Source organism: Mixophyes fleayi, chromosome 7 (assembly GCF_038048845.1).
Source record: "Mixophyes fleayi isolate aMixFle1 chromosome 7, aMixFle1.hap1, whole genome shotgun sequence".
In the NCBI taxonomy this organism is placed as follows: Eukaryota; Metazoa; Chordata; class Amphibia; order Anura; family Limnodynastidae; genus Mixophyes; species Mixophyes fleayi.
In genome coordinates, this window is record NC_134408.1 from 38,221,855 (window position 1) to 38,366,033 (window position 144,179).

At 41.3% G+C, this 144,179-nt stretch overlaps 4 protein-coding genes across 4 annotated transcripts; 2 read left to right on the forward strand and 2 right to left on the reverse strand.

Annotated features, from left to right (window-relative positions):
* Positions 1-4,280: 4,280 nt before the first annotated feature.
* On the reverse strand, positions 4,281-17,334 carry UQCRC2 (ubiquinol-cytochrome c reductase core protein 2). Its single transcript, XM_075179710.1, has 14 exons — positions 17,220-17,334; positions 16,097-16,174; positions 14,765-14,914; positions 13,336-13,400; positions 12,170-12,226; positions 10,973-11,097; positions 10,644-10,741; positions 9,844-9,901; positions 8,625-8,720; positions 7,188-7,387; positions 6,858-6,938; positions 6,285-6,361; positions 5,299-5,452; positions 4,281-4,585 (listed from the first exon to the last, which is right to left on the reverse strand). The coding sequence occupies exons 1-14, from the start codon at positions 17,250-17,252 to the stop codon at positions 4,502-4,504; spliced, it is 1,356 nt and encodes a 451-aa protein (XP_075035811.1). The 5' UTR covers positions 17,253-17,334; the 3' UTR covers positions 4,281-4,501.
* Positions 17,335-25,145: 7,811 nt separating this feature from the next.
* Positions 25,146-67,211, forward strand: CRYM (crystallin mu). Its single transcript, XM_075179711.1, has 8 exons — positions 25,146-25,403; positions 38,692-38,842; positions 54,309-54,371; positions 56,642-56,743; positions 58,669-58,852; positions 60,056-60,177; positions 63,740-63,824; positions 66,814-67,211. The coding sequence occupies exons 1-8, from the start codon at positions 25,237-25,239 to the stop codon at positions 66,885-66,887; spliced, it is 948 nt and encodes a 315-aa protein (XP_075035812.1). The 5' UTR covers positions 25,146-25,236; the 3' UTR covers positions 66,888-67,211.
* Positions 67,212-81,797: 14,586 nt separating this feature from the next.
* ANKS4B (ankyrin repeat and sterile alpha motif domain containing 4B) lies at positions 81,798-102,833 on the reverse strand. The gene is made up of 2 exons (XM_075181495.1): positions 102,670-102,833; positions 81,798-82,860 (listed from the first exon to the last, which is right to left on the reverse strand). The coding sequence occupies exons 1-2, from the start codon at positions 102,831-102,833 to the stop codon at positions 81,798-81,800; spliced, it is 1,227 nt and encodes a 408-aa protein (XP_075037596.1).
* Positions 102,834-126,420: 23,587 nt separating this feature from the next.
* ZP2 (zona pellucida glycoprotein 2) lies at positions 126,421-135,755 on the forward strand. Its single transcript, XM_075181496.1, has 18 exons — positions 126,421-126,569; positions 126,668-126,729; positions 128,596-128,682; positions 129,915-130,000; positions 130,752-130,889; positions 131,110-131,148; positions 131,767-131,937; positions 132,028-132,124; positions 132,766-132,947; positions 133,032-133,155; positions 133,251-133,429; positions 133,497-133,588; positions 133,782-133,909; positions 134,001-134,190; positions 134,735-134,867; positions 135,231-135,324; positions 135,436-135,522; positions 135,596-135,755. The coding sequence occupies exons 1-18, from the start codon at positions 126,514-126,516 to the stop codon at positions 135,712-135,714; spliced, it is 2,064 nt and encodes a 687-aa protein (XP_075037597.1). The 5' UTR covers positions 126,421-126,513; the 3' UTR covers positions 135,715-135,755.
* The last annotated feature ends 8,424 nt before the right edge of the window (positions 135,756-144,179 follow it).

The window sequence follows — 144,179 nt, forward strand, 5'->3', positions numbered from 1 at the left end:
CCCGTCGAATAAATGTAGAGTGCGCTGTAGAAGGAATAATTCATTTGTTCGTTCTGAGACAGAATGTTTCATTTCAGAGGCACAGACGCTGAGGAAATTCATTAGGACAGGTGGATAGCTATAACAAGGCAGTTTTAATCAGTGTCACAATAATGAATGAATATTATGCTATCATTCTCTGAAGACTAGAGGACCAGATAAAGGAGCAGAAGAAGAACACAGATCTGAAGGTAAATCAGTGTCAGTGTGTGTGCATGAATCACCAGACTGATTGGACCTTCAGTTGTAGGTACAATCGTTTGGATTGGTCGGAAAAATCTTCAGTGTGAACCTAACCTAAGCTGGGTATACACTACTGTGTTTTTAGACAAATATCGGGCCAATCCAATGATAAACGACCAGTTGGCCCGATATCACTGTAAGGTGTACCCTGGAATGATAAGCAATTATCGTTCCAAAGCACATATCGTTGAATGATGTTTTTAAACTGAACTAAAAATCTCATTCAACAATGGAACAATGTCGTTCCAATTCTGCAGTGTGTATGCACTCTGCAGAATTGGACGAAAATTTAGCTAGGAAGCAGCATTGGGTCACTCACAGCACGCCTCTCTCATTTCCAATATACAGACACTGCATGGCTCCCTGACCATGTTACCTGAAGCATCATGTGACCTTTCATTCTGCACAATAGACAAAAAAAAGGTTTTCTTTGTGTGTCCTTACCCATATGCAGATGAAAGGTGTCGCTGATCAAACCACTAGTGCACTCTACACAACAGAGTGATATGTGCAATCTCACGCTACACAACAGAATGATATGTGCAAAGACATATATGCTGTAATCTTGCAAGACTAATTTAACAGCAGGAGCTCAGCCATAGTGTAAACAGGGAATACTTTTCTAACACCTTATGAATAAACATCTGACAGCAAGAAAAATATTTCTATCCACAGTAATCTGACAGCAGGGCTCGGGTTCCTCTGAGTTTCAGCAGATGGTTATGACAGGTGAAGAGCACAGATCTGAAGGTAATCAGATATAGTGTGTACCCATGAATAGACATGCTGATCTGCATTTTTTTTTTTCCCGTTGCTGTAAAATCTGTTGTTGGTAGAATTTTCCTGTAGTGTGTACCCATCATTATAGATCAATTAACATAAATATGCACAGGATACAATCTTAATACAATGGTGCCTTCCTCATTGAAAGGACATGCATTTAGACTATATATACTTGCGGACGTCTATTGCAATAACGTTGCAAGTGGGCTGCCAATTGTAGGGAATCCCCCACAGCCCGCTCCTATGATTTAATCTAATCTGATGTAGGTTTAGGCACTACAGGTATAGAAGGGGGATGAATTTACGACTGAAGAATTATTTAAAGTAGAATAATTAAGGAACAATGTAGGCACTGTATATATCCTATTTAAGTTAAACAGAAAAAAAAAATAAAAAAAAATTATATATATATATATATATATATATGGTGAGAGGTTCCTTGATGGTTCTCCTCCAGTTTCTCATATGTAGTAGGATTTATGAAAAACATAAAAAAATAATACTAAATAGTTTGATATTGTATGCACCTGTTACATTTATATTTATTATAAATCATAACACTAAGTTTTGTGCATAGTTCGTGTGGACATTCCAAAAGGTGACCCAAAAAAAAATTAATTTTGTTTTTGTTTATTAATCCTTTCATGTGTGCTGCCCCCTAGTGATACACTTCTTACTAGAAATTTCCTTTTTGTAGTCGCAATTAGCAAGAATCTTGTGTCTTTTTTTCTCTCTATTTTCCTCTGACACTCCTTAGATAAATTTTCTCATCACATGGAATGCATTTATAAAAAGAAAATACATCTAGTGTAATCCAGATACAAATTTATTACAAAAACTTTAAATTTATTCTCCAAAACACTCACATTTTCAAAAACGCATTCAAACAAAGCATTGGTTTGTACGGTCACTCCTACCAGAATGGATCTCTGAACAACAATCTTAATGTTCACAGTACCGAGATCTATCTCCAGGGACTGATCTTTTCAAGAGAGATGTAGTGTCATTTTGTTGTCCCAATTCATAAAACTTACAAAGCATCTAATGACACTGATCATTTATAAATTTATTTTCAATGACGAATATTTTACATATTTTTATAGTGCCATTACATTGCTTATGTGTATTACAATAGTGAATAAGCAAAGCCATTTGTTCAACATCAAAACTGCTGCCACCTATAGGCTTAACAAAAAACCCCACATACTATAAACATAAAGGAAAACAACATTTAGCAATATCAAATCAATTACTGACAACTTAATCACTTTATGATGGGACTACTTTATAGCTGCATGACCTGGCACACTTTTGCTATATGGTTTTTTGACAGAGAATGCTTACATTTTTGTTGCATTTTCAAATAGGAATTAGTAGTTTCACTTCAAAGGCTATCTCTGATGCAAATACTTCTAGCAGTTACCATTCAAAAAACAAAACAAAAAAAAAAAACAACAACTTACAAATTATATTTAAACAATTGATGCACCAACACATATAGCGCTTAAAGTGTTGCACTATTTCTCCTGTTTTATTTTAAATACCAATTTCTCTAGTTCAGCAGAAGTTAGATGGTTAGTACTACAAGCCCCAGCATGCCCAAATACTTATTGACAGCCAGTGCATGCTGGAATCTGTAGTACACCAGGAACAAAATGTTTTTTTTTGACCATCAAATTATTACCATTACCCCACACCCACCACCTAGTCCTATCAGCATGGGGCTTGGTAAATCGAAGGGGACCCGAAATCCCTATGGAATCCAGCTTTGAGGCTGGTTTGGAAGTGTAATGGGTTTTCCTGCTATAGTGCCCCATCCTAGTGCTGGTAATAAAATCCCCACAGTTTGTCACCCGATTTTCCTACTACCAACTATGGTTGGTTAAGTTGTGTGAGGCGGAAAGTGTGTTTTTTTTTGTTTTTAAAAACATGTATTGCAGTTTTAAGTATAGCACTGTCAACATTTTGACTGCCCACTTTATAACGCTGTACACATTTGACATGTAGCAATTGTGACTGTAGACATTTTCACTGCCGACATAGCAACTACATCCCAAATTATAGGAAAGTACTGTTCATTCTACTAAATAGTAGATACTGTGTGTGAATGAATAGGAAACTCTATAATTATTGCTCGTTTCTTGTCCCATTGTAAAGCTGCATTACCACATAGGACAATATTTCCTAGGTCATACATCGCCCTAGCCAGAGCCATGTGGCTTCTGTTTCTCTCCCTTGATTGTGGTTTGTGCAAGTTGCCATTTAAAGACATTGATCTTTAATGATTTGCTGGTTCGGTATTAGAGAACTATGAGAATATCACTGCACGTGACAGACTCAGGGGCTTTGACTAGTGTTTAGTGACTTACACTTTTCTGTGGATATAGAATTATCATGGTTAAAACAAGGTATAAGGTGACTTATCACTGTATAGTAGCGATTTCAGTAGTACTGGGCATTACCCATTGTCATTTTTCACACCCAAGGGTTATAATTTTCCTTTTAATTTCATCCTGCGTGGTACTTGGGTATAATGATACCTGGGTTCACAAGCTCCTTCCCTTGTGTGCCGATTGGTGGAGTCTTGTTTGGACTATAACTTAATGCCTTTCTGTCTGAAGTATTTATCATATTAATCCTAGTGACATTGTGTATTTGCACAAGCCACCTTTCTCTTGATATAGACTTGTTACTTTCTATTTCTTCATGCTCAGCTCTTTATGCAGTTTGGTCCCATTGTGCAGGTCTCCTGCCCTTTCCCATTCTTTAAATCAGAGACTGCATCTTGGCTTCTCAAACATGGACAGTTTACTCTAACATTTAGGCAGAAGATCCTGTGACAATTATCTGTGTCATTCAGAGCCAATGTATGGAACCCTGGTAGTTTGATGTCAGTTTTTCAGAAGCAGAGTGGGTATATTCCTGCCAGTACATGAGATGATAAAGTCACTGATATTCAAAAATACCTACACTAGAAGACTGCTTAATTTCCACGTTCAAGCAAATATGTAAAAAGATGGAGACTCAACTTTACAGCTATAACACAGTAAACAAACGTGTTGTTGTTGTAGATATATTTAAGGGGCAGTTTTGTGCAGTCAAGAGGTCGTCATCACACATGCTCATAAACACAGAAGAGAGTAAAGCAAAGTACCTAGTTGGTTTATATGATAAGAAGTCCAGATTGTACATAAGAATGCCACTTGAACACATGGTAGAAATAGTAATCTTTTATTGTATGTTATGCTGAAACACAGACACACTAGTTCATTTTCCCATAGAACTTTCTTTATTCCCCATCACAATTTACATGTATGGTCTGACATCATAAATAATTTGGTTTACACAGTGTTCGACCAAAATTGTGACGATCGACCGGAATTGTCCACTTTTCAATTCTAAGCCAGAAACATATGCTGTTGTGAGTCTTGCGCAACTACAGATCAGAAACAAATGGGGTGTTTTCTAAGTTCCCGGCAGCTGCCAAAGATTTCGCTCCAGAGGCAAACTTCTTTGCAGCCTACAGAAATAAAAATATATATGATAGCTCATTGAAAGGCAAACGTTATCCAGTACTGTTCCACAGCTTAAACATGGAATTTCCCTTGATGTCAGAACCACCGTTATCCAAAACGTTGTTTAGACGTTAATTAATTGTCCTGTTAGGAGGAATATAGTTTCATATAAAATGTGATCTCACTGTTATATGCAGTCCCTACATGGGAGCCAATGTAGGGACTGGTGGAGGGGAACAGCATAGGCAGCACAGTGACTTAATCGGTAGCACTTCTGCCTCACAGCACTAGGGTCAGGAGTTTAATTCCCGACCATGGCCTTATCTGTGTCGCGTTTGCATGTTCTCCCCATGTTTGAGTGTTTACTCCAGGTGCTCTGGTTTCCGCCCACACTCCAAAAACATACTAGCAGCACCCAATTAACCTATCAAACTGACGTGTGTGTGACAATTGGGTGCCCAATGGGGCAGGGACTGATACGAGAGAGTTCTCTGTACAGCGTTGTGGAATTACTGGCGCTATATAAAAAGCTGATGATTAACAGATGTCTTATATAAAGTGGTTTGTGCCTAGCTTCAAATCAGTTTAGGTTATTGTGTACTTGCAGGATTAGTTGATATATACTCTACACCAGAGGGTGGTGGTGGGGGGCATCACTGCTTTACAGCCTTTATAGAGATTTAGGAGGTATTTTGTGGAGAATTTTGTGAGAACTTACATTTACAACATCAGCGCTGGTGACAGAATCTATCTGCTGGACGGCAGCATCTGGAGATGTGTACGAACCAGATGCCAATGCCTGGGAGCCAATCTCATTCAACAGCCCAGAGGAACTTTCCACAGACAGCAGGTAATGGGATTTTAGTTGGTTCCTGAAATTGCATTAATTATTTCTCTTTACACACAGATTTTAGGATATATATATATATATATATATATATATATATATATATATATATATATATATATATAAATAAATAACATAGTTGGCACTAGATTTAGGTTTTATGTAAAAACACCAAGGTAAAGATTTTAGTAACAAAAATACTTTAACTTTGATAACCGTAAATACTAGGAGTCTATTTTTCATGCCACATAGAACACACTGATGATTACATGTGTTGAAGACAATTACCCATACATTCCTGTGACACCATGCAGCCTGGTATTTTCAGATAACTCTCAGTCCCAACATGGAGACTGATCATATCTTTCAAAACATGAGTGACACTGAAAACATTACAAAGGGCACGATACCCATTTTCTGTGCTAAAACATGCACTATTTTGGCTAATATTTGCTACATAACTGCTTTTGGTTTGACTTTGGCAATTGGATACCATAGTATTTTAATCTTGTAATACATTGTGGTTGGGTACCTGGTGATGGGCACAGAGTATGGGATCAGTGCAGCCGCATCTTAGGCAACCAGAGGTTCTCCAACTGTAATGGAACTAAAAAAACCTTTCAATGTGAGGATTGCAGTTCCACAAAAGCTGGAGGAGCCACAGGTTCCGTAACACAATGCAGAAAGGTTATAGCGCCTTCGGCTCTCCAGCAGTTTGGTACAATGAACACTCTTACTCAGAGTACCACACCTTTATTATATCAATCTAACTATAAAAGGTAAATTGGTCATTTTCAGTTTGTTCTAAAAAGTGCAAGACAGGTGGCGGAGATTGTCACAGCAAAAGATTTACTCACTTAGCTCTTGTCACATCAGCCTCTGAGATACTGCCCTGAGCAATAGCTTTCACCTGGTTAACTGCAGCCTTAATTACCTAAGAAAAAAAGATTTTCCTCATTAGTTTATTTAATACAGACACTGACCAGTTCTTGTCCCCCATCTGTACATATAGATAAGTGACTGGGGTACAGGCTGTTTCAATTTTCCCATGCTTGCACTAAAAGATCCTGGCGGCTGGCATGGCAGCGGTTATTACCAAGATGTTACCAATACCAACACTAGGGAAGAACTGGAAGGGGGGTATTCGAGTTTTTCGGCGGTCCGGACGAACAATTGAATACCCCCCCCAAGAGTCTTATCCTGGTAAAAATAAACAGTAACAAAAAACAAAACAAATAATTTTTAAAATAAATCAGTAAGTAGACAATATGCTAAGATGACGGTGCTCATAGTTTGAGGACTGGGTCCACGAGCCTAACCAGTTTTGTTTATCGTTGACGGGAGGGAGAGGGATAAGTGTATATGCTACTTTTAAAAAAATAGAAAAATTGTAGACGGACATTCAACATGGGCAAGTGATTTAACATTACCTCTCCTGCAGCAGCTGCCTGAGATATTGCGTAAACTCCAAAAAGACCGGAATCTGAGTAATTGGCATTGAATGCAGAAACCTTTATAAAAAAAAATTAAGTTCAGTTTAAATAAGATGCAAATATTGTAAATAACTTTCACTGTGTTGGTAAATTATGAAGTACAAACATGTGGCTAAATAGATCCCCATTTTGTAACTCCTGAGAACCAAATAGATTAGTCAGCTAATCAAAGCAGTGAGTTACATAACTTTAGATAGTCATTCTAGCAACATGTTGATCACATAACAAAGCACCCTCTCTTTTCATCCGTCTCAAGTTTATACTTACGTCAAAGGGCTGACTAGTTGCCTTAGTTACCGCTTGAGACAATTTGCTACTAATGTTGCTTCCCCTCTTGATGTAAGGTCCAGCGCCTAGAACATGCTGGAGAACATTAAACGCGTTAGCTTCAGGGCTCCCCACAGATGCTCCTTCTGCAACAATAGCAGCATGTACAAGACCATCTCCATTCTGCTCTCGGACCTCACCTGGAGGGAGAGATGAAAAAACTGGGTCAGTACCATTCTGTGACAGCTGCCTCATCGGGTTTATTTTCTACAACCCCGCTTCCCAAAATTATACATTTACAAATTTCCTTCTTGCACCTGTGGAAGTGGATACCAAAATGAAAAGCGGAGCCTTGTCCTGAAATGACACTTCTTGTTAGACATCACTTTCATATTGTTTTTTGCATTGTTTGCACTCGTTTCTAGTACTGCAAATTAGCTTGTGAAACCGTTACTACAAAAAAATAAAATATCATAGGTCTTCCCACAATTCAGTTCTACAGGTTTTTTTTTTAGGTTTTTGTATACAATTAAAAATTGGGTTTTATCCAATTAAGTGAATATGCCATTATGATGCCCTCATTCTGTAGTCCATCTTAATAGAGGGGAAAAAAATAAAAATATTCTTTTCTATGTAAGCAGTAAAACTGTTTTTGTCATCTGTGCAATTTTGGAGGTAAAAAGCTTGTCCAAGCAGTATTTCTATTGTGCCCAATCATCTTTTATAAGGCACCACAAGTGTTCCGAAGCAGCGTACACAGGGGGTTAGAACATAAGTGACAAAACAACAAAAAGTGCCAAAATTATATAGATACAAACAACTTTACACAATTACATTAAAACCTGCAAAATGACATTATGTAAGGAAATGAGAGGGGACCCTGCTAGCAAGAGCTGACATGCTAGGAGCCTAGACCAGTGATGGCTAACCTGTGACACTCCAGGTGTTGTAAAACTACAAGCCCCAGCATGCTTTTGCCAGCTATCAGCTAGTTATCTACTGGCAAAGTATGCTGGGGCTTGTAGTTTCACAACACCTGGAGTGTCACAGGTTAGCCATCAATGGCCTAGACATTAGGTCATCATTAACCCCCCCCCCCCTTCCCAGTAAAACCCCCCTCAAATTTGTACACTATAATTTAACCTCACCATTAAGGTGGTAAGCTGTCTGAACCCTCTCACATTCAACCAAATCCTTCCTATACACAGGTGCCCAAAAGGATACTCTGTATTAAAGAGGTGTTCTGATCAGTGATTTACCCAATGATAAAATGTTTCTGCCTCATGTATCAAGCTCTCTTTTACTGCCCAGGACTATGCATCCTGTCTAACCATTAGATAGTACAATGGGTAGTGGCACTCAATGTATAGGTAGCACAATTGTTACCTGGCTTCTTAAAATATAAAGACCAAGTAACACAAACATGAAAAAACATACCTCCACGATACTGAGCTTTCACAGTGGCAGAACCTGCACCACTTCTGATGTTCAGATAATGTTCTCCAACTTGTTTGAGGACAGAATGGCTGACACCTGAAAGTAGGACAATCTAGTTAGATGATCTTCAAAACGAAGCCAGGATTTTTCTTTTAGTAGAGTAATTTGTTATAGTGGACTTGTCATCAGTTAATTTTCAGTCAACAGTAAATAAAACATTCTATCCACTCATCACAGAAATGGCTAATTTTTTGCCATCAGTCAATCCCACGGAGGCTCAGTGACATTCCATGCAAATGAGAAGGGGAAAAAGGGAAAGAAGAAGGCAAAGAAAAATGGCTGCTGGTGAGAACAGGGTGCTAGGCTGATCGAAAATAGGTTAAGCCCATCTGGCATTTCCTCTTTCCAGAACAAGTTACATTAACTAAACATTCCGTTATAAGCCTGTATTCGCGTGCTATAATGTATATCTGGTCAGTGCTCTTATATGTTGCCAGGTGGATTTTCTTGGCATCACTGTACTATCTACCAAAACTTCTAAGAGCCATTATCACTTGGGCACATTTCAGGTCAACTGGTCTCATGCACCACAGACTTTGGTACCAACGGCTGGCACTACTCTTGGTTTGATAGTAACTGGCCATATTTCACAGGCAGCGCCAGTCAGCCGGAAGAAAAAAAACAAAACAAAAAAGGATTCACCCACAGATTGGAAAGAGTAAAAATCAGGAGGTGTATTTAGATGATCAGATACCAGATGAATCATGTTCCATTGTGTGGAAAGTGGGACCCCATTGTTTGACATCACTGCCAAGTAGACTTCTGCAGCCAAGCACTGCAGGAGACCTGCTAACTACGAGGTCTAAGGGGTAGATTATGGCAACTTCTACCAAGCAGGTCCCAATGCAAAGAGAATTTGCAGTCTATGCACCCTCTTTAGGGCAGCCCTACAACGTGGGAACCAGAAGGGTGATAACAGATGTAACAGTTTAAGTGCCTGGACTCCTGGTACCACCTACTATACCCCTATGTATCAGTGTCCCCCCAATAGGGTGTAAGAGAATAGTGGGTCTTCTACTTAAGACACTGCTAACTACGGGTTACAGCTCCTGTTAGACTGGACTAGGATCGCTGGAAGGAACTGTCAACTGCAGCCGACCATAGAATGCATCAATCTAGATGTACCTAAATGTTCCCCTCATTTCCCCAATATACATACCTAGTCCAACCAGGGCCATTCTCGCACTTGTGAAGTTATTCTGTACAAACTGCTGCAACTAAGAAGACAGCAAAAAGAACAAACTCTAAATTGTGGTGTTAAAAAAAGCAATAGATAGTTACATGTAGATATTTCTATATATTTCAGAGGACTTCAGAAATGAAAATCTATGCGCCAATGTTTCCGCATTAGCAAAACCAGGTGGTGGTGGGACCACTGTCGACCTGCTTTTCACACTGCTCCTTGTGAAGAGATGTAGTCATATGAAGTACAAATATACTGGATAGGAAGCTTTAAGCTCACAAATAATTCCAATATACACCTTGCTCATCTACATAAAACTAACCATACTTATAAACGTTATGAAAACAAGTGTAAAAGGTAAAATATAGCAGATACAGAATATGCATCCATAGAAACAAAAGCTTGCATCTAGAAATAAATACTATAATAGAGTACGCTGTGCACACCCTTATCTGGGACACATTTGAACCCCCCTCCTCCAGAGCACTAAATTATGCAAAAACTGCTGTGATTATTAGTCACCAGCCCAGAATTTATTGTGGCCCAGTAACCAAAAATATAACATCATGGATCCATATAAACCAAACACATTACAACATATGAAATATAAAACAGAGTATAAACCCATAAAGTCCATTTTCCAAAAACAGTCTTTTTTTCATTTAAAAAAAGACATAAAATAAAGAGACATCAATAGATTCCAGCTGCTATATATTAAAATTAACTTCTTTTTTTTATTATCTTTTTAGATTATTGAAGTTTTTTTAGACTATTACCTCTTCTGGTGAAACTTTTCCAATTCTGTAGTCAGGACAGAACAAGGAATTAGCAAGAGCATTGCGGTAAGATGCTGCATGAAGGTTTTCCAACACACCTGGATGTATACAAGTAAAAAAAAAAAAAAGAAAAGAAAATAAAAAGTAACAAGATGAAATCACCAGAATGCTCTTTATATTTACTTCATAATCCTTCACTTAAATTAATAAAATGGGATATATTTTACTGCTGTTATGCTTGCCATAATTTTGATCAAATCACAGAAAGAGGAAACTTTCAATATCCAGAGGCAAAAATCATACAAATAAATGGTATGGCCACTACTCACCGACTTGTGGATTTTGAAAGGCCAAAGCTTTATCAATCTTTATTCTGCCATGAAGGTCAGAAACTTCCCATCTTCTGAATTCTGGGGCAGTAGTGACATTTATGAGATATTCCATTACCGTATCACTGCAATAAAAAATATAACAATATTTGTTTAGCTTTTTTAGGGTGCAAGCCACGTACCCATAAAGTCTCACACCCTTAGTTATGAAATAATTCCCCCACACCCAAATGTAAGTTATATGGATATTAGAAGTTAACAAGGAGCTCTGTGACTAAATAAAAACAGCACAAGGCTGTACACTAAATACAGTTATACAATTCACAGAAATACATGGTGACTTTATATTTGTAGTTTAGTTTCCTTATAAAACATACAAGTTTTCATAAGAAAATGAAGTTTTTACATCAGACTGCACAGATTATAAGCGATGACTTCTGATCTCATATCAAGATACAAGTTTACAAGGGGTATATATTAACTTCACTTGTTTATTATGGAAGTGTGGATGTTTGTTACAAATTGACAGAAATATAAACAAATTCATGTAAAATCAATTCTCACCGCTTCTTCCCAAACACCTTACCTACAGTAGTTTGTCAACTTGCATAACATCTGTGCAGCCATTTAACTCATTGTAAAAAGGTAGTAAAATATGAATGACTACCTAGTGACACTTGGGTACAATGCTGCCTTATAAAGCATTTGAGACATTAAGCTTCTTTGAAGCATTTACATTGGACTACAGCCAGCACTTATCTAGTAAACATATTGCACATCTGATACTATAACTAGATGCTCTTCATTTCCAGTCATTCTGAAACCCAAATACTAGCATTGTACACTACATTATAATCAGATTGATACCCTCCAATGGACAACATATCAATCCATCCATTTACTATTTAATACATAAATGGATAGATATATCCCCCAAAAAATACCAAACCACACAGGACAGAAGCTCGTTGTTCAAGAGGTGACATGTCCAAATCCCTATTAACGTACAAGCACCAAATTTGAGGCACTGGAAAAACAGGTCAGTAATTTTCTATTCTTGTACATATAAAATATGGTATTTTAACATACGCAGCCCACAACAAGAAAAAGGAGGAAAGCAATGCATAGTATACATCTTGTCTACCTCATGTCACATAAACCACGTACCAGAGTAGAGCATGCATTGAGGTTACTTACACATAGTCTCTCAGACACTCAACAGAATACACAATATTCTCCCTTGTAGATGTCACACTGCAAGAGACAAAAAAACAAAACATTTGTATAGAATCAGTCTAAAAATAACTGTCACATTAACTCATATGGAAGGAAAGACCAGCTACAGATGTTTCTCAATAATCAGTGCCTCCTACCATAAAGATCAGTTTTACCAGTGCTATCTGACTGGATAACTGCAGCCTGCCTCCGCCATGACACATTATGGGCTTTTCTTAATGTCTATGGCCATCAAGTGTCTAAGACTATAAAACGGCAATTTTGTTTTTAAAAATTCTCCATTTTCTTTTGGATCAACATACAAAATCTCCCCCAAAAAACAAAAGCCAGTGCAGGTAACATGCATAATTGATAAAGAACGATATGCTGCAAGTTATAAACTTGGGACAAAGAAGGAAAAAATTAAAAGGGGGACTGCTAGAAAAGGGGGAATGAGTTGGGGGACGGACAGCAGAACTGTTAGAACGGGTCCCATTCAAGGATACTCACAGGGGGGTAGCTACCCTATGCTGATACAAAGACATAAGGGACTTGGATTCTGAAAAATACTGTTCCCCTTGGCAGAGTCGATAGAGTTCTTTACACATAATCTACAATTTACTAGATAGCAAGTGTCAAATATTTCCACACATACCGATGGACACTTCAGCAGCACTCAACAAGACAGTAGGAAGGTATATTTTAAAGGAACCAAAGATACATTCCATTGCAGACCTCTTAATACAGTATTACCTCCCCACTTCATTACAGACAGCCAAAGCCCCTCCTAAATATTTAGGGAAGTGCCCTGATGGGTCCGATACAGGTTAAAAATGGAGACTGTAGTCACTGCAGTTCCTGTGACATGTCGGGTATGAACCTACACAGTGCATTTCTGCCACGCAGAGCCAATCAATTATGCCTTGCCTGCTTAGTTAGAAAAGCATTTCCCTCTTAATTTGGCAGCTTGCTGTAGAAGGGTCAGATAATGTACTGGACATTTTTACTTAAGTATAATTACTATGCATATTACATCACTGGTGGCTTTATATGTTTTAATATGATTGGAAACACTGTCAATACAGATAATGATTTTTGCTCTCTAGTCGCATGGGTCCCAGAAGAGATTACCCACATAAAACACAAACCTTAATGAGGCACCAGCAGCTTCAAGACCACGGGTTATTTTAAAAGAGGAGGCTCCCTTGGTCGTCTAGAAGAAAAGAACAGCATAAATGGAGGATGCAAATAGCTTTAAAGGTTATTTAGACTTCAATTCAATGTTGTGTCTGTTTAATATACAGAATTGGTGCATCATGATGAACTATATATACGGAATTATTATTTTGGGACATATTGCACTAATTTCGTTTCAGAGATCTTGCGATGCAATCTGATTTGCAAAGTCTTTTAGAAAAGGGAGGGGGCCCACCTTCAGACAACTAACTCCTTTTGTATATGTCCTCCTGCAATTTTATACTAAATACATGGCCTTTTATGTAATTATCTACAGTGCTGTATTTTGGAAAGCTGAAGGGCACGTGCAAGCCAAATAAAGATGGAATATTCCTTTAAATGTAAATATTTAAGTCAATTATTATAGCCTGCCTTTAACGCCAACAACCATAGCAACGTGCCTGGGTAAGTGGTACAGCATCAGATCACTAAGAGTAATGATATTCTGGCAATTACAATATCTTCATATACAAAAGCTACAATGTCAGTGAACGAATAAAGCAATCAATAAGTCACCTACATAAAAAAACACGTGTACATAAAAAGATTGTGATTATATCTTTTTTTACCCCTCCTTTTTACAGAGAAGACTTCAATAGTACTATGAAAGGCAAGTGCAACTTCACAAATCAGCCCTGATCTGTATCAGCACTTAAGTGGGTTCTCCATGCAAAATGTATAAACTTACTATTTAGTGGGTTTGGAGCAGCTGTGGAAGAGAACATACTCAGTGTTCTCCCCAGGACCTATTTCCTGGGTGCTCCCCTCAGCTGTTTTTACTTGCCACCTGGCTCTTGAAGTCCAAAGAAGTCCTACTATAACAGGACAAACCATTGCTTATCCTACTATAATATGCACTGTGTGAGCAGTGTAACCAGCAGAGAGTGTTAGACCACTGACCACCAGTCTAGGCAGTGCAGAGGTTCTGCTGGCAGGCATGGGGAATGGAAAAATAAATAAAAAATAATCCCATCTGAAGCATGTCCCAGGATTATGTTCCTAGCAGATTTAGACAGCTTTATTCACAACTTATAAAATACTAGGACATGCAACAGGCGACATTGATTTTTTATGTGTTATTATGCACTCATCTGCTTGGTAACCACAGCATCTACCATAACTCATAGCAGTTAAAAGGGACAGTTTTAAAACGGCCACCCCATCACACACTAAATGGTAAATTATGCAGTTTGGGTGAAGAATCCTTTTAATAAACTGTCCTTCAAAAACTTGTTCAAGATCAGTCACTTTCAAGCTGTGCTCCATAATCTGTTGCAGGGCAGAATTTGTAAGCTTTCTGAGACAATCATATTTAGTAAGTTTATTGTGCAAATGACTTACCAAGTTGGACGCAAGACGTAATACATGGTTAACACCCAGGTTGTTGGCATTTTCATATCTGCTTCCTGCCTTTATAAACACTCCGATCTTAGAAGCAGGGGAATAATTTTCTAGAGAAGCGATTACCAGTCCATTTGGCAACTTTGTGATCTGTAAATGAATTGCACAATATACTAGTATAAATGCATTACTGCCCAGAGCCAGGAACTAGTACTGTACATCTAAATTATCAACTGCCTGGAGCCAAGAATTAGCACAGTGCCAGTAAAAAGCAGAAGCCCAGAGCCAGGAACTAGCTCAAACATTACAAAGCAACATGCATTTACAGCAAACAAACCAATAGGAAGGTTGAAGCCTGCATTACATGTTAGGTAGATGTCCAATATAACTCCAGACCTGGGCTGCAAATCAATATTTAGTAACTACAGCTAATGAAATGGACCGAGCACTTGTTTTGTACTTTAAGTTGCGGTCACCGCTTAAAGGAACGTGACTTGTTGCATTCATGTCCTGTTGAGCACTTGCTAAAAGTGTACGGACATAAATGAACTCCAACTTGCACCAACTTGATCTAAACGTACCACGTGTGGAAACCAAAACAGCTTTGCGCAAAATTAGGGTTAAGGCACACTACCACACTACCATTTTCAAACCACTCCCATCACTGAACAGTGCTCTGACCTAACCCAGACATTATATACCTTCAGCCTCATGCTCACTGTACAGTAATTGCATTTTAGTCTGAAGTGGTTTCCAAACAAGTGTGAAATTGCCAGGTGTTGAAGACAGCAGATTGAAAAATTACTGAAGCTCAGTCCTGCTCATTTTCATAATTATGCATTCACTATTACTTTGAAAATAAAAAGTGAATAGTGGTTACCAGGGCACATACGTTGGTAATCCCACCATTTTATAAGTTATGGGGGAAATCAGAAAAACGGTCATATTATGGCACACAATTATATTTTGGTACAAATTACCCCTATAACATAAACTGTTCTCATATACAACATGTAACACTCCAAGAGGGAGACTCAAAGCAGTGTGTCTCCGGAATGGTTGTGATGTTTCTCCGCTCATTGTTCCTTGCACCCATAGAGGCGCGCAGAAAAACAAGTGGAGATTCCATATCATAATAGGTGGCAACGTTCACAGCCAGACAACAGTGATGTTCAATTGCTTTGAATTGACTCTCCATCGGGAGAAGGCAAAAAACAAAAAAAACTTAGACATAATGCAAGTAAGGTTTCTACCAAAAGCTGTCACTCACTTTAGGATAGCCATAATATCTAATGCAGTGTGCAGTCACCATCAATTGAGACAATAACTTACCTCAAGCTCCTCTGGAAGAAGACGTACACCACCAGCAGCTTCTGGGCTTTTAGCTGCTTTTGCAGAGTACAACCTTCTCTGTAATTGAGTAAAGCAAGATTTAAAAAAAAACAAAACAAAAAAAAAACATACATCCACTGCAGTGAAAACTGAGCCATCATACTTTTAAGTTTATTATAAACAAGCAGTTGTATTGGGAACCAAAAGCAATTATACAACACATAACTGCACCACACAGACCAGACACTATGGTAATGCATTTTGACACACATAATAGGAGGCAAAATACACTCCAAAAATGGAACAAATGACCATATAGAGGGCAGCAGCAAAGTCCCCACAAGTGGACAAAGTAGAAGGACCATACTGAGGGCTCAGTGGACACAATGTGCCAACATAGTTACAAGTCGCAAACATCTAACACACAGGCCCTCCTAGGTAGGCTGACAAAACCAAGCGCCTCACTGACTAATAGCCCAAATTGTCAGCAGCACACAAATAAGGAGACCATACTGGACCCATGACCCCAGCACTGGGAGTCACAAGTTACTTTTCACCATTTGCAATCAGCCAGGTGGACTCTTAATCAGAGGTAAATAACTCCAGGTCCTTCAGATTTTAGGGAAGAGCAAGCTGTGTTCAAGGTTAGGCTAGAGCCCAATAGGTTGTCCGAGCCTAGAATACAACATTACAGTAATACCAGCATCATACATGGGTGGCAGTGTCTTGTGGGGACCCTGGAGCCCTAGGTCTTCTATAATGACACTGATTACTATATCTGTCACACACTCAGCAATAACCAGTAAGATATAAAGCAGAGAGGTGATCAGTGCAGCTATGGAGGCAGTGTCACCCAGGACAGTGAGGTGACCTTCACCATGTACTCCGCCATACACACTGCCAGCAGGCCGTGCAGACCGAGGAACACCCGGATAATGGGCCCCGGGCTCTGCCCCAGCCCCGGTCTGTCAGTGTGAGTCAGGGGGGTCACAGCTTATAGATACTGGGGTGGGGGGTGGAGGCCGGAGGGACATGGAGGGACCCCCTACCCCGGCCTTATACATGACTGCACCCCCCTAGCATTCACTCCGGGACACAGCACGGCACACAGGCGGCTCCTTACAGAGAGGTACCGGGCGCCGGTGAACAGCCTCATGACCGCTCTCTCTCCTTCAGCCGCTGACAGGAAGATAATATGGCGGCGTCCGCTTACCCGGCATGCCCTGCGCCGGCCCCTTCCACTTAACCCTGTCACTGCTGGGTGAGACCTGGTGACGTCAGGGTAATGTCCTAGTGGCGTCCTGGCACCTGATACCTCACTGACACCTCACTCACACTTTACTGACACCTCACTCACACTTTACTGACACCTCATACATCACTGACACCTCATACCTCACTGACACTTTACTGACACCTCATACCTTACTGACACTTTACTGACACCTCATACCTCACTGTCACTTTACTGACACCTCATACCTCACTGACACTTCATACCTCACTGACACTTTACTGACACCTCATACCTCACTGACACTTTACTGACACCTCATACCTCACTGACACTTTACTGACACCTCATACCTTACTAACACTTTACTGACACCTCATACCTCAGACACTTTACTGACACCTCATACCTCACTGACACCTCATACCTCACTGACACTTTACTGACACCTCATTGACACTTTACTGACACCTCATACCTCACTGACACCTCACTCACACTTTACTGACACCTCATACCTCACTCACACTTACTTACACATGTATTCTCAGGTAAATACATAGCTTGGTTATTTCCAGTGAGTTTACTCTGCACAAGATTGAATTTGTGAAAATAAATTACATGTCTGAAAGAACTCACACGAACAGAACGATGGCCAGTGTAAGTTTCTGCAAAGGTGTTTTGTTTTGAACACAATAGCATGTCCCGAATTTCCAGGGAGGTGCCTTGGTTTAGAGAATTCTCATTGGGAATGTGCCCATATTTCAATTTTTCATTTGACCAACTGCAAAATAAAAATGCTTTTTTACTACCTTTAAAATTTATTTATTAATTCTTGGCTTTATGAGTCGATATTTATTGGGCAGGAGTGTTTAAAATGCAATGAAAAGTATATTATCAAATTGAGAAAACAAGACATGATGGGGAATGTAGTGTTCCAGCATCCACTGAGATGGTTTTGTGTGTGTGGTGATTTAGAATGGTGTGTGGCGCTGCGGAATCAGTGGCGCTACATAAATAAATGGTGATGATGATGATGATAGAAGCACCAGCTCAGCACAAAAGTGTCCCTGGAAACTATTTTAAAATGTTGGCAGCTATGACATTTTCCATGTGAAAATAGTGGTATGTTTGGGGGGGGGATCCGGCATCTGATAAAAAGAGCACAGAGGATTGGGGTGTTCTAAGTTGAGTTCAGACTAGGCATGTGAATGCACCTAGTTATGCACCCACATGCAAAAGCAAGCTTGTTTGCAGGACGGGTTCTTTCTTTCTTCTTAATTGCATGATTCATTTGTGAATTCACATATGCCTTGTATGTCAGCGATGTTTGCCTACCTAATACTTCTGACTGACGAGCATATGTTTAGTAAGATCTACTGTCTGCTATCAGGAGGTTGTGTTTTTTTTGATAGTACGAAAAGGACTTTTTTTTATCCACAATCTTGTACTTAGGGAAAACTAGGCATCGGTCTATGCTTTCAGTGGGATATCTTTTGGAGGGGCACTTTTTTCAGGAATGAGCAGTTTAAGAGTCATTTCAACCAATGTAAAAATGGACTTTCAAACAAACAAAATTTTTATAAGTGTTTTAAAAATTGTGTGTATTCTACAAATAAATAAAATAGCAAGTGTGCCATTTATGACTGCTACAAGGCAGAGCTCTTTCAAAGTAAAAAAGGACTTGTAAGCAGCAGTGTTTGTGATAGGGAAATATGTGTGCCCCATTGTCCCTAGAGAATTTGAGTGGCAACAAAGTGAAAGTTCCCCAACTGCTTGTGAACTGTACATTGTCGCCCACTCTGAAGACGGGGAGCAACAGAGAGGCAGCCTCCCTGTGTAACAGACTGTAAGCTGGCCCTCCGCAAGATCAGGAGGAGCAGAGAGAGACAACCTTTTTTATGTGGTAACCCCCAGCATAAGGGTAAGAGATGGACTTTGAGACTTCTGAGGTATGAGGTTGCAGTTCAGTGGCAGGAGTACTACCCTAGTACAAAAGTGAGAAAATCCCATGATGACCAATACAGTTTCTGGTCAATGTGAGAAGATATTGCAATATTCTCTGGAATGCAATTAATCATTGATGAAAAGATTGTGTGCATATATTGGTTTATATGTACATCATCATAATCATCAGCAACAGTTGCTTTTTATATATAGGGGCATGTGTTAATTCATTGGAGGGGAGTTTTAAAATGTACTATTTATATTGCTACTTCAATTAAATTTGATTATAATTGCATTCACTGATCTGCAAATGTAATTATTGAAAATGTGGTAACAATTTTATACCACTTGGTGGTACCACTTATACCACTATACCAGGGGTGTCCAACCTTTTAGCTTCCCTGGGCCACATTGGAAGACGACGAGTTGGTTTGGGCCGCACATAAGATACACTAACAATAACGATAGCTGATCATCCAAAAAAACATAGAAAACATAGTTAACATATATATATGAGAAGAAAGTGATATATATATATATATATATATATATATATATATATATATATATACATATATATCACTTCTTTTTCAAATCCCTCTATACTTACCTTTCAATAGCCCTGTTCAAAAAATCCTGACTAGTTATTATACTATAATCACTTTTTGTATTGTTTCAATGCAATATCAATAAAGTGCATTTAAGCCAGGCATTGTATATCAGGGTGCCCTGACCAGGCCTGCGGTACCTGACATATACATCACTGTGATCCCAAATTTTGACCTGTTTTGCTAATTACACCACTATGTTAGCTAAGGGATAACAACTTATAATGGGCCAAAGAGAATAATATATAATGCCCCATTAGTATTACAAGTAGAAGTATGTAGCAGGGAGATAAGGTCCATGATGCTCCAGGACCAGGTGACTTTTATTCACTGGTCAGCGTCTCTTTAAATAATAAAAAAAATCCCCCTTAATTTACCTTTTAATCGGCTTGTTCTCCTGTCCTCTTCTCTTCTTTTCTTCAATTCTGTGCTGCTGATTGTTCTTCTCTCACGGGTGACTCCTCCGTGCGGTGCTCGCAATGGATGTTGGGCGTGATGATTGGTAGCACCCCTTTGACTGCTATTAAATGGACATGGGCCACGTTTATTAGCTTAATTAGGAGTACCACCACTGTCTCGTCCGATCTGTGTTGGGTTCAGAGGATTGAAATACATGCGCCGTTGCCTGTGTCAGAGCACATTCTGGACACTTGTACAATATAAAACCAATTATTGTGAATATTATAAAAAGCAGTCCATTCTGGTGATTATTATACAATAAATAGCCGAGTGTGGTAACTATTGTAAAAAACAAACAAAAAACATTCTGATGGAAAATGTATAATACATACTATCATACCACACCATGCACAGCAGTAGTTACATGGACATTAACATACCCACTAATATACCCAGTGCATAGGTCCCTGTGCATAGCTTTCCTATAATCAAAGCCCACCTCGCCAATGCCTAGAGTCATCTTCCCTATGCCCTACATAATGTACTCACCTATTTGCAGTTGACAGCTCCCCTATGCCCAGTTATTAACCTTCTCTGGCTGATTATAGCTATCCTTAGTGATTTCTACGATTACTGTCAGTAACCAATAGGAAGCGACTTGTGACTGCTTAACAGTTCAGGCTTCCACTTATTGGTTAATATGACACCAGCCATGGACTGATCAGTAGAAGGAGCTTCAGACACACAGGCTGAGTTGAGCAGTTGGTTTTGGAGCATGAACAGTGAAATTCCTTCCAGACCCCAGATTTTCACTTAAAAAGCGGACAAATGTAGGGTTTACCAGATGTATTTAGGTAATTAGGTAATACTAATACTGGTTAAATTGATTGCTTTCAACCAAATGGCCAGTAATTATACAGCGCACGGCCAGATAAATGTTCTAATTCTGTTTCAATTTGGGCAAAAAGAAAAAATGTGGTCAGTTGATGATCCCCAAATGTGGCTTCCTGCTCATGCGCTGTCCCCCTCAAATGCTCAGAAGACCAGAGCAGAGGATTCTGGAGGGTGAAGCAGCATGCCGGGCACAGGGGCAGAACAATGCATCGCAAAACTTGGATTGGCAGTGAACTCAATGTTGTAATTACCATTAAGTGCTATTTGGTATAGCACTTAGTACTAAATAATTACAAAATTGAGTACACTGCTTAACTAGCAGGTTCACCTGCATCACACACAGGAGAATTAAGTATACAATATTGAAATCATACAGTTTTTTTCCTGTATTTTCTATGACTGATACAGAGGATGGACACACCTAAATTTAAGCAGCTCCCAATAATTACATATACCTGTAATAGGAGCAGTGATCCCAGACTTTAATCCTGATAAAACTCAGACAGGAGCCCGAAGATGCCACTGTAGCCTATTGGATAATTAGACCCTGCACAGCAGGAATCTAGGCCCCATCATATTCAACACTTGATGATTCTCTGAAAAACCATATCAAAGACCTTGTTTATCTCATGGTTCATACTAAACAAATTCAATTCCAACCTCTGAATAGATATTTAAACAAAATGTCTCTATATTTCTATAATCTAATGCATGTGTTTTGATTTACCATCATGACCATTGTGTTTTGTTCTCTGTGAACAATATGAATACACTGTGTGCATGTCGAACAGGATAATAGAAACTCAGGACAGCGGTGGGAGAGCTGCTTTCCGCCACTTCTAGGTTGAAACCGATTAGAGGAGCAGCCCGCTGGAATGAGAATGATGTTCCATCTACAGATGAATAGATTGAATCTGAACTGCAGGGGTAGCCAGCTTCCCACGCTAACGTGCCAAAATAACTCAATGACACTTGTGGTGCACTCACTTTTTGCTGAATGGAAGTTCAGCCTCAATACTCATTTATTCCTCAAGAAAGTAGTGAAAGAATCATTATTCTCCAAATACACTTCTGTCGTCACATGGTTGTTAGTCACAGTTCCCTATTTACTAAAGATTATATCACTATTTAATATACTGATCGGCACAACCTGTGCTCTGTAGATATTCAGAGGTGTATATATATGATCTATAGCTGTATACATGTAAGTTTGGACTATAATTTTAAAGGTATGAGAGGATGCTACAGTGGGCAGTGGTGAAGTGGGCAGAATTAGATCCAAAATGCTGCTGTGGTTGATCCCGGCCAAAATGACGCGATTTTCTGAGCCCCGCACGCCCACCTCTTCCCGGTAGCTCTTGGACGCCAACTGCTAGAAGTTGGCAAGTATGAACTATGTAATAAAAAGCTTTACATACAGAAAATTGCCACCTGTAATAAAGACCGTTCCCATGTTCCCACATTCTCATAATTGGTAACAGCCTAAATCTAGCAGTATTTTAGGAGAAAAACGAATAAGTATTTGTTTGAAAAGGGTAGTACTAAACACATCTAAATTAGTATTTGGCCACCAGGTGTCACTGTTATATTGTACTAAACTTAAATAACTGACTTTTCACTGCAGTTAGACTAATGGATTATTAATCAACAAAAATGTGCTTTTTATTGCTGATTAGTTGCTATGACATACTGCACATTTACATTATGTTAGTAAGTAACCCTCAGAGAAAGCAATATGAAAGTTTACATGTATTGCAATAAACTCATATGTAGAGAGAGATAGGGCTTGTTCACACAAGTGTTTTGTTAGCATTTGGTCACGTCGTGTTAAGGATAGAACACAACACAAGCAAACTGCACTGAAAATATGTTCCAGGTCCCCAGTTCTGATGAGCAGCAGTGAAACATAAGGGTCAAAGGGAAATGCAAGAAAATATGACAAAAGTATGTGAAGAGGTGCCCCGCGGATGAGGTGCCCGTGAAGAGGACGAAGAAGGAAGCTACTCACCGTTCCAGCGGTGAGCATTCTTCTCACCTTACAGGTCCCGGTGGAAGTGGGCAAATGAGCCAATCAGGGCTCACTTCCCGCTGCTGGCCAATCAGTGGCCGGACAGGCTAGCCAATACTGGCTCACATCCGACCTTTTGAACTTTTGGTGTCATCACGAGCCAATCAGGGCTCATGGCGACGGCCAATGACGTTAGCGTGCCCGCGGCTTGATAAGCTGCTGGGCGCTGCCATAGGGGGGCGCAAGGCCCCATAGTGAGAGACGGGGGGCACAAGGCCCGATAGTTAGCATAGTGGGGTGCAAGGCCCCATAGTTTGAGATGGGGGGGCACAAAGCCCCATAGTTAGAGTAGTGGGGCGCAAGGCCCCAGTGATAGTATTTCAGTGCAAGGCCATTGAGAGCGTAACAGGGCACAAGGCCCTTGAGAGCGAAGCAGGGCGCAAGGCCCTTCGGTGTAGAGAGGCGCAGGCCTTTAAGTGAGTGGGACGCACAGTCTCTGGGTAGTGTAGGGGACATTTGGTCCCTTAATAGTTAAATTACTCAGAGTGGCTTACAAAGCCCCTCTATGCATCCGGAAGGGCACCTAAAGTACTGAGCCCCAGGACAAGGCAAGCTTAACAGCCGGGGCTCGGGCAGTGGGCAGAGGCCTGTGTAGCGACAGAGTTCAAGTGGACCCGGATGGCTGAGGGCGTGTGAGTGGGAGGCTTCCGGTCGCGGAGAAGAAAGGTACGGTGTGTCCCGTAGTGGTCCCTCAGGATTGGGTGAGTACCTGGAGTATTGGGGAAGGGATTGTTCTGTGTGGCTTGGTCTCCCTTGTTTTTCAGACATTGGCTGTCAGACAAGTGCTTCGGAAGACCCCTGCGAGAGAGAACCCCTGGAGCAACAGGGATAGAGGGAGTAGTTGCCGTCGTAGGCCCGCTTCCGTGAGTATAGCCCAGCGAGGGCTGTCCTGTGGTGCACTCACTTTGTGGAGCTGTCCCTCCCGTGTGTTCCCCTTTTCCTTACAGCATAACGAGTGCCCGGCACATGAGAACAGGGGCCCTTTTCCCTTGTTGGCGTTTTGGGCGTTCGGACATCCCCCTACCTCCTCACAAGTACATGTAAATTTATATTCTTCCCCTGGAATTCCTGTTATTTTGCAATGTTTGTCACACTTTCAGCACCGTGTGTCTTTGGAACAGTCCACGGAAACAGATTAGGGCGATGTTCATCAAGAAGTCATTTTACCTTACTCCCCATAGGGAGGTGCAGAAAAATGAGCAGAGGTTCTTTACTGTAATGGGTAATCTATGTAGCCAGACATCGCCGTGATGTCCAGAGGCCCCACGCTCTGAACTGAATCTTCCCCTTAGATACATTTATGAAAGTGTTGTCTTACATGTATTGGATTTATCCTTGCAATATTTTATTTTTTGTTCTATACAACACTGATGTCATGACATAGCTGTACAAGAATATAACTACAACATTTACATTACATACATAGAAATGTTGCAGTCTCAAGACCAATAAAAATATTCATTTATACCCTGCACAAAACACCTGTCATAACAGCGGTGATCCAGGTCTGATTGTCTCCAGATGAAATGAGTTTTCCACACTTGCCCATAATTTATGACTCGAGGCAAAAAGCAACAACATTATTTCTATCTGGTTCCACACCGCCAAGAGCATGTTTATAAATGTATCTTCTTTCTGGATAAGAGATCCCCATACCTGCAGCAGATCTATAGAAATGTCAGCAGATATGCAGGGAAAATTGTTTGCAATAGAAAATGAGATCGCATGTTTTACTGAATATTTGCAGAAAGGTGCAGCAGAATGTTAAGGCAGTGCACTTATTACAAAGTTTTGCTGGCAACTGAAGGATTAAAGTGAAAACTGAAAAGTGTTCACCCAACCAGGGCAGGGGGTGTGTTTGTGAGAGGAAGTGTCAGCAGATGGGGGCTGGAGTTTTTAGTATAACAGGGAGAGCCCAGCTGCCAGGTATCTTCTGTCACTCTGGTGACCTAGAGAGCTGACTCGGAAGTGCCAGGACCGTTGTTCCATTATGGGTGAGCAACCAGTGTTTCTAGGGGCTCATATAGTGGAGAAGTACTTAAACTACCCAACTCTGATCCCTTTGCTGGAGAGGGCACTAATTCATTTCTCCAGTGGCCATGAAGGAGGTGTTGTACAGCCAGTCCGGACCATTGTGCCAGTGAAAAAGTACAGTGGGTAAGCACACTCTTATTAAACTCACAGATGTTACTGCAAAACTTTTCTCTGTTACTGTAAACATATTGGTAATATAATGTATCCAGTTGAGCTTTGTAGAACATACAGTGCACTTTGTAATTCTATTTATACACCAGCAAACATTACTTGGTTGAATGGAGTGAAAAAGTTTGGTGTAGTTATAAAGCAAACTTATGGCATATGATAGTAAGCCTGTTGACCGTGTCATGGTATACCCAATTAAGTACTACTTCCGAGTACATTTATAGCATATCTGTTTAGCTCCAATAACATGTGTGACCATCATAAACCACATACAATCGATGAGGCTGAAGTTAGCTTCTTATTCGGTCAGCTTCTTATTCACTTCTTATTCATGCTCCAGCTTCTTATTCAGAAAAGCTTATTTTTAAAGGATTAAATCAAGTTGGATCACTGATTTCAAATCAGATTAACACTAGAGGGTGCCTCTTATACAAACTGCAATAGTATTTAGCACTGCAACAGTATTTAGCCTGACCCAACAAGGTTTTGGGCATGAAATCAGGGGGCAAAGTGGGCAAAGTCACCATAATTTATCATTTTGAATAAGTAGCTGTAGTTTTCCAAGGGTTAAATGCCGTTGGGTTACCAATTTGATAGTGGGAAACAACAAAGGGTGGTCAGTTATATATAAAACTCTTGTCTTTTGCCTGGCCCAACACTGTTTTGAGCATGAAATCAGGTGACGAAGTGGGCACAGGTAGCATTTCGATCATTTTGAATAAGTAGCTGTAGTTTTGCAGGGGTTGATTTTTTTAATTAAAAATTGCGACAAAATTAAATCCCATATCACTTTGTCCAAAATAAAATAGACTATATACAACAACAACAACAACAACGGGTAAAATGGACCAATAGGAACAAAACTTCACATTATCATAAAACCCAATTCTCCTACAACCCCTTCACAAAAACTACTGCGTCACTTCACAATTGAGAATAATTATATACATCAAAGAAACATGACATCCTCTAACACAATACTCTGCATTATAACAACCCCGTCACCAATCTATAATACCACCCACACAACCTTTACAGTCAGGAAATGAAAACAAACTTTAAATCTATGTAAACCTTACTTAAAAAAAAGGGATTTCCTCAAAATCTAATATTGAAAGAACAGGATAGATAGCGAATAATCGAGAGACTTCCAGATGTTAGCTACCATCTAGGGATATCTCAGGGATATCTCAACCTCTGCCAGAGTCTTCCCCAGCTCGCAGCATCCATACGACCCCTCTCCATTTCCCTTATTTTCCAAACCATGTGCAGAATGCTATCCACCACCTCACTACAGGGAATGGTTTTGCCCCTAATAAACACAGTGCATTCCATGTGTAAAAAATATAACAACTGCGCTAACTAAAAAACGAGTGCATAACTCAAAATCCCCACACCTTTTGAGCGCTCCATACACTCAGTCAGGATAACTAAGCCCTGAAAGAAAGGGAAGGCCTAAGATGTTGGACACTCCCTTGTAAACCTCTTTATTAAAAGGACACTGAAGCCAGAAGTCATCCATTTTCTCCACCTCCCCATTACATTTCTCCTGTGGACAACCACGGTCATCGACACCTCTATGCTTCAAGTTCTCCTTAACGTTGAGCCTCTAGTGAAACGCAAGCCAAGTCAGATCTCTAAACTCTGGAAGGAATCTGCTTGGAATCACCAAACACAGACCCTTCGAGCACATATCAAGTGGGCAATGCTTTAGTAACAAGGGCACATCAAAGTGAGTATGCAAAATCCTCCTCTCCAACACCCTCCTAGAGGAGTTTTTTGCCTCACCCACTTTGATCTGCCATTTCCTTGTCACCTTTAATCCCTAAACCACATAGGCCAGGAGGTATCCATGCTTTACTGGAAGATTTTTTTACGGGACCCTCATCCAACCATGTGTTGAGAAAGGAGTGCACCCAAGCTCGAAAGCCAGCTACCCAGGGGAGGGGGAGAGTCCAAAAAGAGACTCCCAAGATGAGGTCAGTTCCTTCATCTTTCAGTTGTTGTGGATGAACAAGTTGAACTTTATCAAGAGGAGTGTGGCATACAAACCGAAGGATGAACATGGTCTGGGAATGGGAAACCCAGTGCTGTCCCTTAGTACTGCCTTCTTGAAGCTTCATCTCGGGAGTCTCTTTTCGAAGTTTTTTTTTTGTTTTGTTTTTTAAGAACTTTATCTATAAAACACCAACACATATTTTCCAGAATCAAAGTAAGGACCAAAACAGGCCATAGTAAAATACAATGTATAAATCCAGCAAAGACTGTGCACTTGCCCGAGCCAATACACAGAAAAACATAAAAAGAACTAACAAGTTACACATGCATTTAGTTGGACTGGAATGTGCAGAAAATTGTAGTACAATACCTCTAACAGTTGTATAAGAGTGTGGGGTTTTGTTTTTTGTTCCAAAATATTAGGAGGAGGGGAGGTGGAGGTAGAAAGGGTAGTGGGAGGTGCTATTGTAAAGCACTCATTTTTTTAGTTAGCGCAGTTGTTAGATTTTACACAAGGAGTGCACAGTGTTTAATGCCCATTAGGAGAAATATCCTTCCCTGTAGTGTGGTGGTGGATAGTATTCTGCATGAGGTTTGGACGATAATAGAAATGGAGAGGGGCCGTGTGACGATTATGTATTATTGTTATTTTCCCTTAATATTCAGGTATAACAATGTTTATTGTATGTAATCTTGTAATGTAATCTTAACGTGTGCTTTGCTAAATGACATAAATCTAATCCTATGCAGGTGTCAATAGTCTTTTGAAATTAGCCAGGCCCAGGGACAGATAAGCATCTGTGAAGAGTTTTTTTTGTATGCAGAGGATGTGGACCTGACCGGCCAAGCAGAATGAGTTTAAGTGAGATTCATGCCCTCTGAGATGCCAGACATATTTCAGGAATAGATAGCTCACTTTGAAAGCCCTGTGAATTCTGGAATTCAATCTGTCCTGATTGACAGCTAACCTCCAAAGGTGGGGGGGAGGGAGCTATGTGAAAAAGGTTCAAAAATCTTCTGCCTTAGACAATAACATGTTCATTTTCTCTGGGGAGACCTGTCAAAGATGAAAGTGTGCCATCCTTCTCCTACTCCTCACATGTCATATCTTAACAAGTAAGTTAGTGGTTCTGGTTTTATTTCCTATTTTATTTCTGAAACTTATTTGTGTAACTTATTTTGTATGTCTTGTTATTAACTGTTTCGCAATTAAGCCTTGGAAACATTTTTCAGATTAAATCAATTTAATCTAGCATATTCTCCGTGATTCTTTGTGCACTTACGAAGCCAAGTAAGGCTCATGCTACACTTGTTTATGATTTAAGTGTGAAGTATTAACAAGTGGTTTTGGTGAATGCAAGGACGCCATAGTAAATCCTTTGCGGTGGCAGAAAAGCTGAATTAATTGGTAAGTGACTAAGGTGACGCCAGTCACGGCCAGCTGTTCAGATTGCTGTATCTGAGACAGGCTGGGCGTTCGTGACAGGCCGGATGGTTCCTGCGAGCTAGCAGATTCTGGAAGAGGTTGAGACATTCCTAGGTGGTAGCTAACATCAGGCAGTCTGTCAATTCTTTGCCACCTGATTTCATACCCAAAACAGTGTTGGGCCAGGCAAAAGACAAGTGTCTTATATGTAACTGACCATCCTTTGTTGTTTCCCACTATCAAATTGGTGGCCCAATGGCATTTAACCCTTGCAAAACTACAGCTACTTATTCAAAATAATGAAAATGCTATCTGTGCCCACTTTGCTACCTGATTTCATTCTCTAAACAGTTTTGGGCCAGGCAAAAGACAAGTGTTTTATATGTAACTGACCACCCTGTGTTGATTCCCACTGTCAAATTGGTGGGCCAACAGCATTAAAGTGTGCTTGTGAGCTCCTGACTTCCATACCGTTGTTTGCTGTCTTCCCAGATTTGATGGAGCCTCCTGGGGATCCTCCCTGGGAGAGTACCCTGGCTGTGGTGCCTAGTCCAGGCCTACTCACAGAAACACCAGTGAGTGCAGCAGCCAGGGAGTAAGGCCTGGAGATGAACTTAATCGTGGGTTACCCCACCCAGGGTTGCAAAAAGTAATATCATGCCTGGTGCAAGTGATGCTAATTTGTCCAAGTTCAGCATAAGAAGTAATTTAATTCATATGGTGACCAAGGACTGCCTTGCAGCCAGAGACAAGTTAAAAGCAGAATTGGATGTGCCAACGAGAGTAAAGAAAGTGACTGATAGCCTTTTGGAAATGGGTGTGTTTGTTAAGGAACATGAAATTACTTATTGGCTTTTTGCTCTAGAAAAGGAGTTGGAGAAAGAAAGAAAGGCTAGAGAGGGGAATAGGTGTATGAGTGGAGAAGTAAGGAGTGAAGGGGTTAATGATGGGGGAGGTCAGGAAAAGCAGCCATACATTTCATATGCCAGGATCCTGGGAAGCCAAAAATTAGCCACAGCACAGCCACATTTGGGAAGATCAGGAATGTAGTCCAACTGAAATGGAGAGGGGAGGGTTCCCCACCAGATAGGGGTACTTTTCTGGACCAGGTATTTGGAATGGGATTTGTGGCCAAGGACCTCTTTGCTTGTATTCATCCAGTGGGGACAGCTGAGTATGATCTAAGTTTTGGACCTGTTGGCCCCGCACCTGGTGGAGATTTTTAATGAGAATTTTGGTAGAGGTTTACTTGCTCCCTCCATGAGGCAGTCTGCCCTTATTTTGCTATCCAAGGGGAAAGACCCATCCAGGATTGAGAATTGGCACTCCATCGCTCTTCTCAATTCAGATAGAAAGATTCTGGCAAAGGTCATTTTTAACAGGTTTATAGACGTTTCAGGCCCGTTACTTTCCTCTTCTCAGCACTATACGGTGAAGGGTCGAAGCATCTTTGATGCTGTCCTTGGCGTCTGCGAGGCCATTGAGCAGTGCAGGGCTGAGAAGTGGGGTAAGTACCTTCTGGCGCTGGATCAATCTAAGGCGTTTGATTATGTCAATCATGATTACCTGTGAGCACTTCTTGAGAGATATGATCTGCCAGTGAGGGTGGTTGATTGGTTACGTACCATTTATAGGCAGGCCGAGAGCTTCCCTCTTCTGAATGGTTGGGTAGGCCCTACTTTTGGGGTGTCATTTGGAGTCAGACATGGTTGTCCCTTGAGCCTCCTTCTCTATGTGTTTTCCGTTTGATCCTTTTATCAAGAGGATTGAGAACGGTACAGCGAGGGGAGTGCAGCAGCTGTGAATGTTCCCTTGAAGGTAGCGGCCTACGCTGATGATCTTACAGTCGTCTTGTCAGACATGGCCGAGGCACGTGGCATTAAAAATCTGATCTACGAATATTCTAAGACTTCGGGCTTAGAGATAAACCAGGAAAAGATTGAAGTTCTTTGGTGAGGGGAGGAAGGACGGCAGTTTGTCCTTCCGGATGCGCTTCCTCAGGCCAGTCGAGATGTTAAAATCTTAGGTATTCGCTTTGGTTTGGGTGATTATGCCCAGCGAAATTGGGAATTGAAGCTGGCAGATGCCGCCTCTAAGGTGGATACCTGGAAGAAGTGGAAGCTGCCCTACAGAGAATGTATTGATTTGATCAGGACTTACTTGATCCCAGTTTTTTTTGTACGTCAGTTACATATGTCTGTTGCCAGAATCATTAAAGGTCAAGGTCAATTCCTTGTTCTTTCAGTTGTTATGGGGGAACAAGTTGAACTTCATAGTTTGACCTACAAACCGAAGGAAGAAGGTGGCCTGGGAATGGTAAACCCAGTGCTGTTCTTTAGTACTTCCTTCTTGAAGCTTCATCTCAGGAGCCTTTATTTGGAATCTTCCCCTTGGTGGGTAGCTGGCTTTCATGTTTGGGTGCACCCCTTTCTCAACGCATGGTTGGATGGAGGTCCTGTAAAAAATCTTCGAGTTAAGCATAGATACCTCCCAGCCTATTTGGTTCAGGGTTTGAAGGTGACAAGGAAATAGCAGATCGAGGTGGGTGAGGTAAAAAACTCCTCTAGGAGGTGGTTGGAGAGGAGAATTTTGCATACTCACTTTGATGTGCCTCGTTACTAAAGCATTGCCCATATTATATGTGCTCGAAGGGTCTGTCTTTGGTGAATTCCAAGCGGATTCCACCAAAATTTAGAGATCTCACTTGGCTTGCGTTTCATGGGAGGCTCTTCATTGAGGGAAACTTGTTGTCCACGGGAGGAATGTCATGGGGAGGTGGAGATAATGGACCACATCTTGCTTCAGTGTCCTTTTAATATAGAAGTTTACAAGGAAGTGTCCCACACCTTAGGCCTTCCATGTCTTTTGGGTCCTAGTTACCCTGAGTGGGTGTATTGAGCACTCAAAAGGTGTGGGGATTTTGATTGAAGCACTCGTTTATTAGTTAGCGCAGTTGTTAGGTCTTACATGTGGTGCGCACGGTGTTTAGTCCATTAGGGGCAAAATCCTTCCCTGTAGTGAGGTGGTGGATAGTATTCTGCACAAGGTTTGGAAAATAAGGGAAATGGAGAGGGGCCGGATGGATGCTGCAAGCTGGAGTAGACTAGGAGTAGGCGGGGTTAAGACCACCCTAAGTGGTAGCTAACATCTGGCAGTCTCTCGATTTTTGGCTATCTATCCTGTTGTTTCAACATTAGATTTTGTGAAAATTCCTTTTTTTTATATAGTAAGGTTTACATACATTTAAAGTTTGCTTTCATTTCCTGATAAAGGGTGTGTGGGTGGTATTATAGATTGGTGACAGGGTTGTGGTAATGCAGAGTATTGTGCTAGGGGTTGTCATGTTTCTTTAGTGTATATAGTTATTTTATTTGTGAAGTGATGTATTTTTTTTTGTGGTGGGATTGTAGTAGAATTTGTGTTCCTATTGGTCCTCTTTACCCTTTGATGTTGTATATAGTGTATTTAATTTTGGACAAAGAGATATTGGATTTATTTTTGTTGCCATTTTTAATAAAAACATCAACCCTTGAAAAACTACAGCTACTTATTCAAAATGCTCAAAATGCTATCTGTGCCAATTTTGCCACCTGATTTCATACCCCAAACAGTGTTGGGCAAGGCAAAAGACAGGTGTTTTATATGTAACTGACTACCCTGTGCTAATTCCCACTGTCAAATTGGTGATGTACCAAATGTCTATATTTGGGGAGTGGTCTCAAGTCATTCTATTTTATTATGTTTATTAATAATCTTGCCTCATCCCTATTGAGAAAAAAATTACATATATATATATATATATATATATATATATATATATATATATATATATATATATAGGCAAAAGGTGCTGTTTACCACAGATTGTTAAAAGAGAGACTGATAGTCGTTCTGGGAGTCTGCAGGCTCATGCTACAGACAGGGTTAATCATTCACACATCTCTGCACACAAAACACAGGCAGAGAACATGGGTCTGATTCATTTCTGGTTTAGTAGGTAGTTAGTGCTTGGGAAATGGTGGAACAAACATAAATCGCTGATTTTGTGTTGTGGGCAGGGCGACTGAAGCTAAACTAGTTGGCAGCTGGCTAGTGAGATGACTGAGTGTTTAGCCACAAGCAGGGTCGCAGGACACTGTAAATACTTTGATTGCGAGACCTGCACCTCTTACTGACTGTACCATCCTGACATCCCTGAATGAAGTGCAGCAGAGTGGTTCAGCACATCTGTGTAAGCATCATCTGTTTGGCATAGTTATCACAAGTAGTATCACTGTGGGAATTTCAGAGGACAGCCAGATCCTGCCGACCACCCAACCAACCTGTGGTAGAGAGTGATGGAAAATCTGGTTACTACAAAAAATAGTTGCTGCAAATGTGGAAAATGTATAAGTGATGCAAACTTTAATCACAAAGCAAATGTATAAAATTGTTTGGTTACAAGTTGATTTTCAGGTGATGACAAAATTTTGCTTTCCTGCATGCCAAGAAAGACACTGTTATGGAGGATTTTTTGAGAGCTTTGTTGAATGTGGCCACTATGCAGTAAGTCCAAGTGCTGAGAGTAGAAGGCCCAGTAGAAAATGCTAAGCTGGCTCAGGCGAGACTAGCTTATGATGTGTCTGTGTTGTAGAATATGTCCTCCATTGATGATGTGAAGGCGTATCTCTTAGCCTTTGAGAGATCCACCAAGAGGCTTGACTGGCCACCAGAAGTCAGGGCAGAAAAACTGCAGCCCTATTTGAGTGGCAAAGCTCAGCGGGCGTATGTTGATTTTTTGATGAACAAGCTTCCCAGTGTCAGCAAGCACAGGCTGAGATTTTGGCCCGCATAGGAGTGACAGATCCAGAAAGAGCTCAGTGCTTCCAAGATTGGCGTTTTCCCAAGGGTAAAGCAGTTTGTTCACAACTGGCAAAGCTCTCCAAAGTGTTAAAGAACTGGTTGCATCTGTGGTAACTGCTATGTTTGTTACATATTCTTTTACTAAAAACTTAATAAAAACCTTTTGAGAAAGAACTGGTTGCATCAAGGTATTAATTCATCTCGTATGGTGGAGATTCTAGCAATTGATTTTTGCGTCTGTGGGCTTGACCGGAGATGGCAGAGGTGGTTGCTACAAGCGGATCCACAGTCTTAGGAGGAGCTTGCTGTGGCTACCGTTATTCGGCACTGCAACACATGTCTAAGCTGTTGTGGAGCCGGTAGGAAAAGTCTCTACACCTAAATGGTTTGAATATGGCGAACCGAGGCATTTCCGTGCTGAATGTCCAAGCCATTAGGAAGCAATAGATTGTTCACTTGCTCGGCTGGGTCCTGCCTAGTTGCTGCACCATGTCCCCCTCCATTGGCAGCCCTTTGCTGTTTTGATAAACCAACATGCTGTTTTTTTGCCCTGGTAGACTTCAGAAGCGAGCTAACAATGGTCTCAAGTTCTGTCGTTCCAAAAGTGGTGACGGCAAGATTGCCTAAGGTGAAAGCGCTATGCATCCATGGAACCATCTATGAATATGAGCGGATTTGCCTTCCGCTTACTTTAAAAGGCCAAACGGATTCAGGAAAAGAGACAACATGACTGTTTATGAATTCTGAATACAGGTCCTCGACCGCAACTCATCCCAAGCCTCGCCCAAGGAAAAGACAGGAGCAGCTGATACAATATTGGTCATTGTAAAAGCCCTTCGCACCTCCGTCTATCACCCACAAACGGTTTGACTGGTGGAGAGCTTTAACCATACTGTAAAACAGATGATTAGAAGGGTGATGGCACAAGAAAGAAAAGACTGGGATACTCTCCTCCCGTTTCTAATGTTCGCGGTACAGGAAGTACCACAAGCCTCAACGGGGTTTAGTCCACTTGACCTGTTGTAGGGGCATTTTGGACATCCTCAAGGAGTTGAGAACAACAAAAACTCAAGGTGCCAAATACAGTTCAATTTGTTGCACAGTTATATATAAGGATGAGACAACACTTAGAGGATGCCCAGGAGCATCAAAAAAGACTTGATGACATTTGGGCAGTAGTCCGTTCTTTCACCCCGGTGATAAAGTATTCGTTCTTGTCCCCATCCAGGAAAGTAAACTCTTTGCACACTGGCAGGGACCTTATGAGGCGATTGGCCAGTGAAAAATAGAGTCCGCCAGTTGGGTAGAAGACGGTAAGAACAAATTTATCATGTCCATTTACTAAAATATTGGCGCAAGGCAAGTTCTAGGTCTTCGATGCTAGCCATGAAAACAGAGAAGTGGTGAATCTGTGTTATCATTGTGACTACATGATTGTGTATAAGAGAGAGAGAGGATGTAACAAAAGTGTAAAGAGAGAAGGAGAAAATTGTGTTGACACTACCTTGTGGCAGAAACTGCATAATTACCTGTATTTGCCAAACTTCCAAATGTATTTCCGTGCTATGTGTTTATAAAGTTAAAGTAACAGTGATAGAACAGTGTTAGAGGGCAAAGAGGTACCTCATGTTCACTGTAAACCAGAGGGGAGTATATATATATATATATATATATATATATATATACAAGTTAACCCGTGCATGATACTCATGCATTCTAGTCAAATCAAGCTACTTAAGGTGTGAAAAAGGTTCTTGTCATGCATTTGGGCCTAGCCCAGGCCTCCTCAGGGGAAGAGCGTTACTTCCCGACGCAAGCGCCCTTTTTTAACGTGGTTTTGTCCACATGTCACCACCTCATCATTTTTCTCCATCACCTCATCCTTCATCTTCATCGCCACATCCTTCATCAAGCTACTTAAGGTGTTAAAAACTCCCCACTGTCACCCCCGGCAACCACCAACCACTCCCAACTGTCACTTCTCCTTCAAGAAATATATAGGTCAGTGTATAACTCTGCCCAGCAGGTGGCGCTGCAGCTTGGGTTTTTTTTCCCCACACATGCCACTAGGCATTTATATAGTAGATATATATATATAATTAGATATGAAACAGTATTGTTCATAAGTTATATTTGACCGTTTTGTAGTCAATGAAATCTATTTTTCATATAAAACTTAAAATTCCTTTAGAAGCCAGTGTCCATTAATAAGTGTGCCGATGTAATGATATTTCCTTTTTGTGTGCTTGTGGTCCAGTGTAGATCGGCAGAGGGTTCTTTCTGGTGTTGCCAACTCCAGTGCACTGCCCCACGAAGAACCTACAGGACTTAGACCAAGGTGGAGGCACTGTGCGACTGAATACAAGAGTCCATTTGCAGACAAGACACACAAAGACCAGTGCACACACCCTAGCTGTGGAAAGGGGGTGTTACATAAATAAAGGATAATAATAATTTGTATACAATACTTTGAGAACAAGTTCTGGACACTGTAAACCTTGTATTTTATGTTCATTTTTTTTGTCTTTGTGATTAACAAGTGGTTTTATTACCCATGTGTATAGCACCTAACATACAATTGTAGCTCAATGCTATACACAATTTCATAATTAGCCTAATGAATACACAGTGAAAGTACGTAAGAGAAAGTACTAGGAAGAGGATGTAAAAAAAAAGGTTGAAAATGTTGGAATTTTAGTAAAAACATATAACATACATTGTTGTCACAGTAGAATAATGATCCAAGGCTCACGTCTACATCACGCTTGTTATATGTAGAAAAATTACAGTGTATGTGAAATAATGCACAACTCAGTAGGCAGTTCTCTCTCCTGGCCCCTTAACGTTTTAGGTACAGAAAAACAGAGAAAATTGCCTTGGGGGCTTCTAGCATATGTGAGCATGCCTTCAAGAAAGGTGGAAGAAATTCCCTAGGTAAATTATGATTAAAATATTCTCTTTTCTAAAGCAGATCTGTTATAGAAACAGATGCCTGTTTTCGGGAAAAATGATAATTTGTTGATTTTTATTAAATTGCATACAGACTTTAAAGTGCCTTAAGCTGTACAAATGGCTTTACACTATTTTCAGTTTCAGTTCCTTTAAAGAATACCAGTTTACCAGCAATTTGAAAAATCTAACACATACATGGCAACTTTTTGGTGCTCCCCACTGGGATCTGACATTAAGTGGCAAGTGTAGGGGCAGTGGTTGTTAGGGGTTGGGGTTGTGTGTGGAGCATCGAACCACATTACATTTTAAAAATGTAATTGCAATTTAAGGTAATTAATAAAATACTACTGTGATGACAATTCAGAAACAAATTGCTATGCACCCTGGTGTGGACAGAAAGTCATGTGACACTGAAAGCTTGCAGGTTAATAAGGCGTCGGAATATCTCTCCGTAGCATTCTGTACATACCAGTACATGGACTGTTCACACTGTCTTTTACACTCGTGAATATTGATAGCTACCCAAAGATTGCTTCTTTCATGCAGACATGTAACACACAGTTAATGTAAACATATGCTTAGTTATATGTAGTCTGTTTAATGAACAGTTGTAGGCAGGTGGTATGGTTTAAGTTATGTCAAACTAACAACATTTTTATATCTATGATTGTATGTATGATTCCACTTGCTACAATAATACAGTTAGAAGACTACAATGTATATAAATGTAATGTTTGGTAAATAAAAAAGAGTCATAAAGCAAGCTGTACTTTAAAAAAACTTTTAATATTAACCTTCTTTAAATTAATCAGTTTTGACCATCTTAGAAAAATAATGTAATACATTGTAAAAGTAATACAACATAATAACAAGTGTGGCAATAAGCCGGGGGATTTTAAAATGATGTGCTCTGAGACTCACTTATCAGCGAGAATTAGTGTTTTAATGTTTACAATGCAGGCCAATAGGATTTCCACTAGTTTGTCCATATAAGTTCTGCTCCCAGTAGATTCTGGTCCTTCCAGTTGCTGATTGTCATCGATACCACCCACCCGGCCTTCTTTAGTTTAAATTTTTGTCATCTAACAGAGATTTCTTTTACTTATACAGGGGAGGCACACTTGGAAGGAGAGCTGTGCAGTCAGCGACTAATCTAAGGCGATACCCTGATTGGCCGCTTGTCACTGCCCCTTTTCGAAGTACCATGACTCTTGACCCTTCTGCGCGGAGGGCCCCTTGTTGTGCTTTACGCTGCACGGCAATGTCAAGTCTAGAATCTAAGCAGTCACTTGACGCTAGATTTGCACCAGCCAAAAGTAAAGATATCATTCTTGGTTTAATGGTTGAGCGATTGTCCCCCACGGTTCTTTGTTGAAAGATTGGTTGTTTAGCTGACTGCTATGATATTTCCGCCACTAAGAGGTTTTATTCATTTTAATAAACTGCGACCTTTACTTTCCAAAAATGACCCGTGTCCGTGTCTTATTTTTGGTTGGCAAGGTTACACACACATTACTCGTTGGTATAGAGCAAAAAGGTAAAGACTTCACACTATTATTTTATGAATACTCATCTCCCACTCACATTCAAACTGGTGACAGAAGATTGTGGTATCATACGCATCTCAGTATAAAACAGATTTCATGCAACCAGATTGTTTCTGTTTAAGTTTTCCCGCTCTCCTTTGCTTGCAGCTAACGCCATTCTATACTGTGCAAAGTTTTAAAGAGTGCTTAAAGATGCAAATATAGCTTTGGGGACTGGAATTGAAACTGCAGTTTGAAAACTCAAATCTATTGAAAAAAAATTGTCAGCTAGGGACATTTAACTTGGATGTCACCATTGTGGTTTTATGTGAAGATTGTAGCTTGTTCACTTTAAAGGTAGCTATCAGGAATAGGAATTTTTCTGCGCTGTGGATGTTGCTGAACCACATCTACACAGCTCAGATTGCCCATCCCTACAGTTGACTACACTGATTGTATGTAATGTACAGTTGACTGCACACCTTTTATGTATTTTTAGTTTTTTAGGAGTGATGCCTGCTTACAGTACAGTGGATGATGCCTTAACAACCAAAGTCGTAACATTTTATGAGAATAAAACATCATCTGAAGTTCCCTCTCACCAAGCGACTGTCCTCTTATTTGAGCCGTCAAATGGAACGCTGAAAGCCGTAAGTATGACGCTTCATATCATTCGCTGGACTATCTGACTGCAACAGTTTTCTAGTTAATCCTGCAAGCTCCAGCAGATGGAGCCTAAACCGTACAATCAGTCTGCTCTAATCCTATTTAATATTGAAGGATAGGTAAGGCGTGGTAAGGAAATAGTTAATCTTTGTGTAATGTATTTTTGTACAATTATTCCAGTTGAATGCCAGCATTTTCAACAGTATTGTACAATAGGGGAATGTTTATTTGAAAATAATATATTTCTTCTGAGGTTCAAATTTGCACCTCATAAATAATATTTAGCAAAATACAAAATGGGCTAAAATAAAAGACTCCTATTTATCAGAATGAACTTTCTAGAAGTTATTTAACATAAACATAACATTCATTTATATACAGTTGAGGCAGCCATTTTGTGCACTGAACCAATGTGCGTGAGGATACAGTTTACCAGTTCACTAGGAACAAGTGACTCAACTGAGGCATGGGCACTTTGTAAATAACTTTTTATTCCTTAGTTTTGGCTTTATTGTGGTTACATATTGAGATAAATATAAACATATTTTATTTACGTGTATGAATGGAAAACCAAACTAAAACTGATTCTGGACTTGTTTTGGTTACCATACCTGCTAACATGAGCCATTTCACTATGCTATAATAAGCTGCTCCTGATCTTCATCGCTTATATACTATTTGCAATAAGCTAGGTTAATTGGAAAATATGTGGAAAAAAACAGTAATAGTCTTATCTTAAAGTGAATTGGTTCAGATCTGCCATGTTTGCTGTAACATAGTTATGTATTCAGGTAATTGACTTGGGATGCCAAATAATACAATATTTTCTCACTTATTTCTGAATTATGGGGTTGACCTGGACTCCTGGAATAGTTGTCCTGCAAGGTGGGTGGAGATTTATTGGGATGGGGCAAATTGCATCATGACGCCAAACCCACCTCAGTGAACTCAAATCCAGTCATCCTACACACTGCTCCTCCCACTTGATGCCGCAAATGACAAATCAAGTCATGTCCACCTCTTTTCACACCTCCTCTCCTGAAGGACGGGTATGGGTGTAGGGTCTTTATCTGAAAGTGTACTGTGAATGCAAGTCATTAATTTTCAACACAGATGAATACATGCTGAAGCATTGATGAAGAACAATGTGCTCTGTATGTGATCCACCGGACTTCTAATCAATGGATGATCAGTTTGTTATTGAGATCTTTATTACTTATTTTAGATTTAGTCTGTGTTTCACTGGCTATAAGACTTTATTCTTAAAGTATGTTTAATGAAAGAATTTTTTTTAAATATTAAAATTTTTAAAAATAAATTTTATCTGATTTCTAGCCTTTTTTTTTTCCATAATTTTTCAAGCCTTATGGCAGGGGCAAGGGGCCTATTTATAATAGTAGGATATTGGCAAATAGGCACCTTAATCTTTTCAGAGGACTAGTTTCTATGATGGTGCATTCAATAAAGGTACCATTCTCTATTTTCTCTTTTCCGCATGATCCCTTCTCTCAAAGCTCTGCTGCCGATCTTACTGAGGTGTCATGATCCTCCCAAAATGCAGCATCGTGGGGGGTGAGGCTTAGTAGCTAGAGATATGCATGACATCATTGGGGGCAGGATATGATATAATTGGTGTGTGGTAAGCTCCAGAAAGGACCAAAATATATAAGAAAGCAGACAGAGAGACAGCTCACACAATCCCATAAGTATGCTAAACAAATAAAAATTTTGAGGCGAGAGTCTCTTTAAGAATTTGACTGGTTCACATTTTGTTCTGTCAGTATGGGGCAACACACATGCGATAGCCAGCCAATTTGGATAAAAAGAATCAAATTGATCAAAAGAAGAACTACTTTATCTGTAGTGTGTGGTTAGCCACACCCAACACCATCATCATCATCATTTATTTATATAGCGCCACTGATTCCGCAGCGCTGTACAGAGAACTCATTCACTTCAGTCCCTGCCCCATTGGAGCTTACAGTCTAAATTCCCTAACATACACACACAGAAAGAGAGAGAGAGAGAGACTAGGGTCAATTTTGATAGCAGCCAATTAACCTACTAGTATGTTTTTAGAGTGTGGGAGGAAACTGGAGCACCCGGGGGAAACCCACGCAAACACAGGGAGAACATACAAACTCCACACAGATAAGGCCATGGTCGGGAATCGAACTCATGACTCCAGTGCTGTGAGGCAGAAGTGCTAACCACTTAGCCACGTGCTGCCCAAACCTAGATTACCACCAAACTATAGTTCTATGCCAACTACAATATGCCTTCTGGCATACTCAGAATTTCCTGTCACTGGGTTGGTAGTCGCTGACGATGTTGTGACATGCCTGACAACACACTAGCAATATGATAATTTTTTTATCCATTAATTGTTCTCCTTTGATCTAGTAAAAATGTAGAATGTTGCATTCAACAGTGATCAGCCAGGAGCTGCTTGAAAAGGGGGTCCGGGCTATGTGTTGTGGGGGGGGGGGGGGGGCATCTCATCAGTTTTCAGAAGCTCCACAAAGCAGAAATTAGCTTTAAAACAAAATGGTATATACATTTTTTTTAAAAAATGTGTTCGTCTTACCAAAACACTACCAGTTTTATTTATCAGCCCTCATTTTGTTTAACTTCATTACCAGATCAAAAAAATTGTCTGCACCTTAAAGAGCAACACAAGTTTTACAATTCTGTGCTATGTTGGTATTCTGCAGAACAGCTTTTTAATTACTTACTGTGCTCAAGCGCATTTTAGATCTTTTTTTCCTGGGGGTTATATATATAAAATGAGAAAGTGCTAAAGCACGTCCTCAATAGGCAAACAGTGTTCATGCATGAATGTGGTCTTCGGTGGCAAGGGCCTATAAACCAAACTGTTCCTGGCCATTTCCCTGGATCTCAAACTCCAACTTTCATCTCCAACTCTCTTAATCTTCTTGCCATCACTGAAACCTGGCTTACTTCTTCTGATACCGTTTCACCCGCCGCTCTCTCCTACGGGGGCCTCTCCTTCACCCACTCCACCAGACCAGACGAGCGTCCAGGAGGCGGAGTGGGCCTCCTCCTATCCCCTAACTGCACTTTTTGTGTCATTCCTACTCTACCTTCCCTTTCTTTCTCCTCCTTTGAAGTACACTCCATCCGTCTCTTCTCCCCCATCCACCTCCGTGTCTCCGTCATCTACCGTCCCCCAGGCCCCTCCTCCCTTTTCCTTGACAACTTCGCTGCCTGACTCCCCCACTACCTTTCCTCTGACCTTCCCTCCATCATACTTGGTGACTTTAATATCCCTATTGACAACTGTTCTGACCCCGCCACCATTAAACTTCTCGCCCTTTCCTCCTCCCTAGGCCTTACTCATTGGACCTCTTCCCCCACCCACTGTCTTGGTCACTCCCTTGACCTTGTCTTCTCTCATCTCTGTGATCTCTCTGACTTCTCCAACTCTCCCTTCCCACTATCTAACCACCACCTCCTCTCCTTCACTCTGTCCTCCTCCCCTGCTCCTGCCTCGCCCAAAACCACCCTCACTAGATGTAACCTGGATGCTATTGACCCCACCTCCTTCTCCTCCTCTCTCAAAACTCTCCTTTCACCCCTTCCCTCCCTGGCCTGTCCCGACCAGGCCTCCTCTCTCTACAATCACTCCCTCACCACTGCCCTGGACGCTGTTGCCCCGGCCTCTTCTATCCGCCGACGCCGCATTATTCCCCAACCCTGGCACTCAAAACTCACCCGCTTCCTCCAAAGATGCTCTCGCACTGCTGAACGCCTCTGGAGGAAATCTCGCTCCCTGGCTGACCTCCTCCACTTTAAATTCATACTCTCTTCTTTCTCCTCTGCCCTCTCCCTCGCTAAACAATCCTTCTTTAAGTCCCTCATTTCTTCTCAGTCCTCCAATCCCCGCCGCCTCTTTGCCAACTTCAGCTCCCTCCTCTCCGCCCCTCCCCCCTCTGTCCCGCCTTCCCTCTCCGCTTCTGACTTCGCCACTTTCTTCTCTTCCAAAATTGAGGCCATCAGACTGAACATCTCCTCCTCCCCTTCTCCCGCCACCCTCATTGCTTCACCTCCCCCCATCAACCAACTCTGGTGCTCCTTCAGCCCTACAAACGGTGAAGAAGTTCGCTCCCTTATTCTTTCCTCTCCACCCTCTACCTGCCCTCTCGATCCCATCCCCTCCCCTCCAACCTCCTTCGCTCTCTCTCTCCAACGGCCTGCTCTTACCTAGCTCACCTTTTCAACCTATCACTCTCCTCTGGTGTAGTACCCTCCTCTTTTAAACACGCTCTTATCTCTCCTATCCTCAAAAAACCCAATCTTGACCCCACCACTCTTGCTAATTATCGCCCTATCTCTCTTCTCCCCTATGCCTCCAAATTACTTGAGCGGATTGTCTGCAGCCGCCTAACCAGGCACCTCGCGGACAATTCCCTCCTTGACCCTCTCCAATCTGGCTACCGCCCCCACCATTCCACCGAAACTGCCCTGGCCAAGGTTACTAATGATCACCTATCAGCCAAATCCAAGGGTCACTTCTTCGTACTCATCCTCCTTGACCTCTCTGCAGCCTTTGACACCGTGGACCACCCCCTCCTGCTGCAAACTCTTCTCTCTCTCGGCCTCTCTGGTTCTGTCCATGCCTGGTTCGCCTCATACCTCGCTAATCGCTCCTTCTCTGTATCCACGTCTGGTTCTCCCTCCTCCCCCTACCCTCTCCCCGTAGGAGTCCCGCAGGGCTCTGTTCTTGGCCCTCTACTCTTTTCGCTCTACACTTCCTCCCTTGGTGCTCTCATCTCCTCCTTCGGTCTTCAGTATCACCTTTATGCTGACGACATTCAACTCTATATCTCCTCTCCGGATCTTTCCTCCACCCTCCTCGCTCGGGTATCCGACTGCCTCTCCGCCATCTCCTCCTGGATGTCCGAGCGCTTTCTCAAAATCAATATCTCTAAAACTGAACTCATTGTCTTTCCTCCGCCCAGACTCCCATCCCACCATGACCTCTTTATTGTCGTCAATAACACCACCATCTCCTCTGTCACCCAACTTCGCTGCCTGGGTGTCACCCTCGACTCCTCTCTCTATTTTGCCCCCCACGTTCATTCCCTTGCCCAAGCCCTCCTCACTGGCCTCCCCCACTCCCGTCTCTTCCCCCTCCGCTCTATACTCAATGCGGCCGCAAGACTCATCTTCCTCTCACGCCGCTCCTCCTCTGCCTCCCCTCTCTGCCTTGCCTTACACTGGCTCCCCTTCCCCTACAGAATCCTTTTCAAACTCCTCACCACCACTTACAACTCTACTGCCCCTTATATCTCTAACCTCCTCTCCATTCACACTCCTGCCCGCTCCCTGCCCCTCGCCGCCTCTCCTCCACTCTTATCACCTCTTCCCACTCCAGAATCCAAGACTTTTCCCGTGCAGCCCCCCTTCTGTGGAACGACCTCCCTCGTTACATCCGTCTCTCTCCTACTCTGTGCTCCTTCAAACGTGCACTCAAAACTCATCTCTTCCTCAAAGCCTACCAACCATTTACTTAACCCCTATCTCCTCCTTTTAGCTCGTCCTCCCTTCTCTCCTCTTGCCTCAACTGGCTCCTCTTGTGCCTGTTCTGTTTACCCTCCCTTAGGATGTAAGCTCGTATGAGCAGGGCCTCCTCCTCTCCTGTCTCCATACCTGTTCTTCCACTCCGTCTTTACTGCATATGACTGGCCGGAGTTTCTGAAGTATTGGTACTTTTTGTTCATTGTTCTGTATGGTTTCACCCTGTATAGTCTATTGTTAGTACTGTGTGCGGCGCTGCGGATACCCTGTGGCGCCTAACAAATAAATGATAATAATAATCTCCAGGCTGTCATTGATAGTGGGGATCCAAACATGTCTGCACCTATGGCACCAGTGTATAAATGGCGATCCCACACTACACACTACAGTCATGGACAAAAGTTTTTAGAATGACACAAGTATGGGTTTTCACAAAGTTTTCTGCTTCAGTGTTTTTAAACCTTTTTGTTAGATGTTGCTATGGTATATTGAAGTAAAATTACAAGCATTTCAGAAGTGTCAAAGACTTTTATTGACATTTACATTAAGTTTATGCAAAGAGTCAATATTTGCAGCATTGACCATTCTTTTTGACAACCTCTGCAATTCGCCCTGGCATGCTGTCAATTAACTTCTAGGCCACATACTGACTGATGGCCACCCATTCTTGCCTAATCAATGCTTGGAGTTTATCAGAATTTGTGGGTTTTTGTTTGTCCACCCACTTCTTCAGGATTGACAACAAGTTCTCAATGGGATTAAGGTCTGGGGAGTTTGCATTGCCATGGACCCAAAATTTCGATGTTTTGATCCCCGAGCTACTTCGTTATCACTTTTGCCTTCTGGCAAGGTGCTCCATCATGCTGGAAAAGGCATTGTTCGTCACCAAACTGTTCTTGAATGTCTGGGAGAAGTTGCTCTTAGAGGATGTTTTGGTACCATTCTTTATTCATGGCTGTGTTCTTAGGCAAAATTGTGAGTGAGCCCACTCCCTTAGCTGAGAAGCAACCCCATACATGAATGGTCTCAGGATGCTTTACTGTTGGCACGACACAGGACTCATGGTAGCGCTCACCTTTCCTTCTCCCGACAAGCGTTTTTCCAGATACCCCAAACAATCAGAAAGGGGCTTCTTTGCTGATCACCAAGCCATCCTCCAAAAGTCTTCTCCTCACTGTGTGTGCAGATATACTCACACCTGTCAGCTGCCATTCCTGAGCAAGCTCAGCACTGGTGGTGCCCAGATCCTGCAACTGAATCATCTATAGAAGATGGTCCTGATGCTTGCTGGACGTTCTTGGGCGCCCTGAAGCCTTCTTCACAACTGTTGAACCTCTCTCCTTGAAGTTTTTGATGATCCTATAAATGGTTGATTTAGCTGCAATCTTACGAGCAGCAATATCCTTACCTGTGAAGCCATTTTTGTGCAAAGCAATGATGACTGCACGTGTTTCCTTACAGGTAACCATGGTTAACAGAGAAAGAACAATGATTTCAAGCACCACCCTCCTTTTAAAGCTTCCATTCTGTTATTCTAACTCAGTCAGCATGACAGAGTGATCTCTAGTCTTGTCATTGTCAACGCTCTCACCTGTGTTAACAAGAGAATCACTGACCTGATGTCAGCTGGTCCTTTTGTGGCAGGGCTGAAATACAGTGGAAATGTTGTTTTTGGGATACAGTTCATTGTGAAAAATAATACAGGTGTCATTCTCCAAACTTTTGGCCATGACTGTACATGCTGCCATTCATATACTACAACACTATACATACACTGATTTATATATTTGAAAGGGATATACTGGTAAGTGGTAGAAGGCAGTGGCGCACGCAGGGGGGGTTTCTGGATCTCCAGAAACCCTCCCTCCTCCGCTAACTAAGTGCCAACCATAGCGGCACTGTACTATACAGCAGCCGCGGCGCTGTCAAAGAAGCGTCCGCGGCGGACGCTTCTTTGACAGCGCCGCGGCTGCTGTATAGTACAGTGCTCGCTGCCAAAACAGCTCCGCATGCGCAGCAGCTCTCTCGTGGTTATTTTTTTTTTTTTTTGGTCAGGGGGGAAAACCTTCCCCCCCCCTGACAATCCTGCGTGCGCCCTCCCAGATTTCCGGTCTGTGTTTTTACAGCATCAGAACATATGGCTTGTGATGCCACTGAAAGGGTGTTTTATGTTTTCTTGTTTCATCTAGGAAAATCTGCACATATTTCCCACTATCACTTATTAATAACACTAGGTGCAAACTATTTAAAGCTGCATAAAATGAAGTACTTGAAAAACATAAAGCGCTATACACTTGGTATATTTACTAAACTGTGGGTTTAAAAAAATGGAGATGTTGCCTATAGCAACCAATCAGATTCTAGCTGTCATTTTGTAGAATGTACTAAATAAATGATAATTAGAATCTAATTGGTTGCCATAGGCAATATCTCCACTTTTTCAAACCCGCAGTTTAGTAAATATACCCACTAGAGTACAAAAAGACTGTTTCCCGGTCTTTACAATGGTTGTGCTAATGTTTATAAAACACTGTGTACAAGCGAATGCTCACCTGCAGTAGATCTACGCCAGTCAGCAACAGAATAGTGCCAGTCTGCAGCAAGAGAATGCCAAACCACAGAAATCCAATCACATCTTGGCAGAGTCATGTAACACAGCACTAAAGAAGCAGCAGGAGATAAACACATGGCTCAGGAACAGATCAAAATATTGGCAGAAATGCCACATCTGTCCCAACAAGAGCCTTCTTTATGATGTAAAAGGATGCAAGCTTCATTACAAAGGTGGATACCCGAGAAAGATGTGAGAGGTGCTTCTTGCCTTCTTTGAAAGAGTCACTGAGCATAAGAAACTCTCAGTAGACCAGTAGGCTGATGTTAATATTTTGTTTTACTGACAGGAAGCTTACTTTGACTTAGGTGAGCAGAATCCTCAGCAATATCCAATACTTAAAGTGGAGTTCCTGGATATAACAATAGCTGTCCAGAAGCCATGGGTACACACTTGGGAGTTTGATATAGACAAGACGGTCAAGTCTTGGAAAATGGTTGGAAATGGTTACATCTGAAGGTCACGTGATTCTTGACTGATTTGCACAATCTGTTTGCAGCGTGCCATACGCCATACAGATCTAAAGGACACAGATCAGCTTCCAAGCATGCAATGAGGAGATCAACTCTTGGCAGAAGCATCCCTACTTTTAAAGGGGTCATGGAAGTCATACAGGAGATATTGGGATTGAACTGTAGGCCAGGTCCTAGCGCCAAATAGACTTTCAGTATAATGATCAAGGACATGATGTGGGTTGGTGCTGCCAAGGTCAAGGCCATATGGTAGCAAATTGTCACTGAATGTGATGAAGGGAGACAAATGTCTTTGCTGACTAGATATGCCTGTGTTGCGTTACTTGATCCAGAAAATGTGTAGGGAGTATCCCTGCAGAGAGACATCCTGCCCCAACTCTATTGGACTTTAAATGTCTTGGTCATGGTAGTGTGGTTGATACTAGCAGACAATAGAATTACCACATGAAGGTTATCTGTATACATGGAGATACCAAGGACTACTACTGTATATTGCATGGTGTTATATTAGAGTAAAACAAAAATCTGTAAATGTGTATGATGTACGGCAAATATCTTCTCCCTCTACATTAGCATTACTTGGCTCCACTTCTCTTACAAAAAATGTAGGAGAGACCACTGGAGAACCTGATACTTTTCCCCTAAAGGTATTCATAGGTAATGCTGATGTAAATGTGTCAGAAATAGGGCTTTCTGATTTAGTAGTCTCACGGTACATTTTTGGTATTATAGTTGACAGATCCCACGATAATTCAGGCCTGTTGCAATACCCTGCAAATCACAGGTATATTATTGCATGCACTCATTCCGAAAACTATAATTCCCCAGAGTGCCTCTGGGAAGTTAAATACGAATTGTGTCAGCTATTTTTGGGTGGACAGTCTGCAAACTATAGCCTGGATATAGGTCTTTTGTCTTAGTGAATCTGTTTGATCCAATTACCAGATAAGTGTGTTTAAAACACATAGGAGGGACTGAGAAGGGGCTGTAAATAATAGGCAGCTACTATCCTTCCCTTCTTGTTACGACCATAACAGATCACCTATTACACACTTCTAGTCTGGATCATTCTATTTATATATAGCAGGAGTTTAAGAAATTACAGTATTAACAACAAATAATTATTATATAATAGCGGCGTGCCAGGGTAGTTTTTACCTACCTTTTTTAGCAGATATTTTCAATTTTCCCAAGATTTGCTTACACCTTTTAAATATTTCGCTATTCCAATTGAATTAATAAAGAGATATGTTCCGTATATAGGGACATTTTTAATGTATACCAATAAAGATTTATAATTATTAATTTAGACTAAAGAGTGCCCTGTATCACAGCTCTTTTTCTCTCCTCTCTTCAAAGTTACGATTTACTGTGTGGGTGCACCTATCCTCTATGACTCTATAAATATAAGTTGATTAAATAAAGAACTGAATAAATTAAGGAGGAAAGAGGATTTGTCTACCTGGTGCGATATATGTCCTTATGTCAAAACTATAGCCAAGGCTGCTTTTTGGAGCCCAAGAATGTACTAGAAGGCTTCAGGGAGATTATTGGGGAAAAGGGGAGAAGCCAAAAACAGACTGGCTAGAGAGAGGTGATGTGTGTGACTGCTGGCTGAACTAATGCAGGATCTTCCCATAAAGAGTCAATGAATTTATGGCTGAATTGTTGTCCTGAGGGATGTTTGCAGCCAGCCCAGAAAGAATCACATTTGCAGTATAGGAAAAGACCTAACTTGCCACTGCCCATGAGAAGTCAGCAGGACTCATAGGAAGACAGATAAATTTATTTTGCTTTGCTGTGTTCAAATTATTTAAGTGAGACATCAAACTGTGTTATTAAAACCTCTGACTTGGACTGTAATATTGCTATTGAGAGGTGTTCTAGCACTGGCTAAAGGAAGAGTTTGTTCCAGCCAAATCTGCTGTATTTAAAGTTATCTACAAGCTGACTGAAACTGCCTAAAATGGATGCTGATGAGAGAATTGCAAGTTGTTTAACCCTACAGTTACTGGGAGAGAGTTGCTTATTCCATTAGACGGATTGCTAAGTGGACTACTGATTGCAACTTGTACAAGTAAATAAGCTTCATGTGTCAGCTGAAACTTCGCTTAAACCTGTGGATTATAATTTACCCCATTGGGGTCTGTATATCATAGAGTGAACTATAAAGCATCTAACCTGAGCAAGCTAGATTAATCCTTGTTGCATCTCTGCTGATTTTTGTCTGATAAGTATAATCTGTATAAATGCACTATGAGTATTGTGTTGATTTATGTTTGCATATTGTTGAACCAAGATTCCTAAAATGTGATTTATTTTGTGACATGTTGAATAACATTGCATGTTAATGGTATTGTGCTATTACTTCTCTACACTACTGATCTGTTGCTGCGGTAAAGCCATATACCACAAGCAAAGAGAATAAACCCACGAGTTTATGCAGTTTTAGCCCTGTGTTCCTTGTTTTATTCCAACCCTACTGGGGGACCTTTGCATCTCTACCATACCACCGGGCCTGTAGAATCCTTCCTTATACTACTTTTGGGGTGCCAACTATCTGCCCCGTCACACTGTGACAATGCATGTATTAAATTGTGTGCTCCAAGACAGCCAACAAAACCGAGCCAACAAAATTTTCCCCAGTTTGCAATTGGAATTAACCTGCTTTAAAGGGTGACTGATATGCGGTGAGAAGTAGTGGAGGACGAGTTTGTAGTTCCACAGTCCCATAAACGGTTGATTTTAAACATGGCCCATTCATATTTGTTTGGAGTATAAAAAACCAAAGATTTCATAGTGCAAACATATGTGTTGTGGTAAGTCAGAGAAAAATGTACTATTGTCTATCTCTGCAAAAAATATAATAGTCACAAGACAAAGCTTGTCATTGTGGAGAAGGTGTGCTTAGCTGTGAAATGGTGACCAGACAGTTTCTTGTCCTTTTTTTTACAGTGGAACATAGGCTTGTCCCCCAGTTGGGAAATGCTGATGTCTTTTCCCCAGGTGTACTGTTTTTTGGCTATGTCTTTTCCACACCCTAATTTGAATCTGAAGGAAGATATGTGAGAAGAATACTGGAAAAGACCTAGGTTTCTACCAGATTCCTCTCTTTTTTTTTTTTCTTTTAAGAGTTCTAGGATGATGCTCTGTGTCTGCACTGAAGGGTGATTATGTTTGTTTTGGAATCACAATTGCTTGAAAGTGAGTTCTGAAGTGAGTGGTTGTGTGTTGGGAGATGCAGTCACTCACTACCTAGACCAATTAATTGTCTGCAGCTGTCAGGTTCTATAAAGAAAGTGGCTATACTGACATAAGAGAGCAATCCTGTTAACAGATGGTGCATTTGTTTGAAAACTCACAGTTAGAGCAATGTTTGTTTAGTAAGATCCATAAAGGCAAAGGGATTTATATTCAGTTTTGTTCTACTTATCCCCCTGTATGGGAAAATTTGGATCTATTTTCTACTATGACCTATTATTAGAATTAGCTGTAAGCTAAACTTCTAAAGTTAAGGTCTCAGTGTACCTGCTGTCATGTGCCCCATCTACAGGAAATAGTTATCTTGTGTGTATGTCTGTGTGTGTACCTATATATTATATACACTTTGGATAATAAATACTTACATCCCTATAGGAAAATTTTTTGCATGTAATATTGTTATATTGTATATAAATTAGAAATGTTCACTGACCCCCATGTTTTGGTTTTGGCTTTGGATCTGGATTAACTTCGTGTGTTGGTTTTGGCAAAACTGCCCTTGTTTGTTTTGGATCACAATCTTTTTTTTCTAAATTCCCTATTTTTTTATTTATTTTTTTGCTAAAATCACACCCCGTGAGATCAGACAACACAATGATGACTGTTTTGCCTCAATTCCGAGGACACGCGAAAGTACAGAGCCAGCTCGCGAACATACTCGGATCCCCTAAGTTCGAGTGTTTTCGGCTTTCAGAAAACCAAGCCTGAGCATCTCTAATATAAATTAACATGAGTTTCTTAGTACACATTCTAATCAGATTGTGACTCTACCATGACAAGATAACCTTATTCAGATGGCTGCCTTTACTAACAATTTATTTCTATAACATGGTACATACTGTCTCTGTTGCATCTGCCTACAGGTTATAGATAATGATGGTAGGACTTAGCCGAAAACTACTCTCATTGAGAACAGCTATAAATAAATGGATGATGTTCTAAAGGGCTTTGCAATTATAGAAATGAATTATTGGTGTAGATGCCCACCTGAATGAGGTCCTCTTATTGTAGTAGATTAACGTTTATAATTTGATCAAAATATGCACTAATGTTTATTTCAGGTATTATATATCTATGTTAGTCTAAAGTGTGTGCTTGCAGTCTCCTGTATTTTGTCAAGTCAGTCACAGTGATGACATATGTTTGACAAATTGTGGTGTGTGGACTAATCCCCAATCTTCAGTATGGTGGCACGGTGGTTAGCTTTGCTGCCTCACAGCACTGGGGCTAATTCTGATTAGGCAACTTTCTATGTGGAGTTTGTGTGTTCTCTCCTAGTTTACATGGCTTTGCCCAGGAGCTCTGGTTTTCTCCCAAACACCAAAAAAATACTGGTAGGTTTATTGGCTTTTGACAAAATTAACCTTAGTGTGTGTCTGTTTGTGTGGAAAGGAATATAGTTTGTGAGCTCTACTGGGGCAGGGCCTGATGTGAATGATTAAACATCCTCTGCAAAGAGTTGTGTTATTTGATGTCACTATATAAATTAAGCTTAACTATTGTGGCACAGTTCTGGGAACACCCTGCACTGGGTGGTAATGACAACATTTAGCCATGTCACATTTTATTTGTAGTTGCCTACTCTTCCGAAATGTCCGGGAGACTCCCGAAATTCTGGGAGTACTCCTGGACTCCCGGGAGAGCAGGGAAATGTCTCTAATCCCGGCCAGTTCGGTTAGATAAGTGGAGGGGTCGGGGCTTAGCAATGCGATTCATGGGTCATCGCGAACACGCCCCCTGCTGTGATAGGCTTGAATGGTTGTTACTTTAGGGGGCGGGGCCATCTGACGCATTCCATTTGACCACGCCCCCAGAAAAATCGCCAGTGAGATCTCCCCTCCCGGAAGGAAGATCTCACAAGTCAACAAGTATGATTTTTATTTCATTCTATACTATACTATGAATACAGGGTTACTGTGAGATTTAATGTAATCCGCAGACCCTCAGGTCATTGAGCTTCCACTCAGGGCCATCTTTTCCATTGGGCACGAAGGGCACGTGCCCGGGGGCCCCATAGGCAAGGGGGCCCCATAGACAGGGCTCTTAAGTAAAATAAATAATCCAGCAAAAAAAAAATCCTGCAAATATATCTTTATATATATATATATATATATATATATATATATATATATATATATGATACACATATATAGAGGTAGGGGCCCTGCTGCACTGCTTTGCCCGGGGGCCCATAATGTTATTAAGGTGGCCCTGCTTCCACTGAGCCCCAAGACCTATATGACTGTTATCAGATTAGATCCATATGTTTAATATTATATAATAATGCAGTGCTGAGATGATGGATGTATGCTGCACTTCAGTGTTTACATTACATCATGCTTTGTTTCTTATAATGTACTAATCATTGCAGATATTACACCTGTATAGCAAGAAAATAATACTCTGAGTGAGTGAGCAGAGTTTCAACATTCGAGAACGTGCATCTAAAAATGCACATTTTTTTTTCTTGATGCATTGAGGAAAACTCCATTTAGTGTGAATCGGAAAATAAGCCTTAATGGATGAAAACTGCTGCATGTAATCTTTTTTTTTTTTTTAATAAGACTTCTGCACTTACTAGATGTAATCATGCGTTATGAAAATGGGCTCTGTCTACTAACATACATATAGCCCCAATCAGGGCCACTATCAGAAATCATGGGGCCCAGTACGGGCCCCCCCCCCTTCCCCCCGGTGAGCACCCCCACCCCCCAATGAGCACCCCCCCACCATGAGCAACAGCGCGACACAAACTTACCTGGGGGCCTGCTGTCTTGTAGTCCGCTGGTCTCTGCTACTCTGCGCTGATGTCTTCAGCCTGATCTGCCTGTGACTGCCAGATAACATGATCGCAGGGGAATCATTCCTCCACCCCTGCGATCGCATTCTGGTGCCTGGCTGTCATGGTGACAGCCAGGCTGAAGACATCAGCGCAGAGTAGCGGAGACCAGCGGACTGCAAGACAGCGGGCCCACAGGTAAGTTTGTGTTGCGCTGTTGTACCGGGCCCCCTGCTGAGCCCGGGCCCGGTACAACTGAACCCCCTGTACCCCCCTGATGGTGGCCCTGGCCCCAATGCACCATTTTTGGAGCAGAGCGGAGCCATATATAATATTTTTAGTTAATATATAGAGCTATGTAAAAAATGGAGCATAGCTGACCTCCTCCACCTCTGAGGTGACAGCAGAGATTGGCACTCGTAGATGGGAAGAGATTGGCATAACTGCCACTTGTTAATGATTAATCTCATCTTTTCACTTTCTGCCCTCACCGTGCCCTCCCGTTATGGAGGAACAAGTGGAAATATGCAGCTGTTTCCTTATTACCTTCCGTAATACATACATCTTAATGTATCAATGTAATGCGGCTTTCAAGTGTTGACTGGAGCATGCAATACAATTTACAAACACAATTATATGAAGGAGCCCTTCTGGGAAGACTGTTTACAAAGCTTTATATCAATCTTAAAAGCTTTCTCTCTACCAGAGTTACAGACTGCCCGCTTGTTCTGGAAACACTTCTAAACAAGTTCTTCTGTTTTTTTTATGTTATTTTGGGGATCTAGGTAATTGATGGAAAAGTAATAACGGATAAAAGAACAGCTGCAGTTTCAGCAATTGCAACAAAGGTGAGAGAAATGGATTAGTTTATATCTATTAGATCTGGGAAAAAAGCAACAGTTCCTAATTCTGTATTCAAACGTTTCACATTGCCAAGGAATGGCATTAAGGCTACTTAGAGATGGATAATTTATCACATAATATAGCAATATATGCCGTTGGCATAAAATGTTTATATTCCTTACAAAACTTTCCTTTTCCCGCTATTTCCCGGGTAGCACATAGACCTTATGTCATAGTTGTCTACTATACCTGGGAGTTCTCACGGCAGAGCAGGACAACGTCCTGTATCTTGCCCACTTACTTACTGACACGACTCGCAGTGAACTTTACAGAAAGTGGCGGCATAGTGGAGATACAGTGTTGGTATACTAAAAAGAAAGTTGCGATATAATGGAGAGAAATTGATAGCACACTGGAGAGAATGTGGCGACATACTAGATAGAAAGTGGCGGCATAATAAAGAGAAAGTGGTGGTATAGTGGAGAGATAGCAGCGGTTTAATAGAGAGAAAGTGGTGGTATACTAGAGAGAAAGTGGCGGTACAGTGGAGAGAAATTAACAGCATGCTGGATAGAAGGTGGCGGTGTAGTGAAGAGAAGGTGGCGGTGTACTGGAGAGAAGGCGGCGGTATACTGGAGAGAGGCGGCGGTGTACTAGAAAGAAAGTGGCAGTGTACTGGAGAGAAGGTGGCGGTATACTGGAGAGAGGCGGTGGTGTACTAGAAGGAAAGTGGTAGTGAAGAGAAGGTGGCGGTATACTGGAGAGAGGCGGCGTTGTACTAGAAAGAAAGTGGCAGTGAACTGGAGAGAAGGTGGTGGTGTACTGGAGAGAGGCGGTGGTGTACTAGAAAGAAAGTGGTAGTAAAGAGAAGGTGGCGGTATACTGGAGAGAGGCGGCGTTGTATTAGAAAGAAAGTGGCAGTGTACTAGCGAGAAGGTGGCGGTATACTGGAGAGAGGCGGCGTTGTACTAGTAAGAAAGTGGCAGTGTACTGGAGAGAAGGTGGCGGTATACTGGAGAGAGGCGGCGTTGTACTAGAAAGAAAGTGGCAGTGTACTGGAGGGAAGGTGGCGGTGTACTGGAGAGAGGCGGTGGTGTACTAGAAAGAAAGTGGTAGTAAAGAGAAGGTGGTGGTGTACTAGAAAGAAAGTGGCAGTGTAACGGAGAGAAGGTGGCGGTATACTGGAGAGAGGCGGCGTTGTATTAGAAAGAAAGTGGCAGTGTACTGGAGAGAAGGTGGCGGTGTGCTGGAGAGAGGCGGTGGTGTACTAGAAAGAAAGTGGCAGTGTACTGGAGAGAAGGTGGCGGTATACTGGAGAGAAGGTGGCGGTATACTGGAGAGAAGGTGGCGGTGTGCTGGAGAGAGGCGGTGGTGTACTAGAAAGAAAGTGGCAGTGTACTGGAGAGAAGGTGGCGGTATACTGGAGAGAGGCGGCGTTGAACTAGAAAGAAAGTGGCAGTGTACTGGAGAGAAGGTGGCGGTATACTGGAGAGAGGTGGCGGTGCACTAGAAAGAAAGTGGCAGTGTAGTGAAGAGAAGGTGGCGGTGTAGTGAAGAGAAGGTGGCGGTGTACTGGAGAGAGGCGGCGTTGTACTAGAAAGAAAGTGGCGGTGTAGTGAAGAGAAGGTGGCGGTGTACTGGAGAGAGGCGACGGTGCACTAGAAAGAAAGTGGCAGTGTAGTGAAGAGAAGGTGGCGGTGTAGTGAAGAGAAGGTGGCGGTGTACTGGAGAGAGGCGACGGTGTACTAGAAAGAAAGTGGCAGGACAATGTTTTTATAAAGTGTGAAGTATATTCACCATCATAATTTATCAGGATCTTACCAAGACTTTCTGCTTCTTCCAATTCTGAAAAATATCTCCTTATGGATCTTTATTTCTTTCCTTTTTTTTATAAAACAGTTTCACCCATGCATTTTACCTTCCTTTTTGTTTGGCCCGTGGTAACATCACAGGGGGCATTCCCATGAGTGCCTTTGTATCTTACACTACCAGGCTTTGTTCATCTGTGATTCTGCTGCTGTTATATAACTGCATTTTTTAGCATGATCTATTAACCACAAGCACTGTAAGGCAGAGGTAGCCGAACTTTGGCTTTTTCAACTGTTATTGTGTTCATTCAGTGTATGATGGGACTAGTAGTTCCAAAAAAGCTGGAAAGCAATGATTGGCTGCTCCAGTCTTACACTGCTGTTGTGGTCTGAATGAAAATAATTTAGCAAATAAAAAAATAATCAGAGGTATTGATGGGACTCGTTGCAATATGTTTCTATTTCAGCTGCTCAAACCCTCGTCTGCTGAAGTGCTCTGCATTCTGGGCTCGGGAGCTCAAGCGCACAGTCATTACCAAGCCTTTACACAGCAGTTTTTATTCAAAGAGGTAAATAAAAGCTCTCATTATGAACTAGAGGAACCAACGTACTTGTATTGGTTGGCATGAGAATTGCTCATATTAAGCTCTACACTGCCGGGGAGACCATTAAATGTTTATTTTCTTCAGCAGGCATGGATTCAATTAAACAAAATGTGGAGAATGCACTCTCAGGGCTCTAATGGATCGTTTCCATCACAAAAGATAGATATTGTCATGAACTTAGCCATCCAAAATGTTGCAAAATGTTTCATTATACCAGTAGCAATTGTAGAAGGCTGAAAGTGTAAAAACCTTTATTCATGTCTGTGTGATATAGTGGGAGTCTAATTCTGAAAATGTTTTTTTCTATTTGTTTTTAGAAATAAATAGAATACTTTAAACTGTCAATGGGCAGGAATATCAAATTGACATATAGGCCTTAAATGGGGTGGGGGTGGAAGGTTATTAGTTGTGTATTACTATAGAGCAGCCCATTTTTGTGATCTGCAGTTTCAACAATTTTATGTATATATTGTTTCAGACCCCAAAGACCAATTTTATAGCTCCAGGGGCGCACGCAGGATTGTTGGGGGGGGAACACCCCCCCCCCGACCAAAAAACCCCCAAAAAACAACTAAGAGAGAGAGCTGCTGTCCACGGCGGCGCTGTATACAATACTGGGCACTGAGTTAGCGCGGGGGGGGGGGGGGGGGTTTCTGGAGACTCAGAAACCCCCCTTGCATGCGCCACTGAGCTCATATGCATAAATTGGTTTAGACCCCAAAGATCTCATATGAGCAGTTTATTGTAGATCTCCTATCATGAATAAAATGCATAAGATTTGCAGAAACTGAAAGTAATCTAATATCACAGTTGGGGCTGAGATCCAGTCACACAGCAATGTTGGTCTGGGTGTCAGAGGGTGATTTGAGCATAGAAGACAACACATGTATATTTTGTGTGAACTGTGTAGAGGAGTGGTAATTGGGTAGAGTAGCCTAGGGAGGTTAGGGGGATAGTTTGGGAATTTGGTAAACTTCTTTGAAGAGGTGAGATTTCAGGGAATGCTTGGAGACTATGGAAAGTCATGTTATGGGAGAGAGGGAATTCCATAGAGTGGGAGCAGCACGACAAATGTCCTGTAACCGAGAGTGGGGTGAGAGACACAGATGTTGTGCAGAGCAGAGTTATCGAGTTGGGAGATATTTTGAGACAAGTGAAGAGATGTATGTTGGTGCAGTGTTGTTTATGGTCTTGTATGTTAGTAGTAGTATTTAATATTTGATTCGGTAACAGACAACTAATGTAGGGACTTGCAGAGCAGCAGTAGAAGAAAGTTTTATGAGGAAAATTAGTCTAGCCCCTGCATTCAAATATGTTGCATGGGTAATGGTCTGGTTAGAAAAAGACTAGTGAGGAGTGAATTGCAATATTCATAGCAGGAGATGATGGGTGCATGAACACGTTTTTTGCAGTGGCTTGTGTGAGATATGTGCGTGTTCTGGAAATGGATTTGGGGAACAAAGGACAGTTAAGGACAACACCTATGCAGCAAGCTTGAGTCGTAGGGTTTATTGTTGTGTTGTCCACAGAAATAGAGATGTCAGACAGGCAGCTTCTGTTGGCTGGTGGAAATATCATTAGCTCAGTTCTTTAAAGTTTGAGTTTGAGGTGGCCAGAAAACATCCAAGATTAAATGGCTGAAAGTCATTCAGTAACATGGGCCAAGACAGATGGTGAGAGATCCAGATAGGATAGATAAATCCGCATAAAGATAATGAAATCCAAGGGTTGAGAGTTATTTAAATGTATAAAAAGGCTTTATAAACAAACAAATGGAACTGTTCAGTGTGCCGTTCTAAAACTATTACCCCAGTGACCTAGCAAACCACGTTCATCCTGGCGTAAAGCATGTACAAAAGATACAATCTTCCTTTTCTCTCACCATGAAGGTCAGAATTTGGAGCCGCACGAGGGAAAATGCTGAAAGATTTGCAAAAATGACAGAAGGAAATCTGCGTGTTTGTTCCACCCCACAAGAAGCCGTCACTGGTGCTGATGTCATTGTTGCAGCAACCATGTCTACAGAGCCGGTCCTGCTTGGTGATTGGGTTAAGCCGGGTGCACACATCAATGGTACTGTGGTACATGCTTTTTATTTCCTAATAAAAATGAATAGCTCTTATTATACATAAGCCCTTGCCGTGACTCTCCTCCGATTCCATTTATGTCGACTGTTTAATTTTTCAAGGTAGCAGGTTCTAGTGATATTCCATGAATAGGTTAAGTCGCTGACTAAACACTCTTCAGACGGCACCGTTACAAGCAGGAGCACACCAAAGAAAAAAATAGAAATCCATGCGCACACTACGTATTCCCTGTCTACCCAGATATATATATATTGTGGTTCTACAAATCAGACTACACCCAGTGAGTTGCAGTTACAGTATTACATTCCTTCACTCAACAGCTGAGTAGAAAGTTGTTAAGGTTTCTGTTTTGGGGTAACCAAACTAAATGATCCAGCCATTCAGTTCTACCCTCTTATGTCCAGCTTTGAGCGATCACAAATATGGTGGTTCAGCGACTGGGGCAAATGACCTTACCAGATTGCAGATAAATAGAAAGTTGCGCTCTATTTCCATTGGTTGCAAGAGCCGCAGTAGAATTAGGGATCCCTCCCTATAAATACAAATAGACCAAACTTCTAAGCGCTCATTGACTTTCTGATTAGTTCTAATTGAGATGTAATAAAATTCTGATGTACATAAATGGTATTAAGTCAACTAGAAGAGAGCCTAAACCCCCAAGCCTCTACTAAGCTGTTATGTATATAAGGTGATAACCCTTTTGTAAAATCAAATCATCATTTTATTAAGAACATAATGCAAACATTTAGAACTTTAAAAATGATATGTAAAAAGAAACAACAATCTTGACATATGGAGCCTAAATACATAAATTGGTACAGCACATCAATGTACCATATAATGTATAAACAGTAATCAGCCAACCAGTCCCTGTTTGAGTGGGTAGATTATATGAGAAATGATAAATCCCGCAGGAGTCACAACCAAACTAAAAATATATGTCCATATAGGTGGTAAAATCCGTACATAATGATGTGATATGTGAAGGAGGAATCTGTATTCAGTGAAAATATGATTACCGGTTGTTAGATGGACATCAATATGATGTAGTCCAAGGACAAAAGGTCATAGATCCATAGAAACGTGGATGGATTTGAGATATAGATACAGTCTTACCGGATTGCAGCTCACATGGGAATTTTTAGAGTTTAGTGTTTTCCAAAACATTTCAGACATTGTTGTCTTTTAGCTCTTGGTGCTTGTCGGCCTGACTGGAGGGAGCTCGATGACACTCTCATGAAGAGTTGTGTGCTGTATGTGGACTCCCGGGAGGCAGGGCAGAAGGAATCTGGAGATATACTTCTATCTGGGGTAAGAATGCTTTGGAAATGTGATTATTCTTGTGCTATCAATATGTGGTACACTAAATTGACCTATACAAATATATGCTAATTTTTCATCCTGGGGATCTGTTTTTATGCATTTTTAACAGACACAAATACTTAATTACTTTCCATGCAAAATGTATATGGATTTTTTTTTAATGTATTTTTTTAAGAGGCATTTCCCTTTATCAAAACGCATCATGTACTAATTTTGGCAAGTTATGGGAACCTTCATTCATATTTAAGTATATAGGGATGTCAAAAAAGCAAGTTTAATGCAAATAGTTTGGCGATGCAGGGAAATATCTAAAAAAAATGGAGTCACAAAAATGACATAAAAAAATGATAAAAGTAGCTAAAAAAAATTAAAAACTGCAGCGAAAATGAAAAAAAAAAAAAGCATTCACCTCGTTGCGCAACTTTTAAACCGTCTATGAACAGGAATTCTATTGGAGGATTTAAACATTCATTAAAATGTATTAAATGGGAACCATCACAGAGGGATATGTTTTCTAAACGGTTTTCCCCTCTTTTCCATTTTATGACATCACACATTTTGCGAAGCATATAAACAGTCAAAAATAAATGCATAAAAATGAACAGCGCTTTGTTTTTAGAAAAATTAAATAAATGAAATAAAAGATATAAATAAAATACGAGTAAGTTATCAACTTCAAATATAACAGACAACAAATAGATCTATCAAAATATATTTATTATTCTAAAAACACATATCAATTACATTAAAGCATAATAATAATAAATGTGCTATATTCATTCAGGATCATACATCGTAAATGCTTATACATTAGTATGTTACACATGCAGGGTTTATTACATGGACTCAGATACTTATTATAAGAACTGCGGTAGCCATACATTTAAGTAGATAGAGCATCTGTAGATGACATAGGATAGAATGGAGACTCTAACCATCTGTACCATATATTCTCAAATTCCTTCAGAGCCTGTCTGCTAGTATAAACAAATCTCTCGTGCCTTATGGTGGTATTGACCAGTGCCTTCCAATTAATTAATTAATGTAATCTTGTAAATTCCGTCATTTAATTCCGATATGTATGCGATTGTTTTTCTTTTCTTTTTGTTGTTTAGTATGTTTATATCTTAAAAAATTTCAATAAAAATACTGGATTTAAAAAAAAAAAACACATATCAATTATACAGCATACAGTCAGGGCCATAAATATTGGCACCCTTGCATTTTTTTTTTTTTTAAAAACCTCACAATTTCCTCTAAACATAAGGTGAAATTAACAACAGTATTTGGTCTCCACAGTTCTTTTTCTGCTCTTTTAATATACAGAACCTTTATTTTTTTAATCTGATTGTAATTTTGCATTTCCTTTTAAATTGTAAAATGAAAAGGAATGGCATTGACAAAATTATTGATGCCGTTTGGTCAACCCTTCTTGTGCAAACTGCTGCAGTTTTCCCAGATTTGAAGGATGTCTTCTCCCAATTCCAAATTTTCCAGATCTCTCCAAAGGTGTTTTATGGGATTTAGATCTGGCCTTATTGCTGGCCAATCAGACCACTCCAGCGTCTGGTCTTTAACCATTCTAGGAATAGCTTTTTAAACTGTATTTTGGCGCAACACATATATCCATATATATAATACAAGTTAACCCGTGCATGATACTCATGCATTCTAGTCAAATCAAGCTACTTAAGGTGTTAAAAAGGTTCTTGTCATGAATTTGGGCCATAGGCCAGGCCTCAACCACCAACCACTCCCCACTGTCACCCCCGGCAACCACCAACCACTCCCAACTGTCACCCCCGGCAACCACCAACCACTCCCAACTGTCACTTCTCCTTCAAGAAATATATATATATTTTTTTTAAAATCTTTATAAACACTTTTAACAATTAACAAATTAAATTAACAAATTAAAAACATCTTAGTATACCAAATTTCAGCCCTTTCTGAATTTTTTTTCCCACACACACTAAGAATTTAGTAGGTCAGTGTATAACTCTGCCCAGCAGGTGGCGCTGCAGCTCGGTTTTATTTTTTCCACACACACACAGACAGACAAACACACGCCACTAGACATTTATATATTAGAAAATACATTTGGAATATGATCCATATGTTCAGCGTCTTAAAGGGACATAATTATTCTACAATAATAGTATGTGAATTCACGAATAGTGATCAAAAGCATTCACTGAAACAATAAGGAACAGAAATTGGCGGATGTAAATGGAAAAGAGCTTAGGAACCAGAAACCGTGCAGTTGAGTTGTGTGGATAAAGTGTTATTGCCTACAGGTGTAATTAAGGGTAAGGATGACAAATGGAACATGTAGTAGTGCCTCCGGTATTAGCTGCAATGACATAGCAAGATGTTCCGGATAACTGTGTCTTGCACCACTCCACTAATCTTGAGTGAAGCAATATATCTAGCAGTTTATTCAGAAGGCAATAATTAAAATTATTGCCTTCTGAAAAAACTGCTAGATAGAGCAGTGAAACGTGTCAAGTTTATATCTTATCCTACTCAACAGAAGGAGCTATTCTGCTAAAAGCACATCAGAAATTGCATCATTTTTTACTGGAACTAATAATTCCACTCTGACTAGTGGAATTATTATCCCATACGTTCAATACAGGGACTCCCCCATTGTATTATTAGTCCCTACAATATATTAATAGCCCACTTCAACCCAACATTACATTAATTTATTACAACATTACATTAATTTCTTAATTTAATAAAAAGAGTCCCCAAACTAAATGAATAGTCCCAACCAGGTACTATATTGCGTTGATACTCCATACTTTGCATTGATAGCCCCCCTCCACTGCTACATTACATTAACAGCCTTGTTTTACAATAATACCCACACTATATTAAATTACTACACTACATTTCACACTTCCACTGCCACACTTGCACACGCTGAATCGGCTCAAATGCTGTGGGAGACAGTCTCCCCTGCCTGCCTCCTGTGTGTGCTTAAGCATGGAGGGATGGGTGAGGCTCACACAGGGGGGCCAGAGTGGGTGGAGCAGGAAAAAGGGAAGGGGAGGTTTTGGGAATGTTAGAAATGGGCATGGAGAGGAGTGGATTGGATCATCTCCTGCCCTGACTGATTGTACACCTTGTCTGTCAGTGTAGGCATCCACCCCTATACTGACGGACAGGATGGCAGTGTGTGTGGCCTTAACTTAGGGTAATGAGGTGCTGCCAGCCATGCTCTACCAATGCTTGGCTTTCACAGACTGAAATAAGTAAATGGGCGGCTTCCAGAGCAAGAGGCCCACACTGCCCCCGTGGCCAGCCTACTAATGAGTCGGAACAAACCATCTGTTCCGGGTGGCTGGGGGGTGAACGAAGTGTTGTTTAAATGCAGACATGCAATCAGTCAGTGTTAGAGAAGCACATTGATGCCTGAGCAATAGGATTCTCACACATATACCTATAAATAGATAATATTGCTTTTTGTTTAATATACACAAAAAACATTTATGAATTCTTGAATTGTAGTATTTTAATTTTTGTCTGTTTTCTAATCACCTAGGCATCTATCTATGGTGAAATTGGTGAAATACTTAATGGGACCAAACCTGCTCTTTCAGATAAAACAACTGTGTTTAAGTCAGTAGGTAAGTGACACATTTGGCTATATGTAAAGAACATTTTAAACAAGATAGCCTGATCAAAGACTATAGTCTAATTACTCATGGGATGTTTGGATGCATGTTGCATGCAAGTTGTGTTTTATAAAAGAGTATGGAACCTGAGCTTAATTCCGACCTTATTCAAATCGAAGTGGATCTCAAGATGCCTAAATGTTACTTGCCCCACATAGACAGAACAAAGACTATGCTCTGACAGTCATCGCCATCAGTTGGCACGTACATCTGCCCTGTAGCTGGTTCACATGATACGGCTGAAGCCATGCCCACTTACCATAAACCAAATGCCTGAATTAGCAGCATCTGTATTAGAACACCCTCAGCACCTCCTTACTGTACATGGGCTACATTAATCTGCCTCCTCTTTCCCCCATTCAACCCCTCAGGTTGTAGGCTGACATAAGTGTAATTTGCGTTAAGACATGAATAAAATGCAATTGTGTTCCTTTGCGTAAGGTCCATTTTCGAGAACTATTTCACACAACAATTACACTACGCAAATGAATGTATCGTATGAACATGAGTCTAGCACAGGGTTTCCCAAACCCAGTCCTCAGGGCTCCCCAAAGGTGCAGGTTTTCCATATCTCCTTGCTGGAGCACAGGTGTATTCATTACTGACTGACACATTGTAACAGATCCGCAGGTGGTCCTAATTATGTCACATGTGATCCAGAAAACCTGCACTGTTGGGGTGCCCTGAGGACTGGGTTTGGGAAATCCTGGACTAGCCCATAATGGGCTAGATTTACTAAGCTGCGGGTTGGAAAAAGTGGGATGTTGCCTATAGCAACCAATCAGATTCTAGTATTCATTTATTTAGTACCTTCTACAAAATGATAGCTAGAATCTGATTGGTTGCTATAGGCAACATCCCCACTTTTTCAAATCCGCAGCTTAGTAAATCTAGCCCAATGTGTTGAAGTATGTGTACTAAAAGCTGTGATGGTCTGCAACACTGAATATGAAACCTTCCTCAGTATAATATTCACATTTCATGTCCTCTAAATAAGAGAAAGTAGAGTTAAGTGCTGATTTGATGAGACACAATACAATAATGTCACTTCTACATATTCAGTTATTAAGCAGCAAGTGGTCCTTACTGTGAGGGATATTTGTTCAGTGCAGCACTATTTAAATGACAAAAACAGACTTTTTCCAGTATATTTCCATTAGGAAACTGTACTTCACAATCACAAAAAGATATGCAAATTAAAGGCCTGCTCTGTGCAGACTTTAACAGTTACTTCTGAGTGGTCTTAAAATGAATTATTCATAGATTGATTTTTTTTTTGCTTACTGTTACATTTTTACAACAAATGTTCTTATTCCTGCTGTAATTTTGCACAGTCAGTAAGGGGATGGCTGGTTAAAGCGTGACAGCTCAACAAAAAGTCATTTTCTGGAAAACATTCCATACCATCTCAGCTCATGATGATACAATTTCCCTTTCAGGCACCAATCTGCATATATACTGAAATATAAACACTGCATAACTAGACATTCTAATCAGAGTTAAATCGTTAACCTGCTGTTGTTTTCAAAGTCAGGAATGTTTTACATGTATGTCCAGAGACCTGAAAAAAATGATTGTGCTCCTCTGATGAATAACAAAATAAATCAAAGTTTAATAAATGTCCCCAGTTTCCCTCTCTGGTTACTGCCCACTAGTGGAGATCAGTTGCATTACACAAGTGTACAATACAGTCTTTTATAGTTGAGACTCCTCCCACAGCCCTGGCTTGACGGACAGGTGACACTCCCACCTTGCCTTTAGTAGGAAGTCTCCTCAGGTGCTCTGTAATTAATCTTCATTGCAGGCACAGTTTGTCGCCCTTGCTATTAGCTGTGGAAAGACACTTTCAAAGCATCTAAGTTAAATCTAATTTTTTACTTTTACTTTGTCACACATATCTCAGACCTGTGTATCTCTGAACCTAGGTGCACTGCTATACCTGTGTGTAACCTGGTCTGCAGCCTTAAGATGCAGATCCCCCTGGACCTCACCTGTCCCTATGCAGGAGAAGTGTGGCCTCTTTACCACAATATATATTAGTAAAAATTTAAAAATCAACACAGTGCCTACTTGCTGTTTTTTAATGTCTGCAATACTTTGCACATACCATAGCTACATGGATCAATCCATATATTTTGACATTCAGCATTGTTTGATAACCCTGATATTACCGTAATTGCATCTACTGATGGATTTCTTTAGTTATTTGCAGCTGGAGAAATGCCCCAAGTGTCAGAGCGTAGAGGATGACATCTGTGTCTTCATAACATCCAATATCATAGGCTTATTTTCTGTGATTAGGAAATAATAAGAATAGATGGGAGGAATGTAACTTTCCTGCATTCTGCGGCAATGACTCAAAATCCAGGTGTGAGTCCAGTAGCCCTGCTCACACGTTTATCAGAACTTCAAGGGTTAAGTATTTGCTCACTCCTCCGCCAAAGCCCTACTTGGCCTTTTCTCCAGGCAGTTTCCTGTTTGTCCAATCAGTAGTGTCCCAACAACTAGCTCAGTGTTGGCTAACCTGTAACACTCCAGGTGTTGTGAAACTACAAGTCCCAGCATGTTTTGCCAATATAAAGCAGCTTATCGCTGGAATGGTATGCTGGGACATGTAGTTCCACAACACCTGGAGTGTCACAGGTTAGCTAACATTGACATAGCTCAAGCTCTGCTCATTTTCAAAAATTGTCCAGACACAGCTGCCTGGAAAATAGAACAAGCAGGGCTTCAACAGATGGTGAGTGGCTGTATAACCCCAGTGTATGCCGATGATGAGACCTCTGCAGTTTTAATAGATGGGGTTATGGAAGGATTTTGGAGCTTGTATGTTGAATGGCGATTACCTTTACATACTTATAATACTAGATAATGTGATCTCTAAAACATAGTCAGCTATGGTGTATTTTGCTTCTTGTAATTGTGTATTTTCTCATTTTAGGCATGGCCATTGAAGACACTATCTCTGCAAAACTTGTGTATGACTGCTGGGCATCAAGTAATGCACATAAATAAATATAGATCCACGCACAAATGTTCATTTGATTTAGGAAGCATTATAATACTAAACATTTCCAATAAACATATTTTTCTCCTTATTTGTCATTCTATTCTCACGTTTATTATTCCCACAGAGTCATACATTCTTGTACTACAACTTAAATTAAAATGAAACATCATTATTGTTCAGCTGTCTAATTAAATGTAATTTGTTATCGCTGCTGTAATAAGCCAGCACATTGTACATCAACTTCTTATCACTGTGTTTTTTTTTTTCTTAATCATTCTGGGTAAATAACTGAAAAAATATAACATTAAACTTAATTTATCAAATAATAATCATGTTGTGGTTTGTCAGTTAAGAAACATAATTAAATTCAGTCTAAATATTTATTATTTAAATTATGATAAAGATCTGTTTGAAAGAACTAGATAAAACTCAGTGGATAAAAGAATTACTTGGCATTACCGGCGAATCGATGAATATGTTGGAGAATGAGAGAAGAGCTCTACCTACTGAGGGAGACCGTCAATTTTGGATAAAACGTGATTGCAAGCACATAAACAGAAAGGGGTGCGAGAAATTAGCAGTAGTCTGTTATTAGTATTTGTATTTATTTATATTTGCATATATGCAATAAATATGCAACAGTGATTCCCAGGTTCTGCACTCTCTCGCATCGAGGATTGTCACTCTCAACCTCTACCTGTCCTGGCCAACCTGTGGCTCTCCAGGTGAAACAAGTCCCAGCATGCCTTGCCAGTAGGTAGCCAGCCAATAACAGCTGGGGCACGCTTTGACTTGCAGAGCCACAGGTTGACCAGACCTGCTCCCCGCTGCCCTTCGCATCAGCTCACCTGATCTCTCAACATCAAGTTAGTCTCCATGTTGCCTGACAGTCTCCGTAGACCTAGGTATCACTCACAGCTTACAACTACCGGGATGGACTGTTATGCTTAGGTGTCCTGTCATTATCTATTCCTATCTCTAGGTGGGCTGAATCTGTAGTATCTGCTCATGCCCTGCCATGTATGGTGCCAAGTGGTTACAGCCCCAGCCATGAGGCTGGGGCCGTAACCACTCTGCACTTTTTTATTTTTCAATTTATTATACTTCTTGTTTGTCACTTTCACTTTTATGTTGATTGCTTCACGGATTTTTAGGGGTGCGGGTAGGCCCTTTTGGGCTCTGTGTCCCCTAAGATCTAGGGGGGCTGTATGGCCTTTTGGTTCCGGCCCCCCTGAACCCCATCGTTTGCTCATCCTTCCAGGGGTGAGCCAGTTGTCGAGCCCTGGGTGAAACCTCGGTGGATCCCAGTGCTAAAGGGACCCCCCTAGCCTTGCGGCGAAGGGGACCTGAAGACCCTTGCCCCCTAAGGGCCCTTTTGGATCTGGGGGTCGGGGACTAGGGCCTATCCTTTTTTGAGGAGGGCCAAGAATCGCACCCTAGTGCACTTTTTTCGGTTATTAGGGCACGAAAGCACTGTTCCCGGGCTTTCAATAACAAAAAAAATTGGTCCCAACATGTCAGCAAATGCACTTAGTGATTCTTCAGCTCTTCATGGTTTTTGCTAACCTCCCATTTAAAACTCTGGTCACTGTAACTCGACTACAGCTCTCTCATTGTCCCCACAGTCAATGCTTGGATCAGCATAACTCAAGTCAACCTGTAGCCAAGAGCAAGGCTATATGGATGGACTTGAACAACTCATCAGAACCAAATGGAGCCACTAGAGCTATGGGCCAGTAGCTGTTCTCTCAAGAGACAGTAATTTAGTCTTCCAATCCTGCCATTCACACCCACAGGGTGGCACTCCCAAGTCATCGGAGCAATTGGGGGCAGTCCACTAAACAGGACTTAACCAAAGGAGTGTTACCATATCAAATGTTCTGTATAAAAGGTGGAAGCTTATGCATGGGATGGGGCTAAATAAGAGAACAATCAGCTATATGGCTAGTTCTGGTATTTTTATAGCCTCAGTGTTGGTTGGTGTGTGTGTGTGTGTGTGTGTGTGTGTGTGTGTGTATATATATATATATATATATATATATATATATATATATATATATATATACACATATGGCTAGAGGTTAGCTGAAATTAAAGTGTGTTGTCTACATGTGGCCAGGTTGAAGGATGAACCATTATTCAGCCTTTGTATTCTCTATGATTTACTGATATCTCCGAGACATGAGGCACAAACTACCTCAATCATGTCACTAGATTGTAATGAATTGGTAAAACGCATTATCACACACTTTATAATGTAGGTTTATACGTCTGTGTAATTGGTTCATGCACCAGAAAACCATTATGATAGCAGATTTTCAAATTGATTAAAGAACGATTGAAATCACTTTGTAATTATGTAGCCTAATGAAAAGGGAACAGTAATTTTTGCGTGTGATTTTTTTTTTTAATACGTTTGGCTAAATTAATTATATTTGACAGCTCTATTTATTTTCCTAACAGCAATATGCAGACTTTATTAAGTTTATAGGTTTGTTCTAATGCCTATATGTATTATGTGATTGACGTGGAACTAACCATTCTGCTGCCTGATGCAGCATCTGAATTAGCTCTCTTCTTATCCCTTACAGAAATGTACAAACATTTCAATTAGTATGTAACCAACAAAACAAATATTGTTCCTTTAATCTGTCCTAGGCTATGTATACATGCGTATAAGCTGCATATGCCTTTATCTACATTTTGATGCATTTACAAATGAGTTTCAGTTGAGATGAAAGTAAGTTTTCGACAGCACAGGCACACGTCACTGAGACGCATTAAAAAAAACGCATTGCAGTGCCTAGTGCCTTGCAAGTTAACACGAGTCCACATGAAATTATCTACAATGATTATGTTGGGACAGTGATTTTTATGTTTACATCTGTTTACATGCGCTTGGGTTAGATATGCGTTTTAAACACAGGATTTTAACGTCTTAAACTGGCCACACATTATAAGATCTGCAATAGCGAGTGGCTAACCCGATATCGCAATATGTGCAGCTCCAAAATGAGCCAAATAATAATCTAATAGGATCATTATCGTATAGGTTGGCAAACACAGTGGAGAATATGTGCTATTGCCATGAATCGATAGGATTCGTTTATGAAGATATATATTGTTACTTAGTCCATATATGGCAGTTGCATCCCCCCATGCCCCCTCCTTCTCTCATAGACCGAAAGCCCAGAACAGCTGCTGCCTCAAAAAGCTTGCAAGGGGTTAACGCTAGGTTGTTGTGACTCACCTGGCTACTGTTACTGTGATATATTACATAGTTTATTACTGTACTTGCACAGTACAGTATTTTCATATTGTGTAATAATTTCCTATTGTCCTTGCCTGTGTGACCTGTGAACCCTAGGTACCGGGATTGTATTGTGAGCTCCAGCTATAATATCCTGCTGTATTGACAAGAGGTTGGATGTGGTTATACGCCCAGACATTTCTCTAGGTCTTCCAAATACATTTAGCAACAGTGGAGAGGGATGGGGGCATTGCCTTCTTCCATGTAGCAGCTATGTGACATGTAGCTGTAATGAAAATGTGTTTGATCAATTTATTATGGATTTTTATACATTTCTTAGATATAACATATATAAAGGATTGAGCAGTCCTGACCATAGAACAAATCTCCAGGTCCAGGACCTCAACCTGTTTTCCACTTAATTTGTGAGGCTCTTTGGCATCCATATAAAGCAAAGACAATGTTATATAAGTTTAATACCTTGGAAAACTCCAGTATGTGGCCATTGGAGCCACAATATATTTTTAAGACTATGGGGTATATTTACTAAACTGCAAGATTGAAAAAGTGGAGATGTTGCCTATAGCAACCAATCAGATTTTAGCTGTCATTTTGTAGAATGTACTAAATAAATGATAACTAGAATCTGATTGGTTGCTATAGGCAACATCTCCACTTTTTCAAACCTGCAGTTTAGTAAATATACCTCTATGTCTTTAAGCTTTCTAAGAAGCCAAAAAGATTCTCTGCCCATAGCATGGGGCGGGGCTTAGAACAGGTGAAAAAATTGCTAAGTCACACTAGAAGCAGGGAGCGATTAGAGAGAGAGAGAGACATAGCACAGAGAGTAGTTTCAGGAAATTGTCAATAAAAGTGGAGAGAAAAGACATATAATGAAGAAGAGAGTGACAGGAATGTGACAGCAGAAGAAACAGAAGAAAAAGCCGCCCTTCTGAAGAGAAGAAAGCAAATCTGACATCCATTGTGCATTATGTGGGCCAAATTATGTAGGAAGTAAGTCTAGTAAATAAAATAATGCACCCTTTCCTGTGCATCTGACATTCACAAAGTAAAGATGAATAGCGGAACAAATAATTTATCTTCTATTCCCCTGTGTGCACCAAGTTACTCAAAAAAACATAGCAATTAGATAATAGGACTTATGTAGAGTTGGTCGTATTTGTTGCCCCATAAGCAGGAAATATAACAGAGGGATTGAATGAGACCGAGGTGATATAAACGCTGAGGGGGCAGGCAGTAGAAAAAATGCAGGCATACCAGGAGTTAACTTATCTGGGTGGTGGTAAAAATCTGAGCTACCAATCAGTAGAACCGGAAGGGGAGGGGTTAGGTTCCCAGAGGTGGCTTATAACATATAGGAAAAGGATATGACTTCCTCTTGCCTCTGGAGTAGTTACCCACCCACCCACCCATCCCATATTTATAGTATTGGTATTGGTACTTGTGTTTGAAAGTGGCGGTAAGCAGCCCAATCAGCGGCCATTTTGTTACATTTAAGGCGTAGTAGGCACTCTCCCCTTTAAGGGATTGGGCAATTAGTCAGAATAGCCCTTCGTGGTTAAGGGGCTCCGCTTAGGCGGGCGGGCCTCAGCTAATATGCCAAATGGGGGAGTTTGGCATTTTACGCCTAGTTGGGTCCAAATTAGTTTGGACAGAATTTACAGCTGGTAGGTGTGGCCTGGATGCTGATTGGTCTGTTTATATTGGCCACCAATTTTCCCCAGCAGGTTCGCCTTTAATAAATTCCTGATCTTTCAAACGCCAATTCAAGTCTCTGTGTCTTTATTATAGTTTGTAAGTTTACTCTGGTAAAGGTAAAAGATGGTATTGTATGTGGTCCACCATAAGCGGTTTATAGACACTTGCATGGAAAAACATTTTGAAATGCACCTTAAGATGCATCCAGCTGTACATCCCTAGCGTACGCGCCAGGTGTAACAAGTGTGTATACTTATGCACCACAATAGCACAGAGAAAGCATAGTGATGGCACTTGGCAGTATTAGTGGTAAATGGGAATTTCGTATGTAATCTAATAATGTAATGAATTGCCATATGAACAGATGAACAACAGAGAATAGTGTCTTCAGGTTATTAATAATGCAAAATTCACATGCAGCATATAAAATAAAATTTGTAGAGGATTTATTGATTGGATTTGTACCAGTACTTTATCGTCTGAGATCAGGGCGCTTTTCTCATAAAACATTTGCTGCAGCCATTTGAAAGATTTAGCTGCCTTTTGGGTAGGATCGCAATGAGTTGGCTCTTAAGTGATGTATGCTTTTGAAATTCTTTATGGTTCAACTAGTTAAAAGTCCTGTCAAAATGAAAGAAAAATAAAGGAAAGCTATTTAATTAAATTATAAATTATTGAGAAGTTCATGTGATACGATTGGAATAGCTTCAGGATTATCCCATTGGGTAAATGTCTTTCCTCATATCTCAGATGATGAAATTCGCAAAACATTACTATATTCACTTTATACTCTTCCTGCTACTATTTATAGAGAAATGTTTTATAATATTTTCCATTGTGGGTATCTGTCACCACACCGCAGATATAATATGGGCCTATCTGATTCTAGTAATTGTTTGAAATGTCATTATTATTATTATTATCATTTATTTGTTAGGCGCCACAAGGTTTACACAGCGCCGTACATAATACAATTAGGAGACCATACAGGGTGACATAGTACAGAGCAATAAACACAAAGTACCAGTACTTCAGAACTCCGGGCAGACATATGAGCGAAGATGGAGCAGAAGAACAGGTATGGAGACAGGAGGGGAGAGGGGCCCTACTCATACGAGCTCACATCCTAAGGGAGGGTGGACAAACAGGCACAAGAGGGAGCCATTAAAGTAAGGGAGAGAAAGGCGGGGCTGGTGGAGAGAGGGGAGAACGAGAGAAGGAGGTTAGCGAAGGAGCAACAAGGTAAGGGTTAAGTGGATGGTTGGTAGGCTTTGAGGAACAGGTGAGTTTTAAGTGCCCGTTTGAAGGAGCACAGACTGGGTGAGAGACGGATGGAGCGCGGGAGGTCGTTCCAGTGGAGGGGAGCAGCTCGGGAGAAGTCTTGGATTCTGGAGTGGGAAGAGGTGATCAGAGTGGAGGAGAGGCGACGGTCATTGGCCGAGCGCAGGGGGCGGGCAGGGGTGTGAATGGTGAGGAGGTTAGAGATATAGGGGGCATGTCATGAAGAACTGGCCACTTTTTATCACTGTATGTGGGACTGCTACTTTATTAAATGTTTCTGGAGACAGATACAACAATATGCCACGGGCATTCTGTTGAGGGAAACCCCTCCGTTGACCCCGGAGTGGGCGATTTTGGGATATACTCCTAAAACATATAGGTTGACAAAGGGAAGCAGGAAAATGTTAATGATTATTTCAGCGGTTGCAAGAAAAATCATACTGCAAATGTGGGTTCAAGAGTCTCCACCATCCTTGGCAATATTTAGAGCAAAGTTGTTTTACATCTTTAGGATGAATTGGTTGGAATCTTCCATATTTAAAAAACAAAAGACAAAAGATTTTTTTTAAACTATGGTAAAACTATATTGGTCAGCTGCCTAGTGCCATTAAGAGACAAATCCAGTCCTGGATTCAACATCTTGGTATGAGCATAGAATACGGGTAGATGACCCTCCTATTGATCTTAGGGGCGGTTAACATCTTATAATGGTCGCTCCGGGGTTTATAGTGTTCCGGATATTGTACAAAAGACAGATTTTGGATTAAATGGTAATAGGTTCGATGAGGCAGTGTTTTACGCTTTTTATTATGTATGACAATGTAAACAATGTTTAGATTAGAGCATTATATCTATTTTAAAGATATGCGTATATACTGTCATATATTTGTATTTTGTATATGTCTTGCCTTTGTAATAATAAAGTATTTAAAAAAAAAAAGAAAAAAAAAAAAAAGATCATGCCTTCTTTTGGTAACGGTTAAATTCCATTCACATCATTTATCTCACGAATGTGGAATCAACTACCTGCTCCCAAAAAAATAAATGAAGAACTTGCCACAATTCCTATTTCACAAATATTTCTTCATATACCGCATGTTTGGTGTAAAATCTTCTCAGAGTCTTTTACCAGTTTCCTCTGTTCCATGACACCCATAATTTTGATTTCCACGTTGGCAGATCGCCGTACTTTGGATATTGCCACATGAAGTTGACCGTGACAAATAATTTGTTTGCAATACCATTTTAAAACACTTGCAGCACACAAAAGAGTCATTTGCAAACTTTTAACAAAACTTGTTTGCGTGTGTATTTATTAAGATGAGGAGCAGTGTTAGCTATCTATCTATCTATCTATCTATCTATCTATCTGCTTGTCTTGTCTGCTGTTCAATGAAAACCTGTCTTGAAAAAGGTCTGGATGTAAGACTGAAACGTTGACTATAATATAAAGGAACTGGATTGAAAATAAAGAATAATCTATCTGTTTTAAATGGTGAGTGCCCTCTCTATTTTTTGAACATGTGCTAGCTACTATGGAAATGGGAGCTATTGTGGAGCACCCCAAAGAAGATTCATTTGAAGATGTGAGTGTTTTTTTCCCAATAATTATATATATATATATATATATATATATATATATATATATATATACACAAGTTAACCCGTGCATGATACGCATGCATTCTAGTCAAATCAAGCTACTTAAGGTGTTAAAAAGGTCCTTGTCAGGCATTTGGGCCATAGGCCAGGCCTCAACCACCAACCACTCCCCACTGTCACCCCCGGCAACCACCAACCACTCCCCACTGTCACCCTCGGCAACCACCAACCACTCCCAACTGTCACTTCTCCTTCAAGAAATATATATATATTTTTTTTAAATCTTTATAAACACTTTTAACAATTAACAAATTAAATTAACAAATTAAAAACATCTTAGTATACCAAATTTCAGCCCTTTCTGAATTTTTTTTTCCACACACACTAAGAATTTAGTAGGTCAGTGTATAACTCCGCCCAGCAGGTGGCGCTGCAGCTTGTTTTTATTCCCCCCCCCCCCCACACACACACACACACAGACAGACAGACTAACACACGCCACTAGACATTTATATATTAGATATATATATATATAAATATATATATATATATATATTATGAGATCTTGTGTGAAGATTGGAGCGATTGAATTTGGGATTCCAATCTAACTACAGTCTTCATTTCCTCCTTCAATTTACCATATCTCTAAAATCCCTCTGATAGTCAGCTTATTGGCTTTCCAGAGTGAGATGCCATCAATTGTGTGGAAGAGAAAATATTATTTCTGCTACTTCAGCACAAGTTGATGAGTTAAGTACCATAATATTGTCAATAAGAATTGCCTTGAGGGAAGATTTGAGTTATCTATCTTGCTGCTTATCTTTCCAAGGAAATTGACCACTGAAATCCTCAAAGAGAATGAAAAATTAGAAACAAAAGTTTTTTGTTATGTGTATAAAAGGTATATTCCCTTGTCTCGCTAGCTACTAGCTGCCACGAGTCAACTACTGAGCGCTCTTTAAGTAGGGAGGCAAATATTTAGGGAACTCTGGCTGGAGTGTCCCCAACCCCAACAGAGTTTCCTAAGGGTTGCAATTTGTCTAACTTGCAGCCCATTACTAAACAGTACTAATATTGATACATTTATTTCTTAACTAATTGAAAATAGATCATGGTACATTATGTACAGTGATTATGTACAGTGATAAAAATGTTTTTAACAAAATACTATTTAACATTTGCCTTGTATAAGCATTTATAAGCCTTTTAACATTTTATTCCGTCAGTTTGAAACTAATATTCTCCTTTCTAATGCAGCACAACAGACGTTCAATACATTTTCATAACATTTAGTTTATCTGCAAAGTCTTCATCATCCAACCACATCTGTTTACCTGACCAACTTTGACATTCTGCCTGTTTAAATATTCTTTATTATATGTTCTAACGAACAAGACATTTAATTACTACAATTTCTTATCATTGATACGTATGGCCGCTTTAATGAGAAGTGACACTTCAATAATGAGACAATGAATGACAGCAGTCATACATAATGCACAAATCGTCTTAGTTCTATAGGTTTGGAATCAAATTAAAATATATTAAGCAGGTTTGCTGCTCTGAATACAACGCTATGTATTACTATTCCACAGACGCTTCTAAAGCAGAAGAATTACTGCTAAAACATTGTTCTATTATTCCTTTGTGGGGAAAAGGCAAAGAAAAAAAAACATTGAGTTCTGAACACCAGCTGTTTAGTTTCCTCATGTTCTTTATGTTATATAAATAATTTACAAAACATCAGAATCAATGCAAATCAAGGCTTGACAATGTGGGTATACTGTATGTGCAGCACATATAAGTTTACTCAAATGCAACTATCTGTCCTACTCGAGCTATACATGGTGCACACTCACTTCCAGCTTTCGTGCCTTGTCCCTTGATGCTCTGCGGACTGAGATGGAAATGGGTAAAGTCATAGTGTAAAAATGAAAATGCCCAGCATACTATCACTTATGGAAAACCCCCTTAATTAATTTACATTTTACAAATGTTCTTCTAATATACAGCCTCTTAGGGGTATATTTACTAAGCTGCAGGCTTGAAAAAGTGGAGATGTTGTCTATAGCAAACAATCAGTTTCTTGTTAGCCTTTTGTAGAATGTACTAAATAAATAACAACTACAATCTGATTGGTTGCTATAGGCAACATCTCCACTTTTTCAAACCCGCAGCTTAGTAAATATACCCCTTAGAGACTTATTTATGCCTTAAATATGTCATGTAAGTAGCGGGACATTGGGAACGTAAAAAGGCTCTGTGGTCCCGGCTAACCCGTAAACGCCCCCATAAATCGGCACACATCCTGAAGTTCGCCTAAATATCTCATCCCACAACACAGGGTCAATACAAAGTGCATGAGTACATCTCACATTTTGCTAGGCACATCCGGATTCACACAGCGCCTCAAAATGAAAAGGTTCAAACTTATGCCCTCCCCACAGTCATTACCATCTTGACACTCCAAGAAATGCATTATGTAATAAAATGGCATTTACACTGTGCAGGGGCAAACGCAGGATTTGTAAAGGGGGGTTTCCACACCATGCCGCCAGTGGGCGTGACCATCATGCATGGGGACGTGGTTATAATATTAGACAGTGCTTGGCTGCTCTCCAACTCTTCTTATCCCCATAATATACACGGGCAATGCTCTGTGCACTACTGTTAGGTGCACGCAGCTCTCCCCTTTCAAGCAGAGCCGTGTGAAGCTGGGGCAGGGTCCAGTCACCTCAATTATACAGTGCCCCCGGCTTGGAGGAGGGTTTCCAGGCACTAGGAACCCCCCTCCCCCCTTGGTGTGCCTATGCTGTGGGACGATACTTTTGCAGCTCTGTCTATGATCTGTATTGTCAGGACAGCTGTGATTACCAAACAATAATTTCATTTATATCTTGCGTGCTGCAACAGTTTCGGATGATTCCAGTAGATGCAAGGTGTAACTTTACGTACTTCCATATTAGTGGATACAGTTGTAAAGACTATAACAAAACGTGGTACCTGGTTTCAATCCCTATTTTATAATAACAGATAATCAGAACATTTCTCTTGTAAGCACTTACAGCCATTCTACTCTGTGTGCTATGGTGGCGAGTGGCTTATTCTTGTTTAGAACAAATGAATGTGCACCACTAATGTAAGCCTTCATTAATATACACAAGTTTATACTCAGCTTTTTTTTTTTTAAATAAATAATAATAATAATAATAATATTAATACCACACAAAACCTGAATTTGCTTGTTTATGTAAAACCGTAAATGTATTATAAATGGAAGTGATTACATGAATAAGCACAAAACACACATGGAGTTGCAGCCAGGATTATTTAATAAGTATTAACAGTGGAGCAACTAAGTAATAGTACTGTTATAAACCTTATAACATAAATGTGTAGTGAGCAGAGATCCAATCACAAATCATACAAATGATTTAACATTTATTAACTTTTCTTATTAAAGGGATTTAAGCGTCACTATTTACTGCCTGTGGGTAATACATAATACATTAGTAGTATTTACCCCCTCTTCACCCACAAAGACAGGGTTGGCGTGTTGGAGTGCGCTATTTGTGTCATCACACCTCGCCCAATGACACACATTGATGCTTCATCACACATCGGTGGCGGTTGTGATAGCGATATTCGTACCACTACAGTCTCCCACCACCGTATTGCACAACTTTGGGCGTACTGTGATGACATAAATGACACCATCATGCCCTTGTCCCTGCCCACTGCTCCCGCCATCTAGCAGACTTGCTACGTCCTGGACATTCCGGGAGAGATGGCACGTATAAGTTTGAAGTGTGGAGCTGCAATGTGTGCAACCCACCAGATCTAGGTTTTTACAGCTGCCCTTCCTCCCTCTCCTCCCTTCACCACAACCTCCACTATTTCTTTACTGTATGAAAGAATTGACAGTAATTAAAAATGATTATTATGATTTATTTATGCTAGAAGACACACATAAAAAAGTATAGAATATGAAATAAGGTACAGTTTTCCGCCCAGGCAGTTCTGCCACCCTAGGTCCTGGCCTAAGGGGCCCTTCCACAAATCCGGGCCTAAGAGCCACATGCAGCATGCAGAGGCACTGGCATGTCAAGTAAACACATGGGTGCTGGGGCGTTAGTATGTTCTGCCACTGGTAGTAGATTGTTACATTTCTTTAGGTAAAGTGCCACTTTAAATAGTGCATATAAATTCATCTGTGTATATTAAAAATCCCCCCCCTATAAATATAGTATTTATTTGTTTAGTTAATTATTTTTATTACTTGTCTCTTTTTTTTATCCTACCAGCCCATCTCAAACGTCAGTAGCATTCTATGCAAAAAAGAGGAATCTTACAGTTTATATATACTCTCTAGGGGCCTGATTCATTAAGGATCTTAACTTAAGAAACTTCTTATTTCAGTCTCCTGGACAAACCCATGTTACAATGCAAGGGGTGCAAATTAGTATTCTGTTTTGCACATAAGTTAAATACTGACTGTTTATTCATGTAGCACACAAATACTTTATAGCTTATTTATTTGTACACTGAAATTTAAAGTTGATATTTGTGTGCTACATGAAAAAACAGTCAGTATTTAACTTATGTGCAAAACAGAATACTTATTTGCACTCCTCGCATTGTAACATGGTTTTGTCCAAGAGACTGAAATAAGAAGTTTCTTAAGTTAAGATCTTTAATGAATCAGGCCCTTGTAGTTTAAAAGGGAAGATGGTTCTTGACACTTTAGCTTTTGGTACAGAAATGACAATATAATTAAAAGTGCATTTTGTATTTTTAACATGCACATTGTAATAATAATTATAATAATATTTACCAGCGCTGCATTTAGATGCAAATTTGCATTAAAGTAATCCAACACTTTTGTTCTAGACAGATACAAGCTAATTAACAATTGATTGTTGTGATTCTGTGCACATTTGCACCTAAATGACACTCGGGTTGTCAATTATTGGAAAAGTGCAAAAGTGGAAAATAATACGAAGTGTTCTATTTATTAAAGAGAGCTAAATTGTGTGAAAAGGGGATTTCTCACAATACTTAGACTTCTCCCTATTTGCCAAAGCCCCCAGTTGGTAAAGGCTATCACCTGCTATAGGCGGGTTAGGGTCACTGGGGATCTATGTACCGTTGCTATCCTCTGACTGCTAACACCATCTCAGAATGTTGTTAGCAGGGGGTAACCCATATAATTTTTATTTAATATTTATAATATATATTATTTATTTTTTAAACTTTAATTATTATTTTTTTTGCACAATCTGGAACTGGAAGCTCAAGTCCGGGCTTCTAATTACAGTTTGCATGCCCGAACTGGCATGTCGAACAGGGTCCCAGGACAGGCTTGGCAAGTGGTAGGAGAAGTATTCCTGCTGCCAGTCGGTATCACCAGGATGCTGAGCATTGCTGGTGACATTCTTGAAATAAACTCCATGTTTTTCTACTGCTACGATACGCACTCACATCTCTGTCTGAGTGTGTTAGGGAATTTAGACTGTAAGCTCCAATGGTACAGAGACTGATGTGAATAAGTTCTCTGTACAGTGCTGCGGAATCAGTGGTGCTATATAAATAAATGGTGATGGTGATGATGATGTCTGTCATGTGGTTCTCTCCAGTTCTACCAAGGTGAGAGCTGGCAAATTTTAGCCTGGGATGGAGAAGACTTGACTCAGCAGCCTGAGGGCAGATGCCTTCCTTGCCCCCAGCCCAGCCAACCCCTGGTTCCACCCCACATGAGATGGAGCTGCGTAATTGGCCATCATCAACTGTTGCTGGATGAAAGCAGCGATGGGGTCAGAGCATGAAGCAAGCGGCTGTACCTCATTCTAAGTGTAGAAGTGTAGAACCACAGCCGGCTTTACAATAGAAGGGGCCCAGGACAAATATGAAGCAAGGTGCTGCATACTGCTAAAACTGAAAAAAACTGAAAAACTGAAAAACAGAAACTACATGCAGACTATACAGCACAATGGAAGTGCATGCATAACATACACTGACAATTGAATAAACATTAGTTGTACTGTGAAGTTATCCATATGTACAGCATAGCAAGAAAACTTAGGGGAATATTCAATTACGATTTGCGGCCACACGGGTCCCAGACCGCAACATCGTGGATTTCGGGTGCGCACAGAAATCCACGATATTACGCTGCCATAATGACGCTTTATATGCGCAGCCGCGAATTGTAACTGAATACCCCCCTCAGAATTACATACAGAACAGAAACTAGGCACTGGTGCACTAGTCAGATATGAAAACTAGAATTAGAAAAGGAAAATGTGCATAAATGTAATAAAATGTTAAATAAAAAACATTGAGTCATACAGTAAGCAGTACGTGTGCTTACTTTACAGATCATGTAATTTGATTGTGTGTTTGGGGGTTTTCAAGGCAACTGGAAACCCTCCTACATGGACACATGAAACTGCTTTGCGAAATAATTCTTTAAAGGGGGGGGAGATTGAATGGGAAAGGGGAACACCTTTTTGTCGGGATCTGCTGATTGGTTGCTATAGTACTATAGATTACTGCACGTTTACAATTTTTCACTTTGTTAGCAAATAACTTCCATAATCTACTAGACCAAACCTTACTTGGTGTTTAAAATACACCACTGTGCTTGCTAGTTTAATGTGAGCACAATATACATAAAAATAAATAAGATATACATTTAGCTGTGTATTTTGATGTTATTTGCACATGATTTTGTTCAGCATACTTTATTTTTAAGATAGGTTAATGATCATACAGAGGTAGCTCCTGTGGTAGCTATAACATGTATGAGAATATATACATTTTCCTATCAATTACGTGATTTTATGAAATAACTACTCCAATGATGAATTTCACCTTTGATTGGAACTATTCTGAACCAGCATCGACTGGTATATTACTACACTCCCTGTCAACGGGGTCTCCTGGAAAACGTCGACACCGGCAACACTACTCGGTTAGCGGTTTATGTGTTTATGTCTTTGACCTTCAGTTATGACTACTAGTCGGTGCATCTTCTTTTCTTCACTGCACTAAAAAACAGATTTTACAACTTAGTGTCCGCAATCTTTCCTGGCTTGTCCAGGACACGTTTTCTTTTTTCTACTGCATTCATCAACTTCTTTCTTGGTCCAAGTTGTATGTTAATGCTCTGCAGGTCTTCATTAGTACATAGGAGAAGAGAATCTAAATCTATTTTTTCTCTCAAAAGTGTGACATGCAACTCAAATAAGCCATGAGATACCAGAAAGACCTGAAGTGGAGAACTTTCTTCTTCCTCATCTAATTCTGTGTCATCTTCATTCCATGTCACATTGTAATCATTCTCACCATCATTCTCAAAGCCATTGTCGGTTTCTGGTGTAAACAATTCGCTGTTGACTTTGAATCCCATATCATCTTCAACTGTGGAGATTTCACCGAAATCGGTGGTAATTCCCGCTGTTAGGTTCCTCCGGAACACCATGTTACCAAGACCAGGACGGTTAAAAATAGACTCCTTTTCTTCTTCTGAAGCCATGACTTCTTCTTCATTTTCATTGAAGACATCTGTGACCTTTGTACGATGCCCACTGCTGTTCTCATCTTTGGCAAACATCACGTTGTTCATTGTGTCTCGATCAAGTGTGTTTTTGTCTTTCTTTTTTAACTTAAGCTGTAATGTGTCCTTTAATCCCTTGGTTAAACTGCCCATGGTAGATGGTGTTGAAAAGCGAGCACCAACAGAGCCTGACAAGGTTCCTTTAGAAGAATTTACTGTACCGGTCTTGTTTCTGTTGTAGTTTTTGTTCATCTGACTCTGATGTTTATCTTGGAGCTTTTCGCACTCCTTGATCTTCCGTTCGGCATCTTTCATAGCTTGCTCTTTTAACCTTACGACCTTCTTAGGATTCAAGGACATTTGTTTGTTGGCTGCTCCATCCAGAATCTTGACACACTCTGTACGTTCTTTCATGACAGCTACATCCAGTGGTGAACGGAGCTGGTTATCTTGTGCAAAAATATTTGCTCCAAAATTAATTAGGAATGCCAGGCAGTTAGTGTGTCCTTTCTCTGCTGCATGATGCAGTGGTGTGTTTCCCCATATATCACTTTTATTTGGATCTCCACTGAAAGACAAAGCGGTAGACAAAAAAATCTGTGAGAATACAGTGATATAAAAGTCTACAGATCTGTAAACTAAAAGGACTGTAACATCCAAAACTGTGTTGAATTGAGTCCAGTAAAAGGGTTTATATTCTGGCCATAGCTATCCCTCTATGCTCTCAGCTATGGGCACATTCAGTGAGTAGTGTCTACTTATTCTTTACCTGCTCTCTGCCATATTGCCATCCTCATTGGACCTTGTCACAACCCTGATGACATAGCAAACATACACAGCCCCTAATTATCTTATACATATATCTTCTTCTCAGGCACACACAGGGGGGTTTCTGGTTCTCCAGAAACCCCTCCCCTCCGTGAAGAATGGGGGCTAAACAGGGCCCCTACATAGCGGCACTGTACTGTACAGCAGCCACCGCGCTGTCAAAGAAGCGTCTGTGTCGGTACAATACAGCACCGCCGTTTCTTCGACAGTGCCGCTGAAATGGAGCTGCTACTCATGCCCGGCCGTATGCACAGTAGCTCTCTCTCTCTATATATTTTTTTTGGGGGGGGACCCCCCTTAAAAATCCTGTATGCACCCCTGCTTCTAACAAGACCACATTATGTTAGGATTATAACATTTAAAAGATTGAAAGGAGAGCTCTTGTAGGAGATAAAGGAATTATAGAGAACATAAATCAGACTGTGACAAGTGTACTGAATGGTGATCTTTCCAGCACCAACTTGAAAACTAGGTCAAGCTTTGTAGCAATGCTATTTTTGTTCATTCAACACTTAAAATTTACATAAGACAAATATGAAGGGATAATAACATAATATACCGTAAGTGTCCCTTTAACTAGCTACCTTGACAAAACATAGATTCTGGCCCCTGTAAGGCTTCTTTTCCTGGCTTTGTTAAGAAATATATGTTTGCAACAACACAATTGTGGAAGATACACAGTATTTAAGACCAATCAAACATATATTTCATTGGCTTGTCCTTTAAAATATCCATTTCATTCAAGGGTGAAACTCTTCAATGAGTGTTACTGGGTCACTTCAGAAGTAATTACCTATAAAACCTGATTTACAATTGTGTTTTAAGCATTTTTGCAAACTGCTATCAGGACCCTCCTGAAAATTGCCCTTTGTTCTGGTTTGAGCAACTTATTTAGCACGGGTTCTGTGAATACTTTTTCTCGCAAAAGAAAATTAAACAAATATGTTTTCTGTTAAATCAGTAATTGTCTGGTGCATAGACAATATCTCTTGTCTCTAGGGAGAATCAACTAAATGTTGATTTTCCAACCTTTTAAAATGTATTACAATCTAAAGACATTACCCAAAAAAGGGATTTCTTTGTCCCAACTCTCTCTAGCAGGTCTATCAAGCAGTGATTTTTAGCGATTTCAATCCATGTAAAACAGGAAAATTTACCAGTGATATTTAAACATTTTGGAGAAGCTCCTATTTATCTTATAGTTGTTTCCAATGAATATTAATTAAATTAATTGGTGAATTGAAATGACTGGAAAAGTTCTGTCTTTGGAATTTTCATTACTAGCCAATATAGATGCTCCAACAGGACATATATCCTTTCTGAAACAGGTTAGTCCATTCAATACAAAAATGAAAATATTTGCAAACAGGCTTGAAGCTTAACTTGATACAATTTCAAATGGCAAATGTTGAGCGTTAACGGCAATCCTCAAATTTTGAGCCTCAAATTTGAATCGTGGTCAGCTGTGGATTGTACAGCAAATATGTTTTTGAACTGGGTCAACATTCTTGAGCATCTTTACTAGCCAAATGGACAAGTTAAGCAATATTCTGAAATTTGGAATCCCTATTGGGGTTGTCAAGTGAATTTCAAATTATCCTGAGTTTTAATTGTGTGTTTCTTGTTCCAAAAGCTCCCAGCAACATTGTTTTTTTTTATCACATCTATAGAGACTTGGCAGTTTCTAGTTGAATAGTTAATATGTGATTTTGATGAATATTGAAAGCTTCCATGGCATTTGCATTATTGAAATAGTAGTAATATTTCAATATTGTGCATAATCAAAGTGTAAACAAATAAAAGAACCCCTTACGTCAAGACTTTCAAATTTGAATATATATTCACGTGGTAAAAAAAAAACAAATTAACATGGCTGTGCATATGGAAATACAAACAAATATACAGGAATATTTTGGGATTCACCTGATAACTCCCAACTATTTGTCCATTCTGTTACTAACTTATTTATCATTAGATGGACCATTCATTTCAATGGTGTTATCAGTGCATCTGTGACAACATTAAAATGAATGGCCCCATTCATTTCAGAGTTTGTATACACATAAACAGTTTTTTGTCTTCATCTTATTGGTTTTGACCTAATGAAGCAACAGAAAGAAAAAAGAAAACGTTTTGGTTATTTCTCCATGGTGCACTTCGTTAAAGTATTTGCTTATATGAGGATTTATATGCTGTAAAAGTCATTGCAGTTGATTACTCTTTGACTTTGATTTTGAATTACTCGTGAATGTATGACATTTTTTTGGTCATTTCCAAAATCAATTTTTTTAAATTGATTGTTCATAGACTCACTGTTCAATACTGAGAAATTGGTATTTCAGTGTTTTTGCAATTTCTGGTAATATTTATGGCGAGAGATTGAAAACTGATGATATATAGGTTTCACAGACCAGACTAACCGGTATGCTTGTCTGTTCAGTTACTTATGATGGCACCAGGTGATGTCCCTTGTGGTGGTGACCGGCGGTGGGGAGACCCACCTTCTTGTACCTCATATGCACGCGTATATATTATAGATGCAGTCACATGACCACTTGAGTCTCTATCAGTGGGGTATTTAAACCTGTTCTGTTCACCACTAGAGCATGTATCTGTGTTCAGGCACAGTTTGCTGACTATTTTGATATCACCTTCTCTGGCTCCCACCTATTGCAATCCTTAGGAATCCTCTCCTGGAATATATTTAATTCATTAGTTTTGGAACTATCTCTGTGTTCTATTTGGATACTTGAAAACTGAACATGCATTTTCTTATGATGCTGTTTTGTTATTCCTTTTGGCATTTATCTGACTCCATATTTCTGGTATTCATTTCTGGTGATCCCTGCCTATGAATTCTGCTCCAGTTAACCAGCAGCAACTGTCATCTTTGCATTTCGTGGCAATCCTGGCATCCCACTAACTACGGACTACACGTGGAACTCATCCCAGGGGCCGTGAACCGCGTGGCACTTGCAGCGAAGCCCATACTCCCCTCCTGGAGTCCCTGGTTATCTCCGGCACCATGTTAGGCTCTGCACTCTGGTTGTGAGTAGTGCCAACCCAAGCTAGTCTCAGGATCCTGAATCCCAGTGTTCTCCTGATGATTTTGCCTTTAATAGATTTAACAATTAGGAAATCAGCCTGTTTCTGCTATATCTAACGCTCTATATGCTTAGATCGAGCTGGATATTGAAGGAATAATAACAACATAGCAGAGTTACGTAGACAACATCAGAAACAACCTTCCCCATGGATCAGGCAATTGTGTTTTGAAAGAGTGAAACATTTTTCGTATTATAACATATATTTAAGGCAAATTAGTTATTTAATATTTGAAATGAAATGAAGGCATATAGAGCAGAGAACATATCCCGTATGGAATTTTTCTCATCAGGAATAAATGGCAACATTTCTTTTGCAGTAGAAAAGATTTCAAACCTGACAGAAATTAATAACAGTAGTAACAGCTTTTAGAAACTGAGTCAGAGGGTAAATTATTAACTTATGGTTGAACGAGTTGATAGAAATTTTAAATATGGAAATGATCTTATTTATGATTATATAGTTAGACTCAGCAGGGTATTTGAAGCAGTGTTGTAGCACTTTTCATGACTGTACTTACTAAAATGATGTACTTTTAGTAGCCAAGCTCCCCCACTTTATGGAAATGGTGATTCCCATACTGACTAGTGGCTATCACTGGATGGACCATATGGACTCATTTCACATAGAAGTACATTGACGCCACAGTCTTCCTGACATCACTACTCTCTGACATGGTGTACCCGGCTCTTTCCTCTAATTAGCTGTCAGTTTATGGCTTCTTGGTTGTCTCCATTCCTCTCCTTATGTCATGACACTGCCTTTGTCACATACAGTCCTGTCCTTACACAATCACAAAAGTGAATAGGTCACTGTCTGCCACAGGATCACCACACTCATCTACTCCTGCTGACCATTCTGATGATCTGGTTGGTTATGCTATGAGCATTCCAACAATCTGACTGGCTGATTGTCACGAACACCCCAGCCTATCTCAGATACAGCAATCTGAACAGCTGGATGTGATTGTGTTACCTTAGTTAATTAACAATGAATACACCTTTTCTGCCACCACAAAGGATTTATTATGGTGTCCTTACATTCACCAGAAGCACTTATTAATGTTTCACACTTAAATCACATACACATGTAGCATGAGCCTCCCTGGGTTTCGTAAGTTCATAAAGAATCACGGAGAAATACGCTAGATTTAATATGTTTAATCTGAAAAATATTTTCAAGGCTTATTTACAAAAATTAATAACAAAGACATACAATATGTTGCACAAATGAGTTTCAGAAAATAAAATAGGAAGTAAAAACAAGAGTCCCTACTTACAAGTTCAGCAATTGGCGTGTGAGGACTACACATTGAGAAAACTAACACATTTCAGTCGTGATAGACCCCATCAAAGAAATGAACACTGTATTACTGATACAAGGGATTTTTAAACCATTTTTTGTTGGCTCTTCACCCCCCACCGTAGGAATGTTATTTTCACCTAAGTTTAATTGATGCCCAAAATGACAAAGGGAATTTTGAAGTAAATTATGGATGTCCTTAGACCTGACATTTTCAGAGGACCTGAGTGCTCACCTCTGCTTGTTCAGCCTGGCTAAGTTTAACTTCTCTGCATACACAAATTACTCATAGATCTTATCTGTCTCTGGGCCTGGCTACTTTCACAAGACCATTGACACTTTCCGAGGTCAGACTCAGGTCACTTAACAAAATACAGTTTGCAATGTTACATAAAATATTTAGAGTGTTATACATAAATTCAACACAAAATAACAATCAATCAGTCATTAGACATACTACATTTCGTCACACTGATAAAGAGGATATGAGGTGGCTAACAGGAAGGGGGGGCCCTCACTGGGGAAAGGGGGCCTCCTTAGCCCAGGCACCTTCATAACCTTAATCCGGCCCTGGGTGTACTTGTGCAAATTGAGGCATTCAGCAGGGCAAAAGCTGAATTTGCACTTTGCCTCTGCCTTTTTGTGCTGTATAAATGACCTGACAAGGCTGCATACACATAGTGATTCTGAGCCTTTGTGGCACTATACCGTTAAATGCATTCAGTACCTTGCTAAGTGCATCTCAGACTGGAAGTCAAGGAGGGCTAATTGTCCTCTATGGAGAAGTACCCATGGAATGTGCCATAGAGCAGTTACACCTTTCCTTGGGTACTTCATAGAGGACAATTAGTACGAATGCAAAATTAGCGTACTCTGGAGGCATTGTGTCCCTAATTATAGATGCTTCCTTCACTTGACCTTGAAATCACTTATGTGTGTGCCCTGAATTTTAATTTGGATTAATATGTTATGGGATCAATGCCATATATATGTAATCGTCTAATAACACTGATTGCATTGCAATTGCTTAATTCTCTGAAAAGAACACTGTTTTAAAGAAACCTTTAACATAGTCCTATACAGTAATTTGTGTTAAGGGGTTATAAAACATAGCCCAGTCATACTTTGATCCATATATGTAGCATTGGGAGAATATTATCCTATATTGCATCTACCACAAATTGCTTTATTGCATGTTATAAATTCACATGGTCTTTAACTAAGAGTAACGTCTTGCATCTGTAATTGAAAGAGTCAGAAATCAGTTTTCATCCATTTTTGACAGAATAACTGGTGTTTTTTCATGTTAAGCATTTTTCTGAGGGAGTGCAGTCTGTTAACCCATTGAATGCTAGGTATTAGGGTGCTAGTTTTTATCATAGGTCACTATTGCTTTGTGGCGAGTTTTACAATGAATCCTTTGGTACTTGGTAGCATAATGTAATGAATGCAGGGTTTGAGTTAGACCGTGAGATGGGAGTGGCTAAAATGACAAATAAATCATGAGTCATGTGTAATGAGAGTGTAGATTTATGATAAATGAAGACCTACATATGGATGAATGCATTTAAACGCCAGACTTGTAGGCTTATACTGTAATTACTTTCAGGGGTTAAAGTTTTCCCTGGCTCGTTCTGGATTTATATCCAAGGCTGACTGGGAGTGGCAAACAAGTGTAGTATCCATGAACAGGTAGTTCTCCCTCTTTTGCTTCAAGAAATCCCTCCATCCTGCCCTGTCACGATATGTATATTGATTATTGTGGTGTTTGTATTATTTATCTAATTTTTAGATGACTAATACGTGGCGCACTAGTTTATGTTTGACCGCAGTATTCTTCCCCCTTCGATCTATGTCTCTCTTAGGGTCCTTTCAGTGAAAGCCCTGGGCAGTGTTTCAGCAAATGTGCCCTTTGAGAACAGAAGGGGTGTAGCAGTGGCGCACGCAGGGGGGGGGGGGGGGGGGGGTTTCTGAGTCTCCAGCAACCCCCCCTGCGCTAACTCAGTGCCCACCATATCGGCACTGTCCTATACAGCAGCTGCGGCGCTGCCAAAGAAGCTGTATTGTATACAGCACCGCCGCGGACGCTGCTTTAGCAGCTTGGCAGTGCCGCGGCTGCTGTATAGGACAGCGCTGCTGAAACGGAGCTGCTGCGCATGTTTTTTTTTGTTTTGGTTGGGGGGGGAGATCCCCCCTGACAATCCTGCGTGCGCCCCTGCGTAGTCTCTTCGACGCCGTAAGTTAGCCCCTGGGATTTCTGGGCATTTGGCCTTCCATATGTTTTGTTGTATAGTATTAGCTTGTTAGTTGAACTTGCATTCCTTTCTTCTCCACAATCATTTATACAATTAAAACTGTGAATCAACCAGTTAATGAACACTACCAGTGAATGAACATTTTCAATTTAATGCATTAAAATGTGATTGAATATACCATCTAGGTAAGTGTTACGGCTACCCCGAATACCGTATAAGCTTTTAGAACAGATGTAGCAGAGGTCTTCACCTATAGCAGCCGCCTTTCCAGTAGACATGGAAATTCTCACAGGTATTTGGATGACCCCAGCACTTACCCTCAGAGTAGTAAAAGCTTACATCAAGGAACAGGTAGTGAGAAGTAGGAGGCTGGAGCGCTACTCAGGGGTGAGCGCAAGATGCAACTAGAGCCAGGCCCGGGATCAAAAGGTCAGAAGCAGAAAGAAAGAGTCTCAATTCGGACCTGAGGTTCAGGGGCTGGCAGCGAACAATGGTAGTCCAGGTAATAGAGCCAAATTGTCAAGGGCAGGCAGCAAATGAGAATGGTACAGATAACAAGCCAAAAGTTCGGGTAACAAGTAATCAAACAGCAGAATACAGATTCAGAGCAGGCATATCAATTGGAAGACAAAGGCAGCTATAACTGGCAGAGAGGCTAAGCCCTCCATGCCTTTTAAACACGGAATGGCTAATCAGAAGAGGGAACAAGGAGTACACCCCTGTGAACACATAGGAGACTGCAATCATGTCCAGCTCTATATTGCCAAAGGTTCTGGCTCACAAACTGTGCAAAATAAAGGTTCTCTGTGTCCATGGGACTGCCAAGGAATATGACAGGACCTTTTGCCTATTACCGTAAATGGACAAACATTCACAGTAATAGTGGCAGTTGCCCTACAACTACCTTACCCATTGATGTTGGCAGAGACTTTCCGCTGTTTAAACAGATCCTCCATGAGCGAGGACACCTTGACAATTAAATCAACGGCCAAAGATCCAGCTTTAATGATCAAGCTTAAGGATAAGGGAGTGCAGAAGTGTTACGCTCTGCTACAAAACCTGGACCGGCATGCAGTTCAGGAGAATAAAGCTCTGCCATCTAAAAGGATGTCGTGTGCGGAGCAGCCAATAGTCGCAATAGCTGGTGACCATGCAAAGGAACCTACCTTGCCTTCAGGAGAGGATATAGATTGGCCTGACTTTCCAGAACTGTTACATTTGCAAAACTTTGAATGTGACCAGTTAAATGATGTGACTTTACAACATGTCTTTATATTGACTAATAACGTTGGTGATATTGCAAAACCTCTCGTGTTGGCAGATTGTATGCCAGTGTATGTTGTCAAAAAGGATGTGTTGTTTCAAATTGCTACTGTAAAGGATAGAAAGGTAAAACAATCAATAGTTCCACAGGTTCATGTACCCTTAGGGGTATATTTACTAAACTGCGGATTTGAAAAGTGGAGATGTTGCCTAAAGCAACCAATAAGATTCTAGCTGTCATTTTGTAGAATGCACTAAATAAATGAAAAAAACACACCAAAATGTCCAGCGCTGGGAATAAACCTTCTGCCCATATACAATCACTCTCTATAAAATACACACTTGAATAAAATGCACAGATTTATTGGAATTTAAATTCCTACAGTAAATAACACAACTCCCAACTGGAGGGCTTATATACAAAATGCAGACAACGGTATATGAAATATACAAATATAAATATCATATACCGTTGTCTACATTTTGTATATAAGCCCCCCTAGTTGGGAGTTGTGTTATTTACTGTAGGAATTTAAATTCCAATAAATATGTGCATTTTATTCAAGTGTGTATTTTATAGAGAGTGATTGTATATGGGCAGAAGGTTTATTCCCAGCGCTGGACATTTTGGTGTGTTTTTTTCTGTATCTTACACGGCTCGATGAACCGTGGTCTAAGCTGCAGGGTTACCCAGAGAATATTCCCTTAAAGAGGGTTATCTGCTGACTACAAGCGCCGAGGTTGTTCCCTAGGGAATTGTTTGTGTACTAAATAAATGAAAGCTAGGATCTGATTGGTTGCTATAGGCAACATCTCCACTTTTCCAAACCCGCAGTTTAGTAAATCTAGCCCTTAGTGTTAAAAACTACACACTTCGTGGCGAACACTTAGGGGAAGATAGAACTAGAGAAAAAGTTCTATGCAGGTTTTACTGGCCTGGAGTCCACATAGCCATGAAAATACTTTGCAGGGCTTGTTCAATACGACAGAAAACCTATCCCACTGTCACAGTGCAGCCACAGTTGGAAAGGGATTGCAAGTGTCCTTTTTTTGAAATTAGGAGTACATGAGTTAAGAGAGAAAGAAGACAAGGGGCTAGATTTACTAAACTGCGGGTTTGAAGAATTGGAGATGTTGCCTATAGCAACCAATCAGATTCTAGCTTTCATTTTGTAGAATGCACTAAATAAATGATAGATAGAATCTGATTGGTTGCTATAGGCAACATCTCCAGTTTTTCAAACCCGCCGATTAGTAAATATACCCAAAGGTGTTTCAAAATAGCGTTCTCAAGTGTCAACAAGATAGGGTCCCCTTTTGTTTGCTGGAAGGTGTAGTTGTGAAGATGCTAAAATGACCACAGAATCTACCTTGCCTCGAGCCTTAAAACATCTGGTGAACAAAATGATATGGAGGAATAGGGATGTCTTTGCTTTCATTCCAGAGTTTATCACTTTAAGTGAACTCGAGGTTGTGACTTTGTTGAGAGAGAACAGAATTGTTTGTATCAATGATGAGTTTAAACAGTTAGTCAAAGACTATCAGTGCAGCGTTGGTCCAGTGCTCCAGGTTTACCAAATGGTAGTGAAACTATCTGGTAGTAGGTATTTGACTACTGTGAGTTTATTCAGTGGGCAGGTGTCAGTGTCCCATGATTTGACAACACTTTGGGGGCTACAGTCCCAAGGTCAAATGTTATTTTCAGAAATTACGTGAACAACTTGCTGAGGCCCCTTACAGCCTATCCATCTGTTCACTTAGATGACATTTTGATTTATTATTCTTCTTCTTTATTTATATGGCGCCACAAGGTATCTGCAGCGCCGTCCAAAATACAGATTAACAGTACAGACAGTATACCAGGGTGTCACAGTACAGGGTAAAACAATTATACAATGATCGCCGCCTCTCCTCCACTCTTATCACCTCTTCCTACTCCAGAATCCAAGACTTTTCCCGTGCGGCCTCCCTTCACTGGAATGACCTCCCTCGCTCCATCCGTCTCTCCTAATCTGTGCTCCTTCAAACGTGCACTCAAAACTAACCTGTTTCTCAAAGCCTACCAACCATTCACTTAACCCCCTCATCCTCTCCGCTCATTCTCCCCTTTCTCCTCCCCGCCCCACTCTTCTTTCCCCCATGCCTCAACTGGCTCCCCTTGTGCCTGTTCTGTTTACCCTCCCTTAGGACGTAAGCTCGTATGAGCAGGGCCCTCTTCCCTCTTGTCTCCATACCTGTTCTTCTGCTCCGTCTTTATTGCATTAGCCTGCCTGGAGTTTCTGAAGTATTGGTATTTTTTGTTTATTGTTCTGTACTGTTTCACCTTGTATAGTCTACTGTTTGTACGGTGTACGGCGCTGCAGAAATCTTGTGGCGCCTAACAAATAAATGATGATAATAATAATTATAACCAAGACTTCTATCTGTGAATAAAATAGGTACAGTGGAGTAGGAGAGGAAGAAATGGTATTGAGACAAAAGGAAAGAATGCCCTACTCATAGGAGCTTACAAACTAAGGGACGGGGACACAGAAAGCAGGCACAAGAGGAGTCAGTAGAAAGGAACAAGTGCATGAGGATAGAGAGAGTGGAAGGAAAGGAGAGCAAGGAAGAAGAAGGTTAAGTGGATGGAGGTAGGCACTGAGGAACAGATGGGTTTTGAGAGCCCGTTTGAAGGAGCCAAAATTAGGGGACAGACGGATGGAAGGAGGCAGGTTGTTCAAGTAGAGGGGGGCAGCGCAGGAGAAGTCTTGAATTCTGGCTTGGGATGAGGTGATCAGTGTGGAGGAAAGGCGTCAGTCATTGGCCGATCTCAGGGAACCAGCGGCAGTGTGGATGGAGGGGAGGTTAGAGATGTAAGGGGCAGTGGAGTGGGAGAAGGCCTTGTAAGTGACAGTAAGAAGTTTAAAGAGGATTCTGTAGGGGAAAGCGAGCCAAAGTAGGGCAAGGTAGAAAGAAAGATAAGTCTCACCGACATATTAAGAATAGAGCCTATGGAAGCGAGATGAGAGAGGGGGAGGTTGCAGTAATCAAGTCGGGAAATGATGAGAGTGTGGATGATAGTTTTGGCAGCATCCTGAGAGAGGAAGGGCCGGATGTGGGTAATATTCCGAAGTTGGAAGCGACAGGATTGGGCAAGAGAGTGAATGTGGAGGACAAAAGAGAGGGAGGAGTCAAGCGGATTTGGGGAACAGCAGAGATGGTGGTGGTGTTAACGGTGATGGTTAAATCAAGGTGGGGTGAGAATTTAGAAGGAGGGAAAACGATGAGTTCAGTATTAGCAATGTTGATTTTGAGAAAACGTGAAGACAAGAAGAAGCGGTTGGCAATGTAAGAGGTGAACCAGGTGAGGACAGAGGCAGAGAGGCTGTGAGAAGAAAGGGTCTGCAGAAGAACGGGGTGGTCTACGGAGTCAAAGGCCGCAGAGAGTTCTAAGAGAATCAGCAGGGAGAAATCGCCCCTGGCTTTGGCCAAGAGGAGGTCATTAGTAACTTTGGCCAGGGTAGTTTCAGTGGAGTTGAAGGGGCGGAATCCGGATTGGAGGGGGTCTAGGAGGGAGTTAGCAGAGATGGTGACTAGAGAGGCGGTTGCAGACAATCTGCTTGAGTAATTTGTAGGCGAAGGGGAGAAGTAATATGGGGCAGTAGTTAACTAGAGAGGTGGGGTCAAGGTTGGGTTTCTTAAAAATGGGGGAGAGAAGGATGTGTTTGAAGGAGGAGGGGACAATGCCAGAGTAGAGAAACAGATTAAGGAGGTGCGCAAGGTAGGAATAGACTGTGGGGGAAACTGAGCGAAGGAGGTGAGAAGGGATAGGATCAAGTTGGCAGGTGAATGGGGAGAAGCAAAATGAGAGGGTGAACTTCATCACCCGATGTGGAGAGGATGGAGCACCAGAGTTGGTTATTGGAGGAAGATGGAACGATGACTGTGGCTGGAGCAAGTCAAGAGAAGGAGATGTCCAGTCTGATAGCCTCAATTTTAGGGGAGAAAAAGGATGCAATGTTGGTGGCAGAGAGGGAGAGCGGGATGGGGGGTTAAATGTGGCAAAGAGGTGGTGGGGATTGGGGATTGGGAAAAGATGAGGTACTTGAAGAAGAATTGTTTAGCAAGGGAAAGGGCAGAACAGTAAGAGGAGAGAATGAACTTAAAGTAAAGGAAATCAGAGAGGGAGCGAGATATCCTCCAGAGACGTTCAGCAGCTTGAGTGCACTTAAGGAGGAAGTGGGTAAATTTAGAGTGCCAAGGTTGGGATAGCCGATGGTGACAGTTGACAAAAGAGGCTGGGGCAAGGGCATCCAGAGCAAAGGTGAGGGAGAGGTTGTAAAGAGAGGTCACCTGGTCAGGGCAGACTAGGGTAGGAAGTGGGGAGAGAAGAGTGTCAAAAGAAGAGGAGAAGGAAGAAGGGTCCAGAGCCTCAAGGTTGCTCCTAGAGAGGGTGGATTTAGGCAGGGGGAGGTTCAGGGGAGGATGAGAGAGTGAGGGGGAGGAAGTGGTGGTCAGAGAGAGGGAAGGGGGAGTTAGAGAAGTCAGAGAGAGCACAAAAATGAAAGAAGACAAGGTCGAGTAAGTGCCCAAGGTAGTGGGTGGGGGATGAGGTCCACTGAGTGAGTGAGTGATGCTAAAGGAGGAGGAAAGGGCAAGAAGTTTATGGAGGCGGGGTTAGTGGGATTGTCTATGGGCATGTTAAAGTAAGTATGATCAATGGGGGTTCAGAGGAAAGGAAGTGGGGAAGCCAGGCTGCAAAGTTTTCAAGAAAAAGGGAAGTGGTGCCAGGTGGGCGGTAAATAACGACGAAATGGATGATGATGTGGGAGAAGAGACGGATAGAGGGAACCTCAAAAGAGGAGAAAGTGAGGGAAGGCATGGTGGGAATGACCCGGAAAGTGCAGTTAGGGGAGAGGAGAAGGCCCACACCACCTCCTGGATGGTCATCCGGTCTGGAGGAGTGGGTGAAGGAGAGGCCTTCATGGGAAAGAGCGGCAGGGGAGGCAGTGTCAGTGGGTGAGAGCCAGGTTTCAGTGATAGCAAGGAGGTTGAGAGAATAGGAGATGAAGAGGTCATGACTAGTAGACAGCTTTATACTCCAAACTGGGAGTCACACTTAAAGTGAAGGCAGTCTTACCTTCTTTAAGGTCGACAGGGTTAAAAGCAAATCCAGAGCAATGTGTGTTGAAATGAAATGAAATAAACCAAACATTTGGAACATGCCATTGGAAGAGTTAAGTTAAACCACAGTTAAATAAAATAAAACAGAAGTCTTCTCTGTAAAATGGCCATCACACAAATTATGAAGGGTTTAAATCAAAGATTTATCCTGCCATATTTCTTAACGCAGTCACCATAGATTAATATGGAGACTGTGAAGTTCAGCAATTCATTAAGGTTTGAAAAGCTTTGCATTTACAGCAAGGTAATGCCATCTCAGGACGGCGTTACTGGTCATTTTCTATGGGATCCAGTTGAAGCCTCTCCGGCTTCACTAGATCCCTAACCCGTGAAAGGTCTATGCGCATAGCATGTCCTCCAAACACTGCCAGTGCTGGGGTGCCGGTGAATAGTAAAAACAGTTCATGCTGGAGGGGAAGCTTCCCATGGGCTCCTAGAGCAGCCCTGGCATGTTAAATTATAGCGGTGCTTCATTGTGCATCACTGCATTGCAGCAGCGATGCACTCTGTTTAAATAAATAGACCCCCTACTAAAGTCAGCAATTTTCAGTTATAGGTGGCTGAAGACAGGTCAGATTGTAGAGCTTTCTCATTTCCAGTAAAATTGGCTTGTTAAAAATAACTTGAGTTAGACATGAACTCCTGTGGGATTATCCTTAAAAATAATTCCTGCTTCCAGACATTCAGGTCTGGGGAATGTTTTGTGCAGTTATACCTTTTGTCTGAAGAATGCTGTGAGCTATGAAAACAACATTTTATAGAATAGTAATTCCTCTTGCAAATGAATTCACCTGAACTAGATAGTAAATAATCTTAGTCTGTTGCAAGGTGGTAAAATGGTTTTATCCTCTGTAAAATACTATTGTGAAATGAGAAAATTTGCAAGGGAAATGCGTGCAACACACTGAGCTGTCGCTATGTTACAATTGTCATAAACAATTCATTTCCTTGTCCTGCTGATTATGGGATATTATGTCAAAGACTCTTGTGTGATTTATGGGACTAAGTTACTGACATTATTACAAAATGCCGGGAGCTAAAATAAAATTATTCTTGTCAAACATTTGCAGATGGAGAATCCAGTATCTCTGTCACCAATATTAGCTTTGCAGCATTGCTGCTTGCTCAGAGTTTGGAAAATATTTTAATATATAAGTAATTAAGATGTTATCATGATGTCCTAATCATATTGATGGAATTTGCATTTCTGGTAATGCAAATAGTTACATTGTATGCATACTGATTGCCATTTTTTATTTAACAACATGATGAGACACATATGGGCGATTCTCATATATTTATAGAAATATTTTATATTTAACAATAACCCATACATGCTTCCATTCTGCTGACCAATAACCCATACATGCTTCCATTCTGCTTTCCAATGACCCATACATACTTCCATTCTGCTCTCCAATGACCCATACATACTTCCATTCTTCCGACCGATAACCCATACATGCTTCCATTCTGCTTTCCAATGACCCATACATACTTCCATTCTGCTCTCCAATGTCCCATACATGCTTCCATTCTTCCGACCAATAACCCATACATGCTTCCATTCTACTGCCCAATAACCCATACATGCTTCCCTTCTGCTGCCCAATAGCCCATACATGCTTCCATTCTGCTGACCAATAACCCATACATGCTTCCATTCTGCAGACCAATAGCCCATACATGCTTCCATTCTACTGACCAATAGCCCATACATGCTTCCATTCTGCTCTCCAATGACCCATACATGCTTCCATTCTGCTCTCCAACAACCAATATATGCTTACATTCTGCTAACAAATAGCCTTACATGCTTCCATTCTTCCGACCAATTATTCATACATGCTGCCGTTCTGCTGACCAATGGAGTGTTTTAGACCTAACCAACTGTAAATCACAGAGTGTACGAGCCACAAAACCATCTATCCCAATCAACATGGGAGGGTTGGTAGATTTATCAAATATTATAAAAAGGTTTGCTAGTGGAGGGTCATAGTAACCAATCAGATACTAGCTATAATTTTATAGCATGTACTAGAATTCAGGGTTTCTCAAACCCAGTCCTTAGGTACCCCTAACAGTGCATATATACCATGTCCTTGCTTGAGCACAGCTCTATTCATTACTGACTGACATTGTAAAAGATCTACAGGTGGTGATGGTGTATACCTACACTGTTAGTGCTCCCCGAGGACTGGATTGGAGAAACAGTGTGTAACTCAGTGATGGGCAACTTGTACACTTTGGGGACTGCATGGTGAGACTCTCTAAACTTCAAAAGGGCCGCTTATTACCCTTAATCTCAGTAATATGTACTAATAATAAGGAATAAGTAAGATTTTTTTTGTACCAAAAAGGAGCAAAAAAACCCCCAAGTTACCCTTAATGATATAAATCAGCAGTTAAATAAAACTACAGCTATTAATAAATGAAGTTAATTAGTGATATTTGTTCCCTTTGTAAATAAAAATAATGTACAATTTTTCAAAATTTATTTTAGCAAAATTTCCCCCTTTTGACATTAATTCTTATGATACATTTAGTTGGGTGTCACAGATATAAAATGGCTAAAAACTACCGAACGATGCTAGATAGAAATTTAAAAGTATTGGATGCAGGATGGCACGATCAACACAATAAATTAGTTGCATTTAAAATCAAGCATTTAAAATCAATATAAATATCAAAATAAAATCTAAGCCTATTTCCAGGTTTAATTGTAGCCCTAACTTTAGACCTAAACATTAGTACAAGCAAATCATCACACAGCAAAATTGGATTACTGAAAGTATGCATAAATTATGATTTATGGCATATTATTTTTTTTGCTCACTTCATTTCTGATAACCTCCCCACACTTCTGGAGGATTTTAATATTCCAGTTTACACCTCCAACAGTACTACTCCTCACACTCACCTACACCTATGAACTTTCCCAATGGACATCGTCTTGCACCCTTCGCGATGGTCACTCCCTCGACCTGATCAGCCTCTTTCTGAACACAATCTCCTCTGCTTCTCCCTCTCCCTTCTACCTTTCCTCCCCTGACTTCTCATCCTCTTTCCTATCCCGTGTGTCCAACTGCCATCTCCACCTGGATGACCCAACACTTCCGCAAACTTAACATGTTCAAATCGGAGCTTATCTTCTTTCCCCCTGCTAACATCTCTACCCCTTCTCACATCTCCTTCACAGTCAAAAACATTACTCTCCCTTGTTCCCCATGCTCGCTGCCTCTGTATTATCCTTGACTCTGCCCTTAGCTTTACCGCTTACATCCAATTGCTCACAGAGTCCTGCCCACCTCTGCAACATTGCCAAACTACACCCCTTCCTCATTTAACAAAACTGTAATCATGATCCACTTGCTCATTTTTTCCCAACCTTGACCATTGTAACTTACTAACTGGCCTTTCCCTTCTTCAATCCATCATGAATGCTGTGGCTAGGCTTATCCTCCTCTCCAGCTGCTCCCTTCTCTTGCTCCCTATTGTCTCAAGAATTAAGTTTAAACTGCTCACCCTCACCTACAAGTCCATCACCAATGCTTCCCCTCCATATGTCTCTAACCTCATCACTAGATACATCCCAGGACTTCCAGTCCGTTCCAACTTTGACCTTCTACCCCCCCCCTTATAATCTCCTCCCACTCAAGACTTTTCTCACCACTTAAGAAACACCTTGCCTACCAGACTGTCCCTCAACCTTCAATTGATTCCTCAAAACTCACCTTTTCATGCATCTCTACCCTGCCCTTAAACCCTCACGTCCACTCGCTCTGCCTCATTCGTTCACCACATTCATTTTTGACCCATATGTATCTACTGTCTCTTGTGACCTCTTTGCTTTAGAATGTACGCTCTCATATTAGTGACTGATTTTTAAAAAACATTATCTCCAGATTCAACTCATAAAAGGTAATTTAACAAAAGTATAAAGTACACAAATCAAATGCTTTTTTGTAATGTCTCGCACCATCATTTGAACAAATTCTCCTTGTATTGCACGGAAGTTCATGGACTTCAGGCCAGATGGCATAGTTTGCGTGAGTGCAAAATGTTTCTTGGACATGGTAGCGCAGATCATGGTTGTTCCTTGCTAAATACACATTAGCCACACCAATTGCGCCTATTTTTGCACTGTAGTGCCGAAACAAGATTTCATTTTGAGGGACAGTTTCATTTCGTCTTGTCTCGCCTCTGATATCCACCTCTCACTCCTGCCTGCAAGACTTCTCCCATGCTGCTCCACACTTATGGAATTCCCTACCATGCTCAACCAGACTTTCCCACAGCCTTCAAATATTTAAAAGCTCTTTGAAAACACATCTCTTATTTAGAAGTGACCTTAATACACCCTCACAACTATCCCAATTTCCACTCTGAGCCACACTAGCGCCTCTTGTTTCAGCTGTGTCCTCTTCCACTTAGAATGTAAGCTCTCTTATGAGCAAGGTCCTCCATACCCTTTGTTTTCATGTCTGCATTTATTTTGTCTACATTGTATGTCCCTGTTTTATGTATGTACTGTTTTCCCTACTGAACGGTACTACGGAGCACTGTGGCGCTTTACAAATCTACGATAATAATAATAATAATTTAAATACAGTAAGCTAAATAGGTGGAGACAGTGGCGGAACTACCATTGGTGCGGCAGGTTCAGAGCATCGGGGCCCATGGAGATAATGGGGCCCATTACATGGCAGTTACAGAGGGTCAGGGGGCCCTGGTTCAATCCTCCCTGCCTCCCTGCACCGGGGCTCACAGCTCGCTAGTTGGTACATATACAGGAGCATTTATGGGGCACATTGGCCAAATGTAAAATAAATATTCAAACAAAAGTTAGTCCTGTCAATAAGACAGCCCTAATGACACCCCAAAAAATCTTTTTTAGAAAAAAGTATTCTGTACTTGATCTGATGTAGTCCAGCACCCACAAACAAAGACCGGGAATCCTTGTATATAACAGAGGCAACCTCTGTCACAACTGCTATTCTGGAACCACTTGTGTCTGCATGCTGGGACTTGTAGTCCAACAAAGGTTAGAGAGCCAAGTCTGCCAATTGTATTGGGTAACATGTGGCTTTCCAGCTGTTGTGGAATTATAGGCCCTGCCATCAGGTGCGGAACAGCAATGTTTTACAGGAGTGGGGGAGAAGTGATGAGCACAGGAAATTATATGTAATTTGAATACAATTGTTTTAGCAAAGCACCCCCTGTTTCTTTTCAGAAGCACAGTCCATAAAGTGAATTGGGCAATGTTCATGAAGAAAAGCAGGATAGGAAGAGGGTCAGAAATAGATCTCATACAAAAGTAACATGTCTGTGTGGAAGAAATAATGAGAATTGAATATTGTTGTAGGTGAGTTAAGGCCCTGAACACTGTGTGAGATTGTTTTGTACATTTTTTAAGATGAGCCATCATGTCTCTGACAGGCAGGGACATTGTAGCAGACAAAATGTACTCATCGGTCCTCGTGTTTCCCTCTTGGGATTCCCTGTACTGTTCATACTAGATACCTGATGAACCTGTGTTTAGGAAGGCTTCCGTCTGCAGTTGCCCAGAGAGATAATCTCCATGAATCATTGGGGATGGAGGAGATAAAAGAAATTGGCGGGGGGGAATAAAAAAAAAAAATTCATAATAGAAGACAAAATATATAAACAGAAAAAGACAGATGAAGAAAAAGGAAATGAAAATTATTTTCACGATAATACTGATGGGTCGACTGGGAAACTCTGGTAAGTCATCCAAGGACAACAAGAAGTAGACATGTTGGCCCTTCTGGGACCTATGTAGCCTTAATAAAGAAGCTGAAGTCAAAGTAATAAGGTAAGGTAGAAAGAGAGGAAACAAAGGGAGAGTAGGAATAGAAAAAAATAACATAAACCTGCGTATTAACTGCTATAAAGCTAATAGACAAGCACCTGCTTGTCCATGTCCTATACAGTTGAGACAGCAAAGTTCACAGAGAGCAAACAGCAAAGATAAGAGGACAAAATACTGTTGTTTAGTTTACCATGACATAGCAAGTCTTATTTTGTGTGTCATCATAGAAAGATTACTTGTTAACAATTTGAACATTAATTGTGCATTATTAAATAACATTACTTTGTGAAATTGTACATATGTTTTCTTGTTCTGTATAGTGAAAGTGCACATATGGGTTAATCCATCATGGACGATATGTTTGGTTCTCTAGATCAGTGCTTGACCCTTCTTAAGCTGGGAAATCAATTGTCAGTGCAACATTGCTCTGGAACCCCAAAAGAGGTAGGCCACAATAGAATGTATTGCGCATCTGATAATCAGACCTCAAAAACAGGTTCCGGGACCCCACTTTTGGTAATGACCCACAGGTTCCTCAACTCTAGATCACAAAAACCAGATATCAATCACATTGTAGTTTTTCTTTACAGAACTAATAAAAGGTGGGATCCCATTGTCTACTTACCCTCTGTGACACACAAGTTCCAGGACATCCAGATGCCCATGATAAGCTGCTAATAGAGTGGGTGTCATTCCATCACCATCTGTGCTATTAATATCCTTTTTAGTGGCTTCTTTCAAAATATCCAAATAGCCATCTTTGGCAGCCTGGTGATACCTGGTGGACATTCTCACCTCCTCCCTGTACGCAGCAGGACTGTTATACAAGATCCGGGTCTTTGCAGTAATAGGTTTCTAGACCAAGATCATAAAGCTGGTTAATTAATTATTACACTCTGGGATGGCTCATTTACTGCAGTCGGATTGGGTTCAAAGTCCCTAGAAAATACTTCAGTGCAGGGAGGAAACCTTAGGAACTGCATTATATGTTATATTGAGAAAAGGTGCCTTGTGGGTCATCTGCTATATGATAAGATGGCTTAAAGTCCTTTATCTAGTATCAGTAACTAAACTTGTAGGGGCTGGTATGAATCATTTGACTTTCAGTCCGATCTATACACTTAACTCTACATAGCAGTGCAAGTTAGATAATGAAAACAAGATCTAATTGGTTGCTTTGGTTTTAGTGCAAATTTGCACCTTTAGACAATATTAGTAATTAATCTTTATTGTCAGGGACACATTTTAAAAATCTGCAGTAGTTCATGATAGTCAATAATAGGTTTTTAAAATAGTTTGTAATGTCATATGGTCAGGTGAAGCATACAACCCATGTATTGCATTTCTATATAACTGCCCAGCAGCAACATTTCCTTAATATGTTCTCTAATATTATATATCCACCCAAATAATCATATTTTCAACACAATAATTGGCTTTGCTTAAGACACACATGAATGTTGCAGCACACAGTAATCAGTATATACAGTGGTGCGAGATGCTTGCTGTATGAATTGTGTTCCATACTGACGTGGCATCACTATAAATCTCCAGCTTTGTGGAAAGTGATTGAAGATAAATGGACGGACAGAGTTTCCCAGCAGAGGGAGCTGCGGCACAATCTGTGTCATGACTTATAGTAAGGAAGGTTGAGGGGGACATTAGCATATACTAAAGGGAAATGTCTAATAAGGACATTCCTGCCCAGAGGCAAACACAGGATTTGTAGAAAGGTGTTTCCATGCCACACCACCAGTGGGCGTGACCAGCATGCTTCGGGGCGGTGCTATAATTTTGGACAATGCTTGGCTGCTCTCCAACTCTTCCTATCCCCATCATATACATGGGCAATGCTGCGTGCGCTACTATTAGGGGCACACAGCTCTCCCTTTTCGAGCAGAGCTGTGTGAAGCGGGACATAACTCCCAACTGTCCCTACAGTCAGGATAAAGTCCTGACTTAGTGTGTCAGAACAGTTGACAGACTGTCCTGCTATCTCCTACCTGTTCTTGCTGCTTTCAATACATGTTGGGGAGAGATGGCTGTGAACAGGGCAGACAGAAACGATCTGCACACAAGCTGCAAAGTGGCTGGTCACAGGTCAGAGTCCAGCCACCTCAAACATACAGTACCCCAGGCTGGGAGGGGGGTTTCCAGGCTCTAGGAAAACCTCCTCGGTTTGCCTATGCTGCCACAGTGCAAAATAATTCATTGTGTGCTCCGGCCCTGCCCTGTGTATTGCACTTACGTGGCTAAAACTCCATGCATATGCAGATTGAAAACTTCATCTCCGCCGTGGCTTTCACCATAGGTAATATCTGCTTACACCATTCTCAGATATTGCTAGCAATCGGATAGAAGCTGCAAAAAACTAAGCTTTTTAGAGCGTGATACATTGCCCCATTTTGTTGTCCCCATAGAAAACTATGAGGATTGCGGTATTAATCATTACTGTAATGAACACAGGAGATATATTTTGTAAAGGCTGATAAATTGTTCCTATAATCAAATGTGCCTTAATCCTGTGAGAAGTGCAGTTTTTGCAGGATTTAAGGCTTTAAAAGGGTTGATAAATAGGCCCCATAGGTCTGTGAGCATTTAGGTCTTATCTGTGAGCACAAGGAAGCAGTCAAGGACCAGTCGCTGTAATGAACACACCTGTATGTACTTTTTCACTGGACATATGACCAGAAGATTAGTTGTAAAGGAGAGTGTGACAAGTTGTTGTAAGTGGTAAGGTGCATGGATCAGACAATGCCAGGACATTTGCACAGATTATTTTATTTGTCGTACTCTTAGATCCATATACAGTCTTTAAGGAGTTATGGCCCTTTTATAGTACCTCTAGCCAGGCCTGGGCACGTTCAGCAAGGCTAAAGTAGTAAAAGATTATTGGATCTACATTATGCACTGTACTTTGTGGTAACTGCTATGTTTGTTACATATTTTTTTTTACTAAAAACTTAATAAACTTAATAAAAACCTTTTAAGTTGAAAAAAAGTAGTAAAAGACTTCAGCACAAATAAACAAATTTAAAAATTTAATTCAGCTCTGGGTGTTTTATCTTGAACTCCGGTATGGTGATCAGATCACCCAGTGGAGGATTGCAATAGGGGCAGATGGGCTGACTCTCCAGGCCCCATCCACCCTATGTGCCATAAGGGTGGTAAGCGTAGTACAAAACAGGGGCGGGTCACTGCACAGGCCAGTACCAAAAGCTTACCGCTTCCTATTAGTCCATGAGGTCATCCGGCCAGCCTGCATATGAAGGCTCAAGATGTTGCTGCATTTGAAAATTTTAGCACAGGGAGTGGCAAGAAGAATTTTAACAGGGGCCAGGGATTAGTTTTTCATGGAGTATTGGGGACTGAAATTGATATGATGCAACCAGCACAGGGGCGCACGCAGGATTGTCAGGGTGTAACTTACAACCAGAGGCTATTACTGACCTTCCTGAAGATTGCTTTTATTTACTGATTCAGGGGGCATCCTGCATGCTACTGACATCCTGGTGAGTGTATACTGCAGTCATCCCTACTACATTTACTGCATCACAGACACCATAGGGTAATGTGCAATGCATCATGGATACATGGAACTAACCTAGTAGTCTGCAAACGCACAGCTCCTCTCGGGGAGTAGAGGTGAGGGCAGGACTGAGGCTGAGCAGTCACTTCACACTCAAACACGCTGCGGAGTGCCCCTCACTGGGGTAAAAGCAAGTTTAGAGAAAATAAGAGACAATTAATGAATGTAAATGAAAAAAGAAAATAACCAAAGTTTTATTTTTACTCAAGGTTTATGACAATTGAATGTGCTATTCTACTGAATCATTAATTACTTGCATTCCAAGGGGGTTTTCATTCACATAACTGTGCACTGAGAAATAGTTCTGATTGTTTTCCATATTTTATGAGCTCTTACTCCGTAATACGGCTGCTATTAGCATATTATATCTTCAAAGAGCCCAAGGTTTGTTACGCACTGCTGCCAGAGGGGACTAAAATGTTATCATCATCCACGTCCTGTGATGTTGCTAATATAGATAGCGGTGTTTTTTGACAGGAGTGGAAGAAGTGTTATATGCACTTTTTCGCCCTGTTCTCCACGTGGTCTAGAACCGGCCTTGCTAAGTAAACAACAATCTCTCTGCCTCTGTGATCTCCTTTCCTGTTACAGAGGGACATTTGCAGCTGTTCTCCTCCTCTAAGGTTCTGGTTTGATTGTTTGTAAAGATGTATCCTAGCCCAAAATGTACTGATTATGTCCTTATCTTTGTGCAATATGCTGAAGTCTGACACCTTTGTTGTGGAATGTTCATACTAGTTTTGGGTTTGGATGTGGTTTTGATTCTAAAACGTCTTCGTGTTTTGGTTTAGTTACAGGTTTTGCCCAAAAATTCTTAAAGGTTTTGGCTTTGACTTTAGATTTACTTAAAATGGTGAAAAATAGCTAAAATTATGTTATTTTGAGCTGTTTTTACTCCTATATTACTATGTATAGCATTAGCATTCATTTACAGTTGTTTGCAGTCTATTTTCTAACGATCGCTTCACCACTGTCCAAATTTTCACAAATTTTGGCCAAAATCTGCAGCGAGCTGTCTGGGTAAAATTAATGACAGGGTAGGGGCAAAAATACGTGGCAGTTTACAAAAAGATAAAATTGCCATTTCTGCATTAATTTTCTTTTAATTCAATTATGTTTTGCCTCATTTTCATATCCGATTTTGGTGTGAAGATTCGAGCCGTGTTTTGTATCTACTCGCGTCCCGAAATCTTGGATCTGTCGGATTTCTCTGAACCCGAACCGCTCATCTCTAGTTTACACACACCTTTCCATCTCCAGCACAGACAACCTATCACAGTGTTATGGCTGATGGTCCTGACATGAACTCCGAGAACAGATGGTAGAGGTCTTCGCCTTTAGCAGCCGCCTTTCCCATAGAGCTCTTTATGCTCACAAGTACTCAGATGCCCTCAGCTCTTAAACTCAGCGTAGTGGGAGTGTATGTACAGAAACCCTAGCGCAGGGAATTCATTTAGCACCGTTTCCTGCCAGTACTTTGTGAAGATATGGAATAATGTATCTTTAAAAAGAATGAGTGATGGTGACTCTTGATGGATCAATAATTTCTCAGCTACTACCCTAATGACCAGTAACCCCCCCTCCCTCCAACACCTAATTCTCCGACCACGTGGAATAGAGCCCAAGGTTCTCAAGATAAAGGGTACATAATGCACCACATAATTTACATGTTTCTAAAATTGGAACCCAAATCTTTTGATCTTAGTGCAACCCCACAAGCAATATATCTGTATGTTCTAAATTACATTTGACACAGTTATGAGAGGTTCAGAGTCCCGCTGAAACTCGCCTATAAGGGGACATATAGGGCCTGAGTCTTTAAGGAGAGTAAGGCAACAAACAGGAGTAAATTTGATTCTGGGCAAACCATGTTACAATGCAAGGGGTGCAAATTAGTTTATTATTTTGCACATAAGTTAAATACTGTCTGTTTTATCATGTAGCACACAAATACTTAGAAGCTTTATTTTTACACTGCAATTTAAAGTAGATCTAGGACATGCCCTACCCCAACTATAAATCTGTTCCCACATTTTAAATTTACCTCCCCTCCAATGCAACATGGTTTTGCCAAGGGGCAAAGTTACTCCTTTTTTATGCTTTGCTCTCCTTAATGACTCAGGCCCATTGGGTTTAGGAAAAAACATGGAGAAACATCTCATCTTATGTACTTGCGGGAATAAGTCTACATGATACTGTAAATGTCTGCACTAACGCCTCTGTTGAAAGCAAGGGAAAGCTGTGCAACCATTGTGCCATGCCCATGTGGATTTTGGTGTGGTCAATGAGTTCAGACAATTATAGTGAATGGTAATGGCTTTGTGCCTGTGTGACATTAGTAAGGAAAAGGTATGAAGAGTGTTGTGCCAGTCAGATTCCGAGGATGTCCACACAATCGTTTTTATACACCGATCAGGCACAACATTAAAACCACTGACAAGTGAAGTGAATAACATTAATTATCACCTTACAATGACACCTGTCAAGAGGTGGGACATATTAGGCAACAAGTGAACAGTCAGTTCTTGAAGATGAAGCGTTGGAAGCAGGAGAAATGGGAAAGCATAAGGATCTGAGCGACTTTTAAAAGGGCCAAACTGTGATGGCTAGACGACTGGGTCAGAGCATCTCCAAAACAGCAGGTCGTGTGGAGTGTTCCCAGTATGCAGTGGTTAATTCCTACTAAAAGTGGTCCAAGGAAGGACAACGGGTGAACCAGTGACAGAGTCATGGGCGCCATGGCTCATTGATGTGTGTGGGGAGCGAAGGCTAGCTGCCTGGTCCAATCTTACAGAAGAGCTACTGTAGCACAAATTACTGAAAATGTTATTGCTGGCTATGATAGAAAGGTAACAGAACACACAGTGCATGGCAGCTTGCTGCACAGGGGGCTGCGTAGCTGCAGACTGATCAGTATAGCCATGCTGATCCCTGTCCCCCACTGAAAGCACCTACAATGGGAACATGAGCACCAGAACTGGACCATATAGCAATGGAAAAAGTGGCCTGGTATGAAGAATCACATTTAATTTTACATCATGTGGGCGACTGGGTGCATGTCCATCATTTACCTGGGGAGAGATGGCACCAGGATGCACTATGGGAAGAAGTGAAGCCAATGGAGGAAATGTGATGCTCCGGACAATGTTCTGCTGGGAAACCTTGGGTCCAGGTATTCATGTGGATGTTACTTTGATACATACCACCTACCTAAACATTGTTGCAGACCAAGTACACCCCTTCATGGCAACGGTATTCCCTGATGTCAGTGGCCTCTTTCAGCGCCCTTTCATGCGCCCTGCCACACTGCAAAAATTGTTCAGGAATAGTTTGAGGAACATGACAAAGAGTTCAAGGTGTTGATTTGTCCTCCAAATTCCCCAGATCTCAATCCAATCAAGCATCTGTGGGATGTGCTGGAAAACCCACCTCACAACTTACAGGATTTAAAGGATCTGCTGCTAACCTCTTGGTGCCAGATACTACAGGACACCTTCAGAGGTCTTGTGGAGTCCATGCCTCGAGGGTCAGAGCTGTTTTGGGGGCACGAAAGGGGACCTACACAATATTAGACAATAATAGACTCACAAATTTCTAGGTAAAGTATTAATGAGTTTAATATCTTTATTTGTAATTATAATTGCTAAGGATTTAATTAAATGCATCAGTTTAGGAAAGGAAATGTGTCATTAAAACCATCCTATCCAACTAAGACAAAAGGAAGGGACTCCAGCGACCAGCTCCTTAGAAATGTTGTCTATAACTTTAGTGATATAATATGTTACATCTATTGTTATTTTTAGTTTATATATTTTTTTTGTTTTGTTGTTTGCCGCCTACTGTGACATCGGACTGGGGGGGTAGTAAACAGATCAGCATGTGGAGCTTTCTTTTTTCCCGCGAGTCTACACATACTAATGTCTTCTAGGGATTGGCTGTTTGGACTATTTAACTCAGGACTTCTCACTGTCTTACTGTTACCCTTTTGATAGTTTGACAAAAAAACGTCATGGGATTATATGCGATTCCACTGAGCCACTGTGCCACTCAGCGTACTGCGGAGTTTTCTTTCCAGGTCATGAGCCTCCTCCCGGGGTCATCTGATTGAGAGACTTGGATTTCAGCAATATATAACAAATCATCATCAAATGAGATTTTAATTGTCTTAGTTCCTCTATGGATGCTTTCAAATATGGGCCACTTTTGAATAATATGCAACAAAGGGTCAGTTGCAGATTAAACAGAATCGGCATCAAGGGACATCCCTGCCACATGCCTTTACCCATTTCTAAATAGTAAAAAAAGGGGAAACCTTAGGTGCTAAATATATTAATATTCTTTATAGAATTATACTAATATGTGCAATACCAGCTGCTTACCTAAAGAAGAGATTCTGCAATCTCAAAACAACCCCAATGTCAAAGTAAAGCAGAAACCAGTATACAATTATTATCATTATTATTGTCTTAGATTTGTAAGGTGCCACAATGCTTCACAGCATCGTACAGTAGGGTAAACAGGAGATACATAAAACAGGGACATACAAGGTAGACAAAATAAATGTAGACAAGAAAACAAAGGGTATGATGGATCCTGCTCATTACATTCTAAGTGGAAGAGGGCACAGCTGAAACAAGAGGAGCGAGTGTGTCTCAAAGTGGGACAGTTGTAACGGTGCATTGGTGTAAATATACCAATAAGAATATCAACATAGGTTCAAATATAGGGAAGCTCAAAAAGTCATATAGCCCAATTTAGGAGAGGATAATACAAATCAGCAGTTTAAACATTTAATTGAACACCAAGTCGCTTAATCCTTATGGATAAGACAATATATATTGATTCATCTGCAGTAAAGTGAAAGTCTATAGAACTATAGAGAGTATGCTCTTCTCTATTTTCCCCGCTTCCACTTTTAAAAATGATGGTATGATGAGCTCCAGTCACTGTGACACTGTGTAACATGGGAAGTCTGCACTTCCACTGTATACAGTACAAGAAGTTATCCAAATATAGCAAAGAATGGACTAGTATATGGCGGTCCATGTGGCACTTGGGGTATATAGAATGCTGCTGAAGAGGGCCCCAGACTGGAGAAACTTGGTTTTACAAATTACGTATCTAATGCGACATGCATTTTGTTGGAGAATAAAGTTTAATACTTTTGATTTTAACAAATTGGCTACTATAAAAGAAGTGGAGAGACACAGGTTGCCCAAGCATGGATAAGACCAGGAGAGTAACGTGAAGCCAAAGCACCTGGATTAAGTGCCCCCCCCCTGCAGTACTGAAGTGCGTCAGGGGGAGGGGACGTGGCCAGTATGTGGGGACAAGCTTAAGTGGGAAAAAAAAGGACACTGGCAGGGCTGGTGCAAGCTTTCTCAGCACCCTAGGTAAAGTTTCAACAAACTACAACTCCCTTTCCTGTACACACCAAACACAAACATCCCAGACCCTCACACACTTGACTTTTGTAAAAAATAAATAAATAAATAAAATAAAAATAAACCTTACCTCCTCCAGCAGCGCAGATGCAGTGATGTTTGATGCAGAATGCTGTCCAGACTCCACTGCTGCCCAGGGACAAGCACAGGATTTCTAGAGGGGAGTAATTCAGGTGTTACATTTGGGAACAAAAAACTTGACACAATCAGCCGACAACAGACTTTTTGTGATGATTTGAGTCCTTGTTTATGAATTGTGCACTTGTAAAAAGCAATGGGCATCTTCTTTCCTTTATTGATCAACATCCAAGTAGACAGCCCTAACATGTCCCTTCACCACACTGCTCCCTCTTCACCACACAACTGCCCCTTCCCCCTGTATCACACTCTTCGCTCTTTATCATAGTGTCCCCCCTGTATTACACTGCCCCCCCCCTGAATCACACTCTTTCCCCTTCATCACAGTGTCCACCTGCTTTACACTGCCCACCGTTGTTTCACACAGCCCCTCCTGCTTCACACAGCTCCCCCTACTGGTTCACACAGCCCCCCCATTTCACACAGCCCCTTCTAGCTTCACACTCCCCCCTCCTGCTTCACACAACCCCCCCCCCCTCTGGTTCACACAGCACCCCCTCCTACTTCACACAGCATCCCCCCTCCTAATTCACACAATTTCCTCCTGCTTCAGACTGTCCCCCCCTCCTGCTTCCTACTTTCCCCCTCCACCAGTGTCACCCTGCTTCACACAGCCACCCCTCCATCCTGCTTCACACAGTTCCCCCCACTTCTGGTTCACACGTTTCTCCCTCCATAACACTGACCACCCCCTGTGCACGATTTTTTACTTACCTGGTCTTTTCTTAAGAGAGTCAGCTGCTCCTCTCCAGGCCGGATTAAAGGAATGGAGGTCCCTGGGCTAAGGGGGCCTCCATTACCCGTGGGGCCCCCTGTGAGCCCCCCCCCACCGTGATCTGCCACCCCCCCCCCTCTCAAGCGGTTACCTTTTTCTCCTGGGACTGTAATCCTTCCACGGTGCACTGTGTGTTCCTTACTGAGGAGATCTCATGAGAGTGAGACTCACGAGATCTCCTCAGTAGGGAGACAACCAGGAAAATAGACTATATCACCTGTGCATTATTAAAGAAATCCTGAAAACATGATCTGTTGGAAGTGCTTGAGGATTGAGTTTGGACATCTCTGCTTTAAAAGTTATTGTGTGTGAGACTGAACTAGTGATGAGCGGGCTCGGATTTCACTAATCTGAGCCCACCCGAAAACAGTGTGGATCCGACGGGATCCGAGCACTGTTCGGTTAATTCCACTCAGGAAATAATTACAAAACGAGGCTATGACATCGGATCTCGCGAGACTCGGATGTCATAAATTTACCGCTCACGGCCGCCATCTTCATTCTGGCTGCGATCACTCGTGAGGGAGGTTGTAGTTAGGGAGCTCCTGTCCTGCTTTGTTTTCAGTGGTTTCCTTTGAGATCCTGTGCTCTGTCCTGCTGATCAGTTTAGTGGTGCTTGTCCAGTGCTCTGTCCTGCTGAGTCCATTGGTGCTTTGTCCTGTGCTCTGTTCTGCTAAGTCCAGTGGTGCTTTGTCCTGTGCTCTGTCCTGCTGAGTCCAGTGGTGCTTTGTCCTGTGCTCTGTCCTGCTGAGTTCAGTGGTGCTGCCTGTGTCCTGTGCTCTGTTCTGCTAAGGGCATTGTTATTTCAAAATTATTAAAAAGTTATAAAAAAAGAAAAAAAAAAAAAAGGATAAAAAACTTATACAAAAATAATTAAAAAAAATCTAAAAAAATTATAAAAAAAGTCTCTAAAAATTTCTACTGCAATATATGAATAGGTTCACTGTTCCTGCAGTCAAGAAATATTAGTACTGCAATATATAATAAATACATTATATAGTTTATATAAACTACACTCACTGTTGCTGCTGTACCAAAAAATAGGTACTGCTATTTCAAAGTCAAACTACGTTCACTGTTGCTGCTGTACCAAACAATAGGTACTGCTATTTCAAAGTCAAACTACGTTCACTGTTGCTGCTGTACCAAAAAATAGGTACTGCTATTTCAAAGTCAAACTACGTTCACTGTTGCTGCTGTACCAAACAATAGGTACTGCTATTTCAAAGTCAAACTACGTTCACTGTTGCTGCTGTACCAAAAAATAGGTACTGCTATTTCAAAGTCAAACTACGTTCACTGTTGCTGCTGTACCAAAAAATAGGTACTGCTATTTCAAAGTCAAACTACGTTCACTGTTGCTGCTGTACCAAAAAATAGGTACTGCTATTTCAAAGTCAAACTATGTTCACTGTTGCTGCTGTACCAAAAAATAGGTACTGCTATTTCAAAGTCAAACTACGTTCACTGTTGCTGCTGTACCAAAAAATAGGTACTGCTATTTCAAAGTCAAACTACGTTCACTGTTGCTGCTGTACCAAAAAATAGGTACTTCTATTTCAAAGTCAAACTACGTTCACTGTTGCTGCTGTACCAAAAAATAGGTACTGCTATTTCAAAGTCAAACTACGTTCACTGTTGCTGCTGTACCAAAAAATAGGTACTGCTATTTCAAAGTCAAACTACGTTCACTGTTGCTGCTGTACCAAAAAATAGGTACTGCTATTTCAAAGTCAAACTACGTTCACTGTTGCTGCTGTACCAAAAAATAGGTACTGCTAATTCAAAGTCAAACTACGTTCACTGTTGCTGCTGTACCAAAAAATAGGTACTGCTATTTCAAAGTCAAACTACGTTCACTGTTGCTGCTGTACCAAAAAATAGGTACTGCTGTATAACTCCAGTCCAGTGGTACTCTCCTGTGCCGCAGACAATTTGTAAAGGTTTTGCCGAGTGTGTGTGGTTTAGGGGTACGCTCTCTTGTGCTGCATATAATGGAGTACCAAAATTTGGAGGATAAAGTAGGGAAAGATCAAGAACCACTTCCTCCTAATGCTGAAGCTGCTGGCACTAGTCATGACATAGATGATGAAATGCCATCAACGTCGTCTGCCATGGGCGATGCCCAATCTCCTAGTAGAGGGCATGTAAAATCCAAAAAGCCAAAGTTCACTAAAATTAGCAAAAAAAAGAAAATTGAAATCATCTGAGGAGAAACGTAAACTTGCCAATATGCCATTTACGACACGGAGTGGCAAGGAACCGCTTAGGCCCTGCCCCGTGTGCATGACTAGTGGTTCAGCTTCACCCAAGGATCTAAGCCCTCCTCCTCCCATTCCCTCTAAAAAATTTAAGAGACTTAAGCTGTCTGTCACGGGCACTAGGAGTCTTTACCCAGGAATCACCAGGTGGTAGGCTTACCAGAGCAATGTAGGTGGTAATAGGGTACTCTGGTAGCAGGGTGATCACGGAACAGTAAATAGCAGATGATGAGATGCTCAGGAAAGTCTATGACTAGCAACACTGGTAATATGGAGGTGGTAGTACACGAGGAACTGTATGGACAAGGACACGTGAAGGTAGTCAGTGGTCTGCGATAGCAAGTTGTACCACTGCTATAGTGAGGAGGAATGTCCAACAGAAACGAGGAGGTGATGAGAGTCAGCGGTCTGCGGATAGCAAGTTGTACCGCTGTCTGAGTGAAGGAATGAAATCCAAGTGGAGGTATCCGGGGAGTCAGTGGTCTGCGATAGCAAGTTGTACCACTGCTAGGTGAGAGGATACTGGAACAGGTGAAACTGGAAACAGGGATCAGTGGTCTGCTACTAGCAAGTTGTACCACTGAATATATATGTGAGGAGGTGCACGGGGAGAGACTGCAACACAGGGTAAACACGGCACCTTAACATGATCCACAGTAATATGCACAATATAGATATATGAATGACTGAACAGCACTGCAAATATGGAAAGTCTCTTGAAGTAATCCGGAACAAGATAGTACAGTCAATGATGGCAACAGACTCAGCGGATAGCAGACTCCAGAGGAGAACCAACACAGTCCAGCAAGATATGCAATACACCAGCACAGTCAATGAGAAGTATGCATACCGTGGTTCAGAAGCAGGCAGTCAGACCGGAGTGCAGCGATACCTGAGCGGCAGGAGGCCGGCAGGATGAGAAGTCCCTGGATGGATGAAGCAGAGGTCTAGTAGGTGCAGCGCACAGGTAGTAAACCAACAGGGACACGAATCCACAGGAATCGGTAGAACACGGAACTGGACTCTTGGCGGACCCAGGAGAATGGTGATGATCTAGCAGCAGGATAGCAGATGAGACACGAATCCAATGCTGACAGGCGGGTAGCGACCAGCGGGACACAGGAAGGTGTGGAGAGCGGATCAGCAACAGATGGACGATTAGCGCTGGCAGCAGGAGCAGGACTCTGCGGACACACGGAGGTAACCAGTAGCAACCAGCAGGTGCAAATAGCGATGAAACACGGGTGAGCAGAGTAGACCAGGAGCTGTTGATCACGGGAGTAGCAAATGGCAATAATAGCAGCAGTCTCGAGGAAACACGGGAGAGATGAGATGAAGACTGCAGCGCACAGAGGTAGCGGATAGGAATCAGCTCACCGTCACGATGTTGAAACACAGACGAGTTGCAAGCTGGAGTCTGTAGTGCACGGAGGCAGCGGGTAGGAATCAGCTAACAGTCACGATGTTGAAACACAGACGAGTTGCAAGCTGGAGTCTGTAGTGCACGGAGGCAGCGGATAGGAATCAGCTCACAGTCTTGATGATGAACAGGTGAGTAGATGTGGAGAGTGGCTGAAGTGCACGGAGGCAGCGGATAGGAATCAGCTCACAGTCTTGATGATGAACAGGTGAGTAGATGTGGAGAGTGGCTGAAGTGCATGGAGGCAGCGGATAGGAATCAGCTCACAGTCACAATGATATGAGATAGAGTTGAAGTGGTATAGAAGACTGTAGTGCACGGAGGCAGCGGATAGGAATCAGCTCACAGTCTTGATGATGAACTTGATGGTAGAAGTGGTATGGGAACCACAGTAGTAGAAGTGGTTTGGAAACCACAGCGGTAGAAGTGGTTTGGAAACCACAGGAATCAGCAGCGCTGAATACACGAGGAAACACAGGAACACCTTCAGAGACTCATGGGAAATGAGACTCCAAGATCAGGCAACGTGGTGTTGACCACAGGTGCTTAATATAGGGAGTGTTGCCTGATCTGCCAATTAAGTTAAAGGGACATACACTGAAGGGTAGAAAAGGGCTGCGCATGCGCAGACCCTCAGGATGGAGGACGGCCACGGTTCCTAAATGTCCGGGAAGAGGCACTCACGGTCCGGTGAGTGACAGTACCCCCCCTTTTAAAGGTGGGCACAGAACGCCTGGAACCGGGCTTGTCCGGATTTTTGGAATAAAACTTCTTCAAAAGGGCAGGAGCATTAAGATCTTCAGCTTTGATCCAAGAGCGCTCCTCAGGACCAAAGCCCTTCCAATGAACGAGGAAACGGAGGACTCCTCGCGAAATTTTTGCATCCAATACCTCAGTAATCTCGAAATCCTCCTCCTGGTGAACTTGAACTGGCTGCGGAGCTGAGGGAGGAGTTGAGAAACGGTTGATGATAAGAGGTTTGAGTAAAGACACATGAAAGGCATTGGAAATCCGAAGATTCTTAGGAAGAAGAAGTTTAACACATACTGGATTGATTATTTGAATGATCCTATATGGACCAATGAAACGAGGGGCGAATTTCATAGATGGGACCTTCAAACGAATATTTTTGGTAGATAACCAGACACGATCTCCAATTTTTAGTGGTGGAATAGCCCGCCTCTTCTTATCTGCAAAAGACTTATATTTGTTAGATGTCTTCTTTAAACAGGTTTTGACCTGAGACCAGATATTTTTGAAGGTCTGACAAACAGTCACCACAGCAGGAACTTGGGTGGGCGGGAGGGCAGGAAATTCCGGAAAAGACGGATGGTGACCGTAGACCACAAAAAATGGAGTTTTGGATGATGACTCATGATACATGTTGTTATGGGCGAATTCAGCCCAGGGAAGCAATTCTACCCAGTTGTCTTGTTTGGCTGAAGAGAACATCCTTATAAAAGTCTCAAGATCTTGATTGACTCGTTCCGTTTGTCCGTTAGATTGCGGATGGTAAGAAGATGAGAGTGCTAATCGTATGCCCAAGGTTTTACAAAGGGCTCGCCAGAATCGGGAAACGAATTGTACTCCTCTATCAGACACAATCTCCGACGGACATCCATGGATACGGAAGATCTCTTTAATGAAATGTTCAGCCAGAATAGACGAGGAAGGCAAACCAGACAGAGGGACGAAATGAGCCATCTTCGAAAATCTGTCCACCACCACCCAAATAATATTATGATTCTTACTAGGTGGTAAATCAGTAACGAAATCCATACTAATATGGGTCCATGGTTTGGACGAAATGGGTAGTGGTCGCAGCAACCCTGCTGGAGTTCTGCGGGAGGATTTGAACTGGGAACATAACTCACAGGAAGCAATGAACTCTTTGACGTCTCTCCTCATTGAAGGCCACCAGTAATTTCGAGAGAGAATCTCAAAGGTCTTGTGTTCACCGGCGTGTCCAGAAAAACGGGAGGCATGGAACCACGAAAGGATTTTCCTCCTTAGAGTAGGAGAAACAAGGGTCTTCCCAAATGGTAGCATTTTGGTGGAGGAGGCAGCCAGTGAGATACATTTGGGGTCTAAAATAGTATGGTTGGAAACCTCTTCTACATCAGAGGACGTCACAAAAGCTCTAGATAGAGCGTCAGCTTTTTTGTTCTTGGCAGCTGGTTTGAAGGTTATAATTAATTCAAAACGGGAAAAGAAAAGAGACCATCTTGCTTGACGAGGGTTCAAGCATTGGGCAGACTGGAGATATGACAAGTTCTTATGATCCGTGAAGATCGTCACCGGATGGCGAGCTCCTTCCAATAAGTATCTCCATTCCTCTAATGCAGCTTTGATAGCCAGTAACTCCTTGTCCCCGATAGTATAATTCCTCTCTGCGGGCAGAAGACCCCGAGAATAGAAGGCACAAGGATGGAATTTTTGCTGTTCCGAGCGTTGGGAGAGGATGGCTCCCAAGCCCACATTAGAGGCATCTACTTCTAGGAAGAAGGGAAGTGTCACATCAGGCTGTCGAAGAATTGGAGCCGAGGAGAAGGACTCTTTGAGAATTTGAAAGGCTTGGAGAGCCTCAGATGACCATTGCTTAGGATTAGCCCCTTTCCGAGTCAGGGCCACAATAGGGGATGCAATGGAAGAAAAGTCTTGAATGAAGCGTCTATAGTAATTGGCAAAACCTAAAAAACGCTGGATAGCACGAAGAGTAGTTGGCTGGGGCCAATGTAGTACAGCATTCACCTTGTCTGGATCCATCTTCAGGCCAACTCCGGAAACTATATACCCCAAGAATGGAATCTGGGGCAATTCGAATGAACATTTTTCTAATTTACAGAACAATGAGTTTTTCCGTAGCCTGGAGAGGACTTCTGCCACATGTTGGTGATGAGAAGGCAGGTCCTGTGAAAAGATCAATATGTCGTCCAGGTAGACGACGACACATACGTATAATAAGTCCCGAAAGATCTCATTGATGAAGCCTTGGAAAACAGCGGGGGCATTACACAGCCCGAAAGGCATTACCAGATATTCGTAATGCCCGTCTCTGGTGTTAAACGCTGTCTTCCATTCGTCACCGGAACGAATTCTAATTAAATTGTAGGCACCACGAAGATCCAACTTAGTAAAGATACGGGCTCCCTTGATGCGATCGAACAACTCAGTGATCAGCGGAATGGGATACCGATTCTTGATGGTAATGGCATTGAGTCCACGAAAATCTATGCAAGGGTGTAATGATCCATCCTTCTTTTTGACGAAGAAGAACCCAGCTCCAGCGGGAGAGGTGGAAGGTCGAATAAACCCACGCTGGAGGTTCTCCTGTATGTACTCAGATGTGGCTTGAGTTTCAGGTAACGAGAGTGGATAGACCCGGCCCCTGGGAGGAGTCTTGCCAGGTAGAAGGTCGATCGGACAATCCCAAGAACGATGAGGAGGAAGACGTTCAGACTGAGCTTTATCAAACACATCAGTAAATGAAGCATACTGAGGAGGGAGTCCCGGTGAGGAAGATGAGATGGAAGATTGCTGTACTTTGAGAGGAATAACTTGGGAAAGGCACCGATGGTAACATTCAGACCCCCAAGACGTAACTTGAGGGGTGCGCCAGTCAATCTGGGGAGAGTGACACTGAAGCCATGGAAGGCCTAAAACAATCGGACTTGTCGTAACTGGAAGGATTAAAAACGATATTTCTTCATGGTGCAGAGCACCAATCTGGAGTGTTACTGGAGACGTACTCTGGGTGATGAGACCGTTGATGAGACGTGATCCATCTATAGCCGTCACAGTAATGGGTGTTCTTAACGTAATTACTGGTAGAGACCATTGATGCACTAATGATTTGGAAATAAAATTTCCTGCTGCTCCGGAATCAATCAATGCCTGTGACTCGAAGGTTTTGGTAGCAAAGGAAATCGTAACATCAAAAGCGCAGACTTTGGATTTCATAGAAGATGGAGAGGACTCCAGGGACCCTAACTTCACCTCTCCAGAACTAGTTAGGGCCTGGCATTTCCCGATCTCTTAGGGCAAGAGCTGAGCATATGAGTGGAATCAGCACAATAGATACAGAGTCTATTCTTGACTCTTCGTTTCCTCTCCTCTGAAGATAATTTGGAACGTCCTATCTCCATGGGAATCACAGAGGGTGAAACTGGACGAAATTGAGGGTTTGAACGAAGAGGTGCTTTAGCAGAAGTCGTTTTTTCAGCCTCTCTTTCACGAAATCTCATATCAACACGATGGCAAAGAGAGATCAGGTCTTCAAGCGACGAAGGAAGCTCCTGGGTAGTCAGTGCATCTTTAATTTTATCGGAGAGCCCCTGCCAGAAGGCGGCAACTAGGGCTTCAGTGTTCCACTGAAGTTCAGAGGCTAAGATCCTAAATTGAATGACGTACTGGCCTACTGTATGAGATCCTTGTCGCAAACGGAGGATGCTGGAAGCAGCGGAGGTCACACGACCTGGTTCATCGAACACACTTCGGAATGTAGAAATGAATTTGGCACTATCTTGCAATATTGGGTCGTTTCTCTCCCACAGAGGGGAGGCCCAAGCCAGGGCTTGTCCAGAAAACAAAGAGATAAGATAGGCCACTCTGGAACGATGGGTAGAAAAATTTTGAGGTTGGAGCTCAAAATGGACTGAACATTGGTTAAGGAAACCCCTACAAGTTTTGGGGTCCCCATCGTACTTTGACGGAGTAGGCAGGTGAAGCGTGGAAGCTGTAGACACCTGGGGTGGCACTGGGGAAACAGAGGAAAGCACAGGAGCCTCAGTAGTGGCTGTCACAGTCTGTCCCGATGTTCCTTGGGAGGTTAATGATTGATAACACTGAAGTAACAGCTGTTGGCGGGTATCCTGTTGCTCCACACGGCTGACCAGATGCTGCAGCATCTCTTTGGCGGTAGGTTCCGTATCTGGGTCTGTCATGGCCTGATCTTACTGTCACGGGCACTAGGAGTCTTTACCCAGGAATCACCAGGTGGTAGGCTTACCAGAGCAATGTAGGTGGTAAATGGGTACTCTGGTAGCAGGGTGATCACGGAACAGTAAATAGCAGATGATGAGATGCTCAGGAAAGTCTATGACTAGCAACACTGGTAATATGGAGGTGGTAGTACACGAGGAACTGTATGGACAAGGACACGTGAAGGTAGTCAGTGGTCTGCGATAGCAAGTTGTACCACTGCTATAGTGAGGAGGAATGTCCAACAGAAACGAGGAGGTGATGAGAGTCAGCGGTCTGCGGATAGCAAGTTGTACCGCTGTCTGAGTGAAGGAATGGAATCCAAGTGGAGGTATCCGGGGAGTCAGTGGTCTGCGATAGCAAGTTGTACCACTGCTAGGTGAGAGGATACTGGAACAGGTGAAACTGGAAACAGGGATCAGTGGTCTGCTACTAGCAAGTTGTACCACTGAATATATATGTGAGGAGGTGCACGGGGAGAGACTGCAACACAGGGTAAACACGGCACCTTAACACGATCCACAGTAATATGCACAATATAGATATATGAATGACTGAACAGCACTGCAAATATGGAAAGTCTCTTGAAGTAATCCGGAACAAGATAGTACAGTCAATGATGGCAACAGACTCAGCGGATAGCAGACTCCAGAGGAGAACCAACACAGTCCAGCAAGATATGCAATACACCAGCACAGTCAATGAGAAGTATGCATACCGTGGTTCAGAAGCAGGCAGTCAGACCGGAGTGCAGCGATACCTGAGCGGCAGGAGGCCGGCAGGATGAGAAGTCCCTGGATGGATGAAGCAGAGGTCTAGTAGGTGCAGCGCACAGGTAAGTAAACCAACAGGGACACGAATCCACAGGAATCGGTAGAACACGGAACTGGACTCTTGGCGGACCCAGGAGAATGGTGATGATCTAGCAGCAGGATAGCAGATGAGACACGAATCCAATGCTGACAGGCGGGTAGTGACCAGCGGGACACAGGAAGGTGTGGAGAGCGGATCAGCAACAGATGGACGATTAGCGCTGGCAGCAGGAGCAGGACTCTGCGGACACACGGAGGTAACCAGTAGCAACCAGCAGGTGCAAATAGCGATGGAACACGGGTGAGCAGAGTAGACCAGGAGCTGTTGATCACGGGAGTAACAAATGGCAATAATAGCAGCAGTCTCGAGGAAACACGGGAGAGATGAGATGAAGACTGCAGCGCACAGAGGTAGCGGATAGGAATCAGCTCACCGTCACGATGTTGAAACACAGACGAGTTGCAAGCTGGAGTCTGTAGTGCACGGAGGCAGCGGGTAGGAATCAGCTAACAGTCACGATGTTGAAACACAGACGAGTTGCAAGCTGGAGTCTGTAGTGCACGGAGGCAGCGGATAGGAATCAGCTCACAGTCTTGATGATGAACAGGTGAGTAGATGTGGAGAGTGGCTGAAGTGCACGGAGGCAGCGGATAGGAATCAGCTCACAGTCACAATGATATGAGATAGAGTTGAAGTGGTATAGAAGACTGTAGTGCACGGAGGCAGCGGATAGGAATCAGCTCACAGTCTTGATGATGAACTTGATGGTAGAAGTGGTATGGGAACCACAGTAGTAGAAGTGGTTTGGAAACCACAGCGGTAGAAGTGGTTTGGAAACCACAGGAATCAGCAGCGCTGAATACACGAGGAAACACAGGAACACCTTCAGAGACTCATGGGAAATGAGACTCCAAGATCAGGCAACGTGGTGTTGACCACAGGTGCTTAATATAGGGAGTGTTGCCTGATCTGCCAATTAAGTTAAAGGGACATACACTGAAGGGTAGAAAAGGGCTGCGCATGCGCAGACCCTCAGGATGGAGGACGGCCACGGTTCCTAAATGTCCGGGAAGAGGCACTCACGGTCCGGTGAGTGACACTGTCATCAACAACACAGCAAACAACTCTGCCTTCTAAAGAGATGGCATCACAAATCCCCAAGGCGAGACCAAGGGTGTTGGTGGTTGCGAAGCCTGACCTTCCCATTACTGTACGGGAAGAGGTGGCTCCTTCCACCATTTGCAGCACGCCCTCTGCATATGCTGGAAGGATCACCCACAGTCCAGTTACAGATTTGGCTAATGAAGGTGTCAATGTTGTACACCGGGAGGAGGATATTGATGTAGCTGGTGCTGAGGAGGAATTTGACGAGGAGGATGCTGATGTGGTTATCTTAAATGAGGCACCAGGGGGGGAAACAGTTGTTGTCCATGGGATGAAAAAGCCCCTCGTCATGCCTGGTCAGAAGACCAAAAAATCCACCTCTTCGGTCTGGAGTTATTTTTATCCCAATCCGGACAACAAATGTATGGCCATATGTACCTTATGTAAAGCACAAATAAGCAGGGGTAAGGATCTTGGCCACCTAGGGACATCCTCCCTTATACGTCACCTGAAGAACCTTCATAATTCAGTGTTTAGTTCAGGACCTGTGGCTAGGACCGTCAGCAGTCCAGGGACACCTAAATCCCTTGGTCCTGTTGTATACACACCACCAACACCCTCCTCGTCAACTTTCTTCATGATCTCCATCAGAGATAGTCCTGCAGGCCATGTCACCGGCATGACTGAGTCCTCTTCAATCCGGGATTCTTCCGGGGAATCCTGCAGCGGTACGCCTACTACTGCCGCTGCTGCTGGTAGTCGGTCATCTTCCCAGAGGGGAAGTCGTAAGAACGCTACATCTTTCACCAAACAGTTGACCGTCCAACAGTCGTTTGCCATGAGCACAAAGTACGACAGTAGTCACCCTATTGCAAAGCGGATAACTGCGGCTGTGACAGCTATGTTGGTGTTAGACGTGCGCCCGGTGTCCGCCATCAGTGGAGTGGGATTTAGACGGTTGATGGAGGTATTGTGTCCCCGGTAAAAAATCCCGTTGAGATTCCACTTCACTAGGCAGTCCAGAAATATTAGTATCAGATATTAAACTACGTTCACTGTTCCTGCAGTGCAGAAATATTAGTATCAGATATTAAACTACGTTCACTGTTCCTGCAGTGCAGAAATATTAGTATCAGATATTAAACTACGTTCACTGTTCCTACTACATCAAAAAAGCATGAAACCTGCCCTGCCATCAACTAAAACAAGAGGTTTTGACGCGCTTGAACTCCACCCTCTATATGCTGCAGAGGATGGAGGAGCAGCAAAAGGCCATTCAAGCCTACACAGCCACCTACGACATAGGCAAAGGAGTGGGGATGCGCCTGATTTCGGTGTTGTGCAAGGTTCACACTGGTACACACTGAAGGCGGCGAGGAATCAGAGGATGAGGATGAGGACGACATCTTGCCTCAGTAGAGCCAGTTTAGTTTGTACAGGGAGAGATGAATTGCTTTTTTGGTGTGGGGGCCCAAACAAACCAATCATTTCAGCCACAGTAGTTTGTAGGCCCTGTCGCTGAAATGATTGGTTTGTTAAAGTGCGCATGTCCTATTTCAACAACATCAGGGTGGGTGGGAGGGCCCAAGGACAATTCCATCTTGCACCTCTAGCAAACTCTTGCAAACTGCCATCCTGTCTGCCACTGCACTGCCACTCCTAGATGGGCCACGTGTTTGTGCCGCCCACTTGTGTCACTTAGCTTAGACATCCAGCTACCTCGGTGCAACCTTTTGGACTAAAAACAATATTGTGAGATGTGAGGTGTTCAGAATAGACTGGAAATTAGTGGAAATGAATGTTATTGAGGTTAATAATAGTGTAGAAGTGAAAAAAAAACAAAAATATGGATTTTAGCACTTTTTATGCTTTTTTAAAAAAAAATCAGAACCCAAAACCCAAAATCAGAACCAAAACCTTTCGTGGGGTGTTTTGGCAAAACAAATCAGAACCCAAAACCTCAAGCTAATCAGAACCCAAAACCCAAAAGTGGTCGGTGCACACCCCTAGACTGAACCCAGTTACAAAGCATAGCAATGATCCTATTAAAAATCAGATTAACATTTATTGCAATAATTGGAACTAAAGTTCCCTTTTTAATACAGAGTGCAGTTGAAGTAGCTAGAACAGTATTTGTAATGCCTTTGGTGAGTGCGTATTTCACTAAATAAACCATAGTAATAGAAATGAAAGGGCACTTTGATGGGAAGAAAGGGCATATTGTACTTAGAGCAGGCACCTCAATTATGAAAGTCAAATAACACGTAATAAATTGTGTGCAAACTCAAAGGTGTAATATGTCTTTGTTTTTGCTGTTAGATTGCACAGGATTTGCATATTTTAAAGCTTCAAATGACAAACCTCCTTGTAGCACAAACAGTTCCATTACAAGTGTGATGTCACAAATTAGGCAGGACACACAATGGTTACCGAGGAAAAAAACGAACAAAAAAACCCCCACAAAATGCTTGAAAATCAAGTGAAATCAAGGTCACATTGACAGTGGTGACAAAGGTGTATTACAAAAGATGTACAATAGGTAGACACAAAATGGGAATGATTAACGGTATAGGTAGAGACTTAGGGGGGTATTCAATTGTCGGCGGGATTGCCGAAAATCCCGCGGTCCATGCACGATTACCGATATTACGGTAATCGTGCGCGGAAAAACATGTAATACGGTAATTTACTCGCTGCATTTCAGCTCACAAATCCCTGAGCCGCAAGCTGAAATCCAGCTACAAATTACCGTATTCCATGTATTAGGTTTTCCGCGGCGGGATTTTCGGCGTTTGCATTGTGGAAATGTAAATGCATGTCAAGGAATGTCCACGAGAATGCGTCCATTCCACTTCTCATTACAATAATCTTACTCTGCAGCCTTAAATATAACTTTCTTACTGGTGTGGTTCCACTCAACTCCTTCTCTTCTACAAACTGCAGCCATCTTGCTCTGTAAGGCTATCTACACAATGGAAATTTAGATGCACCTGGGCAAAATGAAGGCGCATGATGGGGTGCTTTTTGCACTGCAGAGTGGCCATTTTCCACTTTATAAATTACCTCTTTAGAGCATACATCCCAACATTTAAATCAGGAGAACCCAAGCCTTGTACCGTTCCACGCACACATTGTTTGGCAAAACTCCACCCACTGTGCAGGAAGCGGTGCTCATTTTGAGATCCATGAACTGGGACTGTACTGTTGAAATTGGGACTGTTGTAAGATAAACCACAGTGCACAAAGTGCTGTATAGTAAAACATTAAAATGAGAACATAAAACCCGGTGAAAGGACCGGTCTTATTTTATTTATTAAATAATACAGATATTTAATAATACCTTAACTGAAGAAGAGATTCAGGAATCTTGTGAGCAGATCTGTAGATTTTTACACAGGTAATAATTGAATGGGCTCTCCTGCGTCTCATCATGGCCCCTATGTCTTAATGCTATATACACAAGTGTTTAAAATGTTGGTTTTAAAGTGAAACATTTAGTTGCTAAATCACCGATATAAAATAATGAATGAAAACTCAGGACTAGCAATTGCAGAGTGTACAAAGGCTACTTGCAGGTCTCTGTTGATTACTACCTACCAGTATTTCTTAACAGAGTGCATTTAGTGGATCTCTCCCCAGGATCACAGGTGCATGCAATAATAGGATGAAGCAATAAACCACCTGGGAAGAAAATCCGTAAACCATGCACTGCTGTAGAGGGATGTGTATATGACTTTAAATGCACTAAAGGAATTTGAACTGGTGGGAGTGTCTACATTAAACCAATTATTAGGCACATCATCTTGAGTGATGTAGCATATATATAGCACTCTCAAAAGTGATGGTTTATGTCTCATTGTTGATGGTATTCTCCCCTCAGAGAGGCAAAGCACTGAATAATCAAGTTTGGGAGATTTTTTCTCTCCTTTTAATAGCATTTTATTGATGGGGTGCTCTAATAAAGGCACTATGTTTTGGATTAAGATCTTCTCAGATCCCAGGTAGTTATCCATTTTTGCTGCTGCTATATCAAGATATATATAATTTCTGTGTTTTGTTTTTTAGGTAGGTATAATGTGTTTTACTTTTTTTCTTACAGGTTTTTATTTATAAGCTGTTTTTTGCTTTTGGCTGATGCTGCAGATTTTCTGGACTTCCAAGGTAAGTGTCTTTAGTAGTGGCTGTGTATCTGCTTCATAGTGTGTGAAGGATGGTTATTTTATCAGAGCTGCCAGCTGTTTTAGGTTCTAAAAATCAGTTTTTCTAGATCTTTACTCCTGGAAATGTTTGCTCACCATTTAAAAATAGGACCTGACCTATACTACTCTATATTACTACCTATATATTCTTATATGCTGATAACTATAAACTGATAAGATTAAAAAAACAAGCTTTGCTATTATTAAATTGCTCATTGAGCTTGCAGGGCTCCAAGTTCTGCTTAGACTGTCATATGAGTGTTTATGCCAATATGTATTGCAGTAGGTTGCTACCCATAGGATGAGAAGTGGATGCTCATGTAAACTAGTGTACAATACTCTGTCTACAGTCTGCATTATTTCTATTTTCCTCATTAATCTCTAGTTATATCCATCTTGCACCTTTCCTATGTCGGCTCTAATGTGGTGCCAGTCCCCGTTTCTAGAAAGTTAAAGGATAAACAGGTCTGCAGACTGTAACACCAGCCCCAATACACAGCAACTATTTTAACAAGTAATCCTTATTGCAGTTACTTAAGGCAGCAGGAAGTTTTGAACCCTTGCCAATCCAACAGCTGAAAAATATCATAAGACAGGCAGTTTTCTGAAGCGTCGCAGGACATAAAGCAGGCTCTCTTGCCTTGAAAACCAACCTGGGAACTGCATTGCACATAAATATCTCCCATATATAGAGCTCTAGATTAGTCTTGAGGATATTATAATATTTCTCCAGCACTGTTAAATCTTAATGCATTTCTCATTTGAAAATAAAATTGGGCCTTGTTTGCTTACTTGCATACTGCTATGGAATGTCTAGGAGACCCCTGAAGAATTTTGGGGAGTTTTGGATCCCACTTCACTTTAGCCTGACATGGACAGGATGTTGATGATATGGCTCAATGTGAATTGGATTGTCATGACCCTATTATGCAATGACATGAAGGGCTTCACCACGTCATGGGGGTGGGACTGTGATGACTCAGATTGCATCACCACACGTTCTGCATTTGTCTTGGAACTCTCCTCTAGGAGGTCCAGAAAAGTATGGTTATATAACCATCTGTATCTTGCTCTATACTAGTATAAATCTCATATGTACTTTGAAAGTTGGCTTCTTTATGGGTCTCTTACAATTCTAGGCTCTAGAAACTTGTCTAGGTTGACTTGCTGGTGCCCTAATCCTGACAGACCCTCTAGATACTTATTGTATTGTCAATTGTAGAACTCCCTGTTACTAATGTGTTTGGCTAGCTAAGTTCCAGTTGTGAATCTATAGGTGAAAAACCCTTTTGACTTAAACTTATTGCTATTTAATCCTACATGCCTACTATCCAGGAATGTTCATGAGACTTTTGAATTTAGTGTAGCTCTTGCTGACCCACAAGACCAGATCTTTCTCCTGGATCCTGCTGACTTCCTAGTGAAGTAGACAGGACTGGGGACTCTGAGTTGCCACAAACTGCATTATTTTGACCTCTTGGAGCAATAACTCCTCCCCTCCATGTTCTCTCAGAGGGGACATCTTTACAGTTGGCAAGTATGACGTTAATACATATTTATTCTTGTGATATGACCAGCCACTGCTGTTCTCTGCATTGGATACATATCTATCCAACAACTGTATGTCTTATCCAAGACCATTAAAAAGCAAATCTACCTTGTGCAAAGCAACTAAGTATAAGTTGCAGGAGGGCACATATGAGGAAGCAAATGTGTGGGATAAATAAGATGAACCAGTTCAAACCTATGTGAACTGCAATATCTGTCAAGGCTTCACTTTACAGATCAGTTTGACTGAGTCCAGACATAACTGAATAATATATTCTAGGTTCCACTGTGTGCCTGGAAGATGGGATTCAAACCACAAAACCTAAAGAGATTCACCAGCGTTCTTGGCAAAGTCTTCATGTTGTAGGTAGGAGAACACTTTAATACATTCTTCTGTGTGTGGACTATGGCTTCTATTTGCTTGCAGTAAGGGTGCATGGATGGGGATAGGAGGTGTTCCATGACACAATGTCCTATTATATATATATATATATATATATATATATATTAGTTCATCTTGCTGTTATACACCTTGAAAACTAAGTAGTGTCTTACTTCATGGACAGGACTGTGCGAGAAGGGGCACCAGCCAGGGCGTAAAGCTGAATTGGCAGGGGGGAGGGGGGGCAGGATTGTAACCAATTTAACTTAAACTTGGGCAGCAGTGTTCCTTCCTGCACCAGCTCCAAAATAGAGTTATGGCTCTGCTGCTGGACATAAGCTTCCATAACTGGTCTGTTGGACAATGCAGTGCATTATCTCATATGACTTGGCCGTTCATCAGGACTATAAAAATGGTATATATAATTCAGGAAATTGTTGGGCTAAAACGTATCGGAACGGGAACTTAAAAATCACAAGCAAGAAGGAAGAAATAAAGTCCTCATTTAAGACCCTATTAAATCCGTTTAAACGGGATGGTTGGTTTTAGGAATAATGTGGATGACCTATACACAATGGAGGCCGACACTTTGTGGACTGCATTGTTAACAACGCAATGGTATAAGGTGCTTTTTGCCTCATTTTTCCTTCGTTCCTAGTGAAATGATAGACTGAGATCTCCTAAATATTGGTGTAGACCACGAAATGGATGTCTGCACTGTAGGTGATGGCGTTCACTTTACTGGTCTACTGACTTGTGGCTAATACCACTTTGAGCATCCCTACCAACAGTGCAGAGTATTTCAGGACACGAGCATGATGATCTTATGGGAGGTAGTGAGGAGTTCACTCAGTCAAGCAATACCACCCTCTAGATCAAAAACAAAAATTGCTTCAAATAAGGAATTAATGCATTGAATCCACTTTGTTGGACAGTATAATCTGCATTTATACTGACAGTCAGTTATGCGAGGGGAAATATAGGGAAATGGTAAGCCACATGGTACTGTTCGGGCACAGTGCTCTTTCCATTGTCTAACTCAGAGCAATGATAGGAGGCTCCTGTCACACTGCAGTAAGAGTGTAGAATGAATGTGCATGCAACATGTTATAATGGTCAGATGCACTACAAGTTCCATGACCGTTTTAATGTATATAGTGGTAACACTATTGAGACATTTAATTGCCACTTAACAAAATACTAATCTTACTGAACAGATTCAGATGGACTTGAAATGGAGGCTTGTGATATCCATCCATATGGCAACCTGCTGACTATTCCTGAGAGATGTGTCACATATGAGGTACTAGTAACTTGTTGTTTTTTTTTTTTTTTTGCTTTCCCCCCCCCCCAATAACTATAATCCTTATTTTGGAAATGGATATAAAGCCATTATGCATTTGTGCCTAAACAAGCTACTGTACATGTATCATGTGTCCTAGTCTTCATAATGTAGGAAACTCCCAGCTATGATGGCTGTTCTCATATCTGAAAGTCTACGAAACCTCAATTGGCATCTACGCTAAAATCTGGTTTGAAATTACCTCCCTTGGTGTAGCATCTTGGTAAATGTCATACTGGGGGCTGATATTTGTATAATAAGTAGGTATTGTAGCTTGTGTAACAAAGCTGCACACTTGTGCTTACAGGTATTGGATAAGAGTAAGTGTGACTCGCGCCCCCCCCCCCCCCCCACGCACACCCATATGATTACTTGGCAACAGAAAAGCTCTGAATTCAGATGCTTTCTAAGCATGTCTGATAAAGGGGATGCCAGAATCGGAGTAGTGCTTGGCCAAGCCCCACAATAACCCCTTTCATGGGTAGGGCAATGCAATAATAATCCCAATTTCTTGCAGACTGTTTTGCAAGCAAGAGTTCTTCTATTTTCACTAATGAACCCCTCCCTAAAATTATCTCTGGAGTGTCTTTTCAGAACATGAGGATTGGGTTTTTGATTCCATGGATTGCCTTTCTGGTGTACAAACATAATGCAATGCTGTATTTCTAAGCAAATACAAACTAGTGTGGTTTATACAAACTTTTATTAATAGGAAGGAAGAATGGCTGCCTACATATCTCTTGAAGAATCCATGGGACAGAGGAGCCTAATCTACAGGGTCAGTTGTGATGAACAGTCAGACTCTGCATACATGGAGCCAGTTATAGAATGTAACAAGGACTACATGATGGTAAGCTGATTTGCAGTAACTTGTATTATGGCTGCTGGTCTGTACTGGAAGTCTAAAGCAATATTTGGCCCTAGATTGTAGCCATATGTCCAACCTTCACTTATTTCTACAGTGCTAAAATGCCCCCCTTTATGTCTAATATTGACCAGGAAACATTATGAACTATGCAAATGATACTAAGAATCATGTCATGCTCTGATCACATTTCTTTTCATATTAGGCAAGACTATTGCGGACTCTAACTGGCTTTGACGACGAGGTACAGTATTGATAACTTGCCCCCTGTGGAGTAGAACACTATTGTGAGTTAATGGAACACTACAGGGAAGATGACTGATTAGAAAGCTGCAAAACCACATCTTTGAAGTGGTGTTTTTAAATCTGCCCAATCTCTTTATAACTATGTTTTATCTCAGAAAATCTCTACAGAGATGGCCATAAGAAATAAAATCTCCCCCCCCCCCCCCCCCCCCCTAATATTCCATTTAACAGCCAAGCTTCACAGATTGACAGGCTCCAGCTGTTTTGACATTCTATTGATCTTACTTGTTCAGTTCATGTCCAGTTTTACCTCCACTTACCAGCAACTCTACCTATGGTGACACTAGTGGGTATTTATGTTGATCATGATTGGTGTACTGCATGGCATGCATACCCATTAAAGTGCTACTAGAATTTCAGTCAGTAACTGCAACAAGTGGTACAGATGGGGCTAGATTTAAGTGTATTTAAGATGCATATCATTCCCTATTTATGTCAGTGTTACAGGTAAGCTAAATCTTGATACACTACATGAATGGAATTAAACCCTCAATTAGTGACATGTTTAACCATTCCTATGGAGGGTCAGCATTTTCTACTTCTGACCTACTTGTAGGTGCCTAGTACACCCCCTCCTGCATCAACCTGGATGATTGGAATCTACAATAGAACACTTCAAAAAGTCAATGTGCCCACAGCCAGGAGTCTCGGTTACACACTTTCTACTGATCCAAACTACATAATGATCCGCATTAACTTTAATGCTTATGGAATCCAAGAGATTGTTGTAAGTTTTGCTGGAGATATTCACTAGTCGTCTTCCTTTTCAAGGAAGTCCACTTGCATTATTCTAACAAAACCTAATTTTTTCTTCCAGTTTGCAAATCAGAAGTTTTATCATGGATACATTGAGTTAATTCAGGAAAAGATTAATCCAAAGATCACAATTGCTGTGAAAATTATTTGTGCCAGAGGTAACCTATTTGTATACTATTCATTCACTAACACTATGATAATTCAGTGACAGTTTGTTTATGCAGAGCATAGTCTATGTTTAAGAAAACTTAGTAAAAACAAACTGGCCAAACTATTACATAATCTTCATGGAGCATTAACTTGGAAATCTCAAATGACATTGCCCTTGCTTAAGTAACTGACTGGATCACTATTGCATTGGGGAAATGCTGTAATTGGCATTCTGATATACTTCAAGGGCTGCATGTGTGGTGAACTAGGCTTCAAAAGAGCTGCACATTACCCTTAATCTTAGATTAAACCAGGAGGTGTCTGTGGCATCCATAGGCCTGGAAGAGCTGGTCCATCTCACTAATAGTCCCTGCTCTGCCACAGAATGCCCCACATACCCTAAGACAACACTTGTACTCCAACTACTTGCATGTTGCTGGGGTGTATGGGTGAGGTCACTTGGCTGCTCACCACTGATCTAGATCATGCTTCCATGAGGAAGGACACTAGTAAGGAACAAACATGACCCTAGATAACACTCTTTAGCTTGTTTTTATTACAAGTGTATCAGAACACACTTTCATGCCTAATTCCACTTTTGCCAATTGTAGAAATGGCATCTACAACTTATGTCTGTCCTGACTCTTAGGGCCTCCTGTATGTAACTCAACGCATATGACCATCTTGATTCCCCCACTTGCTGGTGTCCTGCAGTACATTGAACTTGGCGATATACCAGTTTCATTAAGTGCTTCTGACCTCCAAATGCATGGCATGACCCTAGACACTCGTTATGGTGTCAACTTAAGCATTCGTATTGATCATCTTCAGGTAAATCAATCTGTGGCAAAATGGTGGGATATTGGTATTCTGACTGTAAAGTTCAAAGCGTTAAGCATCTACATTTCTTTGCAGGAAGATAAACAATCTGGGCAGAAGTCTTATTACTTGCCTTCTCTGTTGCTGACCTTTAATATAGATGGAGTAAGTGTGACGATGGCACTTAGGCCTAGCTGTTCTTTACTTCAGAGCAATCCTGGTAAGTTTTGTCCTGGCTGCTGATCTAGAATAGTCATGTAAAGTGATCAGTTTAAAAAAACCATTTCTTGATGAATCCATATTTTTCTCAACTAGTGTTTATAAGTTGCACAACAGATGGGTTTATGATTGTTCAAGTAATGGCATCTCAGACAAAACCTAACCTGGATTTGAACACAGTGACTCTAAGAGATCGTACATGCCAGCCCTACAATAAGTCAGACAACGTTATTGTGTTCCAAATACCTCTAAACGACTGTGGAACTACAATAAGGGTAAGTTTATTCTTTGCAGGTTGCTTGAATGTTGTAACATGTGGTGTTTAGCAAACTTCCTCTTTAGTTTGTAGAGGGGAAAGTCTTCTATGAGAATGAAGTCCGTGCCCTCTGGAGGGATCTTCCACCAAGGAAAATATCAAGAGACAGTGAGCTAAGGTACAATGTAGATGTCCCCTGTAATATGTATTTATATAAATGTGCAACTTGTGGATTATGCCAAGCTGTTTGACACAAGTGATCGTAAATTCTGAAGTGCCACTTATCTCCTGTCTTGGGGAAGCTTTAGATGCGTAAACCCCACACTTAACATGTTAACTTATATAATACAAGCCAATTGTGTCCTCCGCAGGGAGACGGTACAGTGTTTCTATGATGGATCTGACCATGCAGCACTTAATGTAAATGTCGTGACTCCAATGCCTCCAGTTTCTGCTAGAAATGATGGTCCCCTTTCACTTGTACTAAACCTTTATCCAGGTATGGAACTAAATAATAAAATTTGTTAGACTTGAGGCACAGAACAAGAGGGCTATGTATTTGTTGGTTTTGTTTCCCCCCCCACCCCAAGATGTGTCCTATGGAAAACCCTACAGTGATGATCAATATCCAGTTGTAAAAACCTTGCGTGATGCAGTCTTCTTGGAAGTGCAAGTGTTGAATCGCAATGATCCAAACATTGAATTGGTGCTGGATGATTGCTGGGCAACAATGTTCCAAGACCCCAAGACTTACCCTCAATGGAATATTGTGGTAGATGGGTAAGTGTTGGCTATTAAATGTAAAACCTGATAGATGTTAAGTTTTGGGCAGCATTGACCCTAATCTGCATGGATGGATTGTGTTGGGCATACAATACCTATAAAGTCCAAGGGCACCACATAATGCAATAATACCCTATTGTTGGTTCTTTTGTATATTGTAATCTAGTCTATGGAATAGATAATGACTGCACTTGCAGTAAATTGCACTTACCCATGGCAGTTCACTAGTCTCTCTGAATACAGTATGAGCCATGATCTAAGCCAATGGGAAGTGACGGGTGTTGTGGTATCTTTCCAACAGGTCTTCCTGGCAACTTTAAATACATTGTGCTCGGTGACATAACTATACATGTAATCCTGGCTAGGCTGTCACAAGATGGTGTCCTCACAAATATCTGGGTTAGCCTAACTATCTGAAACTAGACACATTCTGAGGTCAGCACAGCAACAAATACCGCTTTAGTTTTTGAGGGGAAATGTCCTGTAACCTGTCTATAGAACAGTTGTCCAGTATTTCCTCCAACTTGTATTTAAATTTTAGCTGCCAAGAAAACCAGGATAACTATCTGACAGTGTTTCATCCTGTCTTGAATGTGGCGCAACCTTCACACCGTAAACGTTTTGAAGTCAAGGCTTTTGCTTTTGTGTTGAATGACGAACCATCAACAAACTTGGTAAGTGTTGGTTTTTGAAACATTAACCTATATGTTCATTGCCTGTACACAAGGTAATTTTGACCCCAGGGTTCTAACTATGCCTTAATGGTTAAAACGTAGATGCGTGCTACTTAAGGGCCCAGTCTGTTGCACAATCAATATAGCTCTTGGATTAAATGAAGGGATAAAGCAGTCTGTCCATGTACTGCATGAGAAGAAACTCTAAACCAGTAAATTGTATTATTGGGCGTGTCTTTATAGTAATATTGTATACAATAAACTAGCGTGTGGATGTCTCTGCCAGCTGCCACATCACATTCCAAGCTATATACCATATAAGTAATGACTTCCTTTTAAAACAACAAAGCTTTCTATTTGCAGATCTACTTCCACTGTAGTGCTATTATATGCAACATCCAATCTCCAGACTCTGCACTGTGTACAAAGAAGTGTCCAATGTCCAGGAAAAGGAGAGGCAAGTAGTGTACTTGGTGAAGCTTAGAAATACACCCCCCCCTCCCCCCTCCCCCCCCCTCACCCTCCCCCCCCCCATCTTCTATCTATTAATGGGACTTTTATCTTTCAGATGAGCTATTTCTGAACAGACATTCTACATTAGTTAGTCTACATGGACCTGTTTTGTTTGACTCCACACCTGCCATGTCTTATCAAGGTAAGATGCAGCAATGCTACTGAACAGGATAAGGGCAATATTTGTTCAAGCTGTAACATTCCATTTCTTCTAGATGAGCAAGACGTTATAAAGCAAGTGACTATTGGAGTCCTGCCTGCCTTTGGTCTTGTTGCTGTGGTTGTCCTGGCTGCTGTGATGCTATGTGCCTTCAAAAATAAGTCAAAGTCTTGAACTCTGAGTACTTGTAATAAAACTTTTGGCAACAAGGTAAATACACTTGTCTGTGGCTCTTTGGAATTATGCAACATGTGGTGCATTTAGCCACCTGACCTTTATGGAGAATCTTTAGGCCAACAGACTTGTGGATGTATGGTGTGTAAGTGGTTAGCACTTCTGTCTCACAGCACTGGAGTCATGAGTTCAATTTACAACCATGGCCTTATCTGTGAGGAGTTTGTATGTTCTCCCTGTGTTTGCATGGGTTTCCTTCCAGACTCAAAAACATACTGGTAGGTTAATTGGCTGCTAACAAACTTACTTTAGTGTGTGTTAGGTAATTTAGACTGTAAGCCCCAATGGGGCAGGGACTGGTGTGGGCTCTCTGTACAGCAGTGCGGAATTAGTGGCACTATATAAATAGATATATATTTAAAACAAAAAAAAGTCTACAACAAAGTGTCTCATTGTACACCAGTTATGAGACCTAATATGACAAAGGAGGATAGTGCTTGTACCGCCAGCTAAGAGGTGACACCTACCTGTAACATTACCATTAGTCCCCCTACAGTGAACAATGTTGCAGTATAAGCTTCTGAATGCTGGATTTTTTTTTTTTTTTGTCTTAAATCAAACCTACAAGAGAGAAATTGGAGGGATGATAAATGGCATGAACAATGAGTAATTGTGCACTTGGTTATAGCAATCGCCTACTGAAATTGAGTTGTGTACTTTTGAGCTGTTCTTGGTCTTTAATTCCTAAATATGTAGAGTTGCAATTATAGAACTAGTAAAAGATATAAACTGGTCAAATAAGGAGAGAGGAAGGAGTTGTCCCTTAAGGAAACCTCTTGGATATGGGCAAATAATGCATTCAATGTTGTGGGAGAGAAGGCCCCATAGTCACCTCTACTTGGATTCCAAGAACTAGATGACTTATTTGGTGTATTATGAATGATGCTAGATAGTAAATACAGTAAACTTGTCAAACCATATACATGATAGAAAAGAGAAATGGTAGTTTTGGTGTTCCCAAAGCCATGTGATTTGACACATAGTACTCTAGATGGGAGTTATTTCTGTTTGGTATTTTACATGGTAAAAGAATAAGAGGGATCTGGGTATGCAAATTCCTATTTCTATTTATTTGAGATGCCACAGATTCTGCAGCGCCATACAACCAGCAATACACAGAATATAATCCAAATATTGGAGCAAGCTATAGCAGAAGACCCCTTAGAACATAGGAACTGTTTCTTCTATGCAGTGTACCATCTAGAGGGATGGTGGGGTGGCTAGTATAGCACCACCACCATTTGTGGGACAGGGTCACCTCATTGCCTAAAGAGATGTATTTAGAAAGGTACCATGTAATGTTTTAGGTACGAGGTACCATGGATGTATTTTCAGACTTCTTTAAATCTTGAGGCAAAAAAAGTAAAAAAGCTCTTAGTTGTCCCCCATGACGCTTCCCATCTTGGTTCAAAAAAAAGTCTTTGGGTAATTTTATAGACACATGCAGACCCCCATAATTTTTGCTTTGAAATTATCTTTGTCCTGGTTTTGCCAAAACAAACTATGTTTTGGATTTCATTAAAAATTGTGATGACAGTAAAGTCATGTAAGTTTGAACTGGCTTTTGTTACTACATTTAGTGTTTAAAGCAATGTTTATGTTGTAGTGACCACCTCACAACTTGATACTTTCACCAACCTTGACCAAAGGCTGAAGCAGCTGGCTAAAAATAGTGCCAAAACACATGGCACATTATAAAGAATATATAATGGCCATGAAATGGTGACACAGCATTGAAAGATAAGATGGAAGTTTAATAAAGGACTTCGTTTAAGAGAGATAGGCAGAGCTCTGGTTGATTAGGATGACATTATCAAAAAGATGGACCATGGTGAGTCTCACCCAGAAGTGAAATGCTAGGAGGGAGACCATGGACTAATTTTCTTTCAATGTTGGACAGAATGTGTGACACACTGGAGATGTAGGTCAGCAGCATTAACAAGATGTCATTAGATAGCAGGGGCATCAATGGCCATGTTAGAAAAGATGACCAAGGTGGGCAAAATCCATAATGGAAAATAGTGTACGATGTCCTACATTAGAAAGGACATGCATAGCTAGAAATTGCAGCCACTGGGGCAACCTAGCCCACATCTAGGTGTCATGTCCCCCCTAAAGCGCTACGGAATTTGGCGCTATATAAATGATGATGGCTTAACAAACACAACACTTCAGCTACAAAAGTGACATTCCCTGCCACTGAAGTGCTTGCTTTGTTTGGTAGAATATGGCAGGAATAACAAAAATCCAATAGAGAAATTAGGATGACATTTAGAAATACAATAAGAAAACAAATGGAGTAAGAAACATGAATAGTAGGGAAGGTGTGATATTCCTGCCATATTACCTTAAGGGAATTGGAAGTCGGTAAGGTGCCTCATATTGCCAAATCTAGAAGAGCATAAACTACTTGGAGGAAGGCGTGTGTTTTATGGAGTCTTCTCACTGTACATACTTCAGGGAAGAAGTTTGGAGGAAATGAAGAGGGCTGGGAGCTGCTCTCTGCAAGACCTAGGTTGCACATATCTGTGTAAATACATAGTCTCTATCATGGAGGTAATTTCTCCATGGCTGTTATGTGCCAATTTTTGGTGGGTGGGTTCCTCCAATTTTTAGCCAATAGAGACTTTGTAGTGGCTAAGATGTGAGGCCAATGCCTTTGAAAATGTATTCAGGTCCTTGGGTGGGTAACAGAAGAAATGCCAATGGGTCCTCTTGTCATTGGGACTTCACATAGGATGTCCAAGAGTGTATGGGTTTTGCCCCAATAGGGCCATGATCGACAAGGCCAACAAACTTTGCTGAATTGCTTGCTTTCAGCTCCTCCATTTTCTCAAGCTGCTTTTCCAATAGTCTAATTAAAGGAATGACTTGGCTCAAAGTAGTGCAGACTAGCAGAGTCTGCACTCACCTCACATGTCACAACGTCAAATGGTTTCAGCACCTTGCACAGGACTGAAAGGATTCCCCACTGTGCAAGAGTGAAATACATCCCCCCCCCCCCCCTCCTTTCCCAATGTCATGGCTTGTGCAATATGCTTGGATGGCTTTGCGCTGTTCCTCCATCCTCTGAAGCATGTACAGGGTGGAATTCCACCTAGTTACCACCTCTTGCTCAAGTTGGTGGCAGGGCAAGTTAAACTGCTCTTGGAGCTGCTGTAATCTCCTACATGCTGTGTCTGAATGCCTGAAATCTTACGGGCCACCGAAAGCATCTCCTGCACATCACGGTTATTTCTTAGGAAGCTCTGCACCACCAAGTTGATGGTGTGAGCAAAACTGGGAATATGTTGGAAATCACCCAGCAGTAATGCTTGCACTATATTGTTGGCGTTATCTGAAATGACATACCCTGGGGAGAGTCCGAGTGGTATAAGCCATGCATCAATCACATCTCTCAGTTTGCGTAACAAATTGTCAGCCGTATGCCTGTTAGTGAAGCCGGTGATACAAAGAGTGGCCTGCCTGTGACAAATGTTACGTAGTGGTGTACATGCTGCTGCTGTTCCTGCTGGTGAAGGTGAATGACCAACCCAGTGGGCTGTCAGTCATATAGTCTTTGGTTTGCCCACTTCCACTTGTCCACATATCTGTGGTTAAGTGGACAGAATGGCATTTTCACTGCAATCTCTACATTTGTACACACTTTTTGCTATAGTTGTGGAATTGCTTTACGGGAGAAATGGTGTCTCTGCTTTGCGTAACAGTAGTTGTGCACCAATTGTAGGCTGGGTAACTTTTTGGGATCTGCCACTAATGGCCAAAGGTGAAGGCCTCATTCTCTCTTTGCCACTGCGTGTGTAGAATGGCATGTTTGCAATTTTTTTTTTATCGGCACTTAACTTTTGCTCAGTAACACTTCGTTTTTTGCTTCCACACAGTAAATTTTTTTTGGGGGTTTTGTTTTTTGCACTGATTTGGAAACACTCTGTTGTTTGACATCGCCTTGGCCAGATGATGTACTGGGAACACTAACATCAGGACTGGTGACAGAACCTGGTTGCTCATTCTGATCATATGTGGACTGCTTTGAATCCATTCTGAGCGCAAAGCACTTGTAGTGGTAAAAATTATTTGGTAGATACTGCTGACAGATATGACTTTTGACAATTAGGGGGGACACCCCAAAAGCACTGGGGAGTGCCAAATATCAGAACAAAATTATAAACCTCTATCCTCCTCTCTTCTATAGTGATTTTGGTTAGAGCAATTGCAAGAAGAATATTGTATTCTCTGTCCCTGCTCTAATCAGCCTGTGACTACACCCTGCTCTCTCCCTCTGTCAAATGGCGATGGATTGCTGTGGAGGCGTGTATTTATAATCTTCAAGTATCGCGAGAACCAAGCCCCGAGATCCGACGACGTCACGATGACGTTCGGCCTCGATTTCGGAGCGGGCGGGAGAGTACCGAGCTCCTCTGCGTGGTACTCGGATAGCCAAAGTTCGGGTGGGTTCCGTTCTTGGGGAACCGGACCCGCCCATCTCTAGAAAGGAGGGACTGTTACCTTGCAATTCAGACACGCCTCCACCCAGTGGTAATCATATTTCCGACTGTGAAAGCACAGACAATCAAAATACTGGAGGCAATACCTAATGTTCTAGATACTGACAGAGAAGAAATGCTGACAGGCTTAATACCTACATGGAAGAAATGCAGACACGGATAAAATACAGACAGTGTGAATGGCGACAGCGAAAATGCCACAATGCTGGCAAGAAAACGGCAAAAAAATAAATAAAAAGACTTTGCCGGCTGCATCTGACTGCCTGGGAAAAAGCACCCCTGACAACGGTGTCAAGGTCAGGATCCTGATGTCATTATCAGGGATGCTTTTTCCCATGCTGTCAGATGTCGTCTGTTTAGACCTGTTGGCTGTTAGATTTTCATTTTGCTGTTGTGTTTTCGTCATCATTTTTTTTTTTATTTTGCTAAGCATGTTCTGGATAGATTGTTTTGGGGCTCAAGATGCCAGACGGAAGATTGGAATATTTTTTTGGGCCTTTTTTTTTTTTTTTTTTTTTTTTTTTTTTTTTTTATATATATATCCTTTGGAATTTTCTGGTGGCACGCCCAGGCTATTAATGGGAGCTCATGCTGTTTAGGACTTTTAATTCCACAAACTAAAATAGTGTTTTCCACACAATTTATTACCCCACACCCACTGCCCAGGGGTGTGGGAAGAGCCTTAGCGCTGTCAGCGCCAGGCTGGGCATTCCTAGATCGGGGGACCACATTTTTTTGGGCGGACCCTACTCCCTAGGGAATCCAGCCCCATGCTGATTTACATCATGGCAGAGGACCCCCTGCTATGGTGCCACCAGCCTTGGCTGGCTAGAGTACAATAGTGGGGATCTAATAGTGTTTGTCCCCCCCCCCCCCCCCCCCATTTTCTTCTGGCCAGTAGTAGAGTTTATATCTAACTCTTTCATTACCCCACCCCCCTGACCAGCTCCACCATGTCATTCCAATTTATGCAATTTGGGGGGGGGGGGGGGGGGGTGCTGCACAGAGTGAAAGAGCACCTTGTTTTTTGGCTGCTTGCTGGCACATGCCCTCACAAAGTAACCTTTAGAGTGAAACATTTGGATTCTAAAAGCAAGAAAGATTTTTTTTGTCTTTTTTCGGACACACCTATTTAGTTTACAAACATACTACATTACTACCTGTAGTCGCTTATTGATTCCTCACTGGGACTTTTTTGCTGGTAATTAATTTCTAGAAAACTATTAATTTTTAATGCCAAAGAGGCTTTATTGAGAAGTTCGATCTCTTTAAACCTATATATTTATCATATGTTTGTTTGTCACTGATCTGATGGGTTTTATATTTCTGTGCATTGTATTATAGCTTTATTTTGTAAGTATATTTTATTTAGACAGAGCAACATCTGTTTTTCCACAAGACAGAATATCCACACTCATGTATTTACTGAAAACATTGGAATGAATGTTCATTGCAAAACTGAAATTGTAAATCCAACTGAATCCTATAGCTTTTGCTGCCAATTCTTAACGTGATCATGAATACCTTGTGTTCCTATAACAAGCATTCATAGACTGTCCAAGATAGTATTCATTATTTACTAAGAGTATTCCATCAATCTGGGGTGCTTTTCAGTTGGATTCTAAGGTGAAATAAAAAAAAAAAAATTACATTTTGTAAGATTTAGAATAATGGACAGCATATCCTCTTGTTTTCTAGACTGAGCAGGGAGACTAGAATATAATATGCCCTGAGGGAAGCAGATTGCATAAACACCCACACCCCTTTAAATACCTCTTCTAGCTGGAAGCCACCTGGTTATGGGACTTCTGATCCTGTGTTAGAAAAATGTTCTCATCTATTAATTACTCTATTAATTACAACAATATTATAGCTCAACCTAACTGGGCCTTTTAGATTAAATACTTATAAGCAATAATTTGCATACCCTTCTGGATAGAATGTTACAGAGCACCATATGCACAGTAAAGGGTGAACTGTTGTGAATTAGCCTTCATAATTTATTAGCATACTATGGCCCCTCGTTTTGAGATCTGCCAAACTCTGATCTCAAAACGAGGCGAAACAAAAGTACTAAAACACGAGGACATGCACTGAAACTGGAGGGAAGTAGTTTCAGAGGAAATTTGTGGAAAAACTACTTCACAGAAAGGATAGTGGATAAGTGGAATAGCCTCCCAGCAGAGGTGGTAGAGGCTAATGCAGTTGAGCAATTTAAAAATGCTTGAGATAGACATAAGAATATCCTTATAAGTCATCAAATAAGGTTTAAGGTTACCAAAGGTTAATAAAACAATGGGCAGACTAGATGGGCCAAGCGGTTTTTATCTGCCATCAAATTCTATGTTTCTAAATGGAGCTGTGCAGAGAGGAGCCATTTAGGGATCCAGAGATTGGGAGTAATACTTTAATGTCTTGCAAACATTAACCAAGAAATGTGCAGGATATAAAAATAGCATCTAAGATGCACTTTCCTGACTTAGAGTTGAATAGTTCTTTTAACAGTTATGTATCAGAGGTAAGGGTTGGGTTCATTTTGTTACACTGGCTTCTTGGCTGCCTACTGATCAATGTGTTTGTCCTTGTAGACCTTCTTGAAGGTTCACTCTGCCTATTCTAGTATTTCTGATTCACAGCAGATAAAGATCAGAGTGTTAGATAAACTAATACAATGCCCTATTTAATCTGTCTATAAAAAGCTATGACTAGTATGGCAGAAAGCCTATGGCAAGACTCTGTTCATAAAATAAGTACAGCAATTCAGAGCTACATCAGAGTCCTGAGCACGTTGCAGCTTCTAAAGTCACTTTGCCTTGGGACAATACTTCTCTCCTACATTCCCCCTACTCCTGGGATGTTTTTAAATTAGTACTTTTGTAGACCTCTAAATGGATCTAAAATACTATTCTCAACCACTTCTTATAGAACAAAACAAGAGCTTTTTCCCTTCCAGGGTTTCACCTAAATGACCTGAAAGATGAGGCTGTGAGACACGTGACCCACAAACAGGCATAAGCAGTTCCTAGACAGAAACAAGTGCTGACTAGCTGCCCATTCATAGAACATGTCCACTAAGTTATGGTAATTCAAAAACATAATTTGCAAATCATTGCTATTTCATTTTTGCTGCCTGATATTGCTAATCACAGTCACTGACACTACAAGCTGTATTTCAGTGGTCTTCACCAGTGCAAGCTAGCTGAAACTGGAGAAACAAAGAACTGCTCAGTCTGCTGAGCGCATCATCTGTCCCTTCTCCAGGTAAATCAGTAGAGGGAGGGTCATTTTTTATGGTACAGGGTTTGAACCTTTTTTAAACAAAATAGGACACGTCACAGATTTGACTGGTCGTTTTTAATCCACCCCTGATCGCAGTCAGCAGCATCACAGCACAAGGCAGCAAGCGTACAGAGCGCACTCAAAGCTTTGCACCATAGCTGCCTACCTTTTGGACATTCCGTCTAGGACAGTGTTTCTCAACCCTAGTCCTCAAGTACCCCAACAGTGCATGTTTTCGATATCTCCTTGCTGGAGCATAGCTCATTACTGACTGACACATTGTAACAAATCCGCAGGTGGTATAATTATATCACTGGTCACCTGGAAAACCTGCACTTAGGGGTACTTGAGGACTAGGGTTGGGAAACACTGCTCTAGAATCTGTCCAAGGGACAAGTGTGGGCAACGTGTTGATGTGATTTGCGCCATGATGGTGCTGTGTCCTGCTGCACAAGAACATGGTTTAAATCGTTGCGCAGTGGGGGTGGGGCCATGATGACACAATACACACCAAATCATGTCAACATCCTGCCCCTCTGACTTTTCACTAAAGTGAAGCGGGATCCGGAAGGGTGGCCTACGCTGCCGGGAGTCCAGGAGTATTCCACGAAATTCGGGAAT

Bases quoted from the DNA above. Each gene is read 5' to 3' on its own strand.
- UQCRC2 (XM_075179710.1), bottom strand. From the start codon at position 17,252: ATGAGGCTGTTCACCGGCGCCCGGTACCTCTCT. The intron at 12,227-13,335 runs GTTTGTGTTTTA...TGTCTCTTGCAG, and splicing joins GCTGCTGGTGCCTCATTAAG to TGTGACATCTACAAGGGAGA. The intron at 6,362-6,857 runs GTAATGTTAAAT...TTTTTTTCTTAG, and splicing joins AGGCAGCTGCTGCAGGAGAG to GTAATTAAGGCTGCAGTTAA.
- CRYM (XM_075179711.1), top strand. From the start codon at position 25,237: ATGGGTGAGCAACCAGTGTTTCTAGGGGCTCATATAGTGGAGAAGTAC. The intron at 38,843-54,308 runs GTAAGTATGACG...TTGGGGATCTAG, and splicing joins CAAATGGAACGCTGAAAGCC to GTAATTGATGGAAAAGTAAT. The intron at 60,178-63,739 runs GTAAGAATGCTT...CTAATCACCTAG, and splicing joins GAGATATACTTCTATCTGGG to GCATCTATCTATGGTGAAAT.
- ANKS4B (XM_075181495.1), bottom strand. From the start codon at position 102,833: ATGTCCACCAGGTATCACCAGGCTGCCAAAGATGGCTATTTGGATATT. The intron at 82,861-102,669 runs GTAAGTAGACAA...TTTGTCTTTCAG, and splicing joins GAACTTGTGTGTCACAGAGG to TGGAGATCCAAATAAAAGTG.
- ZP2 (XM_075181496.1), top strand. From the start codon at position 126,514: ATGGGGTGCTCTAATAAAGGCACTATGTTTTGGATTAAGATCTTCTCA. The intron at 130,001-130,751 runs GTACTAGTAACT...TTTTATTAATAG, and splicing joins AGAGATGTGTCACATATGAG to GAAGGAAGAATGGCTGCCTA. The intron at 133,910-134,000 runs GTATGGAACTAA...CCCCACCCCAAG, and splicing joins TGTACTAAACCTTTATCCAG to ATGTGTCCTATGGAAAACCC.